We start from the raw sequence: 144179 nt of genomic DNA, 5'->3' as shown, positions 1-144179 counted from the left end.
TAAATAAATCAAATTCATACATTGAGAACACTGTATGCATTTTCTAACGTAAACATGGCTATGATGGAGGTTTTTTAAAGGTTAATTGAAATGATGAAAGAAATGGTAAGGTCTTAGGTTCCCATGGGGATAATATATTTTTATTTGGTTTCTCTCTCCAAGAAGGAAAGACTTGGATGTGTATAGTTTATTTGGGAAATGGTGACAGGAAGCCAGGGAAAGGGAGAGTAACACACGGACAAAGCTAAAAAGGCGAATTACTAAATCGCAAAAGTCGGTTACTATTGTGAGCAACTGGAGATCAATCCGAAAGTGGATATTCTGCAGAATTATATAGAGTGCATTTCATAATTGTCTCTTTGAGGGACAATGTGGAGTATTTATTTAACAACCCAGTTTCCATTGGTTGAGAGTTCCCCTCAGGGACTTTAGCTCCTCTGAATTTATAAGCTGTGCTTGGGCAAAAGAGGCAGCCTTACATAGCCTGAACAAAAACCTGAGTAAGTAAAGGAGAAAGACTCTCAACAGAGGACATAGCAGCTGCTGGAACTGTCTGCTATGGCTGCACTGCTAAATGGATTTGAGAATAGAAGCAAGTGGCAGAATGAGCAGATACGAGTTTTGGCAATAACTTAGGCTGAGGATTTGGGGAGTGTGGTAGACTAATCTGAATAATCTATGCAGACAAAGATTTGTGCTGAAAAAAATGTAAAATTTTGGATTTAAAAATGTTTAATATTTTTAAAAGCAGTATTAAAAATGGACTAATTTGTCATGAATGATCTTAAAGACCAAATTCCAAGGGAAGGTGGGAGACCAAAGAGTTAAGTGGAGTATTGAAGCTGTTTTTTTCCTAATAGCATTTGCCAACCAAGCGAATGAACCTTCAGGAATTTTTGTTTGTTTTGCTTTTTATTTTATTTATTTATTTTTATTATACTTTAAGTTCTGAGATACATGTGCAGAACGTGCATGTTTGTTACATAGGTATACATGTGCCATGGTGGCAACCTTCAGTTTTGAAGGTATTTATGAAGTAAGCAGACAGAGGTCAAAGACCAGAGCTTCTGTAAAGTAAAGAGTCTAGTAGGAGGCCTCCTTTAGATGTTAAAAGACTAAATAAGTAATTCTTAATACTTGCTGCACTTAAACATCAACGGGTTCTCCTTAAAAATCCTTATACTCGAGCTCTGACCCATCACCAGAGACTGATTTGGTAAGTCTAGAGTTGAGGCTGAGTGTGAGTGTTTTAAAGCCTCGCCCCACCTCCAGGTGGTTCCAGTTACAGTCAAGGATGCTATTCAGAGCAACTGTGAACTAGAACTAGCAGGGCAAGCAGGTTTAGGATTGGCTGGAATAATTTCAGTGGGCTCTGAGGCAGAATAATTGTTCTTACTTTTGGTATTTGGCCTTTGGGTGAGTAGGGCAGATGGATAGTGGCCCAGAGTGTGAGAGCCAACAGAGAAAGTGGTGGGGCATGGGCTCCAGGTTGGTTAGTTTGCATATGAAAGGCACACGTGCAAGAGAATCCCTTAGTATCTCTAAAAACTGGCTAGCCCTGGGAGGATCAGTCTCTCCAGTATCAGCAAAGCCCCAAGATGTCTAAAGCTTTAAATAGGCAAACTAGAAAATGTGTTAATTATGGGGTTGCATATCTTGGATGGTCCATAAAGTCAAGCCAAGAGCTTAGCACAAAACACCCAGAATAGTCAAAGTGACCTGAGAACGAAGAACAAAGCTGGAGGCATCACACTTCCTGATTTGAAAATGTATTACAAATTTATAGTAATTAAGACAGTATGGAACTGGCATAAAGACAGACATATAGACCAATGAAACAGAATAGAGGGCCCAATAAAAGAGAATAGAGACTCCAGAAATAAAATATTTGGAAAACATATTGAAAAGGCACTCAATATCACTAATAATCAGAGAAATGCAAATCAAAACCACAGCGACACATCACCTCACACCTGTTAGGATGGCTATTATTTAAAAAAAAAATAGGCCAGGCACAGTGGCTCATGCCTGTAATCCTAGCTCCTGGAGAGGCCGAGGTGGACAGATCTCTTGAGCCCAGGAGTTCAAGACCAGCCTGCATAACATGGCAAAACACTATCTCTACTAAAAATACAAAAATTAACTGGGTGTGGTGGTTTGCACCTATAGTCCCACCTGCTCAGGAGGATGAGGCGGGAGGATCACCTGAGTCTGGGGAGATCAAGGCTATGGTGAGCCCAGATCATGCCACTGCACTCTAGCCTGGGTGACAGAGTGAGACCCCATCAAAAAAAAAAAAACTTTTAAAAAATAACGGCGTTGATAATGATTGTAGAAATTGGAACCCTTATACACTGTTGATTAGAATGTACAAGGGTGTGGCTACTATGCAAAACACTATGAAGGTTCCTCAAAAAATTAAAAATATTACTACCACACGATCCAGCAATATCACCTCTAGGTATATATTCAGAAGAAGAAAACCCAGGACCCTGGAGATATATCTGCACTCCCAAGTTCATTATTCACAATAGTCATTATTCACAATAGTCAAGATATGGAAATAACACAAATATCCAAAAATGGATAAAATGTGCATGAATATTATTTAGCTTTTAAAAAGAAGAATGTTCTGTCATTTGAAACAATAGGGATAAACCTGAAGACATTATGCTAAACAAATAAAGCCAGTTACAGATGACAAATACTGCATGGCCTCACTTATATGTGGAATCTAAAATAGTGAAACTCATAAAAGCAGAGAATAGAATGGTGGTTGCCAAGAGCTGAGGGAAGGGAAAATTGGGAGTGGTTATTCAATGGGTATAAAGTTTCAGTATCATACACTTAAAAATTTGTTAAGAGGCTAGATCTCATGTTATATGTTGCTACAAAACAAACAAACAAAGAGGTACAAGGAAACTTCTGGAGGGTTGGATGTATCTATTGCATTGATTGTGGTGATGATTTTATAAGTATATGCATACACTGAAACCTATCAAATTGTATATAATAAATATGTGCAGTTGTTATATATCAATTTCACCTCAATGAAGTTGTTTTAAAAATAAATAAATATTCCTGTTTGTAGCTAGGTCAAAATGGGGAAATTTATACTTAAAATAAAAGCCATTACTTACAAAACTGTACTATGGTTCACAAAATAGATGAACTGTACTAAATCACAGCCTGCAAGACAAACTAAGTTCAAACTCTTTTTAATACCATATTTAATTATGAAGTATCACAAAGTCTTCAAATTACTTTTAAATGGTTCATCAAAGAAAGTGTGCAGAGAGAAAGTGTGCCAAAATATTAACCAATTTTTAATTTTGATCAAAGTTGTGTGGGTGTCCATTGCTGTATTCTTTCTACTTATCTGGATGTTTAAAATGTTTCAATTTAAAATGTTGAGAGGAAAAAAAAGATCTGTCCTACTGCACAAAGACATTCTTGTAATGTTGTTAAAATATTATAAATGGGCCTGGCATGGTGGCTCATTCCTGTAATACCAGCACTTTGAGAGGCTGAGGTGGGAGGATTGCTTGAGTCCAGGAATTCGAGGCTGCAGTGAGCTATGATTGCTGCACTGCACTCCAGCCTAGGTGACAGAGGAAAATCTTGTCTCTGGAAAACAAACCAATGAAACAGAATAGAGAGCCCAATAAAACATAATAGAGAACCCAGAAATAACATATTTTAAAATATGTTGAAAAGGCGCTCAATGTCACTAATAATCAGATAAAATAATTAGAAAAAAAAAACAGTACAATTGAGATCTTGGCAATAAGAAATTGCTTGAATGCATTTGGTACATTGGTGCAGCAACCGAGTGAATTCAGTCTGTCAGTCTACAAATATCTGCTGAGGAAATTATCCACATCACATACTATTCTAATCCCCAAGGATGTGTAGTAATAAAGATAGAGAAGATTTCAGCTCTCAGGGAGCCCATATTCTACACAGGGCAGAGCCAACACAAGCAAACAAATAAGTGAACAAGATCGTTTCAGAGGATGAGTGACTTATGGCATAGGAAATGACAAGTGGCAGAGGAGACTCTTTAGATTGAGGACAAAGGAAGGCCATGCTAAGGTGGTGGTATTTGGGTTGAGGATTGCATGACAACAAGAAACCAACCAAAGGAAGACCTTTCAAATCTTCCTATCCTCACAAAAGGAAATCCAAGTGCAAAAGCACCAATGCCAATATGAGAAATGCTGAACAGCAGTAAAAACAATGATGTCAATTATACATCATAGCATAGAAAAATTCTTGCGATATGCCATTTTGTGTAAAGAGTGGTATAAAACCACTTCTAATCTACAATGGGATACAATGATTCTAAGAAGTATATACACATATAGGATGACAATGCAAACTATTAACAGTATGACAGTATGTTGAGATTCATGAGTCACTTTTCTTTCTTTTACTATCTGCTTTTCTTAAAGTTTGTACAAATAAACATGTGTTATTTTTATAACTTCAGAAAATGAATTCTGCCCAGTCCTAGAGGAAAAATAAAGCAACAGCAGAAAGAGCCCACAGAGACTCTCTGGTGCCCAGGATGAAGGTCGATCTGGACACCAGAGAAGGACCATCCTGATCCCATCTAGAAACAATCCAACAGGTGGCAGCCCTTTCCATTCCAAAGAGAGCTAACAACTCTCTACATGGAGAAGTTTCATGCGCTTTAATGAAGAAATTGCTTTTGCTTTCTCCTTTGACTACAGACCTTGGTACTGAGATGAGAAAATAAGGAAGAACTACTCATATGCTACCAGCACCAGGAAACGAGCTGAGTCTATCAAATTAAACCAAAGACCTGGTAAAGCTGTGACTGTAGGTCAAAGTCCTGGCAGCAGCCAGAGATGGCGGCAATTCACAAGGAGCCCATTGGTGGAAGCTAGGTGATAATTCCACCAATTCCTCTTTAACCACTTGGCCATCAATTTCGAGCACATCATGCTTCTCAGCAGATGTCCACATGAGGACAGCAGGGGTATTTTAAGAGAGTTGAATTGATCCTTACAGAACTGACAGAGACAGACAGAGAGAAACACAGAGGTATAGAGGGAGACAGAGAGAGGGAGGGAGGAGGAAGACAAAGAGAGAAAAAGACAGAGAATTAATAAACAGCTATGTTTACATACTTCTCTTTTGTGGGATAAGACTGCATTTCCAAGAGGCAACACACTGTGCTTCCAGAGGTGAAAGATTAAAAATGTTATTATTGAATTTTTAAAATGTTAATAGTGTAAAAAAATTACTGAATTTGAAATCAGAATGCAGTTCAACTCTCAACTCTGCCATTAGCTCTATGACCTGAAAAAGTCAGTTCACCTTTCTAGGTCAGATTACTTATCCGTGGAATGGCCCGCATAGTCCATTACAGATCTCCTGTGCTACACTAACGCAGGCAGTGCTCTCCTAAGGAGATGGTGCTGTCCCAATACAGACACTGGGCTGATTCCAGAAAGAGGAGCCTTGACATTCACCAAGTGCTTCCTGTGACCTGTGCACCACACTTCACTTCTGTGGCTTTGGTCAATATTCACAATACACAAGGTTGCATTATGACACATATTTTACAGCTGAGGAGACAGATACCCAGGGAGCTCAAGGAACACACTCAAATTCATGCAGCACATACTAGTTACAACTAGTTCTGTCTGACTTGAAATGTGGTCTGTGACACTGTCATCACTTACCTAAAGATTAAATAATAGTGATTCACACTCTGGCAACACTTTTCAGGTTGCAGACACTTCCACACTCATTAGTTATTTTAAACCCATCAAGAACCCCGTGTCAAAGCCAAGGAATATGAAAAACAGGATCAGATATATTTCAGGAACCTGTCCAAGGTAACACAGGAAATGACAGAGATGGTAGAAGTTGAATTCAGGTCTCTCTGATGCCATGCCCTTTCCAGTATGCCTCAGCACCCTACTCTACCACCACTAAAGGGACCTTGGACAAATCACTTAACATCTCTAAACTTCAACTCCCTTTACTAGAAGCTCTCAATTATAATACCTGCCCCTGGCATCATCCTGAGGGTTAGGGAACTCATAGAAAGTACGTTGCAAGTGTTTATGAACATACAAATGACAGGGTGTTTCAGCTTTCCTTGAGCAATGACATTTGTGTTATCCAAACTGGCTCCTTCTTAAAAGTTTAGACAAACTATCAAAACAAACGGGACTAAATACCTCTGTGATACACACTTCTATAAGGCCTGGCACAGAATGAAAGCTCAATAAACGTGTGTTTTCTATTGTTGGTAAGCAAAGAGGCTTTAATCAATAGCTGTCCAGAATGACAATTGTAGCAAATCCTGATCATGGATAACAGCATCTAGAATAATAGCCAGTCCATCAACTCATGTTAAAACCACAATACCACATCCCTACTGTGCTAGGGAAGAATCCTTTTGTCCCGAATGAAGTTCAGTATAATATCGAAACTTCTGTGAGAAGGATAAATCCAGAACAATTAAAAATAAAAATTGTTGTGTTAGGACAAGTCATATAAGTAGTTTCCCTGGTGATACCCTGTGATACTGGTAATGAAGATATTATGTGGTTAGCATACACATCATCAACCACAAAGAAAGAGCTGTGTGCCATAGCAAACCGGACATACCATTAAATTTCTACTATCTGAATGCACCTATCGTGTGGAGTCATGTGGAAATATAACATGGGTTCTTTTTTCTTTGAGATTGACCTGGTTTTTGTAAATCACTAAATTTTCTTTCAGAGCAATTGGGTTAACTTTTGTTGTAAGTAAAATGCAACTTCTTTTGGTTTGTTTAGAACAATGTATGTATAGTATGTGGGAGGAGAAGAAGGAGAGGGGAGAAAAGGAGAAGCAGGAAGGGAAGAAGATAAGCAAAAGGGAAATGAGATAAAAATGGCCATTGTGAAATAAATGTTTTAATTCAAGAGAAAGACAAAATATTTCTAAATCTTTTTTTAATTCTTATTTTAGGTTTCAGGGGTACATGTGCAGTTTTATTAGGTAGGTAAATTGCCTATCACAGGGGTTTTATGTGCAGATTATTTCATCACCCAGGTAATAAGCATAGTACGTGATAAGTAGTTTTTTGATCCTCTCCTCCCGCTCTAAATTGTTATGTATGTAATAACAGAGCCTCAAAATAAATTCTCAACAAATTTCAAAGGGACAAAGTCATATAGAGTATATATTTGGCCACAGTAAATTAAGAAATCAGTAATGAAAAGGAGCTTGAAATAAAAACACATATTTTAAATGACCCATGTGTTACAAGAAGTCATGATGAGAATTAAAAAATATTTTGAACCCTTCTTTGCAATGACAAATGGATATATCCTTCTTTATTTTGTACAAAAGTCTCTGTGTTTATTTTGTGGTTTCTAAGATGCTGGGCATACCTCTGCTTGGTTGAAAAAAAAAAAAAAACCAGCATGGTACTTTCATACTGAGTGTAATTCTCTGCTTTATAGAAACAAATTCTGAAAATCAGGATTGAATCTCCATTTGCTTAACATTAATAACCTCCCGCTCTGTCTCAAGTTAGTTGGTGTTGGCTACAAGCCAGGTTTATATTTTAAAATAACAGTGGAAGAAAGCTTTGTACTGTGGTTATCAATTGCTGAAGGGAAAAAAAAGTCTTTTTAATGAAATTTTCTATATGCCAAGATAGGTGGTTATGAGTAAAGACAATATTGTAGTCAAAATAGTTTCTTAACCTGATATAGTATTGTTAGCTTGCTAGAATTAAAATAATTTTACTTTCAAGATGTTATACAGTAACTAGCCCCAAAGGAACAACTTTAAAAAAGTTTCCTTTAATGATAGATTTATTTGTTGACAATTTTTTATACTAGCATTGTAGTTCAATTTGATTATGAATTAATAACCTGTGTATTTAAAATAATCATAAATGTTGCTGAAGAATCACAGGTGGTACAATTTAAAAAGATGTTTCTGGCCGGGTGCAGTGGCTCACGCCTGTAATCCCAGCACTTTGGGAGGCCAAGGCGGGCGGATCATGAGGTCAGGAGATCGAGACCATCCTAGCTAACACGGTGAAACCCTGTCTCTACTAAAAATACAAAAAAAATTAGCTGGGCATGGTGGTGGGCGCCTGTAGTCCCAGCTACTCGGGAGGCTGAGGCAGGAGAATGGCGTGAACCCGGGAGGTGGAGCTTGCAGTGAGCTGAGATAGTGCCACTGCACTCCAGCCTGGGCGACAGCGAGACTCCGCCTCAAAAAAAAAAAAAAAAAAAAAAAAAAAAAAAAAAGATGTTTCTAAAGTGTTTTAATTAGATGTTTTGAAATATGTAGGATCATTTCAACTTACTCAAGGTAATAGGAATGATTTAAATTCATATACATCCCCAAAGTTGCTTTTTCCTGATCAAGCCCTTGCCGTGCACACATCCATCCTGAAGTTGGAAGACAAAAGTTTAAGTCCTGCTTCCGCCATGCACTAGCTGAATGGTTAAACTCTGAGCATGCTTCGTTACTGATTGTATGAGTATAATGGTGATACCTAAAAGGTTTATTTTTTAATCAAATTCTGAAATGACTAATAAAACATTTTATGTATTATAAATATAAATTAGGACTCAATACTAATAAATGACAAAACAGATACGTTTGTTTCACGTTCTAAAAAAGTTATTGACCTTAGAAAACAAAGAGAATACTCACATTGTACGTTTTTCTGTGTTCTGTTACCACATTGAGAAAGCAAAGAAGAATATTTAGAACACTCAGTAAATGAAAGGCATGGTTTAACCTGGAATAACTGAATCTGTGAAATAATGAGGAGCTTCAAAAATTGTCTCCAGATTATTTCTCATGCTAACTCTAGATGGAATATGTTAGTACAGTTTAGCAAAAAAAATTATGAATGCCCTGCCACATGAAGTTGACAGGTAATGTTGTGTGTTAGAGAAACTATAAAGATGAATAAGGTAAAATTTCTGCCTTCAAGAGCAAAGAGTAACAAAGGTCTTAGTTATTCATTATCACCTGGGATAGTTGGCTCTGAAATTATTTACCCCTTACCTCTCTCTCATTATCTCCCTCTCTCTTTCTCTCTCTCCCTCTCTCTTGTTATATGTCTGCATATATTAAATCTATGCATGTACACATGAACAATTGAATATATGCTCATACATATTCTTAACAGCCTCTAGAATAATTCCTTGCAAAATTACATATTTTTGTCTCATTCCTCCTATTTTAGTAAAGGGCATCATCATCAACCTGGCTGTTTAAACTACAGGGAGCCTGGGAAAATACAAGTTAAAATAACTATTATGTTATAAATGTGCTTGAAATCATAAGGGAAGATAATAATAATAGTTCATAATAATTGAATGCTTATAGATCTTATATTGCCCATCTCATTGCAGCTTCAGAACAACGCTGATGGGGTGGTAACAAACCACCCCAAACTATATACAATAGGTAACCGAAACACCTAGAAAACTGGTTCCCATACTATATTTCTCATTGAGCTACAGGAGCAAAAGCCATGAATGTATAATCACTTGCTCAGTTTTTTAATCAAGTTGAAGCTAAATAACAACTTCTTATTGTTTGCAGCTTTGTGGTGACTATAAATCTTTTGTTAATATAATGCCAGTAGTGATTTATTTTTGCTGTTTAAATTCATAAATTGCAGGATTCTAGGCAAACATCGCACTTACCCCTCAAGGGTAATATACCAAATTTTAAAAGGTTATGATAAAAATCCTGAGTCTTTCAAGAGATACATTTAAGAACTGGGATACCTAAACAAATTATAAATAGAAAATGATTCATCTCAAAGTCTTTTTCAGTTTATTCAGTTTAAAACATCATAAATTAAATTTAGTGAAGCTGGAGAGTTTGAGAAAAAGAATAAGAAAAGACAAACAAAAATCAGAAATTGTTTTACAATAGCTGGAGACAGAGTGAGATTAATTTTTTTATTTTAATTCGTGCCAACCTGGGAAAGAGATTTGAATAAATGAGCTCCAAAACCTATCTTCATCCACAGAGTGGGCATTCATTTTTACTTCTCCTCCACTAAAGTTAAACAAGAGCTACTTAGGAGAGCAGTATTTCCCTGGGCTGCATTCCAAATTCCAACCACCCTTCCATGGTCATCTGGTGAAATTAGAAATGGCCAGAATATAGACAAAACCAAAGACTAGGAAAGATTCCTGAATATTAAGAGACATTTTGAATGCACAAAATGTTTACTCCAAAAACCTCTGCAGAAATTCTGGAAATAAAAGCCTTCTGTCTGCCTCATATGTTACTCTATTTATCTTTAGAGCTGATGGTTGACTAGGGTGGTTGACAGTCCTGTCTCCTCTAAGTCTCATGTATTGCTGCCAGCGCTACGAGGTCAACCCATGAGGACAATATTCCTCTCCAAGCATACATGAGTAACTGCAGTTCCCTAAACTTTTCTTCTCTAAAAAAGGTCTATTTGTATCAGAGTATTCAGGAAATATCTTGAAATTCTATTAAATGGCAAGGAACCTCACATTCCAAAAATCTCTAGCTTTTTGACCCTTCCAAATCTATTTATGTATTAATCTAACAAACCTAAGTGATATAACAAATTTAAGAAATAATCAATGTATGCCCTAAGCTCTGAGCTAGTGAACAAATGTTAAAAGTAAAGAAAACATGGACACAGGGAGGGGAACATTACACACTGGGGCCTGTTGGGGGGTAGGTGTCTAGGGGAGGGATATTATTAGGAGAAATATGTAGTGTAGACGACGGATTGTTGGATGCAGCAAACCATCATGGCATGTGTATACCTATGTAAGTAACCTGCACATTCTGCACATATATCCCAGAACTTAAGGTATAATAATAAAAAAAGAAAAAAATGAAACAATGAACTTTCTAAAAAATAAAGAAAAGCAAAGAAATTTACAAACTATATAAATCTTTATCTGTAAAATTAATTATTTAGATAAGAGTCTCAATCATTACAACCAGCACAAAAGGGATTTTGCTGAATGGAGTTCTCTGATACAAAATGAAATAATAATATACTATATTTTTCTTAAATTCCAATTTGTTTTATTTTTAGTAGTTAATATATGCATGTGGTTCAAAATTCAAATGGTATATAACATAAAAAGTCAAATTTCTAACCTGTCTTCCCTCTGTCCAATTTCTCTGCCTACAGTTGCTTATGTACTCTTCTCAAGATATTTTATGCCTGTACAGGCATATATTCCCCACCCCTACCACCACAGGTTTTTAAAATATAAGTGGCTACCTTATATTTGTACATTATTCTACAATGCACATAAAGATAAATGTGCACTTATGTTTTTAAGTTTCAGATCTCCTTGAGGTAGTCATTTGTTCCCATTTTACAAATAAAGACACTGAGAAAACATTTAAAATACTTGTCCACAGGCAGAGTCCTTGAGGTAGCCATTTACTTCAGTTTCACAAATAAGGGCACTGAGAAAACATTAAAACACTTGCCCAAAGGCAGAGACAACAAATAAACCTACCTCTTCTTACTCCAATTAACATTCCTTTCACTGCACTCCAGCATCTTTATTTATTTATTCATTCATCCATCTATTTGTTTTCCAAATATATACTAAGCTCTCATTCTATGAAAAAAAAAGTTAGTATTTTGGAATGTGTATATTTTGGTAATACACAATTTCTTCTTCCTAAGCTTAATTGTATAGCAGAAATAAAACAGATATAAACCACATAGATGGTTACAGTGATTTTAAGACTGTAAAATAAATACAGAGATCCTAAAGAGAAAACAACTATTTTGCCTGGAGATATCAAAAAAAGGTTCGTGGTGAAAATAACATTTTTGTCAAGTTTTGAACTACAAATAGAATAGAAAAAATTCAAACATACCTGTACAATTAAAATGTTTGTTTGCAGAGCATTATACACAAAACAGAGGACTTTAATTAAGTAAATAAAACATTGTCCAGAGAAAACGTGAAACCCCCATATTTCATTAATTCATTCAATAGTCTTCCCTTATTCAAAATCAGAATAGTTATAAATATGGATTTTTTTATAGAGAGTATAGCATATTTTGGACATTCAATAAAAAAGTAAAACACACTCATCTTCTAGTAATGGCAAAGTAATCAGACCAATCCTTCCACTGAGAACAGATAAAAAGAAGTGAAAAACTTTATGCAAACATGGATCTCACAGCATCTAAGCACTAAAAATATAGAGAAAAATTAGGTGGCCAAATTCTGGGAGAAACCCAGAGGTAAACCAGGTACCTCAGGCTGATTTTCCCCTAGGAATATCTGCCAATTCCAGGAGACACAAGTGAGGGGCTGAGAAGCTAAGCAAGGATGTAAACAGATTTCATAGTTAGTAGGACAAAATTGGGGTTCAAGACCTGCCAAAGATTGAGGATCCTGATGGACTACAGGTCTTTTGTTGGAACCCTAAAGGGCACTACAGTAGGAGGAAGGTAATACTAGAAATTGACAGGGCTTTGCAGGAACTGATATTCAGCTTAATACACTAATTCCTGAATATATATCTGGATTTGTAAACATAAATCATTTCTACCAGAACATGACATCATTCTAAACTTCTAATAATCTCTATAATTTTCTAATACAATTTTGAATGACCAATAATTGAAAGTAATAAGACATATCATGAGGTAAGACATAGATACACCAAATAAGAAAGTAGACCCACATGAGATACAAATAATGGTTATTAAACATGTACTTTTTAAAAAACCATGATGAATATGGTTAAGAAAATTGTTTTTAAAGATTTGGAAGGTAGAACATCAGGGAGGGTCCAAGATGGCCAATTAGAAGCAACTGTGGTCCACAGCACTCACAGAGAGTAACAAAAAAGGTGAGTGAATATAGCACCTTCAAATGAAATACCCAGGTTCTTGCCAAAGGAACCCCCATCCCTAGCCAAGGGAAGCCATGAGTGATTGTGCAACCCCAGGAAACCAGGCTTCTCCCATGGATCTTTGTAATCCATGGATCACTAGATTCCCCTTGTGAGCCCATACCACCAGGGCCTTAGGTCCAACACACTGAGCTGTGTGGAGTCTTGGCAGAGCAGCTGTTCAGGCATGCACAGAGACCCAGGTGCTTTACATACTCCAGCACTGAGATTTCCAACAAACACGTTTGCAACTCAGGCAAGGCAAGAGGCCTGCACATACCCCTAAGAAGTGGTCAGAATCCAGGGAGCTGAGCAGCATTGTTCTGCAGGCCACACTTCCATGGCACCTGAAAAGGTAAGACCCACTGGCTTGGAATTCCAGCCAGCTACCAGCAACAGGGTGGAGCTTGCCTGAGACCAGATGGAGCCCCGCGGGGAAGGGTGGGCATCATCTCTGCTGTTTGGTCAACAGCTGTTCCAGCCCATGGGCTTTGGAGAGTCCAAACAGTTGGGACAAGTACTGGTCCCCCTCACAGCACAGCATACTGGCTTTGCCAGATCGTGGCCAGACTGCTTCTTTAAGTAGGGCCCAATCCATTCCTCCTCAATGGGCAGGACCATACAGCCAGGCCCTCCAGCCAGCCTGCCCTCACCTCTTATGGACAGAGCTCTGATCTCCCCATAAGATGGAGGGGAGGGCCATCACCTAGGTTGGTTGAACAACTCAGCCATTCCAGCCTGTGGGCTTTAGAGAGTCCAAGCAGACAGGGGCAGAGGAAGTTCCCCAACACAACACAGCTGTTTTGTTGAGGTGTGACCAGACTGATTCTTTAATCGGGACCTTGATTCACTCCTTCTTACAGGGCAGGTCCTCCCACTGGGGTTCTCCCAGCTGGGGCCTCTAGCCACCCCCACCCATATTCTACCAGCCAACAGAGCCCTAATTTCTCCCTGGGACAGAGTGCCTGAGGGTCAGGGCAAGCTGCCACCTTGGCCATTCAGGCTTCTCAGCCAGTCCACCCTGTGGCCTTTGGAGAGCCCAAACCAATTGGAAGCTGAAAGGATCCCCAACACAGCACAGCTGCTCTACTAAAATGCAGCCAATCTGCTTCTTTCAGGGAGTCCCTAATCCTGTTCCTCCTAACTGGGTGAGACCTGCCAACCGTGGTCTCCAACTACTTCCTACAGGCACCCTTGGGCCAGCAATAGGTCAGTCTCACCTGGGACAGAGCTTCCAGAGGAAAGGCAGGCTGCCACCTTTGCTTTTCTACAGCCTTCACTGGTGATACCCCCAGGTACGGGAAAAACTAAGGCAACTAGGGTCAGGAGTAGCACCCTAGCAAACCACAGCAGACCTGTGGAAGAGTGGCCAGACTGTTAGAAGAAAAACAAACAAATGGAAAACAACAACAACCACCAAAAAAAAAAAAAAAAAAAAAAAAAAAATCCAAAAGTCAGCAACCTCAAAAATCAAAGGCAGGTAAGCACACAAAGATGAGAAAGAATCATTGCAAAAACGCTGAAAACTTAAAAAGCCAGAGGGCCCCTTTTGTTCCAAATGACTGCAACACTTCTCCAACAAGGGCTCAGAATTGGGCTGAGGCTGAGATGGCTGAGATGACAGAAGTAGGCTTCAGAATGTTGGTAATAACTAACTTCACTGAGCTAAAGGAGCATGTTGTAATTCAATGTAAAGAAGTTAAGAATCATGACAAAATAATATGTGAGCTGATAGCCAAAATAGCCAGTTTAGAGAGGAATATAACTGACTTGTTAGAGCTGAAAAACACACTACAAGAACTTCACAATGCAATCATGAGTATTCATATCAGAATAGACAAAACAGAGAAACGAATTTCATAACTTAAAGACTATCTTTCTGAAATAAAACAGGCAGACAAAAATACAGAAAAAGGATGAAAAGGAATGAACAAAACTTCTGAGAAATATGGGATTATGTAAAGAAACTGAATCTACAACTGATTGGGGTACCTGAAAGGGACAGGGAGAATGGAACCAAGTTGGAAAACATACTTCAGGATACCATCCAGGAGAACATCCCTGACCTAGCAAGTCAGGCCATCATTCAAATTCAGGAAATGCAGAGAACCCCGGTAAGATACTCCATGAGAAGATCATCCCCAAGACATATAATCATCAGATTCTCCAAGGTCGAAATTAAAGAAAAAATGTTAAGGGCAGCTAGAGAGAAAAGCCAGGTCACCTACAAAGAGAAGCCCATCAGACTAAGAGTGGACCTCTGGGTGGAAACCCCACAAGCCAGAAGAGATTGGGGAAAGATTTTCAATTCTTAAAGAATTCTTAAAGAAATTCATAAAGAAAAGAATTTCCAAGCCAGAATTTCATATCCAGCCAAACTAAGCTCCATAAGTGAAGGAGAAATAAGATCCTTTTCAGACAAGCAAATGCTGAGTGAGTTCATTACCACCAGACCTGCCTTGCAAGAGCTCCTGAAAGAAGCACTAAATATGGAAAGGAAAAACTGTTACCAGTGACTACAAAAACACACTGAAGTACATAGACTAGTGACATTATGAAGCAACCACATAAGCACGTCTATAAAGTAACTAGCTACCAACATGATAGGATCAAATCCACACATAGCAATCCTAACCTTAAATGTAAATGGGCTAAATGCCTCAATTAAAAGACCCAGAGTGGCAAGCTGGATAAAGAGCCAAGACCCATCGATATGATGGTGTCTTCAAGAGACCCATCTCACATGCAAAGACACACATAGGTTCAAAATAAAGGGATGGAGGAAAATCTACCAAGCAAATGGCAAACAGAAAAAAGCATGGGTTGCAATCCTAGTTTCTGACAAAACAGATATTAAACAAACAAAGATCAAAGAAGACAAAGAAGGACATTACATAATGTTAAAGGGTTCAATTTAACAAGAAAATCTAACAATCCTAACTATATATGCACCCAACACAGGAGCACCCAGATTCATAAAGCAAGTTCTTAGAGGCTTTTATAGAGACTTACACTCCCACACAATAATAATAGGAGACTTTAACACCCCACTGACAATATTAAACAGATCATTGAGACAGAAAATTAACAAAGATTTTCAAGACCTGAATTCAGCTCTGGATGAAGTGGACCTGATAGATACCTACAGAACTCTTTACCCAAAAACAACAGAATACACATTCTTCTCATCCCTACATGGCACTTACACTAACATTGATCACATAATCAGAAGTAAAATACTCCTCAGCAAATGCAAAAGAACTGAAATCATAAACAGTCCTTCAGACACAGCACAATCAAATTAGAAACTAATATTAAGAAATTCCCTCAAAATAGCACAACTACATGGATATTAAACAACCTACTCTGGAATGACTCTTTGGTAAATGATGAAATTAAGGAAGAAATCAATAAGATTTTGAAACCAATGAGAACAAACAGACAACGCACCAGAATCCCTGGGACACAGATACAGCAACGTTAAGAGGGAAATTTATAGCACTAAATGCAGAAATATCAAAAAGCTTTGCCCACATCAAAAAGCTAGAAAGGTCTCAAGTTAACAATCTAACATCACAACTAAAAGAATTAGAGAACTAAGAGCAAACAAACACCAAAGCTAGCAGAAGACAAGAAATAACCAAAATCAGAGCTGAACTGAAGGAGATAGACACACACACACACACACACACACACACACACACACACACACACAAACTCTTCAAAAAATCAACAAATCCAGGAGCTGGCTTTCTGAAAAAAATAATGAAATAGACCACTAACCAGCCTAATAAATAAGAAAAGATTCAAATAAACACAATAAGAAATAATTTGTGAGTATCATCACTGACCAACACAAATGAAACCATCAGAGAATACTATAAACACCTTTATGCACATAAACTAGAAAATCTAGAAGAAATTGATAAACACCTAGACATGTACACCCTCCCAAGACTAAACCAGGAAGAAACTGAATTTCTACATAGACCAACAACGAGTTCTGAAATTGAGGCGGTAATAAATAGCCTACCAACAACAACAACAACAACAACAACAACAAAAAAAAAAAAGCCCAGGTCCAGACAGATTCATAGCTGAATTCTACCAGAGATACAAAGAACAGCTGGTACCATTTCTACTGAAACTATTCCAAAAAACTGAAAAGGGGGGACTTCAACCCTAACTCATTCTATGAGGACAGCATAATCCTGATACCAAAACCTAGCAGAGATACAACAAAAAAAGAAAAATTCAGGCCATTATCTTTGATAAACATTGATGCAAAAATCTTCAATAAAATACTTGCAAACTAAATCCAACAGCACATCAGAAAAGGCTTATCCACCACAATCAAGTAGGTTTATCCCTGGGATGCAAGGCTGGTTCCCCATACACAAATCGATAAATGTGATTCATCACATACACAGATCTCAAGAAAAAAACACATAATTATCTCAATAGATACAGAAAAGGCCTTCAATAAAATTCAACACTCCTTCATGTTAAAAACTCTCAATAAAGTAGGTATCAAAGAAACATACCCCAAAATAATAAGAGTCATATATGACAAACCCACAGCCAATATTATACTGAATGGGCAAAAGCTGGAAGCATTTCCCTTGAAAACTGGCACAAGGCAAGGATGCCCACTCTTAGCACTCCTATTCAACATAGCATTGAAAGTCCTGGCCAGAACAATCAGGCAAGAGAAAGAAATAAAGGTATTCCAATAGGAAGAGAAAAAGTCAAATTATCTTTGTTTGCAGATAACATGATCCCATATCTAGAAAACTCCACTGTCTCAGCTCAAAAGCTAATTAAGCTGATAAGCAACTTCGGCAAAGTCTCAAGATGCAAAATCAATGTACAAAAATTACTAGCATTTCTAGACACCAATAACAGGTGACCTAAGAGCCAAATCAGGAATGAACTCCCATTCACAATTGCTACAAAGAGAATAAAATACCTAGGAATACAGCTAACAAGAAAAGCAAGTGACCTCTTCAAGGAGAACTACAAACCACTGCTCAAAACAAACTGAGATTATACAAACAAATGGAAAAATATTCCATGCTCATGGATAGGAAGAATAAAGATTATTAAAATGGCCATACTGCCCAGAGCAATTTACAAATTCAGTACTATTCTCATTAAACTACCATTGACATTTTTCACAAAAAAAAGAACTATTTTAAAATTCATATGGAACCAAAATAGAGCCTGAACAGCCAAGACAATCCTAAGCAAAAAGAATCTACAGGGAGGCACACGCTACCTGACTTCAAACTATTCTATAAGGCTACAGTAACTAAAACAGCATGGTACTGGTACAAAAACAGACACATAGACCAATGGCACAGAATAGAGAACCCAGAAATAAGACCACATATTAAACACCATTTGATCTTCAACAAACCTGACAAAAGCAAGCAATAGGGAAAGGAGTCCCTATTTAATAAATAGTGCTGGGAGAACTGGCTAGCCATATGCAGAAAATTGAAACTGGACCCCTTCTTTACACCATATACAAAAATCAGCTCAAGATGGATTAAAGATATAAATGTAAAACCAAAAACTATAAAAACCCTGGGAAAAAATCTAGGCAATACCATTCAGGACATAAGCACTGGCAAAGATTTCTTGATAAATATGCCAAAAGCAAAGATTGACAAATGCAATCTAATTAAACAAAAGAGCTTCTGCACAGCAAAAGAAACTATCATCAGAGTGAACAGACAACCTGCAGAATGGGAGAAAATTTTTGCAATCTATCCATCTGAAAAAGGCCTAATATCCAGCATCTACTAGGAACTTAAACAAATTTACGAGAAAACAAACAACCCCATTAAGAAGTGGGCAAAGGACATAAACAGACACTTCTCAAAAGAAGACCACATGCAGCCAAAAAACATATGAAAAAAACTCAGCATCACTAATCATTAGAGAAATGAAAATCAAACTACGAGATACCATCTCACATCAATCAGAATGGCTATTATTAAAAAGTCAAAAAAACGATGCTGGTGAGGTTGTAGAGGAAATAAATGCTTTTACACTGTTGGTGGAAGTGTAAATTAGTTCAACCATTATGAAAGACAGTGTGGTGATTCCTCAAAGACCTAGTGGCAGAAATACCTTTTGACCCAGCAATCCCATTGCTGGGTATATACCTAAAGGCATATAAATCAATATATTATAAAGATACATGTGCATGTATGTTCATTGCAGCACTATTCACAATAACAAAGACATGGAATCAACCTAAATCCCCATCAATGACAGACTAGATAAAGAAAATGTGGTATATATATGCCATGGAATACTATGCAGCCATAGAAAAAATGAGATCATGTCTTTTGCAGGAACATGGATGCAGCTGGACACCATCATCCTCAGCAACCGAACACAGGAACAGAAAATCAAATACCACTTGTTCTCACTTATAAGTGGGAGCTGAATGAGGAGAACATATGGACATATTGAGGAGATATGGCTATGCATATGGACACACTGGGGCCTGTTGCAGGGTAGGTGGTGGGAGGAAGGAGAGCATCAGGAAAAATAGCTAATGGATGCTGGGCTTAATACCTAGGTGATTGGGTGATATGTGCACCAAACCACCATGGCACACGTTTACCTGTGTAACAAACCTGTGCAATCTGCATATGTGCCCCTAAACTTAATATAAAAGTTGGAAATCAAAAAATAAATAAATAAAAAGTAACATTTCAAAAGATTTAGAAGATATTCAGAAACTCAAGAAAATTTTTTAACTAAAATGGATCTCTACAAAAAAGAATGAAGTTCTGACACATGACACAACATGGATGAATCCTGAAGACATTGTACTAAGTGGAATAAGCAAAGAATAAAAGGATAAATATTGTATAATTCCACTTACATGGCATACCTTTATTAGTCAAATTCAGAGAGACAGAAGATGGAGTGGTAGTTCCCAGGGGTTAGAGAGAATGTGGAATGGGTGTCATTGTTTAATGTGCATGAAGTTTCAGTTTTAGAAAATAAAAATGTCTGGAGATGGATGGTGGTAATATATGCATAACAATGTGAATATACATAAATATATCAGCAATTATATTAAATATTAGTCCATTTTATGCTGCTGATAAAGACATACCCAAGACTGGGCGATTTACAAAAGAAAGAGATTTAATGGACTCACAGTTCCACATGGCTGAAGAGACCTCACAATCATGGCAGAAGGAGAAAGGCAAGTCTCACCTGTGGCAGACAAGAAAAGAGGATGAGAGCCAAGTGAAAGGGGTTTCCCCTTATAAAACCATCAGATCTCATGAGACTTATTCACTACCATGAGAACAGTATGGGGGAACATGTCCCCATGATAAAAGTATCTCCCTTTGGGTCCCTGTCACAAAACCAGAGAATAATAGGAGCTACAATTGAAGATGAGATTTGAGTGGGGACACTGCCAAACCATATCATTCTGCCCTGGCCCCTCCCAAATCTCATTTCCTCACATTTAAAAACCAATCATGCCTTCCCAACAGTTCCCCAAAGTCTTAACTCATTTAGCATTAACTCAAAAGTCCATAGTCCAAAGTCTCACCTAAGACAAGGTAAGTCCCTTCTACCTATGAGCCTGTAAAATCAAAAGCAAGTTAGTTACTTCTTAGATACAATGGGGGTACAGGTATTGGGTAAATACGCCCATTCCAAATGGGAGAAATTGGCCAAAACAAAGGGGCTACAAGTCCCATGTAAGTCTAAAATCCAGCAGGGCAGTCAAATCTTAAAACTCCAGAATGATCTCCCTTGACTCCATGTCTCACATCCAAGTCATGCTGATGCAAGAGGTGGATTCCTATGGTCTTGGGCAGCTCCACCCCTGTGGCTTTGCATGGTACAGCCTCCCTCCTGGCTGCTTTCACAGGCTGGTATTGACTTCTGCAGGTTTTCCAAGTGCATGGTGCAAGATATCAGTGGATCTACTATTCTGGGGTCTGGAGGATGGTGGCCCTCTTCTCACATCTCCACTAGGCAGTGTCCCAGTAGGGATTCTGTGTGGGGGCTTTGATCCCACATTTCCCTTCCACACTGCCCCAGCAGAGGTTCTCCATGAGGGCCCTGCCCCTACAGGAAACTTCTGCCTGGACATCTATGCATTTCCATACAGCCTCTGAAACCTAGGCGGAGGTTCCCAAACCCCAATTCTTGACTGCTGTGCACTGGCATACTCAACACCACATGGAAGCTGCCAAGGCTTGGGGCTTGCACCCTCTGAAGCCATGGACTGAGCTGTACCTTGGCTCCTTTTAGTTACAGCTGGAGCAGCTGGGATGCAGGGCACCAAGTCCCTAGACTGCACAGAGCAGAGGGACCCTGGGCCTGGCCCAAGAAACCACTTTTACCTTTTAGGCTTCCAGGCCTGTGATGGAAGGAGCTGCCCTGAAAACCTCTAATATGCCCTGGAGACATTTTTCCCATTGTCTTGGGGATTAACATTCAGCTCCTCATTACTTATGCAAATTTCTGCAGCCAGCTTGAATTTCTCCTCAGAAAATGGGATTTTCCTTTCTATTACATTGTCAAGCTGCAAATTTTCTGAACTTTTATGCTGTTTCCCTTTTAAAACTGTATGCCTTTAATAGCACTTAAGTCACCTCTTGAGTGCTTTGCTGCTTTGGAATTTCTTCTTCCAGATACCTAAATCATCTCTCTTAAGTTCAAAGTTCCAAAAATCTCTAGAGCAGGGGCAAACTGCCACCAGTCTCTTTGCTAAAACAAGAGTCACCTTTGCTCCAGTTCCCAACAAGTTCTTCATCTCCATCAGAGACCATATTAACCTGGATTTCATTGTCCATGTCATTATCAGCATTTTACACAAAGCCATTCAACAAGTCTCTAGGAAGTTCCAAACTTTCCCACATTTTCCTGTCTTCTTCTGAGCCCTCCAAATTGTTCCAGCCTCTGCGTGTTACCCAGTTCCAAACTCACTTTCACATTTTTGGGTATCTTTTCAGCAGCGCCCACTCTACTGGTACCAATTTACTGTAGTAGTCCATTTTCCTGCTGCTGATAAAGACATACCCAAGACTGGGCACAGTCGTGGTAGAAGGCAAAAGTCACATCTCACCTGGTGACAGACAAGAGAATAGAAAGAAAGCCAAGCAAAAGATTTCCCCTTATAAAACCATCCGTTATCATGATACTTATTCAGTACCATGAGAACAGTATAGGGGAAACTGCTCCCATGATTCAATTATCTCCCACTTGGTCCCTCCCACAACATGAGGGAATTAGGGGAGCTAGAATTCAAGATGAGATTTGGGTGGGGACACAGCCAAACCATATCAAAATATAAATGGATTAAGTGTCCCAAATAAAAGACAAAGATTATCATACTGGATATTATTACAAACCTATCTATATTCTGCTTACAAGAGACACATTGTAAAATATTAGAATGAAATGTTGAAATTAAAATAATAGAAAAATGATATACCATAAAAATTTTAACCAAAAAACTGGTATAGATATATTAATATTAGAAACTAGGCTTTAAAACAGAGAGCATTTTTTAAAGATAAAGAGGCTATACAGGCCGAACATGATGGAACACTATAGAGCATTAAAATGGAAGAACTGTAGCTCATCACAACATAGATGAATCTCTCAAACATAACGATGTGCAAAAGAAACCAAATGCTAAAGAATACGCACTGTGTGGTTCCATTCATATAAAGATTAAAAGCTGCCAAAATGGCACAAGAAGTCAGAATAATGCGTTCTGAGACTTTGTGCAGGGTCTTTAGTTGTAGCTGACTTCTTGTCTTTAGTTTCACAGAGGAGTATGTTACCGGGTATCTCTGGTGTTGAAGCTTTGGGATGTGATCCAGTAGGTGGCACTGATAGTTTATTGAGCTGAACACATAATTTATTCATTTTCTGGATTGACATATTTAATTCTAATTTTTTCCATTTTAAAAATAGGAATATAAAAAAGCAGGTCTTTATTTTGTTTATTATGCTTCCACAGTGGAAAGTAGGAGTTGGTAAAAATTATTTTGAGCTAACAAAGTGTGATGACGATATGTAGCACCTGCTGTGATAATCTTAGAAACCTATTAGCAAATGAGCACATTACGCACATCTAAGTTTGATGTTCAGGAAGTGCCTCTTTCATCAACATCACAAATCACCATCAGATAGTGTTACTTTTCTAATTATATTATTGGCTTCTGATATATATTAATATAAGTTGCTTCACCTCAAAATGACAATTGAATGATTTATGAAATTATTGAGATTTTAGTAATAAATATATATCTCCAAGTAATATATCTCCAAGGTCATAATTTTGTCAACATACATATATAGGCATTTCTTATATTTCTGCTTGTAATAATCATACATTGGGACAAAATGAAAATGGAACAAGCCTTGAGTTCTATACGGACTCTAGTAAAAGGAAGAAACAGTAACAATCTCCAACCACTCGGTGATGATAAGGATGTCTTGATTCCCATAAAGCAGATAAATTCATGATAAATAAGGTTCCCACTTCTAATGAGTTTCTTGTGGGAGGAAGAAAGCAGCAAGAAACAATCCTTTATTTTTGATGTAACTCTAGAAGAGGAAACTGTGAGAAACAGAATTTCTATAAGTAGATGAACACTGGCCACAAGAGGGCGATACGAGGTTTGAAGCACACTGATTCCAAGGCTGTGAGGTCTATGGCCACACAGTCAGTACTACAATAGAAATCACTATCACCTTAATCACTAGCTGCATCCATTCCAAATCCTGTGTAATTTTCTGCCCTGGTCCAAGAAGGATAAAAGGGTTACTCAGTGGCCATTCTTTTTCCTACTTCTTGATTGTACTTAATAATAGATTTCTTCCATGTTCTTAATAACAGGATAGATTTCCTCCATGTTCTTAATAACAGGATAGATTTCTTCCAATTCAAACAGCCCATATATTAGGGAAAATTGAATAAGCTCTTTATTCCATCCTCAATTCTCCTAGTAAACTTCATTCTGTTCCTACCAGAATAACATATGACAACAGAACTGTTCTAGAACCATTCTAGCCTTTTATGCCGTTGAATGCTATCTATATTTATTAGGCTAATACTAATTAGTTGACTAATACTAGTCTAATACTATTAGACTAATACTAGTACTACTAGACTAATACTAATATTCTGCTCTACATCTATGTGAAAAATAAAATAAAGGGAGAATGAAAATGAAAGTTGGCAAGGTTCTGTAACAATTACATACATCTCTAAGAAGTACAACTATATTATGTCTGTAATAATATTTAATGGCAGCTTTTTATTTTATAAATTTATAAATGTTCTCTATAAAATACTTATTTAGGTTGGAATGGATTGACTTTTCAAAGTTAACTAGAAGTCAACAAAAAGGAAGTATTTATAATGACAAGGTAGATGATGAAAACCCTTTGACCACATATTTAAACGCAAATCTGAAGACACCTTAAGATAAAGCCATCAGCAAGAGTTGCCCATTTTCACTGCTATGGCAAAAACAGGCTAATTGATGTCAATGCATTATAACTTAGCCACAGATGCAAGATATTTTCCTTTTCACCTGAGCTACAGCATAAAATTTAATGACTTCTTCCTTTAGTGCCTTCATATACTACTACTACTTAATTGTTTACTTCTGGGGGAAGTTGGGTTACCTTAAGATATTTTATATATAAAATTTTATATTTTACATCTTAAAGTCACACTGAAAAACAAAGAAGTTAAAACTATCTAAGATTATTTTCTTAAGTCAGCACGTTGCTTATGGTGGTTTGGAAAGTATGTCCACAAATTATTTGACTCTCCTCCCTTTAAGAGGTATAGCCTAATTTCCCTCCCCTTGAGTATAGGTTGGTTTTAATGACTAATTCCCAACAATTTGAATACACTGAAAGTAACAATATTCACTTCTAAGACTAGGTTATTACAAATCTACAGCTTTTACCCTTGGAATCTGCTTTCTTTGTCCCTGGGGGAAGCCATGTCATGAGCCTTATGGAGACGCCGATGTGAAGAGGAACTGAAGCCTCCTGTCACCAGCCATAGCTGTCAGTCAAGCAGCTCCTCCAGACTCAGTTAAGACTCAGATGGCAACAGCCCCGGAAGATACCTTGACTGAAGCCATGTGAGAAACCTTGAACCACAACTATCCACCTAAGCCTCTCTCATATTCCTGACCCACAGAAACTATGAGACAATAAATATTTATTGTTTTCAGCTTATATGTTTTAGGTAATTTTTACACAGCAATAAATGAGGAACATATTGACATATGCTGAATTGGATGGACACATTTCACAGAAGCTTAAGCAAACAACAGACTGGGCCCCTCTTGTTTTTTCAGATGTTTAACAAAAAGATATTACAAAAATAGACTACATGCTTTTTCTAGTACTACTGCTGTCGCTCTATGACTGTTCATGGCTAACAAAACAAAAGATACAATTTAATTCAAAAGTTCTCTTAGCTTAACTTTATTTTTTATCCATATAATAAATTAAGATTCTTCAAGGACTATGAGGGCAACAAATCCCAAAGAGGAACACAGAGTTCACCTTCTTATCTAATAGACTGACAACAATTTATGATTCTAGGTCATTTTAACAGCCCATGTGGGGAGACGGTACTGCCAGACATGGAGCATGATAGAACTGACGACTAGTGCTTATAAATCCTTTTGTTTTAAGAGTGGTTTTTAAATCATTTTTACTAGTTTTCATCTTTATTAGTTAAGATAATTGGTGTTTTTCCCATTTTACTGATAAAGAGCCTGGGAAAGAGGAATACTACATTCCTAAGCCAATCAAATATCATGAGAGTCCAAGTAGAAATCCGTATTTCTTTAATTTAGATTAATAAGCATTTATTGAATTTCCACAATATTCTAGACACTGTGCTAGGCACAGGAGGTACAAATAAAAATAAATATATCTCATTTTCCCCAGAAGCTTAAAATCTAGTAAATTTAAAAGCAAATGGTAAGAGCTATGATAGTAGCAATATATAAAGTACAGTGGAAGCAACGAAGAGGAGGACTTATCATATTCTCTTATGATCAGGGGATGATACCTGGGCTTCAGTTTCTAATGATGAATAAGGATACTTATTTTTCCTATTTCTTTTGTATCCCAATGAACTCTAAATTACCTGTATCCTAATTCTCGTTTGTTTATAAGAATCTTTTTGATTGATCTATTTTGTTGTATGATAGGATTTCAAAGAGGAATTTTTATCTCACACAGCAAGATACAATAGATACTGAATCCCAAAGTGATTGTCAGACTCTATATAAATTTTCAAATAAAATTATGAGAACCAGTTTTGATACATTTAAAACCTGTCATCCACATCGAAGACATAAAAGGTTGAGAATAGACACAGAGGGTAGAATTACAAACAAACTTACCTCTTGAAAAGAACTTTGTCCTTCAATTAGGTCTAAGAAGTGTTTCAGGAGACCCTCGAAGACCTTAATCAGTGCTGCCTGCAGTTAGGAAGCACACTGGACTGGTGTGGGATACAAGTCTGAGCTCTCTGTGGCAGGATGCTGTGCCTGAGGGATCCAGGCAGAGACATCTAAGACATTTGCTGTTGGTTTTTCAGGAAATGGGATCTGGGAGGATCTCTGCCTGGAATCATTATGGCAGTGATCCTGCCAGGTTAACCAGAGCTTTGGGTAGATGGCAGGAGGATTCTAGCAGAGTCTGGGCTTGGCATGGGCTGTGTAAAATCCAGAAGCTAAGGGGCAGTGGTGGTGATCAGTAGAATGAGGACACTGCCAACGCTGTGTCAGGTATGGTCAGAGGGGCCCAGCAGGTGAGCTGTCAAAGAATCCAGACTGGCCCCACAGAGAAAAATTTACCTTTAAATGTCAGTCAGGCTCAGAGAGTAAAATGGCAGAATTAAAGCATCGGTCAAGTAAGAACTTTCTAGTCCCTTTCCTTTCCTTTTGTCCTTCCCTGAGCTCTATACTTGGAGAGACCAGACGGTGCTTATGTGGGAAAAGCAGCCCACTGCTCTCCCTGCCAAGGCAGGTTAGAAAGCAGCAAGGGATAGAAGGGGGCAGGAGAGAGGAAGGAAGTTTACCTTTAAATAAAGATTAAAATTTGGACTAGAATTTATAATTTCTGAATCAAATTCTGTTTTGCAACTTAAACCAACCATGGGATTTTTTTTGTCAAGTTCACTTGGGCTTTATCCAGCAGCAGAAAAAACCTTTATTCCACTAAGTACACTTGAAAGTGACATTGGGAGACAAAATTAAAATTTTCCTTATTACATTGCTCAACCCATATTTCGCCAATATATCAGTTCTATTTGCATTAATGGAAATATTATTTAGGTTAGTTTGTGAATAAAAACAGGAATTTAAATGGGATATTTCACTGCTATCATGAAAAAAATATGATTTTAAGTAACAGCCACAGGCCAGGTATGGTGGCTCATGCCTTAATCCCAGCACTTTCAGAGGCCAAGTCAAGGGGACTGCTTGAGCCCAGGAGTTTGAGACTAGTTTGGGCAGCATAGTGGGACCTTGTCTATAGTAAAAAAAATTTGAAACAAATAGCTGGGCATAGTGGCACATGCCTGTAGTCCCAGCTACTCAGGAGGACAAGGTGGGAGAATTGCTTGAGCCCAGAAGGTCAAGGCTGCAGTGAGCCACGATGGCACCATTGCATTCCAGCCTGGTCGATAGAACAATACTCTATCTCTTAAACAAATAAAGAAATAAATACAAGCCACAATGCCTTACATCTAAAAAACTTTTTAAAAACTTAAAAGTCACTTTTACATATATATTTCATTATCTCTACAACACTTCACAGTAGTAGCAGAATATATTAAGCACCACATAGAGATCCACATACATATAGCCAACAAAACTCTTCGAGGAAAATAGCCTGTTGCATGTCAAGAGTAATGCTATCTTGAAGAAAAACCATCACAATGGCCAGTGTTTGACCCCCACATACCAAGGTGTTCTGCAGTAAGGTCTTTACACAATGTCTGTAGCATAGATAACTCCTCATAAAGATGCTGCTCTAACCTCTCCACGAGTTTTGGCAAGAAAGTCTGAAACATGACCAGCTGCACATGTTTTACCCTAAAATCTTGCTTTATAAAGAATACTTTCTGGAAGGCAAGTATGCAGATCCACCATCTAGTGACTGCTCAAGACATTGCTTCTATTTTTATATCCCGATTAAACGTTCTTTTCTGAGAAACTGGACTTGTCAGCCTCTTTCTTCAGTCTGTCAGCTCCCTCAGCATTTTGGAGTAGGTTTGCATAGACCTTCTCACCGTGGAACATTTGGTGGTTTGGGTCCTGGGGCACCTGGTAGCAGAAGCTGCATTGTGGTTTAGACATTATACTCAAGTTTTTTATGGTCTTGTTTTTGGTTTTACTGTTACTGTGGAAACTGCCTCCAATGGAGCCAATGCACTGCTGTTAAGCTATGCAAAATTAGGCACATTTCCTCTAGACCCAGGAACTATTGAGGAAGAAGTAAAGGAGTAAGACTGTAAGGGCCAGTTTGGGGTGGGGGGTAAAGTGTAAGGAAACAGCATGTTGCATGGTAAGAGTGATGCCATCTTGAAGCAAAACTGATGATTGACCCCCACATACTTACAAGTTCTGCAGTAAGGGGTTTAAATGATTGCTATAGCATGGATATCCCCTCATAAAGATGCTTCCCTAACCTCCCAAGTGGTCATGAGTCTTTGCAAGAAAGTCTGAAGATGTGACCAGCTGCATAGTTTTTACCCTAAAACCTTGCTATATAAAGGATACTCTCTGGATGGAGAGGAGGAGCCAGATGGCTAAATAGAAGCCTCCAGCTATCATTTCCCCCCATAAGAACACCAAATTGAACAACTATCCCCACAAGAATGCACTTTTATAGGAACCAAAAATCAGGTGAGAAATCACAGTACCTGGTTTTAACATCATATAATGGAAAGAGGCACTGAAGAGAGTAGAAAAGACAGTCTTCAATTGCTGACACAACCCCTCTCCCCTCGCCAGCAGCAGCCATGTGGCATGGAAAGATAATATGTTTGCTTAGGGGAGAGAGAACACAGTGATTTTGAGACTTTGCATTGGAACTCAGTACTGCCTGTTACAGTGGGGAAAGTAACATGGGGCAGAATTCAGTTGGCACCCATGGAAGTAGTATGTAGACCAGCCCTAGCCAGAGAATTGCCCTTTCCAGTAGTCAGAACCTGAGTTCCAGTAAGTTCCAACATTGTGGGCTAAAGTGTTCTGCGGTCCTAAATAAACTTGAAAGGCAGTCTAGGCCACAAGGACTGCAGTTCCTGAGCAAATCCTGATGCTGTGCTGAGCTTGGAGCCAGTGGACTTGGAGGGCACACAACCAAGTGAGACACCAGCTGAGCCAGCCAAGGGAGTGCTTGCATCACCCCTCCACAAACCACAAGCAGCACAGCTCACAGCTCCAGGAGAGACTACTTACTTCCATCTGAAGACAGGAGAGGGAAGAGTGAAAAGAACTTTTTGTTGCAACTTGAATACCAGCTCAGCCATGGTAGAAAAGGGCACCAGGCAGAGTTTTGAGGCCTTCCCCCATTCCAAGCCCCAGCTCCTAGATGACATTTTTAGATATGTCCTGGGCCAGAAGAGAACCTACTGCCTGAAAGGGAAGGATCCAGTCTTGCCAGGATTCATCATCGGCTGACTAGAGAGCCCTTAGGCCTTAAATAAATATCCGTGGTACCCAAGGAGCTCTTACTGTGAGCCTTGGATAAGACCCAGGGCCATGCTGACTTCAAATGTGACCCAGAAAATTCTCAGCTGTAGTAATCATGCAGGGAAATGCCTTCTGCTAGAGGAAAGAGGAAGGAAAAGTGAAGGGGACCTTGACTTGCAGTTTGAGCATCAGCTCAGCCACCATGGGATAGAGCAGCAAGCAGACCCCTGGGGTTCCTGATTCCAGGCTGTGGCTACTGGACAGTATTTCTAGACCCAACTTGGGCCAGAGTGGAGAGACCTAGGCCTGGTAACATTAATCATAAGTGAATTGAAAAGCCCATGAGCCTTGAATGAACATCAACAGCATCTAGGCAGTAAGAGCCACTGGCTGGTGTGGTGGTAGCCACAGGGTAAGACTCTTTCTGCATGAGGAAAGGAGAAGGAAGAGTGGTAAGGACTTTGTTTTGTGGCATTGGTGCCAGCTGAGCCGCAGTAGAATAGAACACCAAGTAGATTCATAACATTCCTGATTCCAGGCCCTGGTTCCCATCTCCAAGCCCTCGCTCCCAGACAGTATTCTGGGACCCACCCTGGGTCATGGGGGAGATCACTGCACTGAAGGATAGGACACAAGTCTGGCTGGATTCACCAACTGCTAACTGAAGAGCCCTTGGGCCTTGAGTGAACATTGGCAGGAACCAGGCAGTGGTTGCCTCAGGCCTTCAGCAAGACCCAATGCTGTGCTGAGTTTTGGTCTGACCTGGTGCAGTCCCAGTGGTGGTGGCCACAGGGGCTCTTGCATCAATCCTCTCCCAGTTCCAGGCAGCTAAACATAGAAAGAGAGACTTCATTTGTTTGGGGAAAAGCAAGGGAAGAGAACAAGAGTCTCTGCCTGGTAATCCAGGGAATTCTCCCTGATCTTACCTATGTTAGCCCATTCTCATGCTGCTGATAAAGACATACCTAAACTGGCAAGAAAAAGAGGTTTAATGAACTTACAGTTCCACAGGCTGCAGAGGCCTCACAATCATGGTGGACGGCAAGGAGGAGCAAGTCACATCTTACATGGATGGTAGCAGGCAAGAGAAAGCTTGTGCAGGGAAACTCCCATTTTTAAAACCATCAAATCTTGTGAGACTTATTCACTATCAAGAGAACAATGTGGAAAAGACCTGCCCCCATAATTCAATTACCTCCCACTGGGTTCCTCCCACAACACATGGGAATTGTGGGAGTTACAATTCAAGATGAGATTTCAGTGGGGACACAACCAGATCATATCATTCCACTCCTGGCCCCTCCCAAATCTCATGTCCTCACATTTTAAAACAATCATGCCTTCCTAACAGTCTCCCAAACTCTTAACTCATTTCAGTATTAACTCAAAAGTCTGCAGTCCAAAGTCTCATCTGAGACAAGGCAAGTCCCTTCTGCCTATAAGCATGTAAAATCAAAAGTAAGCTAGTTACTTCCTAGATACAATGGGGGTAAAGGTATTGGGTAAATACAGCCATTCCAAATGGGAGAAATTGACAAAAACAAAGGGGCTACAGACCCCATGTAAGTCTAAAATCCAGCAGGACAGTCAAATTTTAAAGCTCAAAAATGATCTCCTTTGACTCCATGTCTCACATCCAGGTCACGTGGATGCAAGAGGTGGGTTCCATGATCTTTAGCAGCTCCACCCCTGTGGTTTTGCAGGGTATAGCCTCCTTCCCGGCTGCTTCGAGTATCTGTGGCTTTTCCAGGTAAAACAGTGCAAGCTGTATGTGGATCTACCATTCTGGGGTCTGCAGGATAATGACCCTCTTCTCATAGCTCCACTAGGTGGTGCCCCAGTAGGGACTCTCTGTGTGGGGGCTCCAACCCCACATTTTCCCTCCCCACTGCCCTAGCAGAGGTTCTCCATGAGAGCCCCGCTCCTGCAGCAAACTTCTGCCTGGACATCCATGCATTTCCATACATCCTCTGAAATGTAGGAAGAAGTTCCCAAACCCCAGTTCTTGACTTCTGTGCACTGGCAGGCTCAAAACCACATGGAGGCTGCCAAGGCTTGGAGCTTGTTCTCTCTGAGGCCATAGCCTGAGCTGTGCCTTGGCCCCTTTGAGCCATGGCTAGAATGGCTGAGATACAGGGCACCAAGTCCCATGGCTGCACGCAGCAGGGGGGCCCAAGTCCCAGCCCATGAAACCATTTTTTCCTCCTCTGCCTTTGACCTTGTGATGGGAGGGGCTGCTGTGAAGACCTCTGACATGGCCTGGAGACATTTTCCCCATTATCTTGGAGATTAACATTCAGCTCCTCATTACTTATAAAAATTTCTGCAGCCAGCTTGAATTTCTCTTCAGAAAATGGAATTTTCCTTTCTGTCACATTGTCTGGCTGCAAATTTTCCCAACTTTTATGCTCTGCTTCCCTTATATAACTGAATGCCTTTAACAGCACCCAAGTGACCTCTTGAATGCTTTGCTGTTTAGAAATTTCTTCTGGCAGATACCCTAAATCATCTCTCTCAAGTTCAAAGTTCCAAAAATGTCTAGGGCAGGGGCAAAATTCCACCAGTCTCTTTGCTAAAACATAACAAAAGTCACCTTTGCTCCAGTTCCTGATAAGTTCCTCATTCACATCTGAGACCACCTCAGCCTGGACTTTATTGTCTATATCGCTATCAGCATTTTGGGCAAAGCCATTCAACAAGTCTCAAGGAAGTTCCAAACATTCTTACATTTTCCTATCTTCTTCTGAGCCCTCCAAACTGTTCCTACCTCTGCCTGTTACCCAGTTCCAAAGTTGCTTCCACATTTTCAGGTATCTTTCCAGCAACACCTCACTCTACTGGTACCAATTTACTGTATTAGTCCGTTTTCAGACTGCTGATGAAGACAGACCTGAACTGGGAAGAAAAAGAGGTTTATTGGACTTACAGTTCCACATGGCTGGGGAGGCCTCACAACCATGTTGGAAGGCAAGGAGAAGCAAGTCACATCTTACATGGATGGTGGCAGGCAAGGGAGAGCTTGTGCAAGGAAACTCCCATTTTTAAAACCATCAGGTCTCCTGAGACTTATTCACTATCACAAGAACAGCATGGAAAAGATCTGCCCCCATAATTCAATTACCACCCACTGGGTTCCTCCCACAACACGTGGGAATTGTGGGAGTTACAATTCAAGATGAGATTTGGGTGGGGACACAGCCAAACCATATTATTACCCAAGACCACTAAGGCGGCACCTCTACAAGTCTGCAAGTGTCACAGCATTACTTGGCTTGAGGTGTGCCCTAATGCAGATATGGCTGCAGTGACCAAAGACTTAGATCACAACACTCAATTCCCTTTGAATACTTGGAAAACTTTCCCAAGAAGGATGAATACAAGAAAGCCCAGACTGTGAAGACTACAATAAATACATAACTCTTCAATGCCCAGGCATCAAGAAATATACACAAGCATCAAGATCATCCAAGAAGATGTGACCTCATCAAATGGACTAAATAAGGCACCAGTGACCAGTCCTGGAGTGACAGAAATATGAGACTTTTTGGACACAGAACTCAAAATAGCTGTTTTGAGGAAGCTCAGTGAAGTCTAATATAACACAAAGAAGAAATTCGGAATCCTATCAGATAAATTTAACAGGAGATTGAAATAATTTTCAAAAATCAAGCAGAAATTCTGAAGCTAACATATTTAGTTGACATATTGAAAATGCATCAGAGTCTCTCAACAACATAATTAATCAAGGAGAAGAAAGAATTAGTGAGGTTGAAGACAGACTACTTGAAAATACACAGTCAATAGAGACGAAAGAAAAACAAATAAGAAAGAATGAAGCACACTTACAAGATCTAGAAAATAGCCTCAAAAGGGCATATCTAAGATTTATTGGCCTTCAAGAGGAGTTAGAGAAATCAGGGTAGAAAGTTTATTTAAAGGAATAATAATTTAAAAACTTTCTAAAACTAAAGAAAGACACTAATATTCAAGTACAGGAGGGTTATAGAACACCAAGCAGGTTTAACCCAAATAACACTAATTCAAGACATTTAATAAGCAAACTCCCAAAAATCAAGGATAAAGAAAGGATCCTAAAGCAGCAAGAGAAAAAAACAAATAACATACAAAAGAGCTCCAATACACCTGGCAGTAGATTACTCAGTGGAAGCCATGCAGGCTAGAAGAGAGTGGCATAAAATGCTTAAAGTGCTGAAGGAAAAAAATGTTTTCACCTAGAATAATATATCCAGGAAAAATAATCCTCAAACATGAAGGAGAAATAAAGATTTTCCCAGACAAACAAAAGCTGAGGGATTTCATCAACATCAGACCTGTCCTATAAGCAGTGCTACAGGGGGTCCTTCAATCTGAAATAAAAGAATGTTAATGAGAAATAAGAAATCATCTGAAAGTACAAAAGTCACTGGTAGCAGTAAGTATATATACAAACACACAATATTATATTATTGCAATTGTGGTAAGGAAACTCTCATGACCAGCAAGCCTAAATATGAACTTACAACAATCAATAACTACAACAACTTCTCAAGCCATAGACACTATAATAAGATATAAACAGAATCACCAAAAAGTTAAAAAGCGAGGGGGGGGGAAAGAAGTTAAAGTGTAAAGTTTGTATTAGTTCTCTCTTTGCTTGTTTGTTAGTTTGTTTTCACAATCAGAGCTAAGTTGTCATCAGTTTAAAATAATAGGTTGTAAGATATTGTTGGCAAGCCTTATGTTAACCTCAAAACAAAAACTCTACAACAGACACATTAGAAATAAAAAGAAATTAAAACATACCATCAGAGAAAACCACCTCCACAAAGGAAGACAGGAAAGAGAGAAGAAAAAAAGACCAGAAAACAAGTAACAAAGTGGCAGGAGTAAGTCCTTACTTACCAGCAAAAACATTTAACATAAATGTAGTAAATATTTCAACCAAAAGATATGGAGTGGCTGCATGGATGAGAAAACAAGACACCACAATCTGTTGTCTACAAGAAACACACTTCACCTATAAAGACACACATAGACTGAAAGTAAAGGAATGGAAAAAGACATTTTATGAAAATGGAAAAAAAAAAGACAAGAAGTAGGTATAATTATATCAGACAAAAACAGATTTCAAGCTACAACTATAAAAGGAGATAGAGTAATTATATAATGAAAACAAGAATCAAATCAGCAAGAGGATATAAAAATTGTGACTGGGTGCAGTAGCTCATGCCTATAATCCCAGCACTTTGGGGAGCTGAGGGTAGGGGGAATTGCTTGAGCCTAGGAGTTCGAGACCAGCCTGGGCAACATAGTAAAAGCCTTTTTACAAAATTTGTTTTTAATTAGCTGGGTGTGGTGGCAGGCACCTCTGGTCTAAGCTACTGAGGAGGCTGAGGTGGGAGGATTGATTGAGCCTGAGAGATAGAGGCTACAGTGAGCTGTGATCATGTCACTGCACCCCAGCCTGAGCAACAGAGCAAGACCTCATCTCTAAAAAATAAAAATAGAAAATAGAAAAAGTATAAATATATATGCACCCAACACTAGAGCACCCAGATATATAAGGCAAATATTAAAGCTAAAAACAGAGATAGACCCTGCATTGGTCAGGGTTCTCTAGAGGGACAGAGCTAATAATATATATATATATAGGAGTTTATTAAGTATTAACTTACACAATCACAAGTTCCCACAATAGGCTGTCTGAAAGCGCTGGTACAAGGAGAGCCAGCCTGAGTCCCAAAACTGAAGAACTTGGAGTCCGATGTTTCAGGGCAGGAAATATCCAGCACAGGAGAAAGATGTAGGCTGGGAAGCTAGGCCAGTCTCTCCTTTTCATGTTTTTCTGCCTGCTTTATATTCACAGGCAGCTGATTAGATCATCCCCACTGACTAAGTAAGGGCGGATCTGCCTTCCCCAGCCCACTGACTCAAATGTTAATCTCTTCTGGCAACACCCTCACAGACACACTCAGGATCAATACATTGTATCCTTCAATCCAATCAAGTTGACACTCAGTATTAACCATTACGAGTTCACCCCTTGTCAACTTGAACCCATACACATCTCATGAGATCATACATAATCTTCAAATAAAGACAATAAAAAGGTCATAATTACACCTAACATAATACAACTATCCTTCATACAAACAGAAACACACCAATCCCCAACCCAAACACTATTACATAAAATTAACAATACTTGAATGCTGATATGAAGTCAATAAATTTTATGTCGCATGATAAAGGGAAAAGGAAATAAAGATACTTTCTTAGTACAAGTGTATACATGAACAAACATGTTCTTAGTGAAAGAAGGAGGAGATACACGTGACAATTACAGTCTGCATTTCTGCAGCTGGTCACGTGGTTGTAGCTGGTATTGATGATTATCTTTTTTCTATTATCCATTCTGTATTCCCTTCGCCTTCAGAAAGCACCTCGTCAGGTCATGGTCGTTTTCCTGGTGGAATAACCCAAACCTTCATTCCTGAATGGTCTAGGTCATTTGTAGTCCTGCCTGGATTGGGCTGTTCTAGTTTCACATTGATCTTAATCACAGGGCATGGTAATAATGAGATGACCTAATGGATCTCCTGTATTCCATGCATATTCTTCCTTACCTCCACTGTGGAGTAGTAGACTAATTTCGTCTTGATAATCCGGGTCAATCACCCCAGCCAACACTGTAACTTACTTCTTAGCCTGTTGACTTAAAGGTAGAAGGCCAAAGTGTCCAGGTAGCAATCTTAACTTCCAGTTTAATGGAATCGTTGTTGTGTCTCCCAGTGGCTTAATTCCTCCCTCTGGAACTAAGACTTCTAGACCAGCAGAACGTAATGTTGTGTCAACAAGAAGCAAAAATTTTGCTAGTGGATCACTAGGAGTGATGGTGAATGGTGCCACTTCCACTTCCACCCCTTGATTCCTGGACTTTGGAATCCTGGCTATGGGGAAAAAAAGTATCTTATATTGGACACTGATTCAGAGCATACATGGCCTTCTGGAAAATTTGCCCCAGCCCTGCAAAGTATTGTCACCTAGTCGGCATTGTAATGTGACTTCAAAAGGCCATTCCACTGTTCTATCAAACCAGCTGCTTTGGGATGATGGGAAACATGGTAGGACCAGTGAATTCCATGAGCATGAGCCCACTGCTGCACTTCTTTAGCCACAAAGTGAGTGCCTTGGTCAGACTCAATGTTGTGTGGAATAACATGACAGTGGATAAGGCATTCCATGAGTCCACGGATGGTAGTCTTGGCAGAAGCATTGCGTGAAGAATAGGCAAACCCATATCCAGAGTAAGTGTCTATTCCAGTGAGGAAAAGCCACTGCCCTTTCCATGATGGAAGAGGTCCAATATAATCAACCTGCCACCAGGTGGCTGGCAGATCACCCCGAGGAATGGTGCCATATGGAGGGCTCAGTGTTGGTCTCTGCTGCTGGCAAATTGGGCACTCAGCAGTGTCCACAGCCTGGTCAGCCTTAGTGAGTGGAAGATCATGTTGTTAATCCCATGCATAACCTCCATCCCTGCCACCATGGCCACTTTGTTCATGGGCCCATTGGGCAATGACAGGGGTGGCTGGGGAAAGAGGCTGAGTGGTGTCCACAGAATGGGTCATTTTAAACACTTGATTACTAAAATCCTCCTCTGCTCATGTCACTCCATCAGCAGACGAGATATTTGGGATACAAATATCTTCACAGTTTTTGACCACTCAAGGAGGTCCATCCACATACCTCTTTCCCAAATTTCTTTGTCACCAATTTTCCAATCACGCTTCTTCCAAGTCCCTGACCATCCAGGGAGACCACTGGCTACAGCCCATGAATCATTGTATAATCGCACATCTGGCCATTTCTCCTTCTATGCAAAGTTCACAACCAGGTACACTGCTCAAAGTTCTGCCCACTGGGAAGATTTTGCTTCACTGCTGTCCTTCAGGGATGTTGCAGAAAGGGGCTGTAGTGTCTCAGCTGTCCACTTTCGGGTGGTACCTGCATATCGTGCAGAACCACCTGTGAACCAGGCCCTACTCTTCTCTCCCTCTGTCAACTGATCACAGGGAACTCCCCATGAGGCCATCAGTGCAGGCTGGGGGAGAGAAGGCAGCGTGGCAGCAGTAGAGACCCATGGGCATTTGAGCCACTTCCTCATGTAACTTACCTGTGCCTTCAGGACCTGCTCAAGTCTGATCCTGTATATACCACTTCCACCTGACAATAAAATGCTGCTGTGAATGACCCACTTTGTGGATAGATGGGTCAGAAAGCATCCACTTCATGATAGACAGTTCAGGTCACTCATAGTAAAACGTTCAGTTTCCACCAAAGCCCAGTAACAGGCCAAGAGTTGTCTCTCAAAAGAAGAGTCATTATCTGCAGAAGATGGCAGGGTCTTTCTCCAAAATCCTAGAGGTCTCCGCTGTGATTCACATATGGGGGCCTGCCAAAGGCTCCAAACAGCATCCCTATCTGCCACTAACACCTCAAGCACCATTGGATCTGCTGGGTCATATGGCCTATGTGACAGAGCAGCTTGCATAGCAGCCTGGACCTGTTGCAGAGCCTTCTTCTGTTCTGGACTCCACTAAAAACTGGCAGCCTTTCGAGTCACTCAATAAATGGGTCAGAATAACACACTCAAATGAGAAATGTGTTGCTTCCAAAATCCAAATAGGCCCATTAGGCATTGTGACTCTTTCTTGGTTGTAGGAGGGGACAAATGCAACAACTTATCCTTCACCTTAGAAGGAATATCTCAATAGTCCCCACACCACCAGACTCCTAGAAATTTTACTGAGGTAGAAGTTCCCAGAATTTTAGTTAGATTTATTTCCCATCCTCTGGCATGCAAATGTCTCACCAATAAGTCCAGTGCATTTGCTACTTCTTGCTCACCAGATCCAATCAGCATAATGTTATCAATGTAATGAACCAGTGTGGTATCTTGTGGAAGTGATCAAGATCTCTCTGAATAAGATTATGACACAAAGCTGAAGAGTTAATATACCCCTGAGGTAGGACAGTAAATGTATATTCCTGGCCTTGCCAGCTGAAGGCAAATGGGTTCTAGTGGGCCTTATGGACAGAAATGGAGAAAAAAAGCATTTGTCAAGTCAATGGCTGCATACCAGTTACCAGGAGATGGGTTAATTTGCTCAAGCAATGAAACCACATCTGGTACAGCAGCTGCAACTGGAGTCACCACTTGATTAAGCTCAAAATAATCTAGTGTCATTCTCCAAGATCCATCTGTCTTCTGCACAGGCCAAAGAGTTGAATGGGTATGTGGTGGGAATCACCACCCCTACGTCTCTCAAGTCCTTGATGGTGACAGTAATGTCCACAATTTCTCCAAGGATGCAATATTGTTTTTGATTTACTATTTTTCTGGGTAGAGGCAGGTCTAATGGCTTCCGTTTGGCCTTTCCCACCATAAGAGCCCTCACCCTAACCAGTCAGCAAGCCAATGTGGGGGTTCTGCGAGCTGCTAAGTATGTCTATACCAACTACGCATTGTGGCACTGGGGAAATGACCACAGGATGAGTCTGGGGACCCACTGGGCCCACTGTATGTCAGACCTGGGCTAAAACTCCATTAATTACCTAACCTCCATAAGCCCCTATTTTAACTGGAGGACCACAATGATGTTTTGGGTCCCCTGGAATGAACATCAGCTCAGAGCCAGTGTCCAGTATTCCCCGAAATGTCTGATCATTTCCTTTTCCACAGTACACAGTTACCATGATAAAGGGCTGGAGGTTTCCCTGGGGAAGGATAGGGGAAAGACTCACTGCATAAATTGTCAGTAATGTAGTGGGGTCCTTCCTCAAGGGGACCCAGTCTCCCCTTCACTCAAGGGGTCCTGAGTCTGTAAACTGGCTCAAGTCTGGAAATTGATTGAGGGGCTGTGATTCCCTGTTTTCATAATTCAAATTAGTGTTTTGTCCATTCGACCTACATATTTTTTGCTTGTATAAATTAAGTAGGAATGCTTCCTACCAATTTCACTTCTAAGAACACTGTGATTAATTAGGCAATGCCAGAGCTCTACACAAGTCAGACTATTCAGATTGCTGCTTTGCCTCTGCTGTTCATTACAGTAGCTACACCCACCTTGCCTCTGATGGTTGAGTGCCACCACTTGGCCCCTGCCACCTCAGGATCCAATTATTCCCACTGTATTTAAATTTTGTAGTTGAGTGACTGTGGTTCCCACCGTTAGATCTGACATACAGAGAAGGGCAATTATAGGGCTCTTCAAAGACGCTGGTGCTGCCCTCACAAGTCTATTTCACAAAGCACTGGTCAAGGGTATATCTTCTGGACCCTTCCAGCTGGGATGAGTAGGTCTAAAGTGACTACTCCACTCCACCATCCCAATCTCCCTAAGCCTTTGGATTCCTTCTTCCACATTAAACCAAGGGAGGAGATGAGGCATTTCTAGCTCACTCACAGTGGGCCATCTTTTAATGCATTTTTTAGCTAACCAAGCAAATAAACAATTAGAACCCTTTTTAACTCCCCAAACTGCAACACTAAAAGCAAAGTCCCCACTTAGTGGGCCCAAATCAATAAATTCAGCCTGATCCAACTCTATGTTTCTTCCACCATTATCCCATACCCTTAATGTCATTCCCATGTCTTTTCTCCAGATTTCTGCTTATATAAATTAGAGAACACAAACATTTCTTTTCGAGTGTAGTGCACCTCCTCATGGATCACACTCTGAACCTCACATCAAGGGGCCTGCTGGGACTTTAGTCTAGTTATAGGTCTAGAAGCAAACAGAGGTGTTGGGGGTGGCTCCTGAAGAGAATCAATATTATCTTGCCTGGAAACTGCCTCAGGGAGGCCATCACTGTTGCCTCAGGAAGCACAGGGTTTATCACCTGAGACAAAGCTGGAAAGGCTGATGGCAGCATGGGTCATGGAGGGGATGTTGCCACTACTGGGGATAGAAAAGCTTTTCCTTCTGGCAAAAAAGTTTCATCAGAGTTTACAACCTCAGTGTCTCCAGCTTCATCAGTATCCTCCCACACGTCCCCATTCCAACCTTCCAGGGTCCCACTCCGCTCCAATCAATGCCCTCACTTTAACAGGAGACACCCGATGAGGCTGTGCATGCATCTTTCATTGCAGGTCTGCCACTTGCATGATAAGAGCTTGTGTCTGTTTTTCCACAATTTCAGCTCTTTCTCTACAGGAGATAAGACTCTCACTCAGAGCAATCTTAGCAAATTTGAGGCTCGGTATCTGCTTCTGAAGCTGGGAGACAGAATCCCTGAGTTCATAATTTTCCTTCATCACTTTGTCCACTGAACTTAGGAACAACAAACCAAGGAACCAGCCAAGGAATAGAAACTTCTTTATGTTCCTTGGTTCTCCACGTATGGTCAAAGGTAGTATGTAGAGTCACTAAACTCCTTGCCTTTCATGAGCAGTGAATCAGGAGTGTCAAATGCATTTATTTTGCATAACTCCCTAAACAGTTCATGCCAAGGACTATCAGTGTTCTCCATACTATTAGAACCAGAGTCCTTAGCACTTTAGGGTCTAATCATATTAAGGTGACTCCAGAAACCCCATAACCAATAAAAGAACTCCATCTTTAGTATTCTGTCCCTCTAGAACCACTCCTGGTACCAAAATCTGTATTAGTCAGGGTTCTCTAGAGAGACAGAACTAATAGAATAAAAAGGGGAGTCCATTAAGTATCAACTTACATGATCACAAGATCCCACAATAGGCTGTCTGCATGCTGAGGAGAAAGGAGAGCTGACCTGAGTCCCAAAACTCAAGAACTTGGAGTCCAATGTTCCAGGGCAGGAAGCAACCAGCAGGGAGAAAGATGTAGGCTGGGAAGCTAGGCCGGTCTCTCCTTTTCATGTTTTTCTGCCTGCTTTATATTCACAGGCAACTGATCAGATTGTGCCCACTAGATTAAGGGTAGATCTGCCTTCCCCAGCCCACTGACTCAAATGTCAATCTCTTTTGGCAACACCCTCACAGACACACACACAGGATCAATACTTTGTATCTTTCAATCCAATCAAGTTGACACTCAGTATTAACCATTACAGACCCCAATACAACAATAGCTGAAGATTTTAACACCCCACTTTCAGTATTGGACAGATCATCTAGACAGAGTATCAACAGAGAAACATTGGACTTAATTGACACTACAGAATAAAGGGACCTAACAGATATTTAAAAACTATTTCATCCAGTAGCTACAGAATACACATTCTTCTCCTCAGCTCATGAATTATTCTCAAAGATAGGCCATATGTTAGGTCACAGAATGAGTCTTTTAAAATAAAAAAAAAATGAAACCATATCAATTATCTTTTCTGACAACAATGGAATAAAACTAGAGATCAATAACAACAGGAATTTCTGAAACTATACAAATACATGGAAATTAAGCAGTATGCTGCTGAATGACCAGTAGGTCTATGAATGAATTAAGAAGGAAATTTAAAATTTTTTGAAACAAATGAAAATGGAAACACAACATACCACAACCTATGGTATACAGCAAGAGCAGTACTAAGAGAAAAGTTTGTATCAATAAGTTTCTACGTCACAAAAGTAGAAAAACTTGAAATAAACAAACTAAAGATGCATCTTAAAGAATTAAGAAAGCAAGTGCAAACCAAACCGAAAATTAGTAGAAGAAAAAAAAGTAAGTAAGATTTGAGCAGAAATAAATTGAAATGAAGAAAACAATACAAAAGATAACTGAAATGAAAAGTTGGCTTTTTTGAAAAGATAAATAAAATTGGCAAATGATTAGTCACATTAGGAGAAAAGATAAACTGTAAAAAATAAAATAAAATCAGAGATGAAAAAGAAAACATTACAATTAATATCACAGAAACTCAAAGGATCGTTAGAGGCTACTATGAACAACTATATGCTAATAAATTGGAAAACCTAGAAGAAATTAATAAACTCCTAGACACATACAACCTACCAAGATTAACCATGAAGAAATCCAAAACCTGGATGGACCAATAATAGGTAACAAGAAGGAAGCTGTAATAAAATGTCTTACAGCAAAGTAAAGCCTGGGACCCCATGGCTTCACTGCTTAATTTTACCAAACATTTAAAGAACTAATACCAATCCTACTCAAGCTATTCCAAAAACCATAGGAGGAGGGAATATTTCCAGCCTCTTTCTACAAGTTCAGTATTACCCAGATGTCAAAACCAGACAAAAGCACATCAACAATAGAAAACTACAGGCCAATATCCCTGTTAAACATTGATGCAAAAACCCTCAACAAAATATTAGCAAATTGAATTCAACAATACATGATAAAGGTCATTCATCATGACCAAATGAGATTTATCCTAGGGATGCAAGGATGGTCCAACATAAGCCAATCGATGTGACACATCATACCAACAGAATAAAGGACAAAAAACATATGATTATTTCCTTTAATGTGGGAAAAGCATTTGATAAAATTCAACGTCCCTTCATGACAAAAACCCTCAAAAAACTGGGTGCAGAAGGAACATACCATAACACAATAAAAGCCATATATGACAGATCCACAGTTAGTATCATACTGAACAGGGAAAAACTGAAAACCTATCCTCTAATATATAGAACAGAACAACAATACTCACTTTACCACTGTTATTCAACATAGTACTGGAAGTCTTACCTAGAGCAATCAGACAACAGGAAGAAACAAATGGCATCAAAGTTGGAAAGAAAGAAGTCAAATTATTCTTGTTTGTAGGTGGCATGATCTTATACTAAAAAAAAAAAAAACCTGAAGACTCCACCAAAACACTATTAGAAGTGATCAACAAATTCAATAAAGTTGCAGAATACTAAGTCAACATACGAAAATCAGTAGCATTTCTATATGCCAACAGCAAACAGTCTGAAAACTAAATCGAGAAAGTAACCCCATTTATAATTGCTACAAATTTTAAAATACCTATGAATTAACCCAAGAAGTGAAAGACCTCTACAACGAAAATTACAAAACACTGATGAAAGAAATTGAAGACAACACAAAAAAGTGAAAAGATATTCCATGTTCATGGATTAGAAGAATCAATATTGTTAAAACGTCCATACTAACTAAAGCAATCTACACATTTAATGTAATCCGTATCAAAATACCAATGACATTGCTATACAGAAATACAACAATCCTGAAATTTGTATGGTATCCAAAAGACTCAAAATAGCCAAAGCTATCTTGAGCAAAAAGAACAAAACTGGAGGAATCACATTACCTGAATTAAAATAATATCACAGAGCTATAGTAACCAGAACAACAAGGTACTGGCATAAGAATATACACATAGACAAAAGGAAGAAAATAGAGAACCCAGAACTAAACTCATACATCTACAGTGAACTGATTTTTGACAAAGATGGCAAGAACATATGTGGGAGAAATTTCAATTTCTTTAATAAATGATGCTGGGAAAACTGGATATCCATAAGCAAAAGAATGAAATTAGACTTCTATCTCTCACCACATACAAAAATCAAACCAAAATGGATTAAAGACTTAAATCTCAGACCTCAGACTATGAAACTACTACAAGAAAACATTGGGGAAACTCCAAGACATTGGCCTGAGCAAAGATTTCTTGAGTAATACTCCACAAGAACAGGGAACCAAAGCAGAACTGGACAAATGGGATCACATCAAGTTAAAAAGCTTCTGCACAGCAAAGTAAACAATCAACAAAGTGAAGAGCCAACTCACAGAATGGGACAAAATATTTGCAAAAGATCCATCTGACAAGGGATTAATAAGCAGAATATATAAGGAGCTCAAACAACTCTGCTGGAAAAAATCCAATAATCTGATTTCAAAATGGGCAAAAGATCTAAATAGACCTTTCTCAAAATAAGATATACAAATGGTAAACAGGCATATGAAAAGGTGCTCAACACCACTAATCATCAGAGAAATGTAAATCAAAACTACAATGAGAGATAATCTCACCCAAGTTAAAATCGCTTTTATCCAAATGACAAGCAATAATGAATGCTGGTGAGAATGTGGAGTTGGTCAGAGTATAAACTAGCACAACTGCTACAAAGAACAGTTTGGAGGTTCCTCAAAAAACTAAAAATAGAGCTACCATATGATCCAGCAATCCCACTGCTGAGTATATACCCAAAAGAAAGAAAACAAGCATACTGAGGTGACAGCTGCATTCTCTTATTTATTGCAGCACTGTTTACAATAGCCAAGATTTGGAAGCTACCTCAGTGTCCATCAACAGACAAATGGATAAAGAAAATGTGGTACATATACACAATGGAGTACCGTTAAACCATAAAAGAATGTTATTCTGTTATTTGCAACAACATGGATAAAACTGGAAGTTATTAGGTTAAGTGAAATAAGCCAGGGAGAAAAAGACAAACATTGTCTGTTCTAACTTAGGTGTGGGAGCTAAAAATTAAAATGATTGAACTCATGGAGATAGAGAGTAGAACAATGGTTACTAGAGGCTGAGAAGGGTAGTATGGGGGTGTAGGGGTGGAGGGCGGATGGTTAATGGGTACAAAAATATAGTTAGAGGGAATAAATAATATCTAGCATTTGATAGCACAACAGGGAACAATAATTTGTTGTACATTTTACAATAACTAAAAGAGTATAATTGGATTATTTGTAACACAAAAGATAAATGATTGAGGTGACAGATACCCCATTTATCCTGATGGGATTATTATGCATTGTATGCCTATATCAAAATATCTCATGTATCCCTTAAATACACATACCTACTGTGTACCTACAATTTTAAATTTTTTTAAAAAGAATACTTTCTGGAGGGTTAATGCATGGATCCACCATCTCACAGCCGCCTGAGACATTCTTTCTTCTTGTAAGTCCCTATTAAATATTTGTTTCTTTCTGAAAAAACAGATTTGTCCACCATTTTCTGTATTCTTCAGCTCCCTCACCTTTGGAAGTATGTTTGCATAGACCCTTCACCGCAGAACAGTCATTACATAAAATCTAATACAGACTAATAAAAAAATAGATTTATAAAGGGCCTTGGGTCTAGCTCAACCCAGCTCCTGACCTCTAAATTCTTCCCCACCCAGAATCACTGGATCTGTATCCAGGTTCACACCAGCCAGCTCAGTCCCTAGGCCTAGCTTGAGACTGCCCCATCCCCACATCATCTCAGAGCTCCACGTGGTGACCTTCATTCTTAATCCGACCCTGGCTCCAGGCCCCACTTCTGATAAGTGGGACTTTGCTGCATCACCCAGCTTTGACATCTACCTCTGTGGCTTGCCTAAATATCCACCCCAATACACGCATCCAGTTGCAGCTCCCTTTTAGCAGTGTATTGATGAGTCCTAGCCCCTCCTATGAGCCTATTATCATGGAAATAGCTGATATGCTCTTCTGAATCCCAATAATAAAGAGTAAACATGTATCAATATCTTATTAAGTTCCGGTCACTGTGTGAAGTATTGTATTATTTCAGTTTGTTCTTAAAACAACCCTACGAAGTACATATTATTGCCTTTTACAAATGAGGAAATCAAGACACACACTGGTTATATAATTTTCCCAATATTAATTGCTTATGACTAGTAGAGACAAGACTTGAATAAGCTATGTTGTGGTTTTTAGTACAACTGCTAATTTAATGCATACACATTCTCCGAGGGGGAAAAAGAATTAAACTAATTCAAGAAATGCCATTGAAAAACTTAAACCATGTATGCAGGAAGGCTAAATGCCCTTTAGAAAAAGGAAAGACAGGTAACAACAAACAAATGGCTTTACATCTGTTGATACACAGGTGACAAGAGCTGGAAAGAGATATAAAAAGCTTAAGTTGAATATGCAGACTTGGCAACTGGATAGTATTTGATGAGAGACACAAGAGAAAAAGACTGGCTTCTGAGGAAGGACCTTTGATTGCCAAAACTCTAAAGAGGGAAGGAGCCTGAAGTCAGTCCTAGTTGAACAAGAGCTGGACCTGCTCCAGAGAGCTGCGGGAAGCTGTTGGATCTGTACCCCAGGCACTTTAGCTGTCTATCCAGGAAGATTTTTCACTACCTCATGAGAAAATAAAGTGTAGTGTAGCTGAGTTTGGAGTCCAGTCGAATTAGGGTCCACAGAATCCTGGCTCAATCGTTTACTTTGAGATCAATGATTTTTTATCTGTCTCACTTTCCTCAATTATAAAATTAGGATATTAGTATTTATTATCTAAGATTATGATGAAGATGAAAAATAGTTATGTAACTAATCACCACAGTGCCTAGACCAGCATAAATGCTTAGCAAATACTTAACAATCATAACCATTGTGATTTGTGAGGGGAAAAGTGGAAAGACGATCATGATGCCAAGAAAAAGACTGTGAGCTCTCTACAGGTAGTCTGTTTTTTTTTTTACTGTCATATTTCCAGCTCCTGGCAAAGTTCCTGGCACATAGCAGGCAATCAATAATATTTGAAAGCAAGGAATGAATGAATTCTAGTGACTTCATCTCAATGGCCCAGTACACAGCTACTTGCAGAAGAGAAGGCAGCATACCCAAAGTTCTGTCCTTCTCTGTGTCTCATGAGGTTTCCAGGTCCTGCAGGTTCTGAGGCAGGATCCAGGGCTGCTGCCACACTGGGCTGTTGTAGGATGTTCTAATACTTTTCTTCAGCATATAGGATTCATTCAAAGTAAGACATGTCACACCTACGTCACTTCATAACTCTCATGTGTTTAATGAGTGTTTTTTAAGGCTCTACTTTTACCCTGGAGGTGGAATGGGTCAAGAAAAGGATAAACCAAACATTCCAAAGCCTAGATCCCTCAATTGCCTGACTAACCTCCTGGTCTGTATTCAAGTAGTGGCAAAAGGGTGGTAAAGGGAATTATTGAATACAGACAGAAGATATTCTAGAGTGGCAAAAATGTGACATCCTTACCTTGAAGAAGAATTGAAAGCTGGTGGAAGCAATGTAAGGAATTCCAGGAATAGGCAGGGTAGGTGAAAGGAAAGTTAGTATAGAATGAAATCATACAAGAAAAATGTGGTAGTCATATCGTAAAAATCGTTCCCCATATTCTGAGAGACTGGCTATGCTTGCTCCACATTGAGAATGAAATAAAATACATCATAACAGGCCAGAGATTTTGAACCTTGTGATCCCTTCATAAACAGAGAACAAAGAATTGTTTATATTTATGGCATTTCAAAAGTATTTGAAACTACTGAATCATACCAATACATACTGCAATTAATAAAATATCCATGGTCTCTGATATAGAAGGGGAAACCCAGATGCCTTCAGGAACCCACCCTTTGTGTGAGGATTGAATCTCTAGAGCCGTAATAAGTGCTAATGAAGAAAACTATGATCAAAATAAATGACTTGAGTCATCATATGGTAGTTGGTTCAAATCTAAGTCAAACGTCAAACCAATCTTTGGCACTCTAAGATCCTTCCTTCTACAGGCTGGCACCATGCAACAAATAGCCCATCTGTACTGCTGGGGATAGCACCAATGAGAACTGACTTCCATTTACATAAAGACAGTCTTCAATGGCTAATATGACCCTATATATAGTATGGCTTACTTATAAAAACTGAGCACTAAATATGCCGGTAGGCTATAATGCATACAATGAATCATTTTCTTACAAGCATTTTCAGTCTTTTTCAAGAGGCTAAATCCACAATTTGAAAGGGCCTAAATTGTCTTAGCTTAAAGGTAGCTAACTAGAAAAGAAAAACTATTTTACATGTACTAGAGTATAACAAGCTGGCCCTTTTTACTAAATATATATATATATATAAAATTTCATTCCAAAACAAGGTTTTTTTAGTTGTACTTTTTACGGTTGGAGAAATATTTTTTTTTTTAAGGAAGGGTAAACTTTGGAGTCATATGGGCCTTAATTCCTTAATTCTTACTAGCTGTATAGCTATGGTTACCTGTAAGCCTCTGTTTCTGATCTGCAAAATAAGGATAGGAACATCTATCTCAAAAAATTGTTCCAAGGCTAAATGGGTTGCTGAGAGACCACTTAGGAAACAGTCTTTAAAAACTAAGCATTAAGTAAATATTAGTTACTTGTGTTTCTTTCTTCTACCCTCCATGTTCCAAGAGAAGAAAATATATTTTTGAAATTTAAAAAGTAATCTGACCTAAATTTAGCACCACATCCAAATGGATATATTTTTTAGGAAGTGGCTAAGATAAATACATCTATGCAGTTGTAATGGTAGCAGGCACATCCCTAAAGCCAGTACACAAATTAAGTTTTTAAAATCTAATTATTAATTATGTTTAAATCACAGTTCACAATTTAAATGAACCCTGTGAATTATCCTTGCATAGAATAAATAACCACTCCTAATTAGCCATTTTTATAATTGTTTGTGATCTCTATGAATAGTTTGCTTAAAATGAGATGCACCTCCACCTAGTTATTTGTAAGCCAATAATTTTATATTCATCCATCAATGACAGTAGGCTTTGCAAAAGAGTATTCTATAATGCTTATTGGAATTCATATCTGAAAACAAACTATTATCAGGAAGAAAATAAGATTTGATGTATTCAAAATCATGAGATCATTGCTACATTTCAGTATTCCACGGACATGCCTGTCCAGGGTATGTGTGTGTTATAACATGTGTTACATATGTCACAACTATGGCAGAGCACCAAGAATTAACAAGAGGAAAAATAACACTGAATGCATCAAAAGGGCCTGGTCCCCTTTATTGAGAGGTAACTTTATCTTGACTTGTGTGGGCATTGAAGGAAAAAAAAGGTCATTAAAGACAAATTCACTACAAAACGAATACATCTGAAAAAGAAGCATAGAAACATTAGACATTGGTATATGCAAAGTATACGCTAGATTGTTCTAGTTGCAATAAAAATTCAAAATAGACTGGGCACAGTCACTCATGCCTGTTATCCCAGCACTTTGGGAGGCTGAGGCAGGAAGATTGCTTGAGCCCTGTGCTCCAGACCAGGCTGGGAAACATAGTAAGACCTCATTTCTACTAAAAATTTTTAAAACTTAGCTGAGCATGGTGGGTGTACACCTGTAGTCCCAGCTACCTGGGAGGCTGAGGCAGGAGAATTGCTTGAGCCTGGGAAGTCAAGGCTGCAGTGAGCCGTGATCACACCACTGCACTCCAGTCTGGGCAACAGAGAGAGACCCTATTCCCCTCCCCCCCACACACACACAATCAAAATAATGATAACAGTAAACTACAGACTAGTATGATTTTGTAGGGAATTAAGTATCACAATTGGTCATCTAGCAGCAGATACCAATCATTAATACCACTGCTTCTCACGTCAGCTTAAGCCAGTTGTGATCTGAACCTATTTCCACTGGTACAGATAAAGAATCACTTCCTAAGGAGAATTCAGTTTTCAGCTCTTCTAGAATCTGTTCTAAAAAAAAATCTTAAACAAAGATTGAAACGCCATCTGCTAAAAAATATTCTGGCATAACAAATTTAAACAATGTGAAACCCAGAGATTAAAAATGTAGTTCAATCACATTACCATTCTTTGGCTGGCAATGAGAAAGCAGATGTTACAGGAAACTGAAAAGTATTCCATTTGAGCATAATAGGTCTCAAATGTCCTTGTTATAACTCCCAAAATATTCATATTTCAATGGGGTCTTTGTGATTTTGTTGTTGGAGTTATTAACTTGCCAGATTGCTCTGGTTTTTCTGGGTCTAAAATCATACATTCTGTTTTAGAAGAATAGAGGATTATTGTTTTATGATTAAAATCACCACTTTCAAATACTTCTATGATGTTCATATGGCACATTATTTGGAGTCATGGCTACTGTACTTGAAAACTGTTTGAGAGTTACTTATTTGATAATATGTTTTGAACAAGCAGAATTACACGTTCACCAAGGTATATGAATTTAGTTAAGTACCTAAGTTCTTATTTCAGTGAAGTCTTATTCGTACTGAACGGATATTTCTCTTAAATCTAATCTTAAAAAGCAAAGGTTTTGAAATGGGTCTTTAGGATCTACTTCATGAAACCTCTTCAGTGAAAGAAGAAAGCAAATGCTTATCCCACACAACACCCAGTATACCTCAGTCTGTAGTCACCCTTCATTTTCTTCATATTAACTACATCATATTGTCACTTATTAAAGAGAGAGTAGGCGCATGCTCTATTCACAAAATATAGCTCCTCTTCAAGAAATCCCTGCAGGGTGCTGTTGAAATTGCTGTTCATGTAGCACCTAAATATCTAGCACTTGACTTAGAGGCATGTAGCACCACTTGAAATCTCTCCACTGTCATTTACTTTGAAGAATATTTGCCATGCAAGGGTTTTTGCTTTGAGGAAACAGCCCCTACTCATTTCTAAATGAAATAATTTTAGGATCTTGAATGGAAAATGGACCCATATGCAATGCTGCCAAAATTCTCATTTCTTGGATGATAATGACCAAGAGATCTCAAATTGTTGAGCTGTGACAAGGCTGACCTCAGAATGCTTAGGACAAAACCAAGGGCATTTGTGCTACTGAAGGGCCACTGGGACAATCATTGGTCCTGCCCCAGAGCTCCCATGCATGCCCTTGCTTTTTGCTATTTTATTCTCTTGTCTATTTCCTTTTCTTCATTCTCCTTTCCTTTCTCTCTTTCACCTCTTCCTGGAAGACTCTGTGTGGGTAATGGACAGAGGCAGTCCTTAGAGTCAGAGAGGTTGCATCTCAGACCAACTCTAGCACCAACCTCAGTGACCTGAAATAAGTAAGTTAACATTTCATTCTCTTCACCTAAATAAAGGGGTGACATCTAGCTTATGATGTTGTCACAATAATATGAATTAATAAGTATAAAGCTCCTGAACAGATAGAAAGTGGCAAACAAAAGTAGCCATTATATTATTTTGATTGCTATTATGCAATCAAAAATGATGCTTTTATGACAATTATTATTATAAAGTAGGATTAGATTCTTGCAACAGCTGTTTTTGACCTCCATTCTGAGAGTCCTTACCAGGCTACAGTATCCATCTCTAGCCACTGTGGGTGTTGGCTGCTCTAGACCCACACCACCTTCCTCAAGAGATGCTTGGCAATTTATGTCCCCAATGTCACCATTCCTTTAAAGCTTTCTTCTGAGAAGCCTCCCTCAATAGATCACGTACAGAAGAATTCCCCTGTTGGGATTTGCTTCTGAGACACTAACCTAAGAAAATTATTATTATTACAAATACATCTTAGGCCTTTCTAGTAACCAAAGATACTTCAAGCACTCAGCTGAAGACAATGCTAATCTCTTCTGGATCAAAATTGCCCCCTTTCCAATTCTAGTTCTGGCATGACAGTGTGAGAATCTCAGTGGTATCACTCTTCAGCAAAACTGGTGAAAATTAATTTTAAAACAGTTACTTAAAGTCTCTGAAAAATGGCCTATGTGCATACAGCAAATGAGGAAACATTTATTCGAGAAAGTGTACTAAAACTCCATAAATCTGTGAGAGTCTGTGGTATTTTAACCAAAACCCACAACCTCCCTCCTAATTCCCAGTTCAGTATGATGACAACTTCACTCTACACTAGTGTCTGAGGCATTCGAACCAGAGCGACTCCATCTTGAGTAAGGGCTAGGAAAAATGAGGCTGGAACTTGCTGGGCTACATTCCCAGAAAGGTATTCCTACCCTCTAGATGTTAATGGTTAAGGGAAAAGATTGATAATGTTTGCTAAGCAGACCCAGATTTAGAAGTGTCCTGATATCCTGGTATCGAGAACAGAGGTATTCCTAATTTTACTTTAGAGATAATAATACTGATTCTTGCAAAATATAGTAATTAAGAAAATTAATCCTTTATCAAAAACCTTTGTAGCAGAGCACATCTCCCCATATATAAACAAGTATTGTACCTAGGGTGGATGCATTCCTCCTGTCACTTTTGAGAACACCCTACTCTGTCTATGGAGTAGCTGTACTTTCACCACTTTACTTTCATAGTACACTTGCTTTTGCTTTGCACTGTGGACTCGCCCTAAATTCTTTCTTGTGCAAGATCCAAGAACCCTCTCTTGGGGTCTGGATTGGGACCCCTTTCCTGCAACACTGGTATAGCCAAGAACACAAGGTTCTGTCCCCCATCTGGAGAGTTACATTCCTGGGAGAAGTGGGACATCCACATTTTCCTGACTGCCCCCAGTTACTTGTTGCTGAGGCAAGGTTCCTGGCAAATGCAACCAAAAGAGGGGAGCTCCATTCTCCCACTTAGCTGCCACTCATGGAATCAAGGCTGCACATTGGGCACAGGGCCACTTAGAACACTAGGGTCCCCACTGTCCTTGCCATGATGCCTGGGGCAAAGGTTCTATGCCAAGAGAGACAAGCCAAGGACACCAGCATCCACTGAACACTTAGTTCTTTAAACTGAGTGTCACTCACAGAGAGATGCACAATTGTCCCTCCCTCAGCACAAGGTGTAGGTCAGATATTTCACCTTGGGAGAAGAAGGCCATAGAACAGAGAGCTTGAAATCTCTCCCCAAAGAAACTGACTTTGTGACAGAATGTAAAATCCAAGCCTAAGAGTGTTCTCAGAAACAGTGTAAGTTGGTGAAAGGCAATTGGGAAAAGAATGATGAATAAATGTATTGGAGGTATAGGCTAAACTGTAAGCCCACCAGTTGCTACAGAAAAATGAGGAAAGTCTTGGAAGACTCCTTCTAGAGTCCGAATAAACCTCAAACACTAAACAGAGGAACCATCCCTTCAAAGATTAATTTGATTGGATTTGTGTGTGAAGCAACTTATGCCCCACAGCATTATTGCAAGCAATAGAGCAATCAAGCAGCAATTAGTGGAGCTTCACAAATGTCCTCAGGTAACCAGGTATGGTGCTTTGGCATACTGAGCACTTATGAATTAAAGGAAAATGGAAGACCTTAGAAGTTGCCTCAGAACCAAAGACTTCCTAACTTTCTCTTGTTATCCCCTCACCGCATCCTCCAGTGCAGGCGGGGAGGGTCTCTCTGAAAGTTCCCTTATCTGAAAGAAAAATTTCTTTCAACACATATGCAATTGTCTTAAGACCCACTCCCTAGGAATCTCATCAAATAACCAGAAAAAATTAACTACTGAAGAGAAGAAAAAAGTCTTTGCCACAAGGCCCAGAAGGCTTCTGGTTTCTTCTACTGAGGACAACTCCAAAAAACTACATGGGAGATATCTACATATTATATGGTAACTCTATGTTCAAAATTTTGAGAAATTGCTATTCTATTTTCCAAAGTGGATGCACCATTTTATAACTCCCCCTGCAATGAATAAGGGTTCTTTCTCCATATCTTCACTGAGACTTGTCATTCATTGTCTTTTTATTTGAATCATCCTAATGAGTCTGAAGTAGTGTTTGGTTATGAGATTTTTTTAAAACATTTATTTTTGGTTTGGGGGTACATGTGAAAGTTTGTTACATAGGTCAACTCATGTCATGGGGGTTTGTTGTACCAATTATTTCATCAACCAAGTATTAATCCCAGTATCCAATAGTTATCTTTTTTGTTCCTCTCCCTCCATTCTCCACTGCCCTCTACTCTCAAGTAGACCCCACTGTCTGTTGTTTTCTTCTTCTTTGTGTCCATAAGTTCTCATCACTTAGCTCCCACTTATAAGTGAAAACATGTAGTATTTGATTTTCTGTTCCTGCATTGGTTTGCTAAGGATAATGGCCTCCAGCTCCATCCATGTTCCTGAAAAGGACACGATCTTGTTCTTTTTATGGCTACATAGTATTCCATGGTGTAAATGTACCACATTTGCTTTATCCAATCTGTCATTCATTTGCATTTCCCTAATGATTAATGATGTTGAGTGTCTTTCCATGTGCCTATTGCCATTTATATATCTGTTTTGGGAAAAATATCTATTCAAATCCTTTGCCCACTTCCTCCCAATATTTTAGTACGGTAATAAAATTTACCATCTTAACCACTTCAAAATGTACTTTAGTGGTATAAAATGTACTCGCAATGTTGAGTACATTTGACTCAAAATGTTGTGCAACCATCTCAACCATCTATCTCCATAAATCTTTTTATTTTATAAAACTGAAACTCTATACTCATTAATTAATAAGTCCCTGTTCCCCTATCTCTGCAGTCCCTGGCATTTACCATTCTATTTTGGGTCTCTATAATTTTGACTATGCTAAACACCTCAAATAAGTGGAATCCTACATTATTTTTCTCTTTGTGACTAACTTCACTTAGCATAACATCCTCAAGATTCATCTGTAATATAGCATATTTCAGAATTTTCTTTTTAGGCTGAACAATATTCCATTATATGTATCCTATTTTGCTTTTCTATTTATTTATCAGTAGACATTTGTGTTGCTTCTATGTTTTAGCTGTTGTGAATAATGCTGTTATGAACATGGGTGTACAAATATCTCTTTGAGACCATACTTTCAATTCTTTCAGGGATATACCCAGTAGTGGAAGTGTTGGATCACACAGTTATTCTATTTGTAATTTGTTTAGGAACTGCCATACTGTTATCCACAGTGGCTCTACCACTTTACATTCCCACCAAGAATGCACAAGGGTTCCAATTTCTCCACACCCTTGTCAATGTAATTGCCTTACGGGTTCATCTTGCCCACTGCCTAGAAATGCAATGCACTGAGAAGAGCAGGTTTCTGCCAGAAAGAAAGAGTTTAATAATCTCAGGACCAACCAAGTGGAAGAATGGGAGATAATTCTCAAATCCTTCTACCCAAAAATCTCAGAGGTGAGGTTTTTGAGGATAATTTGGTGGACAGGGAGCTGGAGAATGGGTGTTGCTGATTGGTTGGGAATGAAATTATAGGAGTGTCCAATTTGGTCTTCATATGTTAAGTCAGTTTCTGGGTGGGGGTGGTCACAGGATAAGTTGGGCCAGTTCTTTGGTATTAGTCATGGGTCTAGATGACATCTGCTGGTCTGCCCAAATGCAAAAGTCTAAAAAGTACCTCAAAGACCAACAAGAGTTTCAAAATAGATTAGCACAATTGTTGCCTAGGTGAGACAAAGATGCTTCCTACTCTGCTTCCCCTGTCTGTGGTTGGGAACTTTCCAGAACCCTCTTCCTTTGTCCATTTGTCCATTTTTTTAGTTGAGTTATTTGACTTATTTTTGAACTGTGCTTTTGTATTAGGCTATTCTTGTGTTCCTATAAAGATATATTCGAGACTGGGTAATTTATAAAGAAAAGAGGTGTAATTGGCTCACAGTTCTGCAGATTATAGAAGCATGGCACCAGCATCTGCTCAGCTTCTGGTGAGAGCCTCAGGGAATTTTTTCTCATGGTAGAAGGGAAAGTGGGAGCAAGCATGTCATGTGGCAAAAGCAGGAACAAGAAAGCAATAGGGGAGGTGCCATGTGCTTTTAAACAACCAGATCTCATGAGAACTCACCCACTATCATGAGGACAACACCAAGCCATTCGTGAGCGATCCACCCCATAACCCGAACACCTCCCACCAGGACCCACCTCCAACATTGGGAATTACATTTCAAAATGACATTTGGAGGGGACAAACATCCAAACTATATCAATTTTTATACATTCTGGATACAATTCCCTTATCAGATATGTGATTTGCAAATATTTTCTACCATTCCGTGGCCTATCTTCTCCCTTAACATTAAACTTTTAACTAATGTTGTCCCTCTCTTTCTACTTACAAAGACCAAGAAAGAATACCACATTTGTACAAATGTATGGATGCAAGAGCTCAGAAGGAATGGCAGAAATACAAGGCAAATAAATGAGACTTGGCATATGAGTGAAAATCATGTCATCCTCAATGCTAAAACAAATCTTAACTTGCAACACAGCAAAATATGTCTACTGCGCCATATTCTATTCCAGGATTTCTGAGCACAAATCAGAATCTGCCTTCCAAAACCAATCAACGAAGAATTCCCACAGTGTGAACATCTCCAGCAGAGATGACTAATGTTGTTTAAAATATTTGTGTTAGTGGCTTTAAACTTACAAAAGGCTTAGGAAGCAGTTACCACACTTTCCCATCCCCACACACCTAGGCATACAAAATAAAAAAGCATTTATTCCATGTTAATTAACAGTTTATTGACCGCCCACTATCCCAAGGTACCAGGCTTTGGAGTACCAAAGGGGGGAAAAGACATACTCAAGAAATTTAGTCTAGTTAAGAAGCTTGCCTCAATTTCCTAATCACCTTTCTTCCCTCAATCAAGGAAAGCATCTAGTAACTAATCATTCACTTCTCTAACCACACACATATATTTAGAAAAATGTATGGATTAATTGTCCTTGTTTGAAAACAGTAGGTTCAGGAGGTTGCTATAGTTTGAATGTTTGTTCCCCCAAAACTCATATTAAAATCTGACCTCTAATGTTGGAGGTAGGGTCTAATGGGAGGTGTTTGGTACATGGAGATGATTCCCTCATAAAGAGATTAATGCCTTCCTTGCGGCTGGGGAGGCAAATGAGTTCTTACTCTTACTAGTTCCTGCAAGAGCCAATTGTTATAAACAACCTAGCACCTCCCTCCCCTCTCTCTTGCCTCCTCTCTCACCATCTAATTTCTATATTCTGACTCCCCTTCACCTCTGCCATGAATGAAAGTAGCCTGAAGCCCTTACCAGAAGCTGAGCAGGTGCTGGCACTATGTTTCCAGTACAGCCTGCAGAACTGTGAGTTAAAGAAACTCATGTTACCCAGCCTCCAGTGTTTCTTTATCAAAAAACAAATGGACTAAAACAAGGGCCTTAGAGACAAACTAATCAAAGCCTCTCATTTTAAAGATGAAAATTATAAATACAAGGCAGGTAAGTGACTTATTTGAGATTGTTATTACAGCTAATACTAATGTGGGACTTATTATGTTCCCAGAACTACCTTAACCACATTATATATTCGATCCTCACCACAATCTATTCCTCAAGCAGCAAACTAAGGCACAGAGAAATTGAGTAACTTGACAAAGACCAAACAGTTCGTAAGGACAAAGCCAAGATTTGAACCCAGTAGTTTTGCTTCAGAATCCAAGCTATGTTTAGGTAGCTATTTCTAAAGATAGGCATGAATTTCTGACACATGTTCATACGCTGGCCTGCTATTTGATACTAATCATCATGGTTGTTTCCAGCATCTCCAAACCTAATATCTCATGATATTATGACACTTAAAAGTCACAAAACACACAAGTTGAAAAGAGTAGTGTGATTGCCAACGTGGATGAGGATGCTACCAGGAGGAGGAAATGAAGACATCCAAAGTCATGACAAATATATTTATAATAAGCTAATTTTGGCAAATATTGCCACTGGTATATTATTCCTTTGTCATCCCTAATCACCCCCATGTACTCCCTCCTATCTCCAAACCCTGGTCTTCTATATGCGTTTTCAATCAAGTAAGAACAGGTTAAGCTGTAAAACCTAAAGTGGATGGAGTTGGGGTTAAAACCTGGGATGACTCTGGAATATCCAAGATAGAGAAAATCTGTGTTTCAGAAGTCTCAGACCTCATTTCATTTCATACATTCACTCATCAATGAATAAATATTTATTCTGTGCCCACTTGGTAAAAAGCACAGACCCAGTTACTGGAAATACACCAGTCCATGTGAATAATTTGGCCTTTTCCCTCCTCACACACACAGTGTCGCAGCATTTCTCCAGAGGAGGTAAGAGATCTGCAGTTAAGCAAGTGTCATCTTCCAACCTCGTGGACCTCTGAATGGTGCCTGAGCTGCAGGAGGTTTAACAGAGTGACTCAACAAGGCAAGGGACTGCTAATAGATTATTAGTCACTCTTAGGTATACAGACCATGGGGTAAGAGAATGTTGTTTAGAAATGGCTATAATACATTATTTGAGTGATTTGTATGAACTACAAACTAGTTTATAAGTAAAAATTGTTTGCTTTGTTATTGTATTTTGTTAGAATGCACATATCCTTTTTGTCCTTGGGGACCCTGAATAGCAAAATATTATATCTGCTTATTGAATTGATAAACTAAGTAATTCCAGAAATTTTGGAAATTGAGTTCACTCAAAGATAAATATGAAACTGCAAAATTTCTACCACCTATATATCTACTTTCATCTTTTAGTACGAGTCCCCACTTCTTTCCTTGTAATCAAGCTACCATAACTTACCCACCTACACTGAGGTCTTTGTCAGCCACCAAAATCTGTTCTGCTTACTAAAACAACAGGCTTCCTCTGAAGCCCTAAGTTCTTGAATTCACTCAGCATGATGTTATTTCTAAAAATGTTTTTCCCACTTTAACCCAATCTCTCCTTTATCAAGATAATAACTAATTAATTACCGTTGTCCCTCAATTTTGTAACGAGGTAAAAAAAAATATTTCCATACCCTTTATCATAAGGTAGCCAGGCTACATTCAGCTATTACGAAGCACATTTGAGTGATAGGTCTAAGTCTATATATCTTGTGTATAGCTTGTGTTAGGGGATTCTACTGGACCCCCATATTTGCTCACATATCTGGCTACATATTTACCTGCATATTTTACATTTTAAAAACTTCAAGCTTCTTATGAGCAAGTGTCCTATTGCCTTTATATGCTCCAGAAACAGAAATTTGATGGAGACAAAGAAGTGGATAAAATGAAAGATGCAGAGATAAGTTAGTAGAAGAACAGCAGATAATTGGAAGGTGTGTTTGCATTTAGGTGTGTAAGATTCAGGGACAAGGCCAATGAGGCTGGTGTTTTTAAACAGACTAAAAGTCTGGTTAGGTACAGTCTGTCGATTCATCACATCCAACCCTCACATCCTTCTTAGAAATCTGCAGGGGCTGGGTGCCGTGGCTCACACCTGTAATCCCAGCACTTTGGGAGGCCGAGGCAGGTGGATCGCAAGGTCAGGAATTCAAAACCAGCCTGGCCAAGATGGTAAAACTCCATCTCTACTAAAAATACAAAAATTGGCTGGACACAGTGGCAGGCGCCTGTAATCCCAGCTACTCAGGAGGCTGAGGCAGGAGAATTGCTTGAACCCGGGCTTCAGAGGTCGCAGTGAGCCAAGATCGTGCCACTGCACTCCAGCCTGGGTGACAGAGTCAGACTCCATCTCAAAAAAAAAAAAAAAAAGAAAGAAAGAAAAAGAGAAGAAATCTGCAGGACTGTAGGCTACAGGAGAGCAAAGGCCACATAAATCACACAGACTCATATATCTCCCAAAACTCCTACAATGCTCTTCACATCGTAGGCATAGAATAAATATTTGTTGGATAGTAAATGAATAAATGAAACAAAATGAACTCTGAGAATTCTGAAACATCTTCTTATATAGTCCAGGATAGATATAAAAAACACATTGAAAAAAGAAACTCCTATCTAGACTATTAATGGCTTGCCCCAGGTCTCATGGCCAACAGAGCCATCAGTTGAATCCAAGAGAAGACCCCATGTCCAGCGCTCTTTCTGGCATACCTCTCTTCCTTTCTAGCTCTATAAAATTCTGAATCTTGTTCTTTTATAACTTATTTTGAGTTTTTGAAAATTCTTAATAAGCCACAGACATATATCAGCTCCTACTCTTAGAGAATCAGTTTGAGAATGAAATCTAGTGTTCTATATGTATTATAATTAACAGATGGCTTTATATTAGGCTGAGAACATAAAAGAAAAACTCTACAGCTGCTGAGAAAAAAAAAGGGAAAATCAAGGTCTAGCTAGTGTCATACCTGAGTTACTCCAAACCCAAGAAATGGATGCATTCAGTACGAGGAACCTCAGAAGCCAGGTGCTTTCACAGCACCAAGAAACCTCTGGCCCAGATTTCAACAGAGTTCAGGGAACACAGACTGAATCCTCCCAGGGATCCCAGCAAATATCTCAGTCACTAGCAGAACTCATGAGGGCTTTTTTTAGACCACTTCAAGGAGGAGAGGAGCACCCGTTCTGCTTTAATTGTGGACTTTCAGCCTGGCTTTCTTACAAATATTTTCTTGGAAGTCATTTCCTTTTTACAGATAGGAAAAGGACAAGAGTCAATAACTGCCTAGCTGCTCCATGGTGGATTCCCATACGTGACCCAGATGACAGCACATATTCTTTCTTTAAAAGGGATGCATGGGAAATTTTCAAAGAAGTTTTTGGACAACTTCCCAGAAGACAGATCAACTGAGGATGTCAGGCATCCCGCTGCAGGAATTGGTGTTTTTCCTAGGAGAAAGCTCTAGAAGGTCACCTTCATAGCACTTGTTTGATAAGGAAGGGGCATAGTATAGTTCGGGCAGAGTGGGCAGTCAGCACAGTGGGTAGTGATCAATTCTGCGTGAATTGATCCCCAATCATAGTCCCAATTTGAAAGTCACAACTGGTTACTCTGTGTTCTTGCAGTCTGTGTTCTTATCCAGCCAGTCTTGCACAATTGCAGTTTGAATTTCTAGATCAAGCTACCTTAATCTGAACACATGGGCAATATCCAACTCACCCCATCTTCAGAATTCTCACCACTGAGCTCATTCTCCAGGGTCATTCTCAGAATTTGTCCCAGGCCCAAAGAAAACTCATTTTAAATCTCTGCAACATGTCAGAAAAACATGATGAACTGCTTAACCAAAAGTAAATAACTAAACATTCCTCATCAACAACAATGTGCTCAATCATACACAGCTGAACCATTAGGATTCTGGCAAACTTCCTGAAAATGCAATTTTTTTTTTTTTTTTTTTTTTGAGACAGAGTCTCGCTCTGTCGCCCAGGATGGAGTGTAGTGGCACGATCTCCGCTCACTGCAAGCTCCAGCTCCCGGGTTCATGCCATTCTCCTGCCTCAGCCTCCCAAGTAGGTGGGACTACAGGTGCCTGCCGCCAGGCCCGGCTAATTTTTTGTGTATTTTTTAGTAGAGACGGGGTTTAACCACGTTAACCAGGATGGTCTCAATCTCCTGACCTCGTGATCCGCCTGCCTTGGCCGGTCAAAGTGCTGGGATTACAGGCGTGACCCACTGCGCCCAGTCAAGAATGCAAAATTATGGGTGGCCTTGATTCATAGACTTTGGTTCTTTTCCTCTGATCTGACACTTCATTAGAACAAACTTGATCCACGATGCTGAGACTAAATTTAAACACCATGGCCGGGCATGGTGGCTCACGCCTATAATTGCAGCACTTTGGGAGGCTGAGGCAGGCGGATTGCTTGGGCTTAGGAGTTCGAGACCACCCTGGCCAACACGGCAAAACCCTGTCTCTACCAAAAATACAAAAATTAGCCAAGTGTGATGGCAAGCGCCTGTGATCCCAGCTACCCGAGAGGCTGAGGTGGCAGGATCACCGGAGACCAGGAAGTTGAGACTGCAGTGGGCCATGATTGTGCCACTACGCACTAGCCTGGGTGACAGAGCAAAACTCCATCTCAAAAAAAAAAAAAAAGTTAAAAAATAAAATGTATATCATTAAAGAAACATTTTAATTTAGAACCCTGAAGGTAAACATCCTCAGAACTCTGCTCAGTGTGATTCTCCCTTCGTCCTGCACCAACCTCAACTCCCCTGTAGGAGGCTGTGTTCTCTCTGGTTATGCCTTCCCCACCAGAGTACAGTATCTTTAAGAGAGGAATTACTATATTTTTCTTGGTTTTCTCCCTCACTTCTGTCAGGTCCTCAGTGCTTTTTTTATGTGTTGTAGGCATTCAATGTTTACTTAATAGATATAAATTCAATGTTTAATACATTTATTTCTTTAAAGAAATAGAAGATTTTCATTCTCATAAAGTATTTTTCAAACACCGAATCAAGAAAAAACTTTAGTGTTGGATAAGATTGTCTTCCATTTATCATAAAAATTTTCTGAAGACTCAGAGAAAACCAAACTCTTATCAAGGTGGCCACATGGAGCATAGCTCAATGTTGATGACACTGAGAGATTTTCTTTAAATTTTGGTTGTTTTTGAGGGAATCAGCCCAGAAGACACCTGCCAAACCCAGGAGTTAGGTGGTTATTTCATGTGGGTCATGGAATTCAACCACCAGAAGACCAAATTGTAGTGATTGTTTCATTTTCTATTACTTGTTGACTTTGCCTGTGTTACTGGATAGAGGAACTGGCCACACTTACTGTTCATTCTCATCCCCTTTATCATCTGAGTGTAAAGACCCTATTGAGATGTTGTAGAAACAGAATATTTTCATATTGGCTTCTTCACCAGATTCTCACCTTGCCAAAAAGAGCCAGGAGGCTGGATTGGTTATTTTAAGATAAAGTTTAGGGCCAATAAGGCAAAGGTAAAGGATGTAGTCCTTCTAAATCCTGCTCCTGTTTCAGAAGTTTAAGTTCCCTTCTCTCCATAACGCATTTTCTGACTACTTCCACCCATGTTGTTCAATCTTCATTTCCTTTGAGCAGAAGATGTCCTTGATTGTTTTCCATGTTCATCTAAGTTGTGGGCTGCTGGGGTCAGGGACCAAGTTTTATGCTTCTTTGGTATCACCCATGATGTCTAGCACACTGCTAGGCACATAATAAGTGCTGTGAAACAAAAATGGAATCTCTGGACCCCAAACTCACTAAGCCAAAAGAAAAGCTAAGCTTGGGAACTGAGTCACTAAAAACACTGCTTTCTGTTATTGAAAAAAACTACTTTAAAGCTCATATGGAACCAAAAAAGAGCCCACATTGCCAAGTCAATCCTAAGCCGAAAGAACAAAGCTGGAGGCATCATGCTACCTGACTTCAAATTATACTACAAGGCTACAGTAACCAAAACAGCATGGTACTGGTACAAAAACAGAGATACAGACCAATGGAACAAAACAGAGCCCTCAGAAATAATGCCGCATATCTACAACCATCTGATCTTCGATAAACCTGACAAAAACAAGAAACTGGGGGAAACGATTCCCTATTTAATAAATGGTGCTGGGAAAACTGGCTAGCCAGATGTAGAAAGCTGAAACTGGATCCCTTCCTTACACCTTATACAAAAATTAATTCAAGATGGATTAAAGACTTAAATGTTAGACCTAAAACCACAAAAACCCTAGAAGAAAACCTAGGCAATACCATTCAGGACATAGGCAGGGGCAAGGACTTCATGTCTAAAACACCAAAAGCAATGGCAACAAAAGCCAAAATTGACAAATGGGATCTAATTAAACTAAAGAGCTTCTGCACAGCAAAATAAACTACCATCAGAGTGAACAGGCAACCTACAGATTGGCAGACAATTTTTGCAATCTACTCATCTGACAAAGGGCTACTATCCAGAATCTACAATGAACTCAAATTTACAAGAAAAAACAAATGAACCCATCAAAAACTGGGCAAAGGATATGAACAGACACTTCTCAAAAGAAGACATTTATGCGGCCAAAAGACACATGAAAAAATGCTCATCATCACTGGCCATCAGAGAAATGCAAATCAAAACCACAATGAGATACCATCTCACACCAGTTAGAATGGAGATCATTAAAAAGTCAGGAAACAACCAGTGCTGGAGAGGATGTGGAGAAATAGGAACACTTATATACTGTTGGTGGGACTGTAAACTAGTTCAACCATTGTGGAAGTCAGTGTGGTGATTCCTCAGGGATCTAGAACTAGAAATACCATTTGACCCAGCCATCCCATTACTGGGTATATACCCAAAGGATTATAAATCATGCCGCTATAAAGACACATGCACACGTATGTTTATTGTGGCACTATTCACAATAGCAAAGACTTGGAACCAACCCAAATGTCCAACAATGATAGACTGGATTAAGAAAATGTGGCACATATACACCATGGAATACTATGCAGCCATAAAAAAGGATGAGTTCATGTCCTTTGTAGGGACATGGATGAAGCTGGAAACCATCATTCTCAGCAAACTATAGCAAGGACAAAAAACCAAACACCACATGTTCTCACTCATAGGTAGGACTTGAACAATGAGAACACACGGACACAGGAAGGGGAACATCACACACCGGGGCCTGTTGTGGGGTGGGCGGAGGGGGAAGGGATAGCATTAGGAGATATACCTAATGTTAAATGACGAGTTACTGGGTGCAGCACAGTAACATGGCACACGTATACATATGTAAGAAACCTGCACGTTGTGCACATGTACCCTAAAACTTAAAGTATAATAAAATAAAAAATAAAATAAATAAATAAAAACTGCCTTCTGTTGTTACCAGGTAGCTGCAACAATAGAAGGCCACATATCTCCCCAGATAGCCTTCTTCACAAATTGCTACGGTGAAATGCCTTCTGCATCCCTAAATCTTTCAGAATGCATATCCCTCCTATAAATGAGCCCTAAAACGGTGAATCTCACTCTGACAATAACAGCTCATCTTCATACGTATGGTATAAGGACAAGACTGGAAATCATCCCTCTGCCCACCCCAAGACAAATTCATAATTGACTTTCCCCCTATTTTCACATTTATCTTATGTAAAATGTAGATTCACTGAGCATGAGAGGAACACATAATCACTATTCCTCTACCTACTCTTCACACGCAAAATATGAATTCACTGGGCACTAATCAAAGCCTCACAAGAATGTAACTTCTTCCCTCATTGCCTACCTTCCCATTTCCCTTTCTTTCTTTTCTCCTGCCCCTCCTGCTGGCTCTTTCCCCTTTAAATATTGAAGTCCTCAAAAACTCTCTTTGCAAAAGGCACAGATCACAGATGTTCCTGTATTTGTGCTTTCTCCTGGGGAATGTCCTTAACCTTAGCAAAATAAACCTCTAAAACGATTGAGACCTGCCTGTCATTTTTTTGGTGCTTAAAATCCATGACGGAATTTTTAATCACTATTTTAGACTTGGGTAAATCTGGCTGTGAAAGTAGTGACAGAGTCTTTTAAAATTTTCTTCTACCAAAAATAATTAATCAGAAAATCCCTGAGAGAATTTCAGATACTCCTGTAAGGATCAAACCTAAATTTAAATTAGACTTGTAGATCTGTGCATACCCAGTGTCTCACACATATAAACTCAATAAAAATTTATTGAATGACCAAGTGAAGAAATGTTCTTTCAGCTTTTCCTTCGAGACTAAGAAAAACGATATCTGCAATTCCAGAATGGACTGAGTGAACAAGAAAAGATCAGTGACACAAAGACAGCCTTCTTTTTCCCTTTCAGGGTGACTCAAATTGTAGTCCTCATCTGAACAGTCTGAGACACAACTCATGTCTCATATAACTCGATAGTGCATTTGCAATACTCCCATTTACACAAACTGCTCAGATGCCCCAAATGCTGAGTCTGTTCGTCTTCATTCTATTCCTTTGGGAGATGCCGGTACAAACTTGTTTTTTCTTTCTTTTCTAAATGGAGATGTGATCACCATAGCAACTAAAAGATATAAATCTTGCCTAATTGAATCAGTGTGCTCAAGATAATGGCCAGGGCAGAGACTGAGTTAAAACTGGGGAGAGGGTGAGAGTGGGGAAATGGATGAGGCTGATAAAAATATTTATGTCCCTAGAATTTCTGGGTTTGGATTCTGTTTCGTAAGGAATATTGTTGGCCTTCAAATGCAGTGCCACTTGGGAGAGAAGCAAGTGGGCAGTAGTTGAGGTGTCTCTGCAGTTGATTCGCAGTGAAAGGCAGGTTATGAGTATAGGGACAGCCCCTCGGCCATGTGGTCCCCTCCCTATCCTGAGGATAAGGACATTTGAGAGAAGCCAATGGTATTGGAGGGCTAGAATCGAACTTAAGCCGCTTAGTTGGTACAACTGTAAACCCTCCCTCACAGGGGCTGGGCCCTACAACCTTTCTAAGCAGGGTAAAGAAAGGTAAAGGGACTTCCTTTTCGAAGAGGAGGTTCCCGCGTGCTGCACCCCACCTTTCCCTCAGGGCCCAACACGCGTTATATAAATGCCAAGTTACTCAGGGGCGCACACGTGAGAAGCCTGGGGCCCAACACACGCTGTGTACTGCCGAAGACGGCGGTGTGGCGCGCCTGGGGGACACACCGAAGCCCCTTTCCCTCCCGCCTCTGGAAAGCAGTCCCCGCTCTTTCCAGCTGCTCCGCGGGGCGTGTGACTGTGCGCTGCCTCCTGCGGACCCGAGGCTGGGCGAGGGGGCAGCGATGGCCACATGGGGCGCTCGGGGAGATGGCAGCTGCGCTTTGTTTCCAGCAGCGAGAGGTGAGTCACCGGCTCCCGCAGCCCCAGAGCTGGGCAAACACTCAGGCCCAGGCAGCTGAAAAATTCACAGCAGGAGCAGCTACCGAAGCGGCTGCAGCCTCTTCCTCCTCTTCCTCCTCCTCCTCCGCCACTGCTACCGCCACCACCGTGGTAGCCGCCTCCGCGTCCTGCCTCCGCCCCGTCCCCTCCTCCTCCACCCGCGAACTTAGTCAGCGGTTCGCGCCGCCGCGCGCCCATTGGCCGGCGGAACGCGCCGCGTCACAATGGAGCCGGTCGGAGGCGGCGAGCCGGGCAGCGCCGGGGCTTCCCGCTGAGCCCGCAGTCTCCGGCAGCCGGGAAAGTGCGGGCGCGGGGCCGCAGCCTGCGCGCCCGGAGCGGCCCGGGAGCACGCCGCGGAAAGCGCGGGCGCCCGGGGCTGGAGTCTCGCAGGTAGGTCGGAGCGTGACACCCCGGTTCCAAGGAGCCGCGCCGACCGAGGTGGTGGAGGAGGAGGACCGGGTACGGGGACGCAGCAGGTGGGGCTGGCCGAGCAGGTGTGGTTACCTGTTCACGCCTCACCTGCGAGCCAGGCTGCGGGCCGGTAGCGCGGCTACAGAGACGAGTGGCCGCTTCGCTGTGCTCCCTGCCTTCGGGAGAGACGGAGTCCCACGCTGAGAGGACCTCTCCTGTGTGCTGGGGTCATTTGGGGCAAGATGAGTGGGCGGTCGCGCCGAGACGGTCACCTCTCTTCCCCAGGAGTCTCGGCGTTGCACCTGAGCGTGAGTCCTCGGGGCGGGGCGGGAAAGGGGTTCCGCTTTCCCAGGCTGGCGTCTCGCTCCAGATGAGCGCAACTCCCCTGAGGGTGCCCGCGTTTGGTCGGTCTGTTTTGCCCCCTGCACTGGCGCTGTTGGGAACTATTTTATGCTCTTGGGAACTATTTTATGCTCTTGTATGCGCGTTGTTTGCTATAATTTGGTGGTGGTGGTGTTGGGCGTTGATTTGTTTGAGAAAGAAGGGGCAGGCGTTACCAATTTAAAAAGAAGACTCGAGAGTTTCCCCTGAGTTTAGTTGAGCAGGTGCTGAGAGGTCAGAAGGGATGAGGCTCAGTATTGGCTCATTAATCTGTGTCCTCAACTGACTTCCTGAAGTCCATAGATTGCCTTTAGTTAGATGACATTTGTGGAAAACTTTTTTTTTTCTTTGTGGTCAAAAAGACACCCCTCTAAAAGAACAAAACCGACATGTGAACTTCCTTGAATAAATTCACTTCGCCTAAAGACTTAAACAAACAAACACTCCACTGGTAAAAGATAACAGTATGAACATTTTAAATTGTAAATATATAGCCAAATTAAAACAGGCAATTTGTTCAGCGTATATTAAGAAGACATTACATAGCATGATTTTTATTAAAAGACAACCTATTTGCAAATGATATAGTAGTCTTTGCAGGACACCCCAGAAATCTAAAAACAAATTTATCTTTATCAGATGGTTCTGTCCCCTAAACCTAGGTGTAGGAGTGAGGATGGAAAAGAAGTCAAACTGCAGTATAATTTTTTAAACAATTCCAGTACCCTCTATGTGTACAGGCTACACCTCCTGAGAACACCAAATGCTCTTTGTTTTGTTTCTTTGTTTGTTTTGTTTTGAGACAGAGTCTCACTCTGTCGCCCAGGCTGGAGTGCAGTAGTGCGATCTCGGCTCACTGCAACCTCCACCTCCTGGGTTCAAGTGATTCTCCTGCCTCAGCCTCCTGAGTAGCGGGGACTACAGGGGCCCGCCACCACGCCCGGCTAATTTTTATATTTTTAGTGGTGGGGAGGTTTCACCATGTTGGCCAGTCTGGTCTCAAACTCCTGACCTCAAATCATCCACCCACCTCGGCCTCCCAAAGTGCTGGGATTACAGTTGTGACCCCAAATGCTCTCTGAATTGTGGGTGCCGGGGTGATTTTCTTTTTCTCCTGGCTTTCCTTGTCAGCACCTCTACTCAGAGAATATAAAGTGACAGCCAACCCCCCAGGTAATTGGGCCTGTGTAATTTTAGAATATAAGCCTTAACATGTCTGATATTTCTGTAAGCTAAAAGGAGGTCTCTTGAATGGGGGTGATGTTGTCATTGAGTGCACCCTTGGGTCATGGCACTTTCCTTATACTTACTATCCCCAAAAACATTTTTAAATCTGCATGTCGGAATTAAGTTTACCATTCTTTGAAATGCGTTCTCTTTTTCCTCAATTGGTAAGGTGTTCCAACATGTTCAGCCTATTAGGAATCTTTTCAGATTTTGAATGACTTCCTTTGACTAGTTGAGATTTGCTTTTTTAAACCTCTTCTCTACCACTATCACCATTTCCCATTGCTATTTTAATTTTCAGAATCCTCAGAGTGAAAACACCAACAGTAATAAAATGAAAAGGGGCTTAATAAAACTTAAAGGATACTAAGCCCTCCAAGTTTTTTAGACTAATCTATGTATTTTCCTGCAGTGGCCTGAAATTTGTTATTTTTTGTTGTTTTCTGAAGTTTAAGGGGAAAAATATTTTACAATTTAGAACATCCTTGCTTTAGCCAATGTTTTCCTTATAAACAAGGGATTTTGTTTTTGTTTTTGTATTTTAGTTTTCAAATTCTTCTAATAGCACCTGAGTATTTTATGTTTTCCAGACTTTTTACTATTCATAGCCTGTTTAACCTGATCCCGGATTGTCATTTGGTGTCTCTAAAGTTGAATTCTCTAATTTTACTCTTATTTCTCCTTCCCAGCGTCCTCCTACCACACACTGATATTATTAGAAATGAATGCATTCTGATTCTGTCATGTTATTACACACTTGGTGGAATGATTTGCATTGCCTTGCATGGAGCAGGTTCCCCACTGCTATCCTGACTCCCAGAGCACTGGATGCATCAGCAAACAGTTCAGACCTGTGGCCATTCAAGAGGAATTTGGGAGACCCAGTTATAGTGCAGAATTTATTCAACCATTTGTAAAATACCTTCTAATTTGTGTCATATCTGTTTTCATATTGCTGCCTTTTATTGCTATTGCCTACTTTCATTTTATTCCCCATCTGTATTTCCTAAACTTCCTACATGCCTTTATTATGACTTAATTGCTCTGGTGTTTAAAATAATGCCTTTGGCAGACATAATAACCTGTTTCTCTTTTTCTGATCATTAAGATTGATCCTAAGTAAAATTAGGCCTAGCTCCAATCACTGATCTCTCTCCTAAGTTCTTATCACTTGGTTCATTTAGAAATTGAACAAAGGGTAACAATAAACTCCCTGTTCTATGACTGCCTTTCCTTTAGGATTCTACTCAATTGCAACACAATTTACATTTACTCCTTCAGTGCTGCTGTGAACCTGAGTAAAGGAAATGAATAAAAATGAGTTGTCAGGGCTTCAACCTTGACCTTTCCTTTTTGCCTTTTTGACCTTTTTGCTGTTTTTGATATGGGTCATGTGATTCTGCTTGTTTCTTTCTAGACTGTATATATTTAAATTTCATCTCTTGCTTTTTTTAAATTTCAGAATCCCTTTAAATTCTTTCTTCTCATCTGTCATCCTGTGACCATTTCCAGGGCTCCGTTCTGCAATGCCTATTCTTCAACTAACAAGCACAGCATATTTCACAGACGCTGCCAGCTGCACAGCTTCTATTTCTCTTCTGTATCCAGCTCCATGCAGGTGACTGAGATCTTCCTCTGCTCATCTCTCATGGAGACCACATTCTTTATTGTTGAGTAGCATACTCCTTTTGATTCCTTCTCAGGTAGCAGATTTAAGAGCATATTCGAACCTTCCTTATTTTCTTCTGTCAAATTCCTTTTCAGCATTTTGAAACTTTTCTTTTTTCAAAATCTCTTGCAAATTACAAGCAAGAGTTCTTCAAGGTTTTACCTAAGAGAACAAACTTCGCACACTGACAGGCCTGATTCTGAACTCTGTGCCATCACTTTGGATGAGTTGTGGATTAGTTAAAATTAGTTGCCAGCTACAGAGACTGCAAAGAACAATGGCTTAGTCTAAATGATGCTTGTTTCTCTTTCACATTAAACAAACTTGCAGAGAGGCAAGCTATGGCTGGTATGATGGTTCTACAGTCTTCTGAGAACTAGGCTGATTCTACCTTTTGGATTATCTACCATATATAAGATGAGGCCCTCAGCTTCATGATCCCAAGATGGAGCTTCAGCCATCACCCCCAAGTTCGAAGTAGCAGAAAGGAGGAAAGAAGGAAAAAAGGAGGAAAGAAGGAAAAAAAGGAAAAAAGAAGGAATGAGGGGAAAGGCAAGAGCCCATGGTCTCTGAAGGAAAATTCCCGGATGCTGTCGTATACTTCTTGTTATATGTCATTGCCTAGAACTTAGTAACATGACCTCAGGTAGCTGGAATAGAGACTGGGAAATACTATCCTTATTCCAGACAGTCTTATTCCTAGCTAAATAAAAAAAAAAGAGGGAGGCTCAAATCCTTAGAAAAAAGTGGGGAATTTTGGAGGTATCCAAACACCATAGCTATTCTAAATCTCTTTTTTCTTGACTAGTATTGTCTTTCTCACAGGAGTCTTAGGATTAAAATAAATGTTATACATTAACATATCTAATATAGTATCTGGCGTAAAACATGCTTTCAGTAAATGCTGTTTATATTCCTCCTTATTTCTTTTCCTTTAATTGTCTAGTTTCCCTGCTACAACACCACTGGCCCCCAAATCCTATTAATATTTTAAATACTTGGGCATTTACCCCACTTGGTGTTACCAGACTGCTGTGTTGTACCGTGTCATGGGAGGAGATGAGGTTTTTGAGTGTCAGGGAGCAAGACATTATTACTCAACATCAGCATTTATTCTTAGCCTAAAAACATGGCCTTTGAAATGAGATAGATCTGGACACAAATCCTCCCTCAGTATGCCACCATAGTCTCTCTCTCTCTCTCTGTTTTTTTACCTGTAAACTGGATAATAACTGACCATTAGGATTGAAAGAAAAAAAGTGTATAAAGTGCTTAACACTGTCCTCAGTAAAGTGGTAGCTTTTCTTTTTTAATTTGGCCTAACTTGTGTGAGCCTTTTCAAAAGTCAGTACTTACTATATTTTTTAGAAAGTTAGAAAATTATCTCTAAAATCAGTTTATCACCCAAGTGACAGCAAAATTTTTTCTATATATTTTGATATAAAATAACAAAATACGGAATGGTTAATGATACAGAATGGTTAAGCCTTAACCTTCCTCAGCCTTGAATTATTTTTGGCTGATCCACTCTCAGAAGCTAAACATTACCACCATTTAATATATTTCACAGTATTTTTTTTCAGTAGCTATTAAGCATCTAGTTTGTGCCAGGCACTGTACTATGTTCTGGGGATGCAACGATGATGAGCAAAAATGCACATGGTCCCCACCCTCGTGGAGATCTGGGACCATACTGGGGAGGAGAGGTGAATCAATCACTCACTGCAAACAGATGAGAAGTTGTCACTGTGAGGTTGTTATAAAGGAGACATGGGTCGGGCATGGTGGCTCACGCCTGTAATCCCAGCACTTTGGGAGGCTGAGGTGGGCGAATCACCTGAGGTCAGGAGTTCGAGACCATCCTGGCCAACATGGTGAAACCCCGTCTCTACAAAAAATACAAAAAAAAAATTAGCCAGGCATAGTGGCGGGCACCTGTAGTCCCAGCTGCTCGGGAGGCTGAGGCAGGAGAATGGCGTGAACCCAGGAGGCGGAGCTTGCAGTGAGCCAAGATTGTGCCACTGCACTCCAGCCTGGGTGACAGAGCAAGACTCCGTCTCCAAAAATAAGCAAATAAATAAATAAAATAAGAGTATATAATAATATAACTTCTCAATGTGACACTCAGGAGTAATCTAATTCTTTTACAGTTTATTTGGGCTCTATTAGCAAACTTTAAATACAGATGCTGTCTTGATACAAGCAGATGCATCTGAGACAGGGCACTGTAAAGTAGAATATTTTTATAGAGGTTCAGAGGGTTGATCTGCATCATCCTTAGCAAATGGAATTTGACACCATGCAGCTGAATGAAGAAAGACTGTTGGCAAAAAATCAGTAGCCCATAAAGCAGCAATGGAAAATGACCACAGGATGGGAAATATGAGCAGTGTGTTTCAGAGGGTTGGGTGACTGGACTATGCCTGGGATGGCCTTCTCAAAGACGGTGGACACCCCTAACGGCCAGTCCCTCCGTACCTTTCCATTTTGCACAGACAGGAACCAGCATGGCAGGGGGTGCTATTGGCAGGTGCATTAGGAGGTACTGTTTCTCCTTTCTGTGTCCTGCTGAGCTATTAGGGGAGTTTGTGGGGAAACGATGCCTCTAGATCTAATCCCTGTAACAGCCTTGGAGGATGGCAGGGAACACTCTACTCCCATGCATCTTCCACGTATTGTGGTATCTTCCATGTATTGTGGTATGGCGTGACTGAGCCTTGGGGGTTGAGCCATCAGCCATTGCACTGCAGAATGTTTCTTGCTCTGAGTGGACAAATTTAAGATAAATTCTGTTCATCTAAAGATTTTAAGTTCATTTCTTTTAACAAAACTGAGTTTATTCCTGGCCCTATTTCAATGCTAAAATAAGCAGTCCTAAACTAAGCAATGACTTGTCTTTCAGAAGCATTTGTGGATCATGTAGGGAAGTTTAAATTTTTCCCTGATGGTTTGATAATTTGAGTCTATGAAACAAAGTGATAATAGCTTCCCAGGAAAAAAAGGCTGATAAATTTTATTATGTGCACACGTATGCACAGGAGCCATATAAAATATCTTAAAAACTCAAAGAAATGGCCAGATGGTTAATGCTTATATACCATCTTGAGGTAACAGAAAGAACAGGAGCTGAGAGCATGGCCAAAAACAGGTAATGGTGGTAAATCAGGTTATGGTGGCAAGACAGGTTATGGGAAGGAGAGAAGAGGAGGCCTGGCTAGCAAAGGCGGTCTTGTTATCTAGATGATCCTCTCTGGTAGCAGCCCTCAGATAGAATAGATGGTAAATGTTTCTTTCAGACCTTTAAAGCTGTCAGACTCTCAGTTAATCTTTCCTAGATCCAGACAGACACAAGGTGGGGCCTCAGAGAAAGCCTGGCTGCATCAGTGCAGATACTCTACAGACACAAATCTCCCCAACAAATGACAGCTTTACAGGCCTACTTCTATTTTGCCCTCCGAAAAGCCATCTCAAAATATCTCAAAGTATATTTTGGGGTGCAATATTTTGGTTTCCTTCAATCATAATGCACTTTCTCAGAGGCCCAGTGTTGTGCTGCCCAGGTTCGCAGGCAATCACAAGAGAGTTTATGCTGGCCAGTGGTGCCCTAAGGTGCCAGAGTCTTTCACCCTCGCTCTTCCTGGAATGCCCTTGTAACTTGGACTTCCTGCTTCAGATTTGCCTGGGTATTTGCAATTCCTCCCTCGTGGCACACCAAGCTCCTTCCTACCTCAGGGGCTTGTCAGTTGCTGTTCTTTCTGCCCGGAATGCTCTTCCCTTATACATTTCCCTGACTACTTTCTGCTCAAGAGTCAGCTCAAATGTGACCTCAGAAATACATTCCCTGGCCACCTTAGGTAAAGTACCCATACCCCCACCCATGTTCCCGTCATAGTCTTTCAAACCTTGGTTTATTGTTTGCTTGCTTGTTTATGCTCTATTCCCCTCACCCCCACCAGAATATAAGTTCTATGAAAGCAAGAACTTTGTCTCCCTTGTTTAACTGCTCTTAAGCCTGGTGTGTAGTAAACGTGCCAAAACTGCTGCATGTGATAGTGGGTGAATAATATTACCTCACTGATATAGTTTGGCTGTGTCCCCACCCAAATCTCATCTTGAATTGTAGTTCACATAGTCCCCACGTGTCGTGGGAGGGACTCGGTGGAGATAATTGAATCATGGGGGCAGTTTCCCCCATCCTGTTCTTGTGATAGTGAGCTAGTTCTCACAAGATCTGATGGTTTTATAAGGGGCTTCCCCTTTCACTGGGCACTCATTCTGTCTCCTGGCACCCTGTGAAGAGATGCCTTCCATCATAATTGTAAGTTTCCTGAGGCCCACCCAAAGCCATGCAGAACTGTGAGTCATTTAAATCTCTTTCCTTTATAAATTACCCAGTCTTGAGTATGTCTTCGTTGGTGTGAGAATGGACTAATACACCAATTAGTCATAAAATGGGGATAATAATGTCCATGCCACCTACCTCACAGAACAAATGAGGGCCTGGAGTTAGTGGATTGAAGATACTTTCCTCAGAATTTGCTGTTCACCGTTAGATTCTGTATTTTTGCCAACAGCAATACTATTTACCCAGTTATGTACCCCAAGTTTCTTGGAACTCACTCTGGGCTTCTCCTTGCTTTATTCTCCCTACAGTCCTCTTAAAGGATTGGTAACCAATTTGTCTAGAGTCTATAGCCTTCAGGTCCTTCTATCACTGCCCTTCCTCTACAGCCCCTTTCCTGCCATGAGTCTTCCAGGAACACTGCCAGTTATCTTCTAACTGATAATGATTTTGTAGTCTGGAGCATAGTCTATCTGCCAGCATCACCTACAAATTTATTGTCCACACTGCAGAAAGTAATCTTTCTAAAAGACAAATCTCATCCCATAATTGCCTGGTTTAATAACCCTTTAATGGCTCCCTATGCCCCAGGATTAGGTCCAAACACCATGGTGTGGCATGTGAGAAAGTATTCCTTTGTCTGGTTTCTGCAGCTCTTCAGCTTCATCTCTTGCCACTCTGTCATCTCTGTGTCCCCAGTGCATGTACCATGGAAACAGTGTGCAGTCACACCCCCATACACCAGCTGTCCTAAACTATTTGCAAGACGGGAAGGAAGGTTCTAGATAGCCAGATGGCTTCATTCCATAGCTTTGTTCCTTCCCTTTATTTGGGATCCTCTTGACAAGCACACAACCACCTTTCAAGGCTCCATTAAAGCATACCTTTTCTGAAAGACCCTTCCTGACACCTTCTCTCTGCCTCTCACCCCCACAGCTCCTCATTCCCTCTTCTGTGCTGCTTCTAAGCTATACCTATCATAGTACCTAGGCTAGAGAACAGCGTGGCCTCCTCCTGGATGCTTCTTCATGAAAAACAATATATTTTGTTCATTTCCTGGGATTCCTGGGCCAGACTTAGTACATGGCATACCGTGGGCATGCAGTGGATATCCAGGAGAGAATTAGGGAATAAAATTAGCATAATTATTACCTGGTCTAGGGTTTCATTTCAATAACGTACTTTTGACTGGTATTTGCATAAAATTTTAAAGAGTATCTCCTCGAAGGTTAGAAGTAACAAGGTACATTATACATGCTGTTGATAGGTATCAGTTGAATAGCTAAAGTACTTTGTCTGTGAGCTAGTGTTTATTGAATATTTACTGTTTTCAGAGTTCCAGATTTAGCAACTTGTAGGGGATGCTTGAGATGGCTTTTGTACTTCAATGAAATAATCCTGACTTTGGCTTTCTATTAGAAGTCAAAATTTTAGGTGGTTAACACAGGCTCTTCTTGGCTTACAAGTAGTTTATAACAGTATCTCTGAATGTTTTTGAATATCCTCTAAAAGGATTTTGAAAAACGACTTGTTCTCATACATTTTTAAAGTTAATGTCTGAAATGTTTCATCATAATTTTGAATAGTTGCCGACGGTTACATTTCTAATATTATAACTATTGGGTTTTAAAAATCATTCTTTTAAATGTACCCAATGGAAGTTAAATTAAATACCAAAGTAATTTGATATCTCTCATCATCCATTTAAGAAACATATAAATAAGCTCTTTTAGAAAAGTCAGGAATTTTACGTAGATCTTTTTTCTCATGGAACTCATTTTATTCCTCTTCTGTAAAACTTAATCCCAATATAACACTGCTATGATTGAAAGTTTTTCATTGATTATCATGTCTTTTGTGACATACACACACACACACACACACACAAACACACATACTTAGTATACTTGTTTTTAAAAAAGTACCTGTGACAATAGGCTCTAAACGTTGAAAAACATTTCTTTTGAATTGTTGTTATGATTTTTCACTAGTACACAATTGACCAGAACAACACGTATAATCAAAGCAAGTGTTTCTTTTTAAATGGAAGTGCTTAAGAAATCTTTCCATATAAATATATGGGAATGAAGTCAGTATAATTCCATTCTATCTTCTAAACCCCTGAGTTATATCCCCAAAGATATCTAGTGATTTATAACAAAAACGATTTTTCAATGTTCTGTTGCTTGACGTTTGGTTAGGTCTTCCTCCAGTGTTGATCTAAGCAAAGAAATAGAAACTTTGAATCCGAAAAGGATTTTTCTCAGGCCTGAAAGTCTTTCACTTTGTCAGTATCTGTAATCCGGTGGGTATTTCACAATGGCCCTCTGCTTAGGGGCCTGGAGATTTTTACACCCCAAGGCAATGTACCATAAATGGACTTCTGAGAAATAAGATGTTTGCCTTTCTTTTTTGCTGCAGTAAAAGGGTGAATTTGAAAAGGGGAAAAAGAATATGGCTGGAAAGAGCCAGCAGAACAGTATGTATTTTGAAGGAGGTCCTCTTAGGCAGGGTTAATTGAGTTAGAAGTAGATTCCACCACATTGTCAATCACTCCCAATAAGACTCCCAAACCCCATACCCCAGCTTGAAGATCACTGGTTTGGATGCCAAAGAAAATTTTTCAGTCAAATTAGCTATCAACTGTTAGGTCCCTAATAGGCCAATTTAAAGATTCCCCCTTGGTGTACACAGGGATATCCGATAGGGAAAGAGCATGATTAGAACATATCACTCTTTTGGACCCAGGCATGGTGGCTGGAGCCTGTAATCCCAGCTACTCAGGAGACCGAGGTGGAAGGATGCAGTGAGTTACGATAGCATCACTGCACTCCAGCGAAGGTGACAGAGAAAGACCCTCTTTTATAAAAAACAACAATAACCAAAAAGAACATCACCTTTATAAATATACCTAGTAGAAACTAATTTGATACCAAATTGACTTAATTACCATCATCCATTTTAAGAATGTACAAATTCACCTAGAATAGTAAGAAATTGTACACAATTCTTTGATACCCATTATTAGACTAGATACAAAAAGAACATTAGTTAAAGATAACCAGACGCTTGACTGACAGTCCTCTGAGTGAGTGAGTGACTGGTTTCTAAGAACAAGTCTTAATCCCACTGGAAAAAAAAATGCTTAAGCATTTTATCAAGAAAGCTAATTTCTTGAAAGAATTTGTGAATTTCAGCATGCAAGAAGGTTTGGTCCTAGGCTAGATTTGGGATATTTTTTTTCTTTACAAATAAATGCAATCGAGAGGGAGAGGAGTGGACAACAGTTTGGAGTTGGGCCTGGCCATCACCTTATTGAGTTGGGAGCCTTTCCTGGGGCCCTCTGGGTTTCTGGACATTCTGTTCCTGTGTAAGAGGGTACTGGATAGCTGTCCTCTGCTCTCTTGCCTTCATATAGGAAAACAACTTGTAGCAAATCTCTGCAGAAACCCCCCCTCCCAACACATCACTTACTGTGATAGACATTTGCCCATCACTGCTAACATATTAAGTGTTTATATTCACATTTATTCTCCTGATGACCTGCAGTAGAGGGGACAAGCATTATCCCCATGATACAAACGTGGAAACTGAGTTCCTCCGGGGATATGTGGCTTATGTAAGTGAACCACACAGTTACCAGCAGATCTGGCACTCGAATCCTGATAAAGCAGCTTTTTCTATAATATATTGCCTGGCTCCTTTTCACAGGTGTATTATTTTAGAAAAATCTCTAAGGATTGGGAAACTTGCCTTAAAGTGATAGTATGAAGATTGAGATAGATTATTTCATAAGATACCTAGTAGAGTGCATGGCTCATAGCAGGCCCTAGAGTTTTCATTCGATAGATTTTTTTGAGCACTTAATATGTGCCAGGCACTGTTTACAGGCACAGGGAATAAATCCAACAGAGAAAACAGAAAAAAAAAAACCCTTTTGCATGAAGCATATATGCTAGAGGAGGGGAAATAAGCAAATGCAAGGTATAATGTCATGCAATAAAGTGCTATGAAGAACAGTAAAACAGAATGAAGGACTAGAGAATGGTTCTTGACGGGGATTAGATAGTATATAATCAGGGACAGCATTTCTGCGGTGGGCAGTTTTGATACCAAGTATGATGCTCACCTGAGTCTGAGTTCAAGCTTTGAGTTTATTTGGGTAAGTTGATTCGAGTCATGGTATTCCAAGTTGTGTGGAAGAAACCTCAGAGAGTACTTTTAATTTTTAACTTTTTTATATTATAGATATACTTGAAGGTCTTTCCCAGAATACACACATACTCATATGTGTACAATTTCAACATGCCTTGAAATCATCCTTAGAATCCTCAAGCTCATACCCCTGTTCTATTTCAGTCATTTCTTTTAACTGGTAAGATACTAAGATTGAGAAAGGCAAAGTAAAAATTTTCCACAGTGTCACAACTAATCAGTGACTGAATCAAGGACCTAAGATTCCCACAAAGTCATTTATTGCTTTTTCTATTGAAATGTGTAAGTAACACCAGGTCTGGTAGGGGAGGCTTGAGGCTTGAGTTCAAGGCTGTGGCACTACAATCATGCTATAAATAGCCACTGCATTTCAGCCTGGGCAACATAGCAAGACCCTGTCACTTAAAAACAAAATGTGCAAGTAGCTAGATGTTTTTCCTGATTATTTTGTGTATGCATTGCTATGGTCTGAGTGTTGGTGTTCCAGCAGAATTCAAGTGTTGAAACCTAATCCCAAGGTGACAGTGATGAGAGGTAGGACATTTGGAAGACGATTGGATTGCAAAAGCAAAGCCCTCATGAATGGGATTGGTGTTTTGTTTTTTGTTTTGTTTTGTTTCATTTTGTTTTTTAATTTTGAGACAGCGTTTTGCTCTGTTACCCATGCTGGAGTGCAGTGGCATGATCTCGGCTCACTGTAACCTCTACATCCTGGGTTCAAGCGATTCTCCTACCTTAGCCTTCCTAGTAGCTGGGATTATAGGCATACGCCACTACACCAGGCTAATTTTTGTATTTTTAGTAGAGAGAGGTTTCACCATGTTGGCCAGCCTGGTCTCGAACTCTTGACCTCAAGTGATCCACCCGCCTCGGCCTCCCAGAGTGCTGGGATTACAGGCATGAGCCACCACGCCTATCCAGGATTGGTGTTCTTATAAAGGAGGTTGGAGGGAGCTTGTTTGCCTCTCCCACCGTGTGAGAATACAGCAATAGGGCATCATCTATAAGGAACTGGCCCTCACTGGTCACCAAGTCTGCTGACATCTTGATCTCAGAATTCCTAACTTCTGGAACTGTGAGAAATAAATATTTGTTATTTATAAGCCACCCTAGTTCATGGTATTTTGTTATAGGAGCCTGAATGGATTAAGACATGCATCATTTTTATTTACACAGAGTAAAACCTCCCCAAGTATGTGGCTGGTAGGGCTCCTTGTCCTGTTTACTCTGAAAGAAACTTTACTCTGAAAGAGCATGGTTAGAACATGTCACTCTTTTGGACCCAGGCATGGTGGCTGGAGCCTGTAATCCCAGCTACTTAGGAGACCAGTATCACAAGATAAATAACGTTTCAAGTATTCCAAATGTCCTAGAAAATTATGAGCAAGGAGAACTCTGGCTGGTGGCAGGAGAGAAAAAAGCAAAATAAGAAACAGAGGTCTTGAAGTGGGAAGATTTCTCTTTTCTTACGGATGAAATTTTGGCATGGCAAAGAACAGTTAGGAACTGATAGTGCCTTTGAAGGTCTGAACCAGTAGACAGGAGAGAATGTTCCTCTTTCTTTCTTTTTTTTTTTTTTTTTTTTTTTTGAGACGGAGTCTCGCTCTGTCACCCAGGCTGGAGTGCAGTGGCGCAGTCTCGGCTCACTGCAAGCTCTGCCTCCCGGGTTCACGCCATTCTCCTGCCTCAGCCTCTCCGAGTAGCTGGGACTACAGGCGCCCGCCACCACGCCCGGCTAATTTTTTTTTTGTATTTTTAGTAGAGACGTGGTTTCACCATGGTCTCGATCTCCTGACATTGTGATCCGCCCGCCTCGACCTCCCAAAGTGCTGGGATTACAAGTGTGAGCCACCGCGCCCGGCCCTCTTTCTTTCATAGAAGCAGTGACTCACTTAGAGTGAAGCGACCGTCATCCCCCACCCCAACCCCAGTGATTTCCTTCGGGGACATTTTGTACAGAGACTTGGAAGATAAACTTGTCACTTTTAGGGAAATAACTCATTGTAGTTAAGTTATCTTCCCAACCACACTTCCTTAACAGATGTGTCAACTTTTAGTACTACAAAGTAACTAAACATTTTAAGTGGCAGTCATCTACACTGCAGCATGAGTATGTCATTTTCAAAACTAGATGCTGTTTAAAGGTTTCAATTAGCATCTTCGAGGTTTTCTTTTTTTTTTTAGACAGAACCTCACTTTGTTGCCCAAGCTGGAATGCAATGATGTGATCTCAGCTCAGTGCAACCTCCACCTACCGGGTTCAAGCGATTCTCCTACCTCAGCCTCCCAAGTAGCTGGGACTACAGGCATCCACCACCACGCCTGGCTAATTTATGTACTTTTTAATAGAGATGGAGTTTTGCCATGTTGGCGAGGCTGGTCTCAAACCCCTGACCTCAGGTGATCCACCCATCTTGGCCTCCCAAAGTGCTGGGATTACAGGTGTGAGCCACCACACCCAGCCCCTTCAAGGTTTTTAATACATCTGGCTTTAAAATCTCAGAAGCCTAGCAAGACCACCTCCTAGAAACATTGATATTTATTGAAATTTTAGGGTATTTTCTATTGTTGCTTTCTTAAAGGCAAAGAAAACCTATTTTTCTAGTTAGAATTACCCCTTAATGCATTGACAACTCTGAAAGAAGAAATTCTAGCCTTTTCTTTCCTAATCAGTGAAAGGCCCTTTCCCCCATATTGCCCTCTCCGCCCCCCATTTTTGGGTATTTCTAGCCTACTTTTTCATCTGTATGCCCTGTTACTATGGTGACAGGCACCATAGAAATAGAGAACAAAGCAGATGTAATAAGCATCTCCTACATGGTTTACAATGCTAAAAAGAGATCTAGGATTTTCAGGCATTGCCTTTTCTTCATTGATGATAGAACTGGACCAGCCCAACATTGTGGGGGTATAGGGACTGGCATTATGGGCTGATTTGGACCCTACAATTCCCATCGTCTTTTACTTTATCAGTCCTTATTCTACCCAGGAGTCATGAAGGTGAAGAAAGACTAACGGGAGTCTGCATGGAAAGTGTAATATAGAAATTAGGGCCACAGAAACAGCACATTGCAAAGAACAGATACTTCTGCTGAAGCATATTCCATTGGAGGGAATCGAGCCAGCTGTAATGTTCACCAGTCATTGATCCTTTTGCTTGATTTTGCATTGTTCAACTTAACCTTTCAATAGAAAGATTTATGAGCTAGGTTTCTCCCACTTCAGGTACTTAGCCTATGTTAGATTTTTTTTTAAATTAAATAAAAATAAATCTGGATTACTAATCACTTGCAATATTTGCTCCTGGCCATTGTGGCCATTGAATTTTTTAAAATAAGTAGTTAAACAGCTAATGCATGCTTATTTTGTGCTTGTTTTAGAATTATAATTAAATATTCAGCAGATATTGTGAAAGTTAGTTTTCCATAAGATCCAGGAGAAATTGTCCATAAATTGTTTTTAACCTTCTACATACATGTCTATTATTTTATTTATTACATCTTCATGTATCATTTCAGATATCTTTAATCAATTACCTAAGATTAAATAAAGTGTTCCAACTACTCAGTTACATCACCTGGACAATTATTTTTAAGTTTATTATTTTTTAAGTTTTATGTTGCTTATATTTTTATGTTTAGGGACCTGTATAATTTTAAAATAATACTATGTTTAAAATGTAAGTTGTGATACATGAATCAAATGTTTGGAGCTATAGAAGCTGAATGATCCATGTGCCCATTGCATTGTGGTATGAGGGCCTGAAACTCCTTCTACCTCTAAATTCTTGTTTCTTTGCCTATGTGGCTCTTTTCTTTATACGAGCAAAAGAAGTATACTTTGCCAATTTTGTTATCTGTTGTAATGGCCCTAACAGTGATGTGAAAATATGTCTGAATCAACCCCACACTTTGAGTTTTAAAAAACCCAGACAGTGTAACCTTCCCCAGTCACGTCAGCTTTTCCCTTTTGTGACATGAATGAAAGAACAAGAGCATTGGAGTGGGAGTTGGAACAGCCAGTGCTGACCGTGGCACAGCCTCTGCCAGGAGTGAGCTTGGAGATACATTTATATCTCTATACACAGCATATGGCTTCACCAGGAAGAGCCCAGGAGCCCCAAGGAAGGTTTTGAGAGATTATATCAGATTTGTTTTGGGAAGTAACACTGGCAACTGTATGGAGGGTGTGCTGAAGATGAGAGACATCATATTGTGAGACCACGTAGGGCAGTGGGATGAAGTAGAGGAGACTAGTAGAAAAGTTAGTTTAGAAAAAAGTCATAGGATTAAATATTCTATTTCCTTTTATCAGAAGATCCTATGGTAATTACTTAAGTCAAACTGTGATTACTGACATTTTACTAGTTTTCCTATAGCTTCTAACTTTTTCAGAGAAGGAGTGGATTAAGTTTTGAACCAAATGATTTGGGGTCAAATTGTCAAATTTCAGGTTACCAGTGAGTGTGCTTTATATTAGCACAACTTTTAAAATTGTAGCTTCTAAACATGGATGTCTTCTGACTGGAAATGGGAAAAGATTTGGGGGAAGTACTATTTGTTCTAGGAAGAATAATGACATTTTGCACAGGAGAGGTTTGCTGAAACGGTAATCCCTCCAGGCAGCGTAGCTCATTGTCTTCCAGAAAGCTAAAAAATTATGGGCTCATTGGGTAGGGTTTCTTGACCTAGAGAGAATAGAGGTTGTATTTGTGAGGAGCTTATTCTTTCATGGACTGCTGTTCTCTAAAACCTCCTGGGCGGAGAGAGTTCCCATCACTTTTGATGTTGTCATCACTGTGAACGTAGAAAGTAGACCATGTAGAATTATTTCTATTTTTATCAATTAAAAAGCTGGCTTTCTGAGAGACTGCATAACTTGGCTAAAGTTAAGGCAGATGGTAGGCAGGATAAGAACTCAGTCTCCTCCATCTTTTTGCTGACTTCCACTCTACCACGTGCCTGAAGTAGCCACCTTCACACATTCTTCGGAACAGAAAGCATTGACTATACCAAGAATCAAATTTTCCTGATAATTTTAACAACTGTTCTCTTGATATAATCTACAAATTATATTATTTAAATGACTAATTCACGGATTAAAATTTTTTAATGTAATATATGGCTTTTACCTTTAAAAGTTGTAAAATCCTGGGAGCATTTGAAACTTGAACACAAACCCAAGGCTACTCTCATGTACCAAAAATGTGGAACTAGACAGAGACCTCCTGGCCTTGAACGTGTCTTGCTTTCATGACATCCTGGTTATTATTTATTTCTTGAACCTGCACCTACCTTTAGCTAAGGGACTAGAAAAGAGTGTCATCTGCTAGGGCAAGCTTTTGAGCTCTCTGGCTCAGTTCTCACAGTGGCTCAGTCTCTTCTGAGTTTCAGAGTCTTCAAGGTGGTTCCTCTACCTGCCCCGCAGCATCTGAAGCACTTATTGTGATTATAATAAAATAACTGAGGATTTGTTTAATCTTTGTCTCTGTCACCAGACTATAAATTCCATGAGGTAGAGATAGCACCTGTTTGAGGACATCACGGGTTTTGTTTATTTTGTTGCTTCTCCAGGGCCATTTACCACGTAACAGCCACTAAATATTTACTGAATGAGTGAGTGAATGAATGAATGAATGAATCCATGTTTAGCCTGTTGTTCATTCCATGGAGCTAAGCTACTTTTTATTTTTCTCAGAGATCTCTTTGAAGAATATTCATATTGATGCTCGTTTTACTATTATGAATTTACTAGTTGTGCATGTTTAGATAAGTCACATAACTGTCTCAGTTGCCAATCTGTAGTGGAGAAAATCTCATGGGGTTGTTGAGAGTTTTAAATAATTTATATAAGCACTTATACAAATACTTAACATAAAGTTATCTCATCATGAGTATTGGCATCCATTATTGTTATAATATACAAGCATATTCAACTACTTCAACCTCACATCAGCTAGTTGTTAGGGCCTATGTGTCCTCACACTGGACTTGTTTTGTCTTATGTACTGGGAGGAACTATTAAGGCAAGCTCCACCTGATTTATCTTTTGTAAGTTTTCAGTTCAGTTAACTAGACTTAAATTTACTTTTTCCTGGTAATTTTTAAAGTAGAGTCAAATTACTTAATGCTGAAAAATTAGGCTTGCATAGTTGTTGATCTAATAAAAGCACTATTGAAAAAATAGAAAAAATTATAGCTGTCTCAGGACCAGATCACAAAAGCCTCTAAATTTTTGTTATAGCCTGAAACTTGTTCAATCTTCACATTTTCTGAAATTCAGCCTTATTCAGTAAATAGACAAGTAAAAGAAAAGTATGGTCCTTCACATTTTTAATGTATATTTTGAGACATGTAGACTATAACCTTGAAAAGTCTCTTACGCTAATTGGTCATCATGGGTAACAATACTCAAAGTATTCAAAGTAACATAAGTCTAAGGTATAAATTCATATTCTATTTGTTAGGAGTCTTAGAACTTCTTTGATTCTTTTTCTGTTGTGCATGAAGGTAACAAACACCAGCGAGTGGTAGTTTTCTTATTATAAAACAATCTGTACAAGAAAAAATTTATTCTAGTATTATCTAAGTTTTGAAAAACTGATTTTTTTTTTTTAAGATGGAGTCTTGCTCTGTTACCCGGGCTGGAGTACAGTGGCGCAATCTCAGCTCACTGCAACCTCTGCCTCCCAGGTTCGAGTGATTCTCCTGCCTCAGCCTCCCGAGTAGCTGGGACTGCAGGCGCATGCCAGCACGCCTGGCTAATTTTTTTTTTTTTTTTTTTTTTTTAGTAGAGATGAGATTTTGTCACATTGGCCAGGCTGGTCTCAAACTCCTGACCTCAGATGATCCACCCACCTTGGTCTACCAAAGTGCTGGGATTACAGACATGAGCCACCGTGCCTGGCCATTTTTTTTTTTTTTTTGAGATGTGGTCTTGCTCTGTTGCCCAGGCTGGAATGCAGTGGCACTGTCACGGCTCACTCCAGCCTCGATCTCCCACGCTCAGGCTATCCTCCTGCCTCAGCTTCCTGAGTAGCTGAGACTACAGTTGCATGCCACCAAGCCTGGCTAATTTTTATTATTATTAATTATTTGTAGAGATGAAGTCTTGCTATGTTGCCCAGGCTGGTTTTGAACGCTTGGACTCAAGTGATTCTCCCTCTTTGGCCTCCCAAAGTGCTGAGATTACAGTCATAAGCCACTGCGCCCAGATGATTTTTTAAATCTCTATAAATGTCTGTTTATGCAGAACAAGGTGTAAGAATACATAGTTATTTGGCGTGTGCAGTAAGGTTTCATGAGAAGGGAAGAGAAATGAAGGAAGCTATTGTTCAGTAGTTTACACTTTTGATTTTTATTGTTTTCCTCTCTAGTAACATCCCAGAGATTTTATGCATGGTAAAGTCGTAGTAACAAAATTATTTCTAAACAAAATGTTTCTTTCCCTAATGAGATTCTGATTTGAGTGCTTTATTGTCAGTGTGCTGGGAATTTTGGAATGTTCTCTGTGTATTTCTATGATTTTGACCTAATAATCTCATTTGGATTTACCAGGCTCAGCAGCTGTTGTTTTTGTCGACTATTGCTAAGTCGTGTTAATGTCCAAAGTTGAAAAATCCTTTTCCTATGTTGGCCTAGATTATTCAGAGCTTTATAAAATTTAAGCCTTTTCTCCAATGCCTGTGATTTTTATTTGCTTGCAAGAAACCTTATAATGATAATATCCCAGTGGGTACTTTAGATAGGCTAAGACTATTTGCACATCTCTCACGGGATGGTAGTGAAGTTTGCAGGATGGTTTGTAGAACAGTGCTTTCTTGATAAATCCATCTATCCTCTTTTCTACTGGAGGAAGAAAAAACCTCAATTCCATTGACTTTAAGTACTGTTTGGTGTAACATGATAGATCTTTGCAGTTTGATATTAATGATTTTCCTTTGGCAAAGCAGAATGCAAAATTGAGAAGTCAAAGACATTGAGAATGTCCTAGGAGAGCATAAACTCAAAATTATAACCATTTTATTGGATACAATTGGAAAGTTTTATTTGAAGAGGAAATCAGATGTTGAATTTTGCCTTTTAATTCAATTTTTAACGTAATAGGAAGTTTTCTTACATAGTTGAAAACATATAGTGCTTTCTTTGTAATTTCTAATTTGTTTATTTTAATTATAAGGCAGTGGTTTTTGAGGTCTAAAAAAGATACTAGGTATGCTGTTACATTCCTCCCAGGGTGAGTTTTCTTGATTCTTAATCCCATCTGATCTCTGCACTGTCACATTCCCTTTTTTCCTGTTGGGAGTTTAAATTTATTCTCCTTATACATTTAGGATTCAAACCAATAGCTTTTCTTGTTGTCTAGTGATACGGTCAATGATTTCTGCATTTACAGGTAAAGATGAGCATCAACAGTGTACTTTATCAATTATAAAATCATCTTTACATAGTAATCACATTTGATTCTGACAATTTAGAGAGGAAGAATTACTGCAATTAATTCCTATTCCTCAGAGAAGTCAGACAATATACCCAAAATAGAATGTAAACAGAAGGGCAGGACAAGAACCAGGCCTTTTAGCTCTGTGTCCAGTCTTCTTTCCACCCTGTCATACCGTGTCTGCATGCCCTGTCCAAGGCATTTACCAAGACATTTCCCACATACAGAATTTGGTTAATATGCTGAATAATATTATCGTGTCAAATTTTAATAAACTCTATAAAACCAAGTGGATATCCTTTGGTTCTTTCCCTGTTAAACGTGAATTCTTGCACTATATGTATGGTGAGAGAGGTTTCCTGCTTTCAAGGCCAATGACAGTGAGTGTCCAACTTAAGAGGTAAGAACAAGAGGACAACAATAAGACAGATGTCCCAAGAAGGCATATGACTCACAAGTTCAGTGGAAACATTGTAGGAGGTGAGGCTTGCAGGATGTGATAAGATTTGGAAAGATGAAGAAGGGGGTGGATGGGAAATGTTTGAGCAGAGGTGTATAGGAAAGAATGTATGGAGTACTGAAATCATTGTGGATGAAATGATACATTCAGGATTTGCTTCAAGACACCTGGCATGGGTGTAATATGAATTGATCATTGTTGGGGCTGGGTAAATGGTATATGGGGGACCCTTAAAATATTATTCATACTTCTATATACATTAGAAAATTTCCATAGTAAGAATTTTTTTAAATAAAAATGGTATATTATGTGTTTTTTGGACAATAGGTTAGGCTAGCCTATCAGAACAGAGAGCATGTTCAAAGACATCGTGGGAAAGGTTGGAAAAGCAGCCTGGCACCAAATTTGATGGTGGGAGAGGATTTGTGAATGTATGCTGTGGAGCCTTGGTGAGCGCTAGTAGGCACTGGTTCATTGGTTGGACTTGAGTTCTGCTTGACTGTGAGCCCAAAATGGAGTCGCAGTCCAGTGTTGGCATCTTATCAAGAAAGGCAGTAACTCCACTTTACCATCTGCTTCAGGACTATCACATCTAATGTGCCATATTCAGTTCTGGAAAGCACATTTAAAGAGGACTTTTTGCGAACCAAGTTTCAATGGTGGGATATATCAAGCACAGAAGAGTAACTCACATCTTCTTAGCAATCTTTCTGTCAGAACACTCCATCAGCTCATGGTTGTCTACCTGGAATAGACATATTTTCCCTTCTTCCAAGTCTCTCTACTACTCCCTTTCAAACTCTTTTTCTTTTGAGAGCCAAAGAATAGGTAATAAAAAGCAAATTAAACACATTACTATGATTCCTTTGTGATATGAAGGTACATAATTACAATGGCATCTGACTCAACCTCCTGGCAACAGACTAACAGCCGACTGAGCTATACCCAGAAAGGAGCCCTCAGTGTAGCTTTCTGAAGCAAAGTTCCTTCCTCCTTCTTGCTGAAGCTATTTCTCTATAGCTAAGTACAAAAGACAAGAGATGTATCAGAAATTTGGGCAATTGATAATATTAAGGAATTGTTAATTATTTGTATATGATTCAGTAATGATTCTAGAGCTGACACACGTAAGCTTGTGAAAACTGTTGTGTTATAGGAATTTTGCAAGCTAGTTAAACATAGTCATTAAAAACTAAATTATACAAACTTAAAGTATTAAACGTAAAATAAATACTCAAAACTCTCACTCCCTAATTATTTTGCTGTAATTTGTTGTTATCTATGCTCTTAAGGTTATTTATGTCTAAGGTATCTGCAGAGTAGAAGTACTGTATAATGACATGTGACACATCTCTTCTCAACTCCACATTCAGTGACATCGTGTTGGTACTTTGAAATTGGCCATGGTGGGAATCATGGAAAATGGCAAAGAACCAGGGTCCTTTTTTTTTTTTTTATCTCTCAGAAAACTGGTTGTTAAATATTTACCAGCATGCCAGTGGATGTTATTATGATATTGTGGTTATATCTTAAAGACTCTTTCTGTTTTAGAGATCCATACTGAAATAAGACAGAATATATCTAGAATCTGTTTCAAAATAATCCAGTGAGTGTGGGTATTGTGATGTTGAATCAGAGTGGTGGGCAGATGGGTTTCATTGCACCACTCTCTCAACTTTTGTGTATGTTTAAAATTTTCCATAATAAAATGTTAAAACAGCAATTATGGAATGTTACAATGAAAATAAATTGCCTCTACCTAGTAGATATAGATAGCAATCCAGTCTGGCACCTGTCTGTCCTTCAAACTTTGCTGCCAACATTCCTTTGATAAAATCATATTCTCAAATTTTGGAGCACTTATTTTGTAAATGGTTCACATAGGTCATTGATTTTAAAGATCTGTTTCTCATTAAATAAAATCAAGAAACCACTATGTGCAGTTTATCATGCCCATCAGGGCAATGGAATCCACTAGAGCCTTCCCAAGGACAGCAAAAAGCTCTCTTCATAGTGGGCGGGGAGGGGAGGGGGTGCGGAGCATTCATTTGTTGGATTGCAATCCTGTTTGCAAAACCAGTTGTATGAATAGGGAAAAATGAATCAAGTAATTGCTCAGAAGGCTACTTGCGGCTACATGACAGCTGTGTACCCTTTAGATTTATTTTCAGTCTAGCTGATTTGAGTCATTGCCCAAAAAAGGAGTGCTGTCAAGTGAATTGTCTTTTATGCAGATAATGACAGCCTTTCTAAATATTGCCTTGCTGATATAAGTGATTTGTTTGGAATTATTGCCCTATGAATTAAATTAGTCCTAATCCAAATGATTTAAAAAGTTCTCACTTAGGTTATATATTGATTACATTTCACAAAGAGCACAAAATAACTATATTTTTTTAGCATATATTTAGACATCAAATGGAAAAGCTATAGCATGAATTACTCAGAATACATCTTTTTTTTAAGTTTGAAGTTTCAATTTCATTCTTAATATCAATTTGGAGTATGGTAGTAGTTTCTCCTTGGATTTGATTATGCAATAATGCATAACTAAATCCAGTTGACATGGAAAAAAATTTATGTTGCATAATGAATGCAAGTGGTCACTCTGATTATCCCATCAAACAGAGTAGTGAGGAAATTATTAGGTTTTATAATAGGGACAGAGAAGGACAATCAGAACCTTGAGGGGGAAAGTAGTCTATTCTGTCTTGTGATATTAAGTTAATGTGAGTTTCTGGTCTGTGTAGAAATACAGGCTTATTCTCTTAAGGTAACGACAAAAAAATTAAAAGCCTCAAGCAATGAAAACAACAGATGCAAACTCAGGTTTGTTTTGACCCCTCAGTTTTGTTTCACCCTGGGCTGAAACAGATGCTGCAAATAGGAATCGAGATCAGGGAAGCCAGAAGTCAGAAGAGTGTGTGTAGGAGAAAAATCATTATAACTTCCCCTCATAAGACAGAGCTGGACAGAAAAATCACCTGGAGAAACTGGGAGCCTTTGTTGACACTTTGCTGCAGTTTTTCCCATGTTAATTCCTTTGTACCAATACCCTTCAGGGCTCTGCAGGGTCCCACCACAACATACATTCTGAGAATTTGTTTGAGGCATGTAAATATAATAGAAGTCATAGTTCGAAATTAAGTTGGAGCATGAAGATTGGGGTATGATTGCTAAGAAAAAAGCACATATTAAGTTCCTGAAGTGAGATAATCACAGGCTTGTGATTATTCACTGAAAAACTATTTACTGAGCCCCTACTATCTGGGCTAGGTGATGGGATACCACAGTGAGCCCTACAAATAGAAGCCCTGTGCTACCAGAGCTTACTGCTTACTGTGCAGAGAAAAGTGATAAACAACATAAGTATATAGTACATTAAACGGAGACAGATTCTGCAGGAAAAACAAAACCAGAGCAATTCTTCAAAATTAAATTCCCAAAGGATAACATTTTCCAACTCTATCAAAGCTAGCAAAGAGAGGAGATTGGTATTTATAAAAATATAACACATACCACATCAGAAATTCCTTCATGTTTCTATTAACCCTGTTGATATACTAAATATATTCACTATCTCTACAACCATTAGAGAAGAAAGTAAAGATGAAGTAGCTTGGGAAAGGGAGCAGTTCTTTAACCCTGAAGTGAAATGAAAAATATGCCCTTATGTTTTGTTAGTGAGTTGACAGTTCATGATCAGGAAGACAATGAGCACCTGCAATAGGGAGGCTGGAAGTTATTTTTAAAAAGAATGTCTTTGATTACTTCCAATTCTATTCATCTCCAGTTGGACAATCAAGTAGAAGTCATTTGAAGAGATGTTTTGTAGTTATGTGGATGTGGGTTTGCATATGTGGGTGTTTTCGAACATATAAACTTTATATTTTAATGAATTCAGTCATCTTCATAAAAAACTAAATTGTCCCAACTTTAAATGGAAATATTCTGGAAGGAAGGTATTAAATGAGTTCTTTTATATGGGAGATAGACTGAGGCTGCATTGAGTTATTTATTTTAAATAACTTTTAAAATTTTACCAAGTGCAGGTCTTTAAGTCCAACATTGGCCCGAGTCTTCAGCAAAAACAGCTTAACAAACTCATTTATATTTTTTCCTCTCCTAGGGCTCCAGTTTGTGTTTTCAGCTGCCTACTAGACCTCACTACCTGGATGGCCCACAGGTACTGCAAACTCAGTGTTTAAAATAACACACTCATTAGCCCCCTTCATCATTGACCCTGTGGCCAAAGCTAGGGTAAGTCACTTGTCCTTGAGTCTTGACTCTCCTTAACATCTAATCTGCTACCAAGTCTTTCTGATGGATACCTAAGGAGCCCTAGCGTCTATGCCCATAAGCTAGTTAGCAGAACACCTGCTTGAAAGCACTTAAAAGTAATAGTATCTTTGCTTCTATCCCCTCTTCACACTCAGTCACATCTTAGTTCAAGCCACCCTTCCTGTTTACCATCTGGACAATTGATCTATCCTGATCTCCTCCCTATGTGTATTTCTCCTTTTTAACGAGTTGTTCATGCTGCTACCAAAGTGGCAAATTCTGACTTTTTAAATTTAAGATTTGACGCTGACTGGATTAAGTCACTCCCTCTCACAAATACCTTTTTGGGTTCAATAGAATGGTACCTGTGTCTCATTAGGTCTGGACTTAAATGGCCTTTTCATGTCACCTTCTTCAGCTTTCCTGCTAGGTTCACTTGCGAGAACAGTACTCAGTCAAACCTTAGCTATGCCAAACCTTTAATAAAGCATAAAAGATTAATTATGTTAATTATTAGCCTTGCTTTGAAATGAAAGGGCAAAATTCACCAGTTAGCTCCTTGGTCTTCCACTGAATATTGGAATATTAACTAGCACTTTATAACAGAGCCTTTCACCAGCCCAACTTTACTGCTCTTCCCTTTTCCCAGCTTCCTCGTCAGCCAGAACCCACAATTCTGCCTAAATTCCATCATTCCTGGTCAGTCTCACTGATACTACCATGGTCTTCACTCTCACTACTTCAGCATTGAATGACTGCAGTAGGTTCCTGCCTGGTTCCCTTACCTTCATTTCCCCCGGCCCCCGATCCTGCCCCATTGTATCTCTCATGCCTTACCAGGTTAGTTTTCCCAAAATATTGCTTGCATTCTATTTTAGAATCTATAATTCTTCTCTTTTGTAAGTCAATTCAAGCCATACTCTCATATTCTGGAATCTGCAACTGTAAATGTACTCACTGCCTCATTTATTTGTGAAGTCGTCTCCCTCTGGCCGTGAAGATCCTCTGCAGCCTCACTGCTCTTCCTCAGGCAACACCCGTCTGCTCTTTCCCTCCCCACCACCCCGCTGGAGATTTTTTTCCTGCTCCAGCCCCTGCATAACCCTAACGGCTCAGAGACACCTTATCTATGTTGCCTTCTCCATTCCCTGAGCTAAACCTGTTCACCTTACGAGAGGAAGCTTTGGATGGTGGGAAGAGCACCATGTTTGGTGTCAGTTATAGGATCAAGCTCTTGCTCACCAGCCATGTGTCATCAGCAGCTAATTTTTTTTCTCTCTGAGCTTGTATCCTTATCCTAAAGTCAAGTGTATGATTTAAAGGACTGTGGAAAAAAATGCTCCATAAACGTTTGAGCATTATATAGATGTTCAGAGTTGTTCCACTCCACTATTTAATCCTTTATTTTTTTCCTGTTCACTTTTTGTATAAATTTCCCATTTTCCTAACTTTATAAGTGTTTTAAGGATAGATAGAAAATGAAATATACTTTCTTATCTTATTCAGCCCATACCACAGCAAATGCTCAGTGAATTCTCCCTGTCAAGAGAATTCAATGAATATAAATATAAAGGATCAGGCTCTGTGGTGAAAGTGCAGTATTTGATAAAGTGAGTGAGGGAGTAACAAGAAAAGAGGGTGCCCAAAGAAAACGGGACTGACTAGGGGTCTGGCCTGCCTCAATACTTTTGGTGCGTCCACAGACAAGCTCTGAATGAGACCCACTAGCCAGGCTCTTCAACCTCTTAACACCATGGCAATAGAATTGACTCAGTTTCTTAAGTGTGACACTGTTCTTAAAACATAGTAGGCTCTCAAGCGTTTCTAGAATTCGCTAACCACATGATTTGAATATTATATATATTTATACACATGCATGTATCATGCTAATAGATTTGACTGTCACTGCTTGTTTATTCATAGTTTTTTTCCTTTTAAATTTCATTCTTATACAGAGCAGCAGTATGTCTGCTTTGTCTGCAGAGTAGCACTAATATTCAGATTTGCATTGTGTTTGTGCAGTGTCTAATAGGGGCTACCTGATCACTTGCTGAAGTCATAGGTAGTTCAGGAACTACCTTCTTATTTAGATTGCTAGGACATTTTCATAAAAATAGTGTACTGTATATAATACTAAACTTACTCAAATCCTGCTTAAAATTAAAAATAAGTATAAAGAATAATAATTAGTAAATGAGAATATATTCTGTTTTTGCATAGTGTCTTCTAGCCCCTTCTCCCACACCCAGTCTCCTTGGAATAAGAGATATGGTAATGGAGCCCAGAAATTCATGATCCTACTTAGTATCCATCTTAGCAGAAAAATATAAACAGTAGTGAGTTTTGTTTGCTAACACTATCCTTAGACAATAAGAATAATCGTTAGGTACTTATAATAACTCTCACTATGTTTAGGTCACTGAGTCAGTTAAAAGCAGACTGATCAGTAAAATACATTTTCTGGTTTTAGAGAGCTTATAATTTACAATACATTAAAGGGAATGACAGTAACCCCAGCAAAATAATTAAGAGAAATGTGATTTACTTGTTACCTAAGAAGCAAAAGATACATTTTTCTCCAAAGTAAGTCATTAAAGATTGCAATTGTTTATACCAAAGTTGATTTACTAGCATGAAAATGATTGCTTAACCCTGCTCCCTGTGTTCACCAGGCGGGTTGGGTGAAAGCGTGTGTTTCAGATGAGCCAGCCTGGCTACAGGAAAAGATATTTGCATAGAAGATTGGGGACATTGCCACACAACAAAATGAAGAATTATGCTTTCGAAATTCCTTTTATTACTGCCTTGATTAAATTGTTGTTTCCAAGGGAATGGATTTTCAGATGAAATTTTAATAATGCTTCAGATAATTCCAATTGTGTTCTTTCATTTTACTCTGCTTTCACAATATGATCATATTTGGTTTCACTTCCTGGTTAGTGCACACAAGCCCGTTGCTGGGAAATATTTGAATAAAGTGTTTATGAGAGAAGACTATTGTTTCAAAGTAGAGGCAGGCATTTTCGTTTGATGTAGACTTAGTTCATGTAGTAATTTTTATAGAAATAAAATTTCTGACATGTAAATTGGTTAAAAACACTCTTTAAAAATAATTTAAAAGACTTATTTCGCACTGAAATTAAGTTACCTTGTGGTGAAATCATCTCTTCTACAGAACTGTTTGATTAGGAACCAGTTGTGCAACAAATGAAATGTTTGTCCATAATTAGAGTAATTGTAACTTGATTTTAAACAGAGGTTTGATTGCATGGTGAGTGTCATAATGCCAAATGATTTTTCCATTGATTCAGGGCCCAGTGTATTCTTAAGTTGGTCGTTTGCTTTCATCATGTTTAACCTGGCCAGAATATATCTGGCACCCTTTTGTGTGTGTTGTAAATGACTGTTCTTCTGTGTTACAGCTTCATACAAAATCTTTGCCTATTCTAAAAGTGGTATTTTTACCATTAAGTATTTAATTCCACCAGAGTACTCAGGTATTACCTAGTCTAAAAAAGTACAAATCAAATTTATTTCTCTTTTGAAAAAGTCAGTTAAGAATTTCAGGAAACGTCTGCTTCCTTAAAATCTAATTACTTTGTCAATTTGCATCAGTTTACTGGCTAAATCTGAAAGTTTAATTTTTTAAAGCATAACTGTTTTTCTACTCAGAATTTTAATTTTGAAGTCCATTTATGTTTTGTTTCTCAAGGTACCCAGATATACACCCTAATATAAAATTAGACTTCCTGCTGTCAATCTTGAACCCTCTCCAATGAATTCTTTCTGATGCTTTCAAATTAGTTTTCTTGATATATAATAGTATGTCCCTAAATGTATTTTTCTATCATTCCCTTGCTCAGATACCACCAGTGACTTCCTACTACTTATATCAAGCCTAAATTCCTCTCTCCTTTTAAAAAGATTTGAATATTCTAAAAGTGATGTATTTACCCCCTAAAGCAATAATTTCTCAGGTGTCTGTTATGTTCTGGGCCTGAGTTAAGTCTTGAAAATTTTTTAGTGTGGCATTTGAGACTTACTTAGCATTTGATCCTAATCACCTTCCCACTCTTATCCCCATCATTTCTGTCTCATAAATTCTACTCCATCTATGTATCTGCTCACTAATTCATTAAATTGACCTTGGCTTTCTTTTGCCTTCTTTATTTGTTGTTCCATTCCTCCACATAAAATATTATGTGCCCTGTTATTAACCAACCCCTTTTACCCCTTATTCCTTCACCCCCTAACTATATAAATCTTACGCATCTTTCTTGGTCCAACTCATAAACCCTGTGCCGTGACTATTGTTCTTCTAGCATGTATTACCTTAAGATGTAACTGTATAATTCATTTGTTTGATCTTTCTTGTACTTATGCCTTCTTTCACCAATGCATAAGCTCCTTTTGAGATTTAGGTCTGAGTGTGACACCTTTCCATTGCCTTCATCACCTGGGCCAGTTCTTTGCACCCAGCAGAAGCTTCATCATGATTGTCGAGTACACCTAGTGTCAGAGCATGTGCAAGATGTAACATTTCCACTTTCTCTTGGTGCCCCATGACACAAGTTGGTGTTACCTAAGGCCCTCTTCATTTCTACCTTTCTTCAACTGAGAGTGACAAAGTTGTTGCCTTCCTTAAATGGATAAGACTCTCCACACAATAAAAACAGATGGTATTGTCAAATATAAATAGGTAAATATTATTTTTTGTGCATGGATGAGAGAGAAAAGACAGGAAAAAAACTACACTTTTAGTTTTCTTGGCACAATCTTTTTGCCCTTCAAATTTGGTTGCTAAGAAATAACCATAGATTCATCTGCTGTGTATAAAGGAGAAACTTAGAGACTCTGTATGTTGTGCAGCTGATTTTGTCACTGAGCTATGACTGAGCCCCACCCTGATTTAGAAGTCATGTGTCAAACTTCCAGATGGGGAGTATATCTTTTGTCTCCTGGAAAACCATTGAAACTCTGTTTCCAGAGGGCCCATGTTTCTCCCCTTTGCTAAGACCAAGTGAAGCTGCAGAATCCTGCTGAGTTATGAAGCCCGAAGCCAGCCTAATGTGGAGAAATGACCTGTCACCTTTTTCGGAATGTAGGCATTCTATGTGATTCATATTAGTTATTCGTGGGTTATTTTAGAAGAGCCTTACTCTATCACTTCAGAGTGCCCAGAGCTGCCCCAGCTTATTCTGAATGCTATGGCTGAGCCAAATTCGTCTTCTCTGCTGATGGGGCTCAAATGGAGTCTTTAGTCTCTGCTAAAGGATTCAGGAAGCCTTGCATGTCACATAGAATTTGGGATGTAAATTGAAGGTAAGAAGATATGAAGATTGTAAGATATTTTTGCAGACCTCCAAACAAGGAGGTCTAATTAAAACTCTTGAATCTGTTCAATTAATATTTAATAGCAGCTTCTACAAGCTAAGCCCTGGGATGCATTGATAAGCATGATACATGTAGACCAGACCTCAGAGAGAAATAAACCTTCAATCAAACAATTACTTATAGGTTTGTGATAAATGTTATGAATGGAAGGGATAGAGAACTACAGGAGCATGTTGTGAAGTGACCTGTCATCATGTCAAGGAGGTGTCCCTTAGGAAATAACTTTTAGTCATTGACTCAGGGCATCAATGACTTAAATGACTGCCTTGTTTTGGCCTTGAAAGCAAGCTTGACCTTTTAAGTGAACTATCTGGCACTGTTTGAAATTGCATCAGCCAGTTGGAGTAAGAATTCGCTCTCCTGTGAGACTTTTCTTATACAGCATCATGTTATGTGTGTAATAAAGTCATATTTGGCCTTTGCCCCCATGTCACATCACAGAGCCCCATTCCTGATAAGAGTGTCCTTTGTTATTCATAGCGAGCCCCTGTTAACCATACCTAAGTTTGCTCTAATGTGGTAACTCATTGTAGGCACCTGGGTAGCTTCAGGATGGGGGCTGGTCACCAGAGGATCTAACCGTGTGATTCCAGCATTGGAACTTTTATGCCCACCATCAACTTCTGGAAAGGGGAAAGGGACTGGAGATTTTCAGTCACTAACGGCCAATGTTATTTAATCAATGATGCCTACGTAATGAAATTTTCATCAAAACCCCTAAACAATGGGCTTCAGGTAGCTTCCAGGTTGGTGAACACATCGAAGTGCTGGCAGGGCGGTGAGGTTGGAAAGAGCAGAGAAGCTCCATCCTCCCACTGCCCTCAAATACCTTGCCTTTTGCATCTCTTCTATTTGGCTGTTCCTGAGTTGTATCCCTTATAATAAATCAATAATGGTAAGTAAAGTGTTTTCCTGAGGTCTATGAGTTACTCTAGTAAATTATCAAATTTGAAGAGAGCGTTATGGGAACCCTCAAATTTATAGTCAAGTCAAACAGAAGTGCAGGCAGTCTGGATTCCTGGGACTTGTGATTGAGTTTGAAGCAGGGGCAGTCTTGTAGAATGGAGCCCTTAAACCTGTGGAGTCTGATGCTAACTCTGAGTCGTTAATGTCAGAATAGGATTGAATTTTAGGGCACCCAGTTGGTGTTACAGGGAGTGATATCAGAAAAAAAGACATCTCATGCTGCATTTACCCTAAATGTAAACCAGACATCCTCCCTCTCCAGCTGAGGAGCAAATGGCAACCAGTGAGTTTGACTACCAGCAGCCATTAACCAAGTTACAAATATGAAGCATTAATTTAACACCAAGGTAAAAATGGACATTTTACCTGAATCATAAGTGACGTAAGAGCTTGCTCTTTCAAAACAGACTGATTTCTTTCTGAATGCTCTTGCCCAATGCTTCATTCCCCACACCTTCCTCCATGGAAAATAGGAGCTGGAACAGATAAGCAGTGTTGGCTGACTGGAATCTTTTAAAAAGCCTTCTCTGGGTTGGGCAGTTAGGCGTGTGCACTCCATTGGCACAGTGAGCCAGAGATTGTGTGCATTCTCTTTTTGTCTTTTTCCAAATCCCCAGTTGACAGACCTTAAGGGATCCATTATCATTCCATTATTGCAAGGCAGATTTGGAGAAGAATTTTCTACTGAGCTTGTTGTTTTGTCACAGTGAAACAAATGAGTGACATTCTATGTTTGGGCCACATAGTTCTTCTGAACCCCTGGGCCTCAAAGCCTTTTTTGAAGAGTTCTTTTTGACTTCGCAATAGGACCCAAATGTGATGAAATGTCAATGTCTTTGCAACACTTGCTATTTTGTTTCCCTGGAACCACAGTGGCATAAATAAAGCTCACTTCCTGGGTTGTTTTGTTTCAAAGATACTGTCCCAAGGCCAAAAGCATCCTCTTTTTAATTCACTTTGCTAGTAAAAGCATTAGCTTTCTTTATAAGAGTTCTCTTTTGCATTTGTTTGCTACCGCAGTGATTTCAGAGTGCTTCCATGATATTTATTTTACCACTATATCAATTCTTGAGCCAGTATGATTATCTGTATTTTAAAGCTGAGGAGATGGAGGCCTGTATTTGGTGAGTGATTTAAGCCCATGCAGATGATGGTGGAGGCAGGCCTGGGACTCAGTCCAGTGTTCATTTTCCACACTGCTGCCATGGAAAACCAGCCCCTGCCTCTCACTCTCACTAGTGCAAGGAGTGGAGAAACAAAATGAGACCGTACTCAGTCAGCAGCAGACACATAAAAATTTCCTAATTTTTATTTATGTGTTTTTCCTAATTTTTATTTATGTGTTTTTATGTTGTGTGTGCCCCTGCTAGGGCTTGGGGAACATTGAAATTGGGAAATTTGTACTTACCTAAAACAGCTCTAGAACATTTACACAGTAACAGATCAGCAAGTAGAGCAATTGCTCTAACATGTGCAGAGTTGACTCTCACAACAATAACTGCTGCTAACCAGTAAGTCAAGAAAACTTCTGTAAAAATGCCTAGTATCTGTAAGCATAGACACCAGTGAAATATAGATAGAAATAAAGCCAGAGACTTAAAAAAAAAAATCCCTTGCCATCACAGCAGGGTTCCAAACTGATTGGAATCCATGAGACAGGCAGTGTGATAAAGCAAGAGGTGGCCATAGCTAACTGTGAGGCTGAGTGAGTGCCCAAAGCGAGTCACAGGGTGAAGCATCCTGTTGTCATGTTTGCACTGTTCTCAAGTGATCAGTGATCACTGTGATCACAGAATTCATAATCCAATCTGCCCTGCATTTTGGGTGAAACTTAGCCCTCCTGGGAAGGAAACGGCAAGAGCCAATAAAACAGAAAGCAAGAGAAGCTGGAGATCACCACTCTTTCCCCTCACTTCCCATTGGCAAGCCTCCCCAACCGTCCCTGAGACATTGCTTTGTCTTTATAATAACAAAGCAACAAGTCAAGAGGTGACATGTTTTAGAAAGAGCTCTCTGGCTGCAGTATGGAAATGGGACTAAGGAGGGCAAGAAAGGAGGCAATTTCAGAGTCATCCAGCCCAAAGATGACATGGGCCCCACCCAAGACAGTGGTAGCAAGATTGTAGAAGGGGCTAGTTTAAGAGACCATTGGGTTTGAGGGAATAGAGGAAGAGAAAGTTTCTGGGTTAGGTGCCTGCCTTAGTCTGTTTGTGCTGCTGTAACCAAACACCTAAAACTGGGTAATTTATAAGTAACGTAAATGTATTCCTCACAGCTCTGGAGGCTGGAAGGTCCAAGATCAAGATACTACAGATTTGATTTCTGGACCTTGAACATGGTGTAGGAGTAGAAGAGCAACAGGGATAGAAGGAGAGAACTTACCCCTTCAAGCCCTTTTATAAGGCACTAAATCCCATCCTTGAGGGCAGAGTCCTCATAGCCTAATCACCTCCTAAAGGCTCCATTTCTTCATATTGTTGCACTGAGGATTAAGCTTCAACATGAATTCTGAAGGGGACACAAACATCCAAACCATAGCAGTCAGTGCCTTAGCCCTTGATGTTGCTATCAACCTGAGATTCGGGGATCGAGGAAGGGCAGGTATGATATCTAGGTGTGGGAGGAAACGGTACATGCAGTTTGGGACATGCTGTTTGAGTTGCTTCCACACATCTTGGTATATAGCCAGGAAGACGTTGGGGAGATGATTCTGCAGCTTGGGGTTAGGGAGCTGGGCTCACTATATACACAGAGGTGGTGGATGAAACCTTAAACATGATGCTCAGGATGTCACCCGAGCAGAGCATATGCGTGAGTAGAGAAGCTACAGGCCCAAGACTGAACCCAAATGCATAAGGGGTAAGCTAGTATTAGGAACCTTCCATGGTCCTAATACCTTTTTATCTTCAGTTAAAATTAGTACTTCCTGCCGGGTGTGGTGGCTCATGCCTGTAATCCCAGCACTTTGGGAGGCCGAGGTGGGACAATTGCTTGTGTCCAGGAGTTTGAGCAACATTGTGAGACTCTGTCTCTACAAAAAAAATAAAAAAATAGCTGGGTGTGGTGGCGTGTGCCTGTAGTCCCAGCTACTCGGGAGGCTAAGGTGGGGTGCATTGAGCCATGACCACAACACTGCACTCAGCTAAATGACAGAGTGAGACCCTGTCTCAAAAAAAAATATATATATATATATATATACACACACACACACACACACACATACACACACACATGCATATATATGTACACACATACACAAACTCACACACATTTTTGTGTATATGTGAGGCAGAGTGAGTGCCCATAGCAAGCCACATGGTGAAGCATCCTGTTGTCCTACTTATTTGTAAACTTGTAAATAAATTTTAAAAATTAGTTATTCCGTTATATGCTTGGCTCGATGACCTTTTCTTGCTATAACGAATTTTTAGTCTCTTTTTCAGTGAGACCAGTTTATGAGTTGACAATTGTAGACATTGTACTCCCTTTCCAAGAAAACATACCATTGCTTTTCCTGGTGTTCTAACTTTTAAACCCCTTCTCAATCCTCACCACTCCAGAGGAGTCTTTCAGACTAGATATTCCCTAGCTCCAACCACAGTTAATAAACTCATAGCATTGTGGGAAACTGGAAGTAGAGACTCTATCAATCATTTGTTCTCTCTAACATTACATGTAAGGAAAGTTAGGTTAAGTGAGGTGATAAGGCCAACATTATGCCATCAGTAAGATGTAAAGTGAGGAGTAGAACTTGGGTTTCCTAACACCTAGTTGGGTATTCATTTGATCAGGTCATGCTGCCTTGTAGTATTGATCCTTCCCTATATCTCAGTAATGGTTACTTTCCTTCATTTGAACATCTAATCACATTACTACATTCCCCTCATCCACCAATATAGTTCTGTGGAGAGGCAGAGCAGCTGTTTCTCTATTATTAACTCATTTGATAAGGCTTTTAATATATCTATCTCATTTGGTATATCTTTTAGTACGTTTGTCTCCTTTGATATGCCTTTATCCACTCGTGCTTTAGGTGAGCAGTTTGACCCCACATATCCAGAGACTATGGAAGTAACAAGGCAATCATGCAAAATGAGTTTGTTACAAAAGTCTCAGGGATATGTGGATGGATGGATGGATTGATCTATTTATTTCACATAGGCACCCAGTAAGTGTGTCTGCTATCACTAAGGCCAAGGATTGCTGTTACTGTCTTATAACCACCTCCCAAAACACACACACACACACACACACACACACACACACACCCTCTGCATTACCACCACCCATCCTCCCACCTTCTTATCTTTTTCTTTTCTTCCCTGCCTTTACCTACCCTATTATTGCCATCCTTGATGCCTTCTAGTGGATTGACCTCTTAACAGAAGATTAACAAGAGGATCAAATACTTTGCCTATCCATTAAATTATTAGTGAATTTTTGTAAACATGTGGGAGCTTCAATTGTTATTTTAGGAAAAAAAAAGATCTCCCATATTCAGTTACCTTAATAGTCACCAGAAGATTTTTTAAGTTTCTTAACTTCATATATTGCTATTTATCTTTTTTTTTAATCTTTCGGAGACTTGGTCTCACTCTGTCATCCAGGCTGGAGCTCAGTGGTGTGCAGTCTCGGCTCCCTGCAGCCTCGACCTCCTGAACTCAAGCAGTCCTCCTGTCTTATCCCCCTGAGTAGCTGGGCGTACAGGCAGGCGCCACTATGCCCAGCTAATTCTTATATTTATTGTAGAGACAGGATCTTGCCTTGTTGCCCAAGCTAGTCTCAAACTCCTGGGCTCAAGTATCTACCCGTCTTGAGCTCGTAAAGTGCTGGGATTACAGGCATGAGCCACCTTGCCTGGCCATATTGCTATTTAATAAAGAAGACCTAAACCTTTTCTAGACAAATTTGGGGGATCACATTCTCTCCCCCAACCAAATCAGGATGTTTTCCCACCCAGGGAAGGATGTACCCTTCCTCTGGCTATCTAGCATGTCAACCTTAAGTATTTAGCAGGCAGGCGGGATGGAGGAATTCAAGGTAACAAACAAAATTGATAATTAAATATTTAGTATTTATTATGGTAACCTATGAATTATGAACAAGGCAAATTCAACACATTAAAATTTTTTGTGTTGGTATGTTTTCTAGTATATTCAGACCAACAGTATATTTAATTTGTGTCACTCATTTATATTCATTTTAAAGCAATAAGAACAGTTTTCCTGTTTTACATGAGTATAGATTTTTTTGTGGTTTTATATATATATGTAACAAAATTTACTTTTTAAACTATTTTAAGTAATTTTTACTTTTCTAAGTATTTCAACTTTTTAATTCTGTGGCATTAAGTTCATTTATATTGTTGTACAACCATGATTATAGATTTTAAGTCATGACCCTCTGCTTGGGTAACAGTCATATCAGACCCGTCTGCAGCATAAATCTTGACTGGGATTATAGACATTGCATCAAAAAGTAGAGGTTACCTGCACAGGTTAACTTTTTAAAAAGGTTGCATCAAGGTATATTAAAGGCTTCACAACACTTGCCTTCCTTATGGGCCATATAATAAATTATTAAGGAAAGTTACATTTCTTTTCACCACACTTTCTAGTCACGAGTCTTGTGATATATGGTGAGAACTGGCATGGAAATCACAACTTAGGTGGAAAACCAAACCTCCTAATATCTAATCTGGTATTTGTTTATAGGGTAACACTTTAAAGGCAACCTTTAAAGGATTAATTTTAGATAAAGTTACTACTGTGTTAATAAATAACCATGTTTAGTGCTTACATTGTACCTGCTGCTGTGCTAAGCATTTGAATTGTAGTTGCCTCAATTAATTCTTAAAGCAACTCCATTAGGTTGAAACCATTATTATGGTTATTATCCCTATTTTACAGTTGAGAAAAGTGATACTCAGCTTATCTAAGATCAAGCAGATGGTAAACAACAAAGTCAAAATTCAATCTTAACTATTCTGCTACCTTCCCTTCCAATTCTCTCACACTTTCATCAGTTTTAGGGTAAGAACTAGGCCTAACAAAGTAATACATTGAAAACATGTGATACTTCTTTTTAAAGTCTTTCAAAAAGAAGGTCACATATGGGTAGTATGGTTTTGATTTATTTTAACCGCATTTTAATCGATATGTCTGGAAGAAAAGCCATGTAAAACACTATCATTTAACTACAGATTAAACTTGGGTTATACATCTTGTTATTAAATTGTTGGTAAATGTTTCTTCATAAGAGGCTGTGCAAGCAGGATGTACCCTTGCTCTGGCTATCTATCATGTCGACTTTAATTATTTAATAGGCAGCCAGGATGGAGGAAGCACTTGTTGATTCTGTTTCACTAGATGGAATACTGAGCAATGAGCTAGGAAAACAAAATAGATCTCATTTTTAAATTGTCTCTTTTAGTTTTTCTAAAAGATAGATTGTAGCTTTGAGAAAAGGAGAGAGCTGTCACATTCTATATAAAACTCCTTTTTATATAGCTCCTTGGAGAGGCTGTGTAGCAGATGGCTCTTAGTCAGCTCTGTTGTGAATGCTGGGTCTGCTTATGAACTTGAGCAAGTTTGTTTCGCTGAGCCTCAACTTTTTCACCTTTAGAGTTGGCTAATAATACCTACTTCACCAGGTACACAGTAAATGTTATCCTTCCCCTAACTCTATCACCCCTTTCCATTCAACAGATAATTATTGAGACTGTTAGTGTCAGGTTCTTCCTGCACACCCGACTCTTCTGAGCTCAAAGGCTGAGGCAGGAAGGCATCAAATCAGATATTGGTGATACAGTTTAATGGAAGCATAATAGAACTATCAGTATTCCCTAAATGCTAAAGAAGCATGGAGGACTAACTACTTGTTTCGGGGGACAAGTAGGGTAGCAGTGTTTATTTTAAACATCTTTTGTGTTTAATAGTCACTTAAATACTGAACATTAAATGTTTGTATTTGATGGTCAGAAATTAGCTCAAGCACTAGACTGATTTGCAATGCATGACAATTTGATTTTGTCTTTGAGTTAAGAGTATGTTATAGCAGATGTAGCATTCTTTACAGTGATCATTATCAAATGTTATTGGTTTTATGAGACTAAAGCTGTCTAAGGACATGCAATATTGTCAGCTCAATCACAGCTCACAGCATTGTGGAATTAGAACATTTATGAAGCACCTAATATGTGGCAGGCTCTCAGGAGACTAGAAAGGTCTTTGCCCTCCAGAGTTCAGGACAAGTGGGCACAGAATGGTATGATGTGCAGCATGCTTATTTGGATGATACCTTGATAATTCCATTGGTCCCAGTATTGTTCTTGTTGCATTATACTAAGGTTAACTTGTGGAAAAGGTAATAATTGTGAAATCATAATTTGATAAGATATTAAGGTCATTTTGGAATGCTGTGGCATTTATCCATTGGGCCAACACTGATTCAAAATGACTCTCAGTCATTATAATGCAGCCAGTCATGCTGAATTTGACAGCAGTTCTCCATTCAGATTTGTGAAACCTCCCATTTGGTGAGTAAGTTGGCAAATATAAATTTTTCTCCTTTCTCCCTGAAGGATGAAGACTTAGCCTCTGCTTCTGAATATCTGCCCCTGCCATGGGGTGATGGAAATGCCTGAGGCTCTGTCGCTGTCATTTGCTTTGCCACCCTTCCATACCCACCATGTGTTTGCACCAGTGGTGTTCACAGATCTTTCTGAAAGCCAGGCCTTCTCCTCTCTAGCCTTGGTTCCTAAATAGGTGGTGAAACATGATCTGCTGTCCTTCATTCACTCAACAATGATTTACTAAATATTCATGGCACAAAGAGGGACAAGACTGACAGAAGGGGATTGGGCTCATCACCAATCACTCTGAGCTCTGGGCAGGCTAAGGATTTGATGCCACTTCATACTGGTATTCATTAAATATTTGTTCACAGTGTTTTTAAGTGGAGTAGTGAAGCACTATATGGAAAAAGAGTAGCGAAAGAGCCCTCTGGGTCGTCCTTTCACCAGTTTCTGACCTGAAGGAAATAGACTCATGATATTTTCTTCCAACCACGTTCAATACCATCCTTGAGAAAGGTTCAGTAGGTACTATTTTTGTTTAATCTAGTTAAGTTTCCAGAGATCTAAATACCCCATTGATGAATCCATACGTAGTAGCTGCTATAATATCCAGGACCTTAATCTAACCCATGAAAGAGACATTGGGATACATCCTGGGATGCCGATAAATGAGGTACTGCCCCAGCCCTCAAAGAATTGCAGGCAATAGCTTCACATATATTAATAAACAATATAAATGAAATATTAGTAAATGACTTCCTGGAACACAGATGAAGGAGCAACAAATTCAGCCTGTGCTGGTCTGGATGGCTCATAGAGGTGATTCCACTTGATCCAGAATGGGACAGATGATGCAGTGGGATGTTCTTTTTTTAAATCCATCCGTTATTTATGATTTTGAATTTTTCAAACTGATGAAATGGGAGGCTTTAATTTTACGTGGTAAAGCCTTAAACTTATACAATTGCCCGAGGCAGGGTGAATGAGTATGATATTCCAGTGATTCCTGCCAAACAAGGTCCCAGTGACTACGCCTTTAACCCAGTTCAGGTCCTTTGACCAGAGATTCTTGATATCTTGCTAGATCTTTCCTAAGATTTAACTATCCCTACAAGACAAATATACCCAAATGGAAAACCAGGCTCAAGTTCCAAAATTGTATAGTAGTTCTTTGTGCACTACAAAAAGTTTGTTTTGTCAAATCCACCATCTCTCCTGACCAGAAAGAAACAAGAACATCAAGAGTAAGATCCTTTGGGGCTTTTTGTTTTTCTATCAGAAAGCTGATTGCTGCTATGTTGTTCCTTAATCCTCAGTCACTTGGGAGCCATTCCTTACATGTCCTTCATGGGGAGCCTTCCTTTCTGGAGGAAGCTCTTATTTGAGAAAGAAGAGAATTCTCAGTGTTATACTTATCTCCAAATCTTCCAGAATACCCTTTTATTTTTAGGTTATCTTGGATTTGACTTTTTAAGTTAAAATACACCCGTCTTTTATCCTTCCTCTGGAGAGAGAATGTTTTTGAAGGGGGTAGATTAGCTAGTTGTGTAACACTCATTAGCATAGCAAGCTGGCGGACTTGCTGACGCAGGCCGCCTGCCTCAGCAGCTGGGTCGGTCAGAATTGCTTTAACAATCTTTGTCCTCTTTTTATCCTGCCTAATATGGACTATTTATGCTATTCTAAGAAGCATTGTCATTTAGTATTTCACATTTCATTCTTCCAACTTGGTACTTTTGTGTTTTGCTAAGGAGGAAGAAAGGTGATAAGTTTACTTATAGTTTCTAAAATTGGTTTGAATTATTTGGTTTTATCCTCAATAAAGAAACTCAGCTATATTTTGTTATTTACTTTACTTGACAGCAGTGGCTTCACCCTGAGATGACAAATTGTCATTATGAGAGAGCTGTCATTTATATCTTCTCAGCAAAATACTCCTCTGGTTTAGGTAAATGTTAAATAGGAGAGAGGAATGAAATGCATTAGTAAATATGCTGAAAAATGTTCAATTCAACTCAAAGAAATGCCAAATAAAGCAACAATAAGATCATTTTTCACGTATGGATTAGCAATTTTTTTAAAATAATGATTTCTAAATCTGGTGAGGTGCTACTCATACATTGTTGACAGGAAAGAAAATTGGTATAAACTTTCTGAGAAATAATTTGATGCTGTATATCAGAGGCCTTAAAATGTTTATGCTCTTTTGACCTAATTCCTTCATTTTTGAAGTATATGCAAAAAAAACATATGAAGAGTACTGAGATGTTTACAACATTAGTAGTAATAAAAAAAGGAAAATTGAAAATTTAGTAGGGGAATGATTTCTTAAACTAGGACATATCCATGTGTGAACTATATGCTTCCATCAAAAATGATGCTTAAAGAAACTTCATAGCAGTATCAAAAAAGCCTGTGATATATAAGTGGAAAAAAAGGTCTCAGTATTGTGCCATTGAATTTTACAATGGCATAATTGTATAAAACTAGTAGGTCAGCAAAAATTAAAAACTGGACAAAGAAAACTATCCCAAATGTTAAGTCTTTCACCACGTTTCCCCTATTTAAAAAGCATAGATACTTTCAGTTTGTTTTTCTGTCTTACATTTGTAAAATCAGTGGTACGCATATATAATGCTATCTTATTCTCCATTAAAAATTCAGTGTTTATGTTTTGTGCCTTGTAAGCTACTGTTGTGATGAAGTAAAATGTGTAGTTTGTGACAGTGATTTGTTTCTCTCCCTGGGTAATAGTTAACCTCTTCTGTGAGAAGTCAGAAGGTGATCTCTTTAATGCTTTCTTTTTAACTAAGTTATCTTTTGTATGTTTCATAAAATTATTACATATGTTGGAAATTTTAGAACCATATCAGTGGATAAATTATCTTGCAGTCCTATGATGCGTAAAATATAACAATATGCTTGTGATTTCTCCTTAGGAATTTTTCAAATTGAGACTAATTGCAGAGGTTCCAGTTGACCAGCATTCATAGGGTAAGATTAACATCCTGAATTGTAAACACATGGTAAAGATAATTACAATTAAGTTGGTAGCTTGGGGCAAATAAATACTGAATACTTAGTATGTAAAAGAGATTACTGTTCTTACAGATGTTTTGAGTAAAATCTTTCTGAGGTTTTTAAACCGGTTAATAAACAGAAAATTACATCTGTATACCTTTTAGTAAAAATGTCATCTTCCTACCTTTTGTGGATTTTGTATGCAGGAAAATATATGTGTATATGATATTTGTCATTTTTTAACAGTAAAATCTAAGGAATATAATAACTGGCCATGGCAGACTTAGAGTCCATGTCTGTATTTTTGTGATTTTTGTTTAAGGTAGGATTTTTAATGCTACCATAGATTTGGTTTGCATATTTCTATTAAGTAAAAGATGGCCATGCTTTCTTTGAGTAGGCAAGCCAGAAATAAACAAGCCCTATACTCTGTTGCTTTCTGCAAACATCATTCTTCTTTTGTAATTGCAGAAGATTAATTTTAAGTTAGATTGTAGCAGTGCTTTTAGCTTTGACACAATGAATGAAGAATTTGTACAGTGTATTAAATAGCACAACTCTCTAATGTTCTGAATACAGCTTAAAAGTGTCACCCAGCTCTGAACATACAGTCTAGGTGAATCGGTGGTGAAGACGGGGTCTGTCACCTACTACATTCCAAACACCCTTTTTTTACAGATGAAGGTGAAGATCCTTTGACTTCTTAGGTATATTCACATTTCCATTCTGACTCATTGAGTTAACTATAAATTTTTTTTAATTTTATAATTTCAACTTTTATTTTAGATTTGGATATACATGATCAGGTTTGTTATAAGGGTATATTGCATGACACTGAGGTTGGGAGTAAGGATGATCCTGTGACCCAGGTAGTGAGCATAGTGTACAATAGCAAAACTTTCAGCCCTTGCCTCCCTCCCTTCCTTTCTCATTTTGGAGTCCCCAGTGTCTGTTGTTCCCATCTTTATATCTCTGTGTACCCAATGCTTTGCTCCCACTTATAAGTGAAAAAATGTATTTAGTTTTCTGTTTCTGCTTTAGCTCACATAGGATAAGGGCCTCCAGCTTCATCCATGTTGCTGCAAAGAACATGATTTCATTATTTTTTATGGCTATGTAGTATTCCATGGTGTATACATACCATATTTTCTATTTTTTTCTTTATCTTTTTTTTAACTTTTAAGTTCGGGGGTACATGTGCAAGTTTGCTACATAGGTATATTTGTGTCATGGGGGTTTGTGGTACATATTATTTTATCACCCAGGGATTAAGCTGAGCACCCATTAGTTATTTTCCCTGGTCCTCTTTCTTCTCCCACCCTCCACCTTTGATAGGCCCCAGTATGTGTTGTTCCCCTCTATGTGTCCATGTATTCTCATCATTTAGCCCCTGCTTATAAGTAAGAACATGTGGCTTGCAGAACATTTGGTTTTCTGTTCCTGCATTAGTTTGCTAAGGATAATGGCCTCCAGCTCCATCCATGTCCCTTCAAAGGACATGATACCATTCTTTTTTATGGCTGCATAGTATTCCATGATGTATATGTACCACATTTTCTTTATCCAGTCTATCACTGATGGGCATTTAGATTGATTCCATGTCTTTGCTATTGTGAATAATGCTGCAATGAATATACACATGCATGTGCCTTTATAATAAAATGATTTCTGTGCCTTTGGGTATGTGCCCAGTAATGGGATGACTGGGTTGAATGGTGTTTCTGTCTTTAGATCTTTGAGGTATTGCCACATTGTCTTCTACAATGGTTGAACTAATTTACACTCCCACCAACAGTGTATAAGCATTCCTATTTCTCCACAACCTCACCAGCATCTGTTTTTTGACTTTTTAATAATATCCTTTCTGGCTGGTGTGAGATGGTATCTCATTGTGGTTTTGATTTGCATTTCTCTGATGATCAGTGATGCTGATCATTTTTTCATATGCTTCTTGGCCATGTGTATGTCTTCTTTTGAGTAACGTCTGTTCATGTCCTTTGCCCACTTTTTTATGGGGTTGTTTTTTCTTGTATATTTGTTTAAGTTCCTCAAGATGCTGGATATTAGACCTTTGTTGGATGCATAGTTTGCAAAATTTCTTTCCCATTCTGTAGGTTGTCTGTTTACTCTGTTGATAGCTTCTTTTGCTGTGTGGAAGCTCTTTAGTTTAATTAGATCCATTTGTCAGTTTTTGCTTTTTTTCCAATTGCTTTTGGCATCTTCATTATGAAATCTTTGCCCATGCTTATTGTCCTGAATAGTATTGCCTAGGTTGTCTTCCAGGGTTTTTATAATTTGGGGTTTTTATAATTCGGTCTTTAATCCATTTTGAGTTAGTTTTTGTATATGGTGTGAGGAAGGGGTCCAGTTTTAATCTTCTGTATATGGCTAGCCAGTTATCCCAGCACCATTTATCAAATAGGGAATCCTTTTCCCATTGCTTGTTTTTGTGTTGTTGAAGATCAGATAGTTGTAGGTATGCGGTCTTATTTCTGGGTTCTCTATTCTGTGCCATTGGTCTATGTGTCCGCTTTGTACCAGTATCATGCTATTTTTGGTTATTGTAGCCCTGTAGTATAGTTTGAAGTCTGGCAATGTGATGCCTCTAGCTTTGTTCCTTTTGCTTAGCATTGCCTTGACTATGCAGGTTCTTTTTTTGGTTCCACGTGAGTTTTAAAATAGTTTTTTCTAGTTCTGTGAAGAATTTCAATGGTAGTTTAATAGGAATAGCATTGAATCTATACATTTATTGCTTTGAGCAATATGGACATTTTAATGATACAGATTCTTCTTATCCATGACCATGGAATGTTTTTCCATTTCTTTTGTGTCATCTCCAATTTCTTTGAGCAATGGTTTGTAGTTCTCCCTAGTTATCTGTATTCCTAGGTATTTTATTCTTTTTGTGCCAGTTGTAAATGGGAGTTTGTCCCTGATTCGGCTGTCAACATGACTGTTGTTGGTGTATAGGAATGCTAGTGATTTTCACACATTGATTTTGTATCTGGAGACTTTGCTGAAGTTACCAGCTTAAGAAGCTTTTGGGCTGAGACTATGGGGTTTTCTAGATATAAGACCATGTCATCACAAACAGGGATACTTTGATTTCCTCTTTTCCTATTTGGATGCACTTTATTTCTTTCTCTTGCCTGATTGCCCGGCAAGGACTTCAATACTATGTTGAATAGGAGTGGTGAGAGAGGGGATTATTGTTGTGTGCTGGTTTTCTTTCTTTCTTTTTTTTTTTCTTTTTTGCTAAGGAATGTTTTACTTCCAATTATGTGATCAATTTTAGAGTTTGTACCATGTGGCAATGGCATTGAGAAGAATGTATATTCTGTTGTTTTGGTTGGATAGTTCTGTAGATATCTATCAGGTCCATTTGATTCAGTGCTGAGTTTAGGTCCTGAATATCTTTGTTAATTTTCTGTCTCAATGATCTGTCTAATATTGTCGGTGGGGTGTTAAAGTCTCCTACTATTTTTGATGGGGAGTCTAAGTCTCTTTAAGGTCTCTAAGAACTTGCTTTATGAATCTGGGTGTTCCTATGCTTATGAAGCTCCATTTGGCCAGTTATGAAATTCTGGGTTAAAATTTCTTTTCTTTAAGAATGTTGAATATTGACCCCTAATCTCTTCTGGCTGGTAGGGTTTCAGCTGAGAGATTCGCTGTTAGTCTGAAGGGCTTTTCATTGTAGGTGACCTGACCCTTCTGTCTAGCTGCCTATTTAACATTTTGTCTTTCATTTCAACCTTAGATAATCTGTTGATTATGTGTCTTGGGGATGATCTCCTTGTGAAGTATCTACTGAGGTTCTCTGCACTTCCTGAATTTGAATGTTGGCCTCTCTAGCTAGATTGGGGAAGTTTTCATGCATGATACCCTGAAATATGTTTTCCAGGTTGGTTCCATTCTCCCCATCTCTTTCAGGTAAACCAATCAGCCATAGATTCAGTCTTTTTATATAATCCCATATTTCTTGGAGGCTTTGTTCATTCAGAAAGGCCATCTTCCAACTTTGAGATTCTTTCGTCCACTTGGTCTCTGCTGTCTGCCTGTCATTTGAAAGGTGAGAGTGTGATTCAGAAGGGACTACATAGGGAGTGGGTTTTGTTCTACATATTATGGCTTGCTTACTGTGGTGTGTGGGGGTGGGGGGTGGTCAGGAAAATAGTCTTATAAATAGCAAAAGGTGATGGAGAAGGATTTGAGGTTGCCTTCTGTTTACACCTTCTCTGTAAGAATTATCCAGCAACTAGTGGCTTATGCTTGTGTTAATATTGCAAGAATATGGCTGCAACTTCTTTTATTATAAATAGATTTTAGAAAATATGGTAGCTTTCTAAAAACTTCAAAGAATTCAGAGATCTTTTCCTAAAGAGAAAAATATTATCTACATTAAATATATGATGTATTCTATAACTGCCAGAAATAAGTAAAAGTGAAGCAATATTCCTTAAAGTTTAGAACAACTCAGATGTCGGCCGGGCACGGTGGCTCATGCCTGTAATCCCAGCACTTTGGGAGGCTGAGGTGGGCAGATCATGAGGTCAGGAGATCGAGACCATCCTGGCTAACACGGTGAAACCCCATCTCTACTAAAAATACAAAAAATTAGCCAGGCGTGGCGGCAGGCGCCTGTGGTCCCAGCTGCTCAGGAGGCTGAGGCAGGAGAAGGGTGTGAACCCGGGAGGCGGAGCTTGCAGTGAGCCGAGATTGCGCCACTGCACTCCAGCCTGAGCGACAGAGCAAGACTCCGTCTCAAAAAAAGAAAAAAAAAAAAGAACAACTCAGATGTCATTAGGATTTCTAGAATTTTTCCATGGTTTTAATTCACTCAGTAACTTTTTTATTTAATTTATTACTATTTGTAATTATTTATTTTATTTCATTTATTCAGTAACTTTCTCTGAGGGCTTCTGATGACTAGGGTAATTTTCCTCATGTTTAGAGTATTCATCAAATTGTTTCCCAGACCCATTATCTTACTACAGTTTTGGGTCAGAAGCTCTGGAATGGCAGTTGTGTGTCTCTTTTCTCCTTTGGTTTCTGTGTATTATTTTATGATGATGTCAACTTCTTTCCTTGAATTCTGATTTTTGTGTTCCAGAAATACTGTGCTTCTCCTTTACCTCACTGAACCTGCTTCTCTATCCTTTTTCACTCTTCCTTATCTAATAAACCTTCCTTATCTATTTTATAGAGGGGACAGCAATTCTGTCCTTCATTCACTAAATTCTTTCTCTCAAATAATTCATTTCTGTGGCACTGACCACCACTTAAATGTTCGTGACTTCCTACGGTGGGCTAAACATGGCTGCTAAGTCCTAGCAACTCTGCCCATCAAGAGGTGGAGTTGATATCCCCACTCTTGGAATCTGGCTGGCTGTGGTAGGTTTTTTGATCAATAGAATGTGGCAGAAATGGTGTGGAGTAATTTCCAAGGCTGGGCCTTAAGAGACTTGTAGCATCTGCTTTTGTGTGCTTGAAACATTCCTCTTAGATCTTAGTCTCTTGCTGTGAGGGAGCCCAATTAGCCATATAGAGGACTGGCAAGACCTCTGGTCGACAGCCCAAGCTGGGCTCCCAGCCAGCAATCAGTAGAAGCACCAGTGTTGTGATTGAGGCACTTTGGGCCTTCTAAGTATTCTAGCATTCCAGCCGACACCATGTGAACTGCCAGATCATCCCATAGAATCATGAGAAATTATGAATTGTTACTTTAGCCACTAAGTTTTGATGTGACTTGTTACACAGAATAATCAAAACAAAAATTGGTACCTAGAAGTAAGGTGCTGCCATAACAAAAAATCTGGCATTTTGGCTTTGAGACCAGGTGTCAGTGAAGGCCTAAAGGGCGGTTAGAATACTGTTGCTATTGGAGGATGTCAAATGGTACCCTTGTTTTATATTGAGAAAAAAGTCAGCAAGACCATGACCTACAGTAACATGGAACATAGAAAATGAACCTAATGAACTTGTGGATCTAGCTTAGGAGATTTTCCAGCAAAATATCAGAAGCTCCGAGTGACCCCTTTAACTCCTTTTTAAACTCCTTTTTTTTTTTATACTATGATCAAAGTATTTCAAGAAAGAGACCAATTAAAGAAGAAACTATTTTGATTTTAAGCAGACTTTAGAGGAAGTATTTCCAATCCTGAATTTTCTCCGATTGTAAATCCAACTGTTTCTCATCCCCAGCTCCTCTACCCAGCAAAAGACCAGTTCCTCTACCCAGCAAAAGATACTCAAAGAAAGAAATGGCCTCAGGTCCAAAGGTCAGAACCCCAGAACATTACTGCCAGTAAAACTTGGTCTCAAGGTGAAAATAAAAGCAAAGGCATAGCTGTAAGACCCTTCGTTAAAACGTCAAAAAGATTGAAGGCAGCGCCTCATAGAACCTCTCTGCTAGATGGAAGGGCTTCTAATAATTTAAAGGGTCTTGTCTCACAGCATTCTGGAACTGATTTAGATGACAAGATCCTGGACTTCAAGCCTGTTTGATGCCATAGGGGGATGAAGTTTTTGGGGGGCTTGGGAAGGGGTTTAGTGTGCTTTGCATGTAAGAGGAATGTAAATCACTTCTGGCCAGAGAGTAGACTGTGGTGGACTAAGCATGGCTGCAGACTCTTTGCCACTCCTCCCATTGAAGGGTAGAGTCCACTTCCCTTCCCCTTGAGTCTGGACTGGCCTTGTGACTCCTTTGGCCAGTAGATTTTGGTGGATGTGTCACTATGTAGCTTCAAGCCTATGCCTTAAAAGAGCTGTAGCTTTTACTTTTGTGCTTGGAATGTATTGTCTTAGAACCCACCCACCATGCTATGTGAGGACACTCAAAGAGCCACATGGAGTCTCACGTGAAGGAGTTACCAGCCAGCAGTTAGCACCAACTACCAGCCTAAGGAGTGAGGACATTTTGTACCTTCCAACCATCTGGAAGGTGTGCCAGCCAACACTATGAAGTAAAAAGCCTCCCACAGAATCTTAAGAAATAAAACCTTTTCTTAAGCCATTAAGGCTTGGAATATGCAGAACAGTTAGCAAAAACCCTTCCATCTCTATTGTTGCTGAGTTCTTGCCTCTCCCTAGGAAAGGCTCTATCACCCTGAGTACACCCTAAAAGTTTGAATGGTTAGGGGATCTTTTTCATTTTTGTGCATTTAATTATTATATAAATATTTATTGTGCCCCGTGTGCTAGAAACTGTGTAAGATACTATCATATCATAGGATCAAAATCTGAATCCACTTGACTCCTGCCTCTCCGTGGACCTCTTTATCTGATGTTGCTAGGTGGTACTGAATCTTAATTTCCCTTGACTATTTTATTCTTTGCTTTCTTTTTAAACATATTGTAAACTTTAGCCTTATTTTTCACCCGCACGATTGAAATAGCCTTTCAGCCGCTCCCTTTGTTTCTAATCCCTCTCCCATAATCCATCCTGCATCTCTCCATAGCTCAGTGATTCACTGTTCTACTGCTTCACGTTCCTGAGTCTCTAAAGGATTCATGTGGAGATGGTAGCTAGCTGTTACTTTGTAGTCTGTAGAGGGGAGAGAGCATCCTAGAAGTCTAGTGCAACTTCCAAGAAGACTTAAAAGATAGGCACTTTTCTCAGATAGTTTATTGTCTATTTTGTACGCTTTCTCCTCCTGGGGAGATTCGGGGAAAAAAAAAAAATCTAGCCTCTCCTAGACCAATTGACTTGCTCTTTGGGAGTAAGGCCTGGGTTTATGTTTCTTTAAAAAGTGCCCCAAGAGGTTCTAAGGTGAAGCTGAGATTGAGAATTACTGTCTTAGGTTTGTGATTTTTGAAAAGTGGTCCTTGGACCAGCAGCATCAACATGAACAAGGAATTTGTTAGCAATGCAATTCTTGAGACCTACTTCCTACCTTACGAATTGGCAACTCTGAGGGATGGACTCATCACTTCATGTTTTAATAAGCTCTTGGTGATTTTTATGTATGTTAATGTTAGAGAACCACTATTAGAAAAATCTTTCTAGGTCTCAAAACTACAACTGAGTTTGGGAAGCGTGTTTGTTATTTGAAAATCACTGTACTAACAAGATTTGAAAGAACTGGAAAGGGACATAAGGCAACTGGTATATCAAATGTTATTGCCGGTGATCATTTAAGTACTTGAAATATGTTTAATGCTTGTCATTAAATCTCTCAAGAATGGTTAAATGAGTTACTTAGCATAAAGAAAAGGGGTAAATTAATCAGAGATACTGATGCATTATTTCCTAGAGAGAGAACTCCACAAAAGGTGAATTTAAATTTCAGTTAGATATATGTTAGTCCCAAGAAACACCTTAATGAGAAGTAGCACTAAACATTTTGAAGGGATATAAGGTGATTTTTAAACCAATTTTCAATGAGAGTAGTGTAGAGAACCGCTATTTGGAATTGTTCAGCTATAATCCCTGCTTGGGGTCAGAGACAGATCTTTGAAGTAGCATCCAGTTCTCAGTATATAATGACACTAAATACCATCTGATCATCATTTGTTTATTTTTTCACTTGTTATTTTAGAAATGCTTTCAAAGTGAAATAAGGACTACTGGGAAGTAAAGATGCCTAACTTGAATGTTGATGTTACAGTCTTAGAGACTTGGGAGTAGGATTGTCAAGTGAATTCGTGTGTTTTGAAAAAGCTTTTATGACTTCTTAATGAGGTTTAAAAGCTGAAAGAATGGGATGGGATTAGAACCGTAAAATCCATTACTCTTAACATTTCTTTGGATTGATTTAGTGTGTTTGTATATTAGAAATAGATATCTTATTTGGATTGAATCATCATTGTTTACTAAAATATGGTCTGGAAACAATTTCCTGGACAGACAGTATTAAATGGCATAATGACAAAGGATAGCTATGCTTAAACTCTCTAGTTAAGCACTTCAAATAGGAAAATTATCATCATTTTATACATAGGAATGCTGAGATGTTTTATATATACTTAAATCCAGATGCTGTATATTTAAATATTAAGTTTTAGTTCAGTAGAAAATATTTAGTAGGAAAATGTTTAGCTGAGAAAGTAGATTATATGTAACGGAAGACATTACAGAAAACTACATTTGCATCCTTATTCAAACCCAGTTATAATGTAGTTATAACCCAGTTATAATGCAGATATTGGATGAGTTGGGAAAGAGTGCTAATTAGCTTTTTCTTCAGCTTTTGAGAGACCTAAGACTGTGGCGTAGTTAATTGGATTATTGACTGAGGCCATGTGGTCTGGTGTGCATGAGGTTGGGATTTGAGTCTGAGGACCTAGGTTCCAGTTGCAACTTTATTTCTTGCAGGTTTTGTCACGTTGGGCAAGGTAAATTCTTTGGGACTGCCTTAATTTCTATGCATATAAACATAAAGAGTAATACTATTTATTTCAATGGCTTGTTTTAAGTATAAAACAAATTATTGTAAATGAGACATGCTTTGAAGGTAGAAAAACATGTTAAATTATTAATAAAGTAGAAAGTATATTTCTAATATTGAAGGAGAACTGTATAAGAAGAATCATGGCTGAGTAGCATTTTTGAATTATGCAATAAATTCTTTTCTGGCATGTTACAAATGCAGCCACTATGGAAGGATATGTAAAATGTTTCACATATCAGATGTCTTTATCATGCTCAGTGCACATAAATGCAGTCATGTGATGTATGTTGTAAGACTTTTATAAAGGTTTGTGAATTGTGAATGAGAAATTCCTACTCCAGTGGTGCCCTGTAGTTATGAATTAGTGTACGACTAGGTTCTTATACATACTAACTGTGCTTTCTAACCTGCAAAACAATTTGATGCTGGATGGTGACTAATTGTAAAATAGGCTTTGCACGTGACTTGGTAAACCCAAAGTAAGTTTCGGACATGCCCAACTTTTTGATATTTGAAATGACAAGCTTAAAAGATTATTGCTAAAAGTATCTTGAATACAATTTGGGGTCAGTACTCTTAGGAAGATTTGAAGTACTTTTTAAAAAGGATTGTATAATATAAAATCTCCCTAGAAACTTTTTTTTGAGGTTTCATAGGCACTGAAAGATATAATTTTTACTTTCAATTAAAAACAAATTCTAACATTTTATAATTTTCTCACAGTTCAAATTATCAATATATATGTAATTTAACTATCACAAATTATTGAACAAATTTATAAATGTTATAAATGGCTTTTATTAACCTCTAAATTAAACAAATCTAATATAAAGCCTAAGTATGTTTAATAACATAATTTCAAGTGATTTCAGCCATATTTCTGAGCTGTATCTGAAAAAATATATTAACTTGTCACTTTTTCTAATGAGATTGGTAGGCTAAATTTTAGGAGCACTGAGACTTATTTGGATAGATGTTTGGTTTTAAATATGGGTACAGAAATCACTTGGTGTGACAAGCCGTCTGAAAAATGCAAATAAGAACCACTGTGTTTGAGGAATGAGTGAGAGAAATTAACATATGTCGACTACTTAGAAAAGCTGTGTTCATCTAAGTGTTGTAGATACAGAATTTTAAAATATGTTGTGTTTAAATTGCTGTAGGAACTAACCTGTAATTGAAAGGAAGTTCAGGGAGTGAGTATGGTTTAATGAATGTGCGTGGGGCCCTGTAGATACAGCTTTGCCCGAATGTGCCCCAGTGTGAAAAGTAAACTGACCTATGAAAATCTAAGCCAGGCACAGTGGCTCACACCTGTAATCCCAGCATTTGAGAGGCCAAGGTGAAGGATTGCTTGAGGCCCAGAGTGTGAAAATCTATTTGCCATATCATGTCTTATGACAGAGAGGGCTTCTGGAGACAGTATCTCCAGTTTGTTTGTTTGAATGACCATAGCTATTTCAGGATATTTATGTTTTCTCATAGAATGAAGACAAACACAGAGATGGTGTGTCTAAGAAACTTCAAAAGGTGTAGACCTCCTGACTGAAGCATATTGGATTTATTTAATTTTTTTCATTATAGTAAGTATAAATATTTAAAACACTTCTTTTGGTCAATGTTGACTTGTATTTTAGAGCTGAAAGAACCCTTTGAAATTATCTGCTTCACTCTTTTTATCCTTTACAAGAAATTCCTTTGCAACTGTCCTGATGGATGGTCATTTTATTTATCAAGATTCTGCTCAGGACATAGAGCTGAACTATTTCACAGAGTAGCCAGTTCGATGACTTTCCACCACAAATTGAATCAAAATGTGATTTTCTAAAGCTTCCACCTACCTGGTTCTACCTTGGGAACAAATCCACTATTCTTTCACCTGTGAGGTTCTTGCACAAAAATGTAAAGATAAATTCTCGGGCTCACCTAGTCATCTATTATCTCAGCTGAATATCATCAGTTGCCTGTGTTCCTCTGTAGGAAATGGTTTAGAAACAACAGCTCCTGATTGGTTTTTTGCCCATTTTATCTTTAACCTGTAACTGAGCATTGGGTTTCAGTATTGTGATCTCACGAGGTAGGTACAAAAGGACTGCAGCTCCTTTATCTGGGTTCACCTATTAATATGGCCAGAAGTTATAATCAATATTTCAGCATAACAACTATCACATGACTAGCTGAAAGTGTGCATACATGTCAACTAAAATGCTGAAGTATTTTTCACATGTTCTTTCTTTCATCCAGCAGTGTTTTCTACCATCTCTCACACCCCTGGCCACATCATATTTATAGTATTTTAAGGTCTAAGCCCAGGACTTTCTGTTTGCCTCATGTATTCCTCTCATTTTAGTTTCTGTCTTACCTCGACACACAATTATGTAAGGCAGAGAGGTGAGGCAGAATGAGAAGAGCTGAGAGTTAGAAATAGACCCACTAAACTGGAGTGAAGGAGAGAAGTCCTGAAGAGTTACATAATCCACCTGTAGGTCCTAGGAGGAAGGTGGATCCATATAATATTATGTGATACCCAGAGAGGACTCAAGCAGAAAGTAGTGCTCCAGTCCAGCAGTTAAGCTCAGAAATTGTAAAATGCCTTAACAGGTACAAGAGCATGAAGCTGTAGGGTTCAGGGTCAGATGGTCAGGAATATGCTGAGGATGAGACTTATTAACAGGGAGCGGGGACTCTGTAATGGGACTCTAAGGTTCAAGGCAGGATACCAGACCCCAGAAAGAGGGCAAATGAGAGTAAAAAAGTCTTCCTGGCCAGGCACAGTGGCTCAGGCCTGTAATCTCAGCTCTTTGAGAGGCCGAGGTGGGCAGATCACGAGGTCAGGAGTTCGAGACTAGCCTGGCCAACATGGTGAAACCCTGTCTCCCGTCCCTACTAGAAAGACACAAAAATTAGCTGGGCATGATGACATGCGCCTGTAGTCCCAGCTGCTCAGGAAGCTGAGGCGGGAGGATTGTTTGGACCCAGAAGGCGGAGGTTTCAGTGAGCTGAGATCACGGCACTAGACTCTGTCTCAAAAAAAAAAAAAAAAAAAAAAAAGGCTTCCTTGGGGATGCTACTAATACTAGAGTGTCTAGAGAGTAACTCTGGCCCAGAATAAATGATAAGACTTCAGACTCAGGAAAATCCAAGAGAAGCCCTTGAAAATAGATTAGAGCTGGACTACCAGCAAGGGGGCACCATGCTACCATTATTATTTTTCTTCTTTTTCTTACCAGATATTTTCTAAGACCCACAGATTTCCTTTTACCTTACTCTGTGCCATCTTATAGATCATCTGGATTTTACTGATTAGCAATTTTTGAAACAATTGATATATGTAAGACTCAACATAGAAATTCTCAGGAATGTTGTCTGCATACTTTTCAGTATGAAAATACAAGATAATCTTGTTTTCTTGAAGGCAAAAATAATTTAATAATGGAATATGCCTTAATCGTTTATGCTTTTAGTACTTTGCCATCACAACATTAAACATGAGAGGGAGTCCCCGTGATAGAATATTCTAGCAGAGCTTTTCTTTCTTATTCTTTTTTAAGCCATAACTTTTAAATACTTCCCAACTTTTAAATACTCTAAGTTTTTTAATAGTCATGTACTTAAATTACAAAGCGAAAGCTTGTGTGGAAAGGAGATAATGCATTCAGTGACAGGTTGTTTTGGGCATGGAATTGTGGACCCCTCTAAGCCTAAGGGGTAATTTCACAAAGCAGAGCTTGCTTAAAAGAGGCTCCCTGTGGTGACTACAACAACTCTCGGGCTGTAAGTGATGCTTCAGACATGGGACGAGGTGTGGAAAGGAGCTTACTCAGACATTTTGGAAGGTAAAATGTGACCATTGGAAATTAGGTGGCTGGCTGTGGTGGCTCATAGCTGTAATTCCAGCACTTTCAGAGGCCAAGCAGGGAGGATCACTTGAGGCCAAGAGCCCGAGGCCTGTGAGAACCTGTCTCAAAAAAAAAAAAAAAAGGGAAGAAAGAAAGAAAAAAAATATTAGTAGCATAGGAACAAGTTTTTCAAATGTCAGTTGAAGAAAAATTGGCTCCTGGTTTTTAGTAGCCTAGCCTGGAGTTGAGATACAAGAGGTAACGAGATAATTACCTCAAGGGCTACCCCTAAATTTCTTTCTAGTCACTATCACTAAATGGTCCCCCATGTAAGAGACTATGGTTCAGAGTTGGATGGCCTACGGTTTCAAATGAAACCAGAAGACTTATGTGCCCCTTAATCAGCTCTTCCTTTTAGGTTTTACCCCAGAGCTAAATCCTACTTGGGAAGGAGGGCATGTGTGTATGAGTATTAGAGTAAAATGCTTATTTCAGTACTTGCTTCAGTAGTGTTTCTTTTATTTTCGTCTTCCAGTTTCTGTCCTCCTACAAGGGAAAGTCATGATTACACTAACTGAGCTAAAATGCTTAGCAGATGCCCAGTCATCTTATCACATCTTAAAACCATGGTGGGACGTCTTCTGGTATTACATCACACTGATCATGCTGCTGGTGGCCGTGCTGGCCGGAGCCCTCCAGCTGACGCAGAGCAGGGTTCTGTGCTGTCTTCCATGCAAAGTGGAATTTGACAATCACTGTGCCGTGCCTTGGGACATCTTGAAAGCCAGCATGAACACATCCTCTAATCCTGGGACACCACTTCCGCTCCCCCTCCGAATTCAGAATGACCTCCACCGACAGCAGTACTCCTATATCGATGCCGTCTGTTACGAGAAACAGCTCCATTGGTTTGCAAAGTTTTTCCCCTATCTGGTGCTCTTGCACACGCTCATCTTTGCAGCCTGCAGCAACTTTTGGCTTCACTACCCCAGTACCAGTTCCAGGCTCGAGCATTTTGTGGCCATCCTTCACAAGTGCTTCGATTCTCCATGGACCACCCGCGCCCTGTCAGAAACAGTGGCTGAGCAGTCAGTGAGGCCTCTGAAACTCTCCAAGTCCAAGATTTTGCTTTCGTCCTCAGGGTGTTCAGCTGACATCGATTCCGGCAAACAGTCAATGCCCTACCCGCAGCCAGGTTTGGAGTCGGCTGGCATAGAAAGCCCAACTTCCAGCGTCCTGGACAAGAAGGAGGGTGAACAGGCCAAAGCCATCTTTGAAAAAGTGAAGAGGTTCCGCCTGCACGTGGAGCAGAAGGACATCATTTATAGGGTGTATCTGAAACAGATAATCGTCAAAGTCATTTTATTTGTGCTCATCATAACTTACGTTCCATATTTTTTAACCTACATCACTCTTGAAATTGACTGTTCAGTTGATGTGCAGGCTTTTACAGGATATAAGCGCTACCAGTGTGTCTATTCCTTGGCAGAAATCTTTAAGGTCCTGGCTTCATTTTATGTCATTTTGGTTATACTTTACGGTCTGACCTCTTCCTACAGCCTGTGGTGGATGCTGAGGAGTTCCCTGAAGCAATATTCCTTTGAGGCGTTAAGAGAAAAAAGCAACTACAGTGACATCCCTGATGTCAAGAATGACTTTGCCTTCATCCTTCATCTGGCTGATCAGTATGATCCTCTTTATTCCAAACGCTTCTCCATATTCCTATCAGAGGTCAGTGAGAACAAACTGAAACAGATCAACCTCAATAATGAATGGACAGTTGAGAAACTGAAAAGTAAGCTTGTGAAAAATGCCCAGGACAAGATAGAACTGCATCTTTTTATGCTCAATGGTCTTCCAGACAATGTCTTTGAATTAACTGAAATGGAAGTGCTAAGCCTGGAGCTTATCCCAGAAGTGAAGCTGCCCTCTGCAGTCTCACAGCTGGTCAACCTCAAGGAGCTTCGTGTGTACCATTCATCTCTGGTTGTAGACCATCCTGCACTGGCCTTTCTAGAGGAGAATTTAAAAATCCTCCGCCTGAAATTTACTGAAATGGGAAAAATCCCACGCTGGGTATTTCACCTCAAGAATCTCAAGGAACTTTATCTTTCGGGCTGTGTTCTCCCTGAACAGTTGAGTACTATGCAGTTGGAGGGCTTTCAGGACTTAAAAAATCTAAGGACCCTCTACTTGAAGAGCAGCCTCTCCCGGATCCCACAAGTTGTTACAGACCTCCTGCCTTCATTGCAGAAACTGTCCCTTGATAATGAGGGAAGCAAACTGGTTGTGTTGAACAACTTGAAAAAGATGGTCAATCTGAAAAGCCTAGAACTGATCAGCTGTGACCTGGAACGCATTCCACACTCCATTTTCAGCCTGAATAATTTGCATGAGTTAGACTTAAGGGAAAATAACCTTAAAACTGTGGAAGAGATCATTAGCTTTCAGCATCTTCAGAATCTTTCCTGCTTAAAGCTGTGGCACAATAACATTGCTTATATTCCTGCACAGATTGGGGCATTATCTAACCTAGAGCAGCTCTCTTTGGACCATAATAATATTGAGAATCTGCCCTTGCAGCTTTTCCTATGCACCAAACTACATTATTTGGATCTAAGTTATAACCACTTGACCTTCATTCCAGAAGAAATCCAGTATTTGAGTAATTTACAGTACTTTGCTGTGACCAACAACAATGTAAGTAAATCCATTCTTTCTTTTATTCAGTATCTGCCGTACTTGTAGTGTGTTACATAGGGAAAGAAAACACACTTCAAATCATACTGTGTGTTCTCAAGCCAAGCCCAATCCGATCTTGCATAAATTACCAAAACACTGAGCATCCATTTTTAATCTAACTTACAAGTCGTTGTGGAGATTTTATGAAAAAACATATAAGCATTTGGCACAGTTGCTGGCACAGAATAGTTGCTCAACAAATGTTTTTCTCATTGTTTTTTTCCCAATTTTCTACATAAACATCACAAAGTATTTTAAACTATGTAATTCGTTATGGTGGAGCTTACTTTTTGTTTTATAAAGGTTTTAGGTATTTAGGGAGTTTGGTAAAACTTTTCAGCTTTCCAAATCTGTCATAATAAAATAACTTCTTGTTCTAAAATGCTGGGATTATGAATTATTCATAAATCCTTTTTGTGATGTGGTGAAAAAGATTTGAAATCTGCACGCATGTCTAGAAAGATAATTCAAAATGAAAGGCCTGCCTCTATAATGCAACACTACGGCTTCTTAGAAGCTTTTTCCAGGATCCATGCTTTAGAATGAACCAAATTTGCAATAGTAAAACCAAGTTAAAGAAAACTTAACTTTACCAAACCATGAAAAAACAAAATAAATGAGTAGTTTCCTAGGTTAAGATATGGAGGAGGAGGAAAAAGGAAAAATTCACTGTAGTCTAAAGGCAAGAGAGTGAGGCTAATGTCCATTTGGGAAGAAAGAGGGAAAATCTGGTCAGAAATCAAATCTACCAAGGGATGAAACTGACATTCCTCTACTTGAAAACGGGTACAGCTATTCCACCACACTTCAAAATATATTATCCAAAAATTAGCTGGGCATGGTGGCACACACCTGAAGTCCCAGCTACTCAGGAGCCTGAAGCAGGAGAATCGCCTGAACCCGGCAGGTGGAGTTGCAGTGAGCCGAGATTCCACCACTGCACTCAAGCCTGGTAACAGAGCGAGACTCTGTCTCAAAAAAAAAAAAAAAAGAATATTATCTTTTAGACTTTTTGTAGTTCATATGTCATGGTAAATATAGCTATAAGCATGCTGTTGGCTAATAAACATATTAATCATACATTATTTTTGAAAACCATGGGTGTTAGATAAATACCAGAAAATTGGGGGATGAGAGCAAAATTCATGCTGATTTTTAGAACTCTCAGACTTTATTCATAGATAAAAGGAGAGAGTCCATTGTTAGACAAATGAGACATCTTCAGATCTTAAAGGTTTATGAGATTTTTAAACTACATTAGGATTGACCTAGACTAACAGTGTGCATCAGAATTACCCAGAAGGCTTGCCGAAACACAGATTGCTGAGCCCCGCTCCCAGGGTTTCCGATTCAGCAGGCCAGATGTGGGACCCAAGAGTTTGCATTTCTAAAAAGTCCCCAGGTGGAGCTGATGATGCTAGCCTAGTGACTGCACTCTGAAAATCACAGGTCTAGAAGTGTATCAGTGCCATTTAATTATGCAGCTGATTAATATTAATATTTTGGTCACATTTTTTCCATTGTTAAATTTATAATAAAAATATAAATTATTTTTAAAGGCATTGGTTCCACTAAGCAGTTATACACAGTTAAATCACTTTCAAAAATGGCTTTTTGAAAGTTGGAGCTTATTCAGCTGTTAGCTGGCCATGCATTATTTAAATGTACGAGCAGGTGAATGTTTCCACCAAGTTAATGTAATGAAGAAACCTTAAGACCATTAGTACTTTTGACATGAAGTTTATGGAATCCTGGACCATATCTGAAAGAATAAGTGTGAATATCAGACACATGCTTTCTTGAATAAGAAAGGATACTTTGTAGCACAGGAAAAGTCTCATGCTGAAAATACTTTATAACCAAAATAGAATGGTATCTTTTTGAGTGGATTGTCCCAGAAATCTGAGAAAAAGTAGTTGCTGAGCATCTTTGGAGCCAAAATGATGAACATGACATCTTTGAATTGGTGAACTTAGGGTGAAAGAAGCACTGTGCAGAGACAATGTAACAACAATATAAATAAAGTAAAACTCATCAGAGAACAGCCACCAGGAAGATGAAAACTCTGATGGAATACTTTAGCCTCATGATGGGAACTATAGGTGGGACGGGAGAATTGTCCACAATATTGGTCTTCAGATATTTGAAAAATTTACATGGAAAACGAAACTTGCTGGGAATAGCTACAGTGTTAGAACTTAGGGCAAGTGGAGAGAACTAGGGCCATCAGGGGAAGATTTCTCATCTTTCCCATATAGCATTCAAAGATTGAATGAGCATTTGAGGAGGGAAAAGTCATTTTCTTATTAATAAAGCTCTCCGGACAAGGACTGCCAGATAGTAGGAATGTTGTTAAAGGGCATCAGGAATTCATGTTTCATGTGGGGATTTAACTAATTTCAAGATTATTTACAACCTTCAGAGTCTCATGATTCTGAGTTAGATCAAAATATTGAATCACGAGGTCAGGAGTTCAAGACCAGCCTGGCCAATATGGTGAAACCCCGTCTCTACTAATAATAAAAAAATTAGCCGGGCATGGTGGCATACGCCTGTAGTCCCAGCTACTTAGGAGGCTGAGGCAGAAGAATTGCTTGAACCCGGGAGACAGAGGTTGCAGTGAGCCGAGATCGTGCCACTGCACTGTAGCCTGAGCGACAGAGCAAGACTCCATCTCAAAAAAGGAAAAAAAGAAAATACCACATTGGCTGCATACATAGTTAGATATGCATATACAAAAAAATTCGAGCCAATTAATCCATGTGGAATGGCAGTTAATAAATATTCCTATAAGAGGCATTTTAAACATCTGATCTCAAGACTTGGGCAGTGTATCAGGTTTATAGATGGAGGCAACAAATACTACCTCTTAAGCAGAAAAGACATTAGTTGAAAGGATGTTAGGTATCTCATATTACCACTGAAAAGACTGCAAAACCAAGCTTGGAAAACAATCAGGCACAAAGTAAGTCGGGCAGCAGTGAGGACTGTAGCCAGAATCAGAGCGGAAAAGCACGATGGTGAGGATACACTGCCGAGGACCTTACCAGCTCAGAGCACTGGTTGTGTTCTTGAAAACTTGATGTTGCTGCTGTTGTGACCCTGGGCCTCCCACAGAATAGATTGTTCGTGGCGTCCACTTCTTTGTGATGTTAACCCCAGTTCAAAGTCTGAGTCTGAGCAGCTGATTGGCACAGCTAATGAATGCCCACATTGTGGCTATAGGAGAGCTGAGAACACAAGAATCTGGTGGCAGTAGTTTCTCTAGTAGAAAGTGAGCTCTACTACCCACCAGGACTCATAAGGTAGGGAATTCCCTCGACATGGGAACGTGTTGGGCAGTCCCTGGGTGGCGGATATTCACTGAGCAGGCACTTCAGGGTGTCTTCCATAGGACGGTAATAGGTGTCACCACAAAAAACATTAAATGTTTCTTTTGATCATATTTTTGCTGCAGGACTCTTCAAAGCCTTTAACATATGAATATGCATTGTGCTTCTCCAAGGAGAGATGGTATGCAATATTCGCCAAATGTGTTTGAGCAAGACACCTTTTTTTATAGAGTGACTCTTGTGTTCTGTGAAGCATACCTTAAGAACACTGGATTAGGGAAGTGTTAAAAAATAGAGGTCATCCACAGAGGACTGAAAACACATAACCAAACGTATAAGAGATGAGACCATTTAGTAAGGTGGGTCAGAATGGAGAGTGCCTGGAAGTCTGCCAGTCAAATTCATGTTTGATTCATTGGTTAGTGACTAGGGTGAGACTTGAGCTTGAAAGTGCTAGTTAGCCTGAACTGGTACCTTCAAAGGAGACTCTGATTGTAGCATATAAAAGGCTTTAGGAGAGGACAGCCAAGAAACAAAACCCCATGGAAAAGTTGAATCAGTTATGATTTAGAAGTAGGAATATAGATTTAAAACAAGAGACAAAGACTTTCATACCTGAAAGGAACACTGAGTCCACAGACTGCAGCCTGGGGGTCAAGTCTACCCACTGCCTGTTTTCATACAGCCCAGGCTAGGAAAGGTTTTTACATATTTAGATGGTTGGGGGAAGAAAATCAAAAAAATATTTTGTGACCCGTAAAAATTATATGAAATTCAAATTTCAATTTCTACAAATAGATTCCATTGTTTTTATTAGTGGGCCTGTATTACAACAAAATTATATTCAATTGTTATATTTTGAATTTCATTACTTAAAAATGTATGGAATTTTTTTTCTATTATATAAGGACCTACATAATATTTTCACTTTTGCCTCTTGGCCCAGAAAGCCTAAAATACTTATTCTTCTGGTCCTTTGGAGAAAAACTTTGCCAGTCCCTACTCTAGTCTACTGCCCTTATTTTACTGAGGCTCAGAGCAATTCACCTGAGGTCTGAAGTTTCCTGGCAAGGGGGCTAGGATGGAACCAAAACATTCTGATTTCTACTCTACTATTCTTCTACTATGTCTCCTATGCATCAATCCAAGTGATTCTACATGGGGTACAGTGGTATATGCGGGTGGCCATGGAAGGTGGGAGAAATGGAGGCAAGATCCATCCCTATCACAGTGCCAAAGAGTAATTGGATTATGGTGGCATTGACTGTAATGGAGAGAAGCACAAGGCATGGGAAAGGATTGAGCTAGGTTTGCTGAAATCTTAGACCAGTCCAATTTACACCTAGGTCTTCTTACTTCCACATTTGTGCTTTTTTTCTTTTTCTTCTGTTAGTTTGAAGACTTCTAGCCAGAAGGTGAATAATATAGAAATTCCTTCTGAAGATCATCTGTGTGACACTGGGTTTTGTTATTTTTGGCATCACTACTTAGAAACAGAAATATTCAGCTGTGTTTCTTGAAATGATTGGACTTTAGGGTTTGGTAAGCATTTCCTGAGATAGCATGTGTCATTGGCCAGAAAAAAAAAAAAAGGAAATCTGATATTGAGAAGGATTCTAAAGTAAGATCCCAGCCTCTGGGAAAAAGCCGGGGGTATTTAAGTAACAATGTCAGCCATAGATGTAAAAGAAAACCATCCTGTTCTCGGGGACTTCAGTTCATTTTGCTGAAGACGTTTGGTTGTCAGAGAATTCTAGGATGTAGAGAGGTTATATAGCTATTAGTTTTTGTTGTTGTCATCTATTTTGTAGTTTATCATATAGTTTATGTATGTGTGTATTATATGTTATAGTTTATTCCATAAAACTATTTTATTGTTGAAGTATGTCATCCCTGTAATAGTCTGTAAGCTTTCCCATTGGTTTTTTTAGAAGAAATCAGTGATCCACTAAGGTAATTTTTTGCTCTCTGGCTCATGTGTCATACAGTCTAAGAAAGGGCATGCTAAATAAATTCGTTTTAAATAATTGTTTTCTAACATTTTCAATAAAATTTGTTTTTATAAAATTTGTTGACCCAGGCAAAATTGGAGTTCTTGTAAGCTTCAAGGCAAACTATTTTTAAAGCTATAGGTAGATTTTTCAGGATAAAATTGCTGAATTGAAGGAAAATCTTGAGTTTTTAACAAAACTCCCCAGGCTCCTTTAGAAAAATTGAATGAGAGTAGGTGAGGTAAGATCCTGTGCCTTAGCTGGGCAGAGAGCTGGAGAGAAAGCCCCGGAGATGGACCCTCGCACATAGGAGGAGTTACGCCAGCGCAGCCCTTGACTCACTTTCACAGCAGCAATGCTAAGGGGCTGGCCCTGAGGCCCACTCCCACTACCTTGGGAAATCCCTGTCTTCTACTGGAGCCTGAGAAGTTCACTAAAATCACAGATGTAGAGATTTGAAAGGAGACTGGTGGGAATGTGGTAGTGCTGATAGCCAGACAAGAGAGTGAGGGCAGTGGCTTCAGGGTAATCACCCAGTAGGAAATCAGTCCAGTTAAATGAGGTACTTGCTGGGAATCTGAAGCTGACCGAAGAAGGGAAATATAGAATTCCCTAATGCAGCTCAGGTTAGGGCACTTTTCTTCATACCACTCATTACAGACAATTGTGTAATCGTTTCATGTTTCTCTCTTCCGTGAAACTAGTGCTTCTCAACTGGGAATGATTTTTGCCTCCCAAGAGACATTTGTCTGGAAACATTTTTGGTTGTCACAACTGGGAAGGGGAGTGGCACTGGTAACTGTTGGGTAGAGGCTGAGGATGCTGCTAAACATCCTACACTGCACAGGACAGCCCCACAGCAAGAATTTTTCCACCCACAATGTCAACAATGCTGAGGCTGAGATGTCCATGGTGACCTGCATTAGGCTAAAGTTTTCAAAGGCAGTCTTTCTAACTCAGTACTTTATCCCAGCAGCTAGCTGGGAGCCTGGCACATCAGAAGGCACTCAGCACGTGCTCACTAAATATAAATGAGCCAAGCCTAATTTCTTTTTTAGCCAGTTTGCCTGAGTCTTTTCATAGGCACCAAAAAGCACTCTTAATAATGCACACTGCAAAGGACTGATTTTTTCCTCCACTTGGACATCACTGACCCTACTTCTGAACTACAGGTATCTCTGTGCAGAAGGGGTTGCCTTAGAAGGAGGTTGCATTTCTTCTCATCTCTGCCTCATCTCCCAGTGTAAGTCTGCATATGTAGGGTTTGCATCTGCTCTTGGGAAGGAAATGAAAGTAAAGGGTAGATATTTTTCCCTTTGTTTATATCTAATATTTTGGTGTACAGTGATGATCTGTATGGAATGTTGTTCTTAGCAGTGACGATCATTAGATTTATTTTTAAGGATATACAGCACTGAATGTGTGTTAGAGGGAGGGGTGATGTAGGAGAATGGAGTTTACAACATCATTAACATTTTTAATGGAATTTGGTCATTTTTTAGTTTATATAAAAGCTATTTATCTTTATGAGGAGAGACAGTTCTGGATGGACCTAGAAACTTGTCTTCCAGCCGGTCTGCATTAGCCCATCAGAGGATATAGGCCAAGTCCCTGAGTGCCCTTTTTATCCCTGTTTCTAACAAAGCCAGTTTTTGAACCAAGGAACCTACATTATTTCGTAGTTTTTGTAGGTGGCCCCTGTCCCCAGCCAATATATAGAGTATTATGGGGGGTGGGGGACAGTGGTATGTGCAGTCTATCTATGCTGAGGCCAGACTTATCCCTCAGTGAAGTGATGAGTTGAAGGGATTGTGTATGTGCTTAACTTCTTCTCTGGAGGTCTTTCCTCAATAAACCCTATTTCTTGTATGTACTGTGGCTCCCTTAGAAATTGACATACAACCTATCTACCATATAGGGGAGCAGTCAATGGGAGCAGCGTTAGGAGTTGACCTAATTTGCATAATATTTATTATATTTATAAAATTATCTGTGTTATAAATTATTTAGTTGAAACCATGCCAGAGGGAAGGAACAAGAGTAAATATTCAGGTGTATGTGTATGTAGAGGGGAATGAAATGTGCATGTATATATAATCATTTTTTTGCTTCTGCTTCTGTAGGCTTTTTTAAAAAAGAGAATAAAGTTTTCAGTCTGCTGTCAGATTCTTAGGATGTTTTTTAGGGTATTATTCATTACATTATACAGTAAACTTTTTATGAAGACTCTTGAGGGTAATTTATTTCTGATCGAAGACTCAAGAGTAATTATGATTCTTCTTACTGGTTTTTTATCTTAACGACAATGCGTGTATAACTACATTTTCTTTAAGAATTGCTTGTTAGAGTGTTTAGAACCAGATTCGTTGCTCACCCATATACAGCAAGGATGTAGGTGTCCAGGGTAGCCACAGTCCTCCCTCCTCGTTGTACTCCTGTCTTCATGTTCCCTCTATCTTTTCATCTACTTCAAATTTATCATCATTGTAGTCTGCATCACTTATAAACCTCCAGAAATGTTTTTTTTGGAAAAAAGGTAAATGTCTTATCATAAGCCACCAAAAACCTATTTTACCAGCTTCTTTTTTCTTCCCTTTCCAGATTGAGATGCTACCAGATGGGCTGTTTCAGTGCAAAAAGCTGCAATGTTTACTTTTGGGGAAAAATAGCTTGATGAATTTGTCCCCTCACGTGGGTGAGCTGTCAAACCTTACTCATCTGGAGCTCATTGGTAATTACCTGGAAACACTTCCTCCTGAACTGGAAGGATGTCAGTCCCTAAAACGGAGCTGTCTGATTGTTGAGGAGAACTTGCTCAATACTCTTCCTCTCCCTGTAACAGAACGTTTACAGACGTGCTTAGACAAATGTTGACTTAAAAGAGACCCATGTTTCAAAATCATTTTTAAAAGTATGCTTGGCTGGGCATGGTGGCTCATGCCTATAATCCCAGCACTTTGGGAGGCCAAGATGGGCGGATTGCTTGAGGTCAGGAGTTCAAGACCAGTCTGGCCAACCTGGTGAAACCCCATCTCTGCTAAAAATACAAAAAAATTAGCCAGGCGTAGTGGCGTGTGCCTGTAATCCCAGCTACTTGGGAGGCTGAGGCAGGGGAATTGCTTGAACCAGGGAGGTGGAGGTTGCAGTGAGCCAAGATTGTGCCACTGTACACCAGCCTGGGTGACAGAGCAAGACTATCTCAAAAAAAAAAAAAAAAAAAAAATGCTCCAGGGCTTTAAATGAGAAGTAAAATTTTCTAAGTTAATAAAGATGAAGAATGGGTGACTATTATGATGAACCATAACTAAATGTCTTATTAAAGCAACTCAGTGTCTAGCCCTAAATTAACCAGGTAAAAACTGTTAACACTAACCTGAAGTTTTGTGAATAACTGTTCTTTAACTTACTGATATGTTGCAAGAAATGCACATCCAGGGTGGACTGGGAGCTATGAAATGACTAAATTCCTCCTTGCAGTGTTTACCTTCAAGATTGTATAGGTATTCTCTCCTCTTCTTCCCCCAGTCCCCATTACTTATTTGCACACTTGTTTTAACTGACTTCCTGTTTTGATATTTATCACCAAGACCAGAAACTCATCAATATGAATTTTCTTGATGTATACTCACCACTGTCTTTATGTTCCTAAATTTTTTTAGATAGGGTGTGGCAGAATTCTTTTTTGTCTTAATTTTTACTTCCTTTCCCAGCTTGCTTGAGTCTTCCTTAACCTGGTTTTCTCTTAACACCAATGATGAACCCTGAGAAAATACCTGCATTTGGCCTTTGCGTAGAACAGGAGCTGAGTATTTAAGACGTATTATCCTCGGGGCATCCTGAAAATTAATGTATTCCCTAAAATTTCTTCTTGTCTATCAAGGCCTTTTTTTATTTGTTAAGAATTTTTATATTAAATGTAAAACATATAAATATTTTCTATTGTATAATCTTGGATTCAACATCTGTGAGGATCATTTTTGTAAGATACATAGAATTTATGCATTTCTTTATGAACTTAGTGTTCCTGGTTTCGGCTGTTTATGACTCTCATGTTTATGTACATTCTGCTCCAAAATGTTTTTGTACTCTGCAACTAATTACTTTTGGATAACAAAAGCCTGTGTTTAATGCCCTAAAGTATTTGGGGGTTTCCTTGTGAGAGAGTGGCCAAATCATCTACCTCTCTCTTCCCTAGTTGCTGTGCAGTCGTACGGGTACAATTCTTAATTAATTACAAAAACTGTGATAGAGGGGAGAGGTACAGATTTGGTTTTTAAATTGATTTTAAAATACTTTATAGAAATTTAGTGAGAGTTAAAGCAAAAGACTTTTTTTCCCTCCATCTGTGTAATCTCTAGCTATGATTATAATGTAAAACAGCCTCTATTCAGTGTCTAAAATGAGTTCTCAAAACCCACAAAGAAATAGATCCATTTAACTGAAATTCATCTCATGCCTTTATCTAACTCTTCTGGAAAATACATTTTGCTCCTTTTTATAAAGAGCTTTGTGTTTGGCCTTTTATTATGCATATTTTTAATGAATAAAATCAACTGACTCATTTTTGGGAAATATACATCTTTAATGTGTTTTTCCCTAAGGTTCTAGGCGTTATGGTGCCACCTCTTTTTGGATATAACTATAAAGAAATCTATTAACTGCACCTACACAAAACTGGAAAACACTGTAGGTAAACAGTACTGTGTATATGGAATTGTGGTGCATGGGATGTGTTTTCTCTTGCTTTGTTCCAGAAAGATGAAAGTGAGTCTTTAAAGCATAGCAAATAGAGCTTTCCCTCAACTGCCACACACTCCTGCACTAAAGTTCAGATAAAAGAATTATTCAAATCAAATGAAATTTGAATAATATTAGCTATCAGGAATATAGGACACCAAACACACCACCTCGCACATTATTGTTCATTCTGGACGGAAAGGAACAGTGTAAAAATAAACTACTTACCAAAACTTGCCTTTAGTCAGAACATTTAGCTCTCAGGGAAGCAGGTATAACTGATGAAACTTCTAGGACTTCAGAAAACAGATTCTAATTATATCCATGTTTTTTGTTGTTATTTTCATTTTTTAAGTGTGAGTTGATGTTTATTTTAGTGTTTCAAAATAAAATTATCATGTATACTGATTCCAGTGTGGCATATGATTAGGTTTTGGACATGAATATGCCAAAAGTGCTTAAATGTTTTTGGCCACATAACTAGCTAGAATTTCAAAACAAAATTCAGATTTGCCACCATTCACCTGACGAACTTCTCCATGGCTCGTCACTGGTTTGGTTCAACTGCAAAAGTCATTGGCTAAATTATCCTTATCACCTACGTAAATTTCTAGAGGAATTTACTAGCAGGATTAATAATGAATATTATAAACTGCTTTCCACACACTAGGGTATAATTATTGGTGCAATCTATGTTGTTCTTGATGCCATGGTTTTACATCTTTTAATTTAAACCTTATACACCAGTGTTTAGGTCGCTTTTGAGACAAGGTAGCCCTGATACAAGGAACAATGAGGCTACTACTTCACATAAAAAATAGGGTGTTAATACCACCTTTACTGTACTGTTGGAGCAGATCTTTATTTTACAAGTATTCATATTCACGTAAGAGAATTTTAAATGAAGAAAATTAAGTTTGTTAAATTATAATTATGAGACTTTCATTGGCATTGGATTTCAAGAATACATATGCATTTTCCAAAAAATAAATGCGGAGGTTATTCAGAACAAAATTCATAGCTTATGGTAGTAATAGCATGGATTAATTTTATTTGCATGCACACACAGACATACATACTTCATGTATGCAAATTATAACATTAGTTTTTGATATATCTAGTGTTTTTTTCCCAAAATTGCAGGAGGTTGTAGATTAAATAAGTATGATAGCAAGTTTTTTAATTCATTAATCATGAAGTGCTCTATTCCCTAAGTTATGACATTTAAAAGAAATCACATGCTCAACCTTGATCTGAGAACCTAAGTGTTTTTGAGCATTCCGGTAAGGGAGTAGTGTTCTTTTCCTAACTTACATCAGGGTACATCTGTGTGGCACATCGATACTATATTTTCATTCTTCACTGCCAGTCTTAATTTCTTTCCCCTGTATGTCACTGTATTTTATGTCACTTCACATTATGTTAAATAGGGTAAATAGAGATCCTCAGTATCTCAGTGCTGTGGCATAGCTCCAGTAGGTGTGCTGTGGTGCACTGCAGTGATGTATTTGCATAACATTGTTTGATAGTGAAAAATTTTTTTTCGGTTCAAGTGTTTTGTGATTAAAATTTTATGTTTAATTAAAATATTGCATAATATTGATGGGTTCAAAAACCATTAAAATAATCAAACAATTATTCTGTGGCCTTAATATATTTTCTTGTGTTTTCAATAAAATTTTCTTTTCATCTTTCCATCTTCACATTCTCTTAGCATCATCCTATGCACATAAGATATGTTGTTTTTCTTCTCCACTCGCCTACCGCACTAAATTTGATCAGCACTTGTACAGTAACAGAATATATTTGTGCCAGAAGATTTGCAATGATATTTGAGCATGTATTTATTTAGGAGGAAGCCAGTGCCTGTAATTATGTCTCATTGAGTAGTTTTACTTTGCCCATCCTGCAGTATTTAGAGCTGATCTCTACCCAAAGCAGGACAATGTAACTGTAGATCCACTTTGTTTTCAGTAACCGTACATTGCATCAGAATCTGTTTATTTCTATCTGGAAACAGACAGAATGGTGGGGGAGGGAAGGAGTTATTTTGCATCCTAGTTTGTATTATGAAGTCATCATATATATATTTGAAATCGTATAAACTAATTACTGTTGCAGAATTTCCTCGATATAATTATTTCTTTTCAGCTGGATGTGAAAAGCTGAAGCAGTGAAAACCTGCAGTCCTATTTCATTGGTTTCCTTCTGTTTCTTGTCCATCACTTCTGTATCCACAGGGAGCTATCTACTACATACCTTTGGTAACAGGCTACATTCTCTTCAGATTTTTTATATGAATAATTTCATCAGCACTAAAGCATTAACATAGAATAATGAGCCAAAGTACTGAGTCGAGATGGCTTTCAGTTGAGTTTAATTTCATATTTAACTTTTGCACTTGACTTGTATAATACACTACTGCTGAGAAAAACAATTATGAATGCCTTCTGCATGTTGTACATTATCTCTAACAGAGATAGTGCAATTTTAAGAATACAAAGGGGTATAGAGTTAGAATGGATGTGTTCGTGCATATATGTGTTGTGTTTAAAGATTAACGTTTACAAGAAGATTTTTTTAAAATTCTTCAAATACTTCACTTAGTGAAATAATGGGCCAATCTGGAATAGAGACATTTTCTTTGGTTAGTGCAAGAGTGAAAGCTAGCGTTTGTTAACCTTCTCATACTTATCTGTGTACAATTGCTTTTGCTTCTGGTAATGAATTATTAGAAAATGGAAGATTTTGTTCAATGTTTTTGGCCCTCAGGTTTACCGTGTAAATCTGCATTTTTGGTGGTAAATCCCTTTGCCACAGATTCAGTAGCTTTTGGTAAACTTCACTGTTTTTAAAGTACCTTTTGTGTAAAATAAAGATCCAATTTTTATAACAAATGGCAAATAAAAACAGTAAATGCTGGAAGAAGTTGACTGTACTAATTTTAACCAAGTTCCAAAAGTGATTCCCTCTCTCTTCTCATGCTTCCTTGTACCGTCGTACTGTTATTCACCAAATGATAGATTTCAGATTTACATGTGAATCTTACAACAGCGGTATGAGTTTTCAAAATATGCTACCATGGCCACAAAATAACAAGCACCTAAAAAGAGCTGCGTGGATCCTAGAATACATGGGTTGGGGGGGTTAGTAGATCTCTCATGAGTGGGCCCGTCTTTCCTTGGAATTCATCAGGGACAGATGTTCATAGAACACCTCATCTCTCTCCTTTCTTCTTGGTGTCTGTTTCTCCATTTCCTGTTAGTTTAACATTAACACTGAATTGTGAACCAGATAAGCAAAAGCTAAAGAACTGCGAGATAGGCAATTCTGAAATGGTTTAGTCAAAGGTGAAAAAATTGAATTACTGGATAAAATATGTACGCGATAGTTTGAACTTTTCGATAGAAAACAGCCTCTCTCGGTCTCTTACACGCGCACACACACACAGTTTCAGGACCACATTAGAAAGCTGATAGCCAGAATTTTGCTGGAATATATGTAGACTGAATCAGATTATGAAGGAAAGTAACTTAGTTGTTCCCTGGCCATATTCTCTGAAAATGCAGTAAGTCATTCAAGAAAGGCTTCCCCCATCTCTAAGTGGTTCAGGAATGGGAAGTCTATTGAAATGAAGTGAGTGCCTGCCTCCAGGCATTAGCAGCCTTTCGGGGACTGCTAGGTGCTTTGAGATGCTGACGTTATATGCTAACAGTCTGCCCGGCAGTGACATGCCCCCCTAAACACAGCAATAATTATGGCTTCATGTACTTCAGTATTCCTTTCCACATTTCAAAATGGCCTTTTGAAAAAGTGGTAAAGGGCTCAACTGGAAGGGAGAGACTCCGGTGCTGTTGAGGGCAGGGTTCCATTCTCTGGAGCTGCAACTTTTGTTATGGTTTGTTTCCTTCTCCTCTGTTCCCACCAGGTGTTCTTTGTCACCCTCATTCCTGAGGTCTAGGGAAAAGCAGTTTATCCAAAATGCACAAAGCCAGACCTCAAACTCAAGTCCAATATTTACATAAGATCCTACATCGACATGCTAAAGAAGGATCAGAAAAGGCCACTTTAATATGCGTAGTCTTTTTAAAATGCAAATCTCTTTCTTTATCCCATGTTATCTCATCTTCCCCTAGACTCGAGTTATGTCTTTCTGCCTCCTAAATAGCAGAGATTCTATAGAGCTGCCTGTTAGCTCATGAGATTTTCAAATTATTTCCTTATGATAAATACCTTCCATTTTGGATCCCTTTGTATTCCTATAGGGCTGAATCCACATCTTTTTTTTACTCTCTACCTCCCTCTGCTGCTGAGAGGAGAAAATGTCAAATAGAAGCATGCCACCAGCACCCATCTGTAGGTTAATATAACTCTAGATTCTTTTAGAAAAAGATTCATGCCTATCTTACTTACCTGCGAAGCCATTACAGATTCTCTCTGCTTTCCTTTAACACCAAACCTTCTGGTCAGCCCTATTTCCTCACTGAGTATTCACTTTTCAACCCACTTCTGTCCAGCTCTCTACATGTCCCAGTTTCTGCCCCTCCTGGTAATTTCTCTTACACAGATTACCAATCACTTATTTGCCAAGAGCAGTGACTTCTCAGTCCTAGCCTCTGTAGGTGCAGTGGAAATGCTTTTTTAGGTTTATCAACATTTGTAAATCTTGGCCAACCTTCTTCCTCATGGAGTGTGAGCTTCACAATTGCAGATGTAAAAGATTTACAAAGTTATGAATCAGCACTGACCCTGCAATTACTGTTTTGGAGCCTAGCCTCTCCTTCCTGATATGGTCCTTAAACCACAGCATCCAGTTTCTTGCCCCTATACTCAGTTTCTCCTTGCCTTGCCTTGCCTTGCCTTTATCAAATGCAGCCCCCAAGGTAAGACCTTGAGGATTCATTGGCCCTCACTTAATATCAGTAACTCTACCTCAAATGAGATGCACATAGCCCCATGCAGTTCCTGGCACCAAGATCAGACCATACTGTGTGGGCACCCTGGGCAGGTAAGTGTGTGGTGCCCCTTTAAAACAACATGCCTAGAATGTTTATTCAACATGTTTTTGGTAGAAATGGGAAAACTGGTGTTCTGTTGGAAAAAATCATGAACCTTTTAACTATCTTTGTATTCCTTTTTCCAAAACTGAAACTCTATCTAGCAAGAATGAGATAGAGTTTAAAGATAATTTAGCAGAAAGATAAGTGGGCCTAGGGGCTGTAGGGAATATGAGGTTTTGCAGCTCACAGCATTTCTGTCGAATATCCCCAATCGACAATCAGACTCCCAGGCCTTGTGAGCAGTCCTGTCAGCTGCTAAGTCTCCCTTCTTGTTCCCTTTCAAAGCATCCTACTCTCTTTGTCCCCCACCCTTATCCCTCCCAGATCTCACTCCCTCCAACCACTCTTGTGGGCTCTCACTCTCTTTCGCTTGCTGTAGGATTGTGCTGCTCAGCATTGCCCCAACCACCATACTCCAAGCTTACGTATCCTCACCTATTACTAACTCCCATCTTCAAGAATATGAAATACCTATTATTCCAAGGATGATGCTTTAGCTTGTTCTCACCAAAATACATGTCTCCCAGTTATCAAGGTTCTCTCTTTCTAGAAGGTAGTTTCTTGCCACAGTTTCAAATTTAAAATAAGAGACTTACTCCATATGTTGAATGGGCAAAGGGCCAAGTTTCATTTGTTAGGCTGCTAACATAAGGAATTATATGTGGAAACCTGAGTTAACTGGCACCAAATTTCCAATTACTCCAATGACATGTAGTTACTTCTTGTAAATTAATATTCCAGGCACCTGTTTAAGTGCACTTAGTTCAGCACAGCCTAGGATGTGAGTACCTTGGATATGGCCATGACTATTTTCTTCTCAACAGGAATCAATGAGTTACCATTGTGGTGTGAAAAACTGTTTCTCCCTTGAAATGCTTCTCAGTCATGAAGAAGTAGGTGGGAAGGTTTCCCTTCTGGAGTTTCTGAAACTGCACCACTAGTGGGGACTAAACACCACCTGTGTGAAGGGAGTTTCCTTCTAGTCTTTCCCTGAGCTTGGGTTGGATTCACACCCTTGTCTATAGTAATGCATAGAGAAACTTCTCAGATCCTCAAGGGGAGAAAAGAACAGTTCTCTTTTTCAAGTGGATCAAACCACCCTTTTCATAATAGATTGAGCCTTTCTCTGGCAGTTGTTCTGTGAAAAGGGAAAGCCTAAAGAAGTAGTCACGTGAAGAATTGATGCAACGCGCATTAAGTGGCCTGAGGAAAATCTGCTTGGCTTGTGGTATCAGAGCAGCACAATGCACGTCAGGAACCTCACTGATGGCTTCAAATTGAGAAAAGAGAATAATCTAACTATTTAGTTCCTGCTCCTTGAGTTTGGAGAGCATCACTGTGGAAGAAGTATTGAGGTGGTATGTGACAATAACTTTATTTTGCACGTCCTGTGTGCCAGGCCGTCTACTAGGTTTTCCATGTGTACTCTCTCAATCCAGCCAACAACCCTATTTGGTATGTTGTTCTGATTTTACAGGTGAGAAAGAAGACTTCCAAATTACTACCATCCCAAGGTCTCATGACTGTTGAGAAGAGGAACCATATTCAACCTACAGGTCTGCATAGCCTGTTTCTACAGAGATTTAGCTGAACGTTAAACATCAACTTTATCCTCTCGTAACCACCTTGGTGTTTTGAAAACTCTGGTTTTCAGGGCTCAGTGGTCTCGTCCAGTCTGCTTTGATCCTAGTGCTTCCTCCTGCTCAATATCTATCCTGCTTTCTATCTCCTTCTCAGCCATAGTCACTTCCTATATGTTTTATTTTCCTCCTCATCCTCTAATGTAATTCTAGATTCAGAGAACTTCCCAATGAGAAGAAGCCATGGAGAATTTGCTGAGAAGGAAGGGTTAAGTGGCTTGTTGGAGATCACAGCCCCAGTGATTCAGGAAGATGGTGCCAAGATCTGTGCATGCCCCTGTTGAGTGCTCTTTTCACTCTGCTGGGCTGGCTCTGAAGAGCACAGATAATCCGCATTTCACCAAAGCCTAGTGGAAGAGCCAGATCAGCACCCACGTCTCCCACCTAACTCTGGAATCTGTGTATTCTCTAATAAGCTGCATTCATTTTAGTTGTAATCTGCATCTTAATGATAATCCCTTCCCATGCACAACGCATCACTGTACCAGAGAACTTTAGGCCATTTTCCCCATTTCACATATAAACAAACTGGGCTCTGAAAGAGACACCTTCAGTAGTTACCATTATTGGGAACTACTAAAGCACCTGCCATGAGCTTTATAAATATCATTAATCCTTAAAGCATATCAAGTAGGCATTACCTCTATTATACAGGTTCAGGTAGCTTAACTAACATACTAGATTATATAGCTAGCATAGCACATGGAAGAGTCAGGTTTTAAACTGGGGACTCCATAGCACCATAGACTCTACTTTTTATATACTATGCACTGCCATGGTCATATGGCTAGTAAGTGGTAGGGTTGTGAGCACAGTCTAGGATTTTAACATCTAATTCAGTATTCTGTTCTTCATAATGCGCAGGCTCTGAATATTCTGAATGTTGAAAAGGATTGATACACATGTAGACATGTGCGTGCCTACACACAGAGTTTTAAACATTTTAGTATAATTTCTTCCAAATAACCCGTTTATTTATAAACTTTGATTATTTTGAAAGTGCATAGTTTATATTTTAATGTTTTAACCTAAATCTATGAGTATATTTGCTCTCATTAGAAGAATGGAGTGTCATGCTGGATTTCTGACCCCATGAGTGATGTTGGATAATGACCCCAACCTCTTAAAAAGAGTTGTTAACATTTAGTGTTTTTTGTTTCAATTTGCAAATGAGGCTCACGTCAGTTTGGGTTTTATTAGAGAATGGAAGTTCCAGTTTAACTCCCTGAGAGTGCTGATTTATTATAGGAAAATGCTGGCAAACATTTTAGACTTGCAAAATGACTTCTAATCACAGTTCAGGCTAAATTCGTTCTTCTGCTGATTTAGAATGTTGGAGAGTGAGAAGAGTGAGGAGGAGGGACAAGTTATGCTGTCCTTATTGAATTCATGCCGTGTTCCAGATAAGAAGCTGCCTTCTTTGCCTTGGAAGATGCTGTGACCCTGGCTTTGCCTTCTGGCTGAATGCACTATGAAGCAGGAAGAAAGCTTCAACCCCAGCTCTAACAATCCACTGCCATTTAGCACTGGTTCACTTGGCATTTCCCCTGAGGTTCTTCAAAACGCTAGCCCTTTGAAATGTTTGTCATGTCAGGTCCACGTGAGTCACCTGCTCAGGTGTCCCCAGGGCCCATTACACAGTGGGACTGTGGCTCTAAGGGGTCCCAGGCCCTCTCCACTGAGCTCTTCTATGAAAGGAAGATGACTTAGCAAACGACCTTACTGGGACTTTGCACTATTTTTAAATTTTCTTCTAGAAGATGAAAGAAATTAGCCCTTCTCCCTTTTTCTTTCTTTCTGTTGTGAGTATAATAATTTCTCCTGATGAACAGAGTGTCCACAGAGAATTTTCTCATGCTGGAAATAAGGCAGATGGCTTGGGTGTTGTCTCAGATCATCAGTAAAGGCCTCGGCTAAGTTAATGACTAGAAGGGCCTGGAAGAAATTAACATGCTTCTCAGGGTAAGCTGTGGCTTGGGGAAGTTGGCAATGGCGAGGATGCAGGAGGCTGTCTGATAGAGGGAGAGGAAATAGGGTTCTTGCGACTTCTGGGCTTCAGCACCAGCCCTCCTGATCCTGCCATTTCCAGTGTGATCTGCCTTATGTCAGCATGCACAGGGTCCCAGCCTAACTGAGCCTTGTGAGTGGGTGGG

General features: G+C 39.3%; 1 protein-coding gene across 9 annotated transcripts; it reads left to right on the top strand.

Moving 5' to 3' along the window:
* The first annotated feature begins 66856 nt into the window (after window positions 1-66856).
* LRRC8B (leucine rich repeat containing 8 VRAC subunit B) lies at window positions 66857-143605 on the top strand. Of its 9 annotated transcripts, none has more exons than XM_030825077.1 (7): window positions 90513-92244; window positions 109215-109269; window positions 109975-110003; window positions 113227-113365; window positions 120171-120268; window positions 123060-125224; window positions 133191-138251. In XM_030825077.1, the coding sequence occupies exons 6-7, from the start codon at window positions 123086-123088 to the stop codon at window positions 133461-133463; spliced, it is 2412 nt and encodes an 803-aa protein (XP_030680937.1). In that variant the 5' UTR covers window positions 90513-92244; window positions 109215-109269; window positions 109975-110003; window positions 113227-113365; window positions 120171-120268; window positions 123060-123085; the 3' UTR covers window positions 133464-138251. The 9 variants fall into 9 exon arrangements, with proteins under 9 accessions (XP_030680936.1, XP_030680933.1, XP_030680938.1 ...); XM_030825074.1 differs by having other exon boundaries at window positions 90513-92318; XM_030825078.1 differs by lacking the exons at window positions 109975-110003; window positions 113227-113365 and adding an exon at window positions 131762-131832 and having other exon boundaries at window positions 90512-92318; window positions 133191-133501.
* The last annotated feature ends 574 nt before the right edge of the window (window positions 143606-144179 follow it).

The sequence above is a fragment of the Nomascus leucogenys genome, chromosome 12 (genome assembly GCF_006542625.1).
Source record: "Nomascus leucogenys isolate Asia chromosome 12, Asia_NLE_v1, whole genome shotgun sequence".
Lineage (NCBI taxonomy): Eukaryota > Metazoa > Chordata > Mammalia > Primates > Hylobatidae > Nomascus > Nomascus leucogenys.
Note: the sequence above shows the minus strand (reverse complement) of the source record. Positions and strands in the feature narration are given on the sequence as shown.

Coding starts and splice junctions, on each gene's coding strand:
- LRRC8B (XM_030825076.1), top strand. CDS start 123,086: ATGATTACACTAACTGAGCTAAAATGCTTAGCAGATGCCCAGTCATCT. Junction 125,225..133,190: donor TTGCTGTGACCAACAACAAT/GTAAGTAAATCC, acceptor TTCCCTTTCCAG/ATTGAGATGCTACCAGATGG.